The sequence below is a fragment of the Perca flavescens genome, chromosome 9 (assembly GCF_004354835.1).
Source record: "Perca flavescens isolate YP-PL-M2 chromosome 9, PFLA_1.0, whole genome shotgun sequence".
Lineage (NCBI taxonomy): Eukaryota > Metazoa > Chordata > Actinopteri > Perciformes > Percidae > Perca > Perca flavescens.
Window position 1 is genome coordinate 24,821,014 of NC_041339.1, and position 142,722 is coordinate 24,963,735.

The window sequence follows — 142,722 nt, forward strand, 5'->3', positions numbered from 1 at the left end:
CATTTTGATATTCTTCATCAATTGTTTTATAATTATTTATTTTTTTAAATGTATCTAGATGACTCGTCGATGCTTGTCACATTCCACAGTCCAGCCTGCACACGTCTCACGTTGACGCTGGAGCTTTCTGAAGCACCGCCCAATAACAGTGTCCTGCAGTAGTGAACCTATCGCACCCCGGCAGATTTAAACACATGAAATGATTCGAGAAGACACGGGGGCCAGCGGGGCGGAGCTACACCGACTCTCTACTGAATCCGGGTAGGGGGAGAAGAGCATAGCACCCAGACTCAAAGCGATTAGCTTCATAACAGTGGAGTTTGTGTGTCTATGTTAACGAGTCCCATTTGAAGTAGAAAAATGAGACTTAGGTCTCAAAGAACCGTTGCATGTTACTCGGAGACGCCGAAGAGCACACGTCGACGGTCCAACAAAGCGACGCCGAGAACAACGCGCTTATCGGGGGTCGAAAGCCCTCTACAAACCAAGGTAACTTTCATTTTGCTACTATTAGTTTCTCAGCCAGCGACCTTATACTAGCCTCACAAATGCTAGTGGTACCAATAAACGTCGTGTTAGTTACCGGATACAGTAATAACTAGTATAAGTAATCGTGGTTTTGGTAACGTTATTATGATGCTAGCTAGTGATTTCATAACAAACGGCAAACAGTTGGCGAGTATTTTTTCCTAGGATAGCGACGTCATGTCCCGCCCTACTCTGCCCCTGATTGGCTTACCTTGACTTTCTTACCCTAACCTAACCAATCCCACGTTTCTTGCCTAAATCTAACCAACCCAACCAACGATGGCAACGAGTACTAGGCAATCAGATAGAGACTAGGGCGGGTCATGCCTTCGCCATCCTAGGAAAAATAATGGGAAACTGTAGATGGTGTTGCTAACGTTAGCTGCTTAAACTGCCTTTTCATCCCTGCTTTACTTATGTTAACTAGGCAACTGTTTTGTCTCCGGAGTTATTTAAATACAATCTTGGTTTACAAGCACCCGAAACTGCTGCGTGATGGAGAGTTACGTTAGCCGGTTTTACAGACTATCAAAATGTCGAGAACCGTGTTTTAAATGTCAGATTATTGACTTTTCTGCATCGAGACAGGCAGTACAAGTTACATTGTACAGCTTTTCTTTACAGCAGACATTTTTACTCCGAAACTTACTCTGATTTGTCTTATGTAAACCTTTTGTCTTTTTGTGTCTGTTTTGCATTTGAATAATGGCACAATCACGTAGTATTCATGTTGGTGCTCAGGCTTTATGACAAAGCCCATGCAACTAAGACCACTTAGTGAGGTAGCGTAGTAGTGAGTAACTGTAGTATTCCTGCTTCTTAGATTATACATACATACATACATACATAGAGTATTTTAGGTGTAAATTTTCCACTTCAGTTACACAGATATTTGGATCTATTTTAGATAATATTTTGTCAATTGACAAATGTTCTTTAATGCAGAATTACCTGAACAGTAAGAGTCACCCTCATTATTCCCACAGCTATAGTGAAACAGAAGGACGTCACTTGGCATTTCTGTGCTTGATAAAAGACCTTTTGGGCAACATTTTTGGTGGTGTTTGGTATTTAGGTCACATCTAGACAATCATACTTTCCATTTTTATTTTTATCAATGCCTTTTTTTTTTTGTACTCCTTTACTGTGTAGGGTGAAGATACCTTGGATAATGACTCCCACCACTCAGATGACGAAATCCCCACAATGACGAGGAGACCGCTGCCTCGTGTCCGGCCAAGGAAGAGAGCCATTGCTGTTGATGACAGAGAAACTGGTATATTTGGCAGCCTTCAGTTCTCAAGGATTTTGTCATTTTATTTTTCCTGAATACAAATTTCCTTACGCTGTCCCATGCTCTTGTTTTTGAATGATCATCTTCTTGTGGTCTAGATTTGGCTTTCAAGACTCCGATCAGGCCCATTATGCGCCCTGAGCGCATACTGTCAGAGATCGACCCAGGGTCTCCTTGCAATACAACAGCCAGAAACATCTACTCGCCCATCGTGCGTTTTCTCACACCCACCAAAGAGAGTGAGTACAGCCCCTATCACTGCAATCCCTGTTCTATGTAGGGGTTGTAGTACCTTAACCCTTGTGTTGACTTCGGGTCACATTGACCCGTTTTCAATTTTTGTTTTATATCAGAAAATATGGGACGTAGAAATAAGCGCTGAACGTGTGTAGAGGAAAAATTTAACAATTAAAAACGTTGGAAAAGGCAAAAAAAATACAATTTGAAAAAAAGGCGTCAAAATTTTTTTTTCAAGGTTGACGGGAAGACAACACAAGGGTTAAACAGACTCTACTTATATGAATGTAAGACATCAAAAAGTCCTCAACAAGCCCTCCAGATATTTGATTTAATTTGGTGTTGTGGGAGAGAACAAATTTACTTCACTATTTTAAAAAAACATTGAGAACAGACAGGAAACAAGTACTTTGGAGTAAAAGATGCACAAATAGACCGGCCGTTGACCGGAATTGGCCGGTTTTCAATTCAATTTTATTTATAGTATCAAATCATAACAAGAGTTATCTCGAGACACTTTACAGATGGAGTAGGTCTAGACCACACTCTATAATTTCCAAAGCCCCAACAATTGCAGTAATTCCCTCAAGTGCAAGCATTAGCAGTGGCTATTGCGACAGTGGCGAGGAAAAACTCCCTTTTAGGGAGAAACCCCGGCAGACCCAGACTCCTGATAGGCGGTTTTTCACCTGCTCGGCCATGACCGGTGACCGGCAGGTCAGTCTGACATGCCGATTTCATGCCGGTCAATGCTACAATTAACTGACAACATAAGTTATACGAGTTACAGTTCAGCGTGTGTGCAGAAGATAACAAGTTTGCAATATGCAACACCCGCAAGGAAAAAAGTAGGGCGTGGATGGACGACACCAAAAACCAAAATCACATTTTTTTTAGTTGGATATTGGATGTGAAAAAGAAGGAAATGGTTCTAACATTGCACTTTAGATGTGTGTGAATTTCCCACACCAGGAGTAATTTATATAGTTCTATTTTATAGTGATCCATTTTCTGTTCAAATGTTCTATTAAAGAAAAGATAGAAATAATAAATATTTGTGTTTGCTGTAAAGTGGTTAGAAAAAATGGAATCGGCTAAAATCGGTATCGGCTGGCCTAACTCAAAGAAAATCGGAATCAGCCTAGAAAGTTGTAATCGGTGTATCTCTACTTCGGAGCTTTCCATCCTTTTTTATTATTATTTTTTAAGATTATTTTTGGGGGCTTTTCCCTACTGGGTGAGCTAGAGGCCACCCCAGAGCTTTCCATCCTTAAGACAATTTATGCATATAGTTTATCGAATATGTCAACCGTTTGCTGGAAGTATTACGTTTCCCTGGCTGCTCGGAGATTAACAGACTTATGTTGCTTATAGTTTGTACATTTTGTTGTTTATTCCGTCCAGATGTGAAGTGTGCAGGTACTGGAAGCAACGTGTTGATGAGCCCAGAACAAGGTGTGTTTGGTTTTGGCTCCATTGACCTTCTGGCTGGAGAAGAGGATGATGACATCTTCAATCCGTAAGTATTAAGCCCCTGTCAGACAACAACAACCTTACAAGATATTTTTATACTTTTTCATATCCTGGAAGTTAAGAGAAACTAGTGCTCAAAGTATAAAAAGAATGGTATTCTTACTTGAGTGTTACTTTTTGAATTGATTCTGCAGTGTCAGAGCTTATCACTCGTCCCTCTTTCATGTCCTTATGTACATAACTCTCCTGTTTTTAGTGATTTCTTTCTATATCTAAGAGCATTATTTTCTTTTTCAGCTCCACGTTTATCAAGAATATACCGTCGCAATCTCAGCATTCTCGTCCCCAACTCAGAGATATTCCCCCCAAGACCAGGAGCACCCCAGAGGCCACCCTGGTGGTCGACCTCGTGAGTTTAATTCTCTGGAGCTATCTGCTTTACATATGGGCACAACAAGTCAGATACATGAAGATGGAACTAGGGGTGGGAGATATTGACAAAAATGAATATCTCTATTTTTTTTTCGATATCGATATTCAGATGATATTTTTGAAATCCTTCTAGAACTTAAAAGAAGCCCTGTTCGGAGGCTATTTCAGTGGTTCTCTTGTGAAAATGTACAAGCAAGATGAAATCATAACAATAAACAAAGGGCTCTGTTCTGTAACATATTGTACACAACCATGTCCTTATGGAAGCAGTCCTGGAGCTGGGACAGGGCTGGGTCAGACTAGGTTCTGATAGTCCTACTTGGCTGTATAGTCCTTCTGACCGGGACTTATGCTGGGATCAGGAGTTGGATGTGATCTGACTGGCTCAGGTGACGGAGAGGTGCAGTTCTGTGTGCTTTTTTGATGTTAGAGTATACATGGTCTAGTGTGTTCTTCCCGCTAGTAACACAATCTACATGCTGGGAGAAAGCTGGGGGGGGAACAGACTTTAAGGACGCCTTGTTAAAGTCCCCTGTATCCCGTATCCAGGTGATCGCGCTGCAGTTTGTTCACTATGGTTAGCAGTGAGCCAAACTTTTGCTAACGTTAGCATCGGGGGCTATGTAGACGGCACTGTGCTGTTTTCGTAATAAATAAAATGGTCAGTATATTACCGACAGGGCTCCAGGTCAGGTGAGCCGTACTGGGCAACAATCCTGCAGTTGGTACTCCATTCATTGTGCAAAAAAATGCAGTCCTCCGCCTCTGGTCGTGCCGGAGTTATTTTCTCGTTCTGCCGGATAGATAGCTAGCTCGGCGAACAACCTGGAGGGCTCGGTCAGGATATTTCCTCCGGGATGTTATGAGCCGCTTGGAAGGCTCTCGTAACGGCTGTGTTGTGTCGTGGTCCTGTATTGATTAGTTCAGTGTGGCTGTACGTACTTGTATAAATATACACCGAGAGGAGAGCCACTGCACAATCGTGCACCGCCATCTTTGTTGACATGAGTGAACGTCATAACGCGCAAGGTAAGAACTAGTAGCATCTTACTCTCGTGCGGGATGATCGTGATTTTTGTACAAAAAAATACAGTCAAACAAACTCCTAAAGTATTAAAATCGCTACATATAATTGTTTAGAAGGTTATATTGTGCGCTATTTGTTTTCTCTTTAACTTCCTTCAGCTCTTTTCATGTTTGGGGGGTCGGATTGTATAAATTATGAAATATTCGATATCCCAATTTTGCATATCGTCCAGACAACAATTTGGATATTATCGTCTAAACGATATATTGCCCACCTCTAGATGGAACATGGATCTTTAACTTTGATAAATTAATCGTAACTCAAGATCCACTTTTTCTCTTTTTTTTATTTTTATAAATGAGCTCCTCTTCTTATAAAGAAGGTATAAATAATTACGGTACTGTGAGTGGCATCCTTGGGTTGGTAGAGGCAAAAAGCATCAATTTTTATATATATATATATATATATATATATATATAAAAGACGATAATATCCAAATTGTTGTCTGGATATATATATATATATTAGACGATAATATCCAAATTGTTGTCTGGACGATATGCAAAATTGGGATATCGAATATTTCATAATTTAAGAAAGGAAAAAAAGAACTAACCAACTAAACCTAAATGACACTCTGTCATTTAGGTTTAGTTGGTTTTTTTTTTCTTTCTTCCAAAAAAGTATTTTAGTGGACTTAAAGATTATTTTGTCACACTAAGATACAACTGAGTCAGCTGTGTCGGCAAGAACACTGCTGCCCCGATTTGCAAATAAATTGTGCTGCGTCTCAGGAGTCTAAATGTACCTCACAACAGCTGCTGTGACTCAAACACAGTCGTTGTTTTGTTTTTTCCCATCTGTCTTAAATCTCGCTTTTTTTTGGTTCAGATGTTCTTATTTGCTGTTGCTTAATTCAGAGAGATGTGTTATGGAGAACGTATTACTCAGCGACACAGAGACAGGAGTGTCAGTTCATGTATGTGCTTTGGTTTTAGGCCAAGACTGTGACAGAGTTCAGTTGCCAGAAATATATTATATTTGGTTTATTTTGTGATATAAGTTGTGTTAACTGGTATGAATTTAACAAGGAGTTGATTATGGCGGATCAATCTATCTATTTCTCTATGTGGCTAGTTAAAGCAGAGACCTAGCACCATAACCATAATTGGAGCATTCTTGGGTTTTAATACTGAAATAAACTAGGGCTGAATCTCATCAACTTTATTTGATGGCTACTTGAATCCTCTGTCCTCAGCTGAACCGGAAGTTGTTCTGTCCCTCCTCGGTGAAGGCCGTCTCAAAGCTCTTATTTATGCCCCGAGGACAGAGGAGCGAGCTATAGCCGTGCAGCTGAAGGAGTTGCTAACTCCGCCCAAACAGCTGACTAATTCATGTGACGCTTCAGAGGAAAGGACGTCTCATCCCTCTAACACATTTGCTCGTTGCCTCTCTCCTCCGATGGTCCCTCCCAGGCCTCCTTGGTGGGAGGGACTAAAACGCGAGGAAGGGAGGCAAGTGGAGGAGCCAGGGATGCAATTTGAGTGCTATGGGATGTACCCTAAGTCACATTGATCAATGTCCTTCCAGGAGGAGACCTTGATGTTCAGCTCTCTGAATGTGATCGAGGAAGCAGAGCACACCTTCCACACAGCTTTCCAGGACCATCAGTACAAGGTTTGTGAACCTGAAGCACAGTGAGCAGATGGAATAGAATATAATGTTTATTGTCATCGTTTCACATCAACGAAACCCGATTAAGCAGCTCTGTTGACCGTATAAATAACAAACCGAAATAAATAGCAGCATTTAAATAGTAAAATATAAGAATCGCAAACAAAAATGTACAATGGCAAAATTTGAGTAGTGAAATTATAAAAATCAAGATAAATAAACACGATAAGGTGGCACTATTTACATTTACGGTTATTGTACTTCTAAAAAAATATGAGGTTATTGCACTAGACAGACTTGGGGTTATTTGCACAAGACAGACAGGATGATGGACGAATCACTTCAGTTTGTTTGTCCTCTTCAGTGAGGGATGACAGGAAGCAGGAGATGGAGTGAATCTAGTCTTACTGTGGAGAAATACCAGAACTAACAATAACACACTGGTGGGACAAGCAAGCAGTCTTCTCCACCATGTTGTCTCTGATTTCATTCAGTGATTTGCTGCACTAAATTGCAAAAAAGACAATTTTCTAAATTCAGATTTAGTGAACAATTTGATTTAATTTATTCTGTCATCCTCTCTGCTCCCCTGCTATCAACAGGTGTACATGATCCTACGACCACATGTCAAAGAGTTTCTGCAGTCCATGGCAAAAGTCTATGAGGTATGTGTTGATCTGATATAAAATTTAAAATTGTGTATTGACACAACTGGCTCGAGACAAGTGCTGTCTACAGTCTTGTTTGTTTTTAGTGAATTCAGGTAATGTTGTATTCTGCAAAAGTTGAACTGATCTGCTTCAGTTTTCAGAACCCATTCTTTGCACACAGATACTTCTATCATACCTAACCCCTTTTTATTGTTAATTTAATTATTCGGAACCAATTTATTTCCACTGTATCTTATTTTTCTTTGTATATGAAAATAAATGGAAACAAAATGTAGTTTTCATGGCGTCCCGATGCCCGTTGAGTTTTGGTTTCTTGCAATCGGTTCCAGCTGCTGTTTGTGTTCTGTTCCAGCTGTTTGTTTACACATGTGCAAAGAAGGAATACGCTGAGAAGATACTGGACATCCTGGACCCGCAGAGAAAACTGTTTCGGTATGTCTCTGTTCCGAAGCTCTGCTTCCACTTGTGTTTCATAAACTCTTTGCTCGACCGCAGACACGTGCACTCTGTCAGGCTTATAAGACTCAGGCGGCGAGTGTTAGCCTGCTGCTGACCCGTCTGTGACCAGCACACTGACCTCTGGACGCCACTTTGAGACATTATATGTTCCGTTTGTGGTCATACCATTAGTCGGTCACTCTGTGATGTTCTCATTTAACAGTGTGAGGGATGTAGCTGACTGTTACCCACAGTGAATAACAATGGGCGCAGATGTGTCCGTGCCATATGGTGAGGACGGTAGAGATTAGTTTTCCTTTTGGCTTCAGGTGGTTAATGTGACATAGAAGAAGGGATGTGAAGATGAACAGATAATCAACACAAAAAAAACAACATAAGAGTCAAAAAAAAAAACAGATTCCAGAACCCAAATTCTACATGAAATTCAGAAATAAGGCGTGTTGGTGTGCAACATCCCCACACTGAAAGAAATGTCGTATTTCCGTGTACAATGTGGCCTGTATAATAGAATATTCCTCAAACCGTGCTACTCATTTAAAGCGGCTGTATTCCATAATGTATTATGGTGCCCGAAGTGTGAAAACATTGTGAAAGGGGGTCACTTGTAGTGATGACGCTACAGATAATTATCATCCGGATCTGAAGTTCCCCTCGGCTTTACGGAGTTTTTATAGCAAGTTTTAAGTCATTGTTTAACTGTTCGGCCCACGACTTTACCGTTTTTGGTTCACTCTCGGCGCTCGGGCAGTTCAGTTGATGCAGGTTTACAAAAGTGACGTGTGCGCGGACGGTAAAGTTACAGAGAGTAACCGTCACAGAGGGGAGATACGTATTGTATAATCTGAGAGGGAGAGATGCACTCCTCCACATAGACGTGTTGCAGATGCAGACAGCAACAACTTACTTACAACATACTGACACACTTGGTTTCACATGTTGATGATTTCTCTTGTAGACATCGTCTGTATCAGGACGACTGTGCCTGCGTTCTCGGCCACTACATCAAAGATCTCAGCATTCTCGGGAGGGATCTCGCCAAGACGGTCGTCCTGGACAACGCACCCCACACATACCCGTACCATGTAAGCACTGATATTTTTTTTTTTTGGGGGGGGGGGGGTATTTTTTGGCCTTTATTTTTGACAGGACAGCTGAAGACATGAAAGGGGAGAGAGAGGGGGAATTACCTGCAGCAAAGGGCCGCGGGTCGGAGTCGAACCCGGGCCTGCTGCGTCGAGGAGTAAACCTCTACATATGGGCGCACACTCTACCAACTGAGCTATCTGGGCTCCCATCACTGTGATTTTTAGATGCCAGTTCAAAATGTAACACTCATTTTCATTGCTTTTAACGGACAGAGCTAATTAAAAATGAGACATAAATGTATAGTTTTTGCTGACTATAAGAAACTGAATATCCCCAGACTTTGTTTGTTTTTTGTCAGACTTGTAAGTGAAATTCCTCCATATTGGTTCTTCGGTCATTGTATCATCTTGCAATTGCAACTTCACAGTGAAAACAAACACAAGACCGTTTTTATTCATGATTTTTTGTGGTGTTTTTGCAGCTGATGAACACGATTCCCATCAAAAGCTGGTCCGGGGAGCCGGAGGACCGAGAGCTCCAGAAGCTCGTCCCCTACATGGAGAAAATGTCTGCTGCAGTACGTCATTTATCAGCTTCTCTGATTATTACATATTACATGTAGACATCAGATTGTAGATTTCTGCTTATGTGTCTTTTTTGATACGAACAAAGTTAGACATTTTCAGATTTTATAAATGGGGGATTTAAGGCTTTAGTGCCTAACTTTTTGATATTAAAGGTGCTCTAAGCGATGTTGGGTTACTTCTTGTTGGTGTTCGAAGTATTGTCAAACAAAACGAGGCTTCGTGTTATCTTGCATAAAACGTTTAGAGATTGTTAGAGCAGCAACAATCACCAGTCAATTAATCAACTAATGTTTGAAGCTCCAACATATAGACAAGAAAATCAAGAAAATAATTGGCAGGGTAATGAATAACTGTTCCAAATCTGTAGGGCTGCAACTAACAAAGACAGCACTGGCATCAGATGGGTAATCCTATCAGAAAACATCCTGAGTTGGAATAATATCAGTATCTGAAGAGAAAAGGTTGGCTCCCTAAAATGTACTTGGGTATCAAAAGTAAAAGTATTTGCAGTGTTAAAGAATTGGGGGTTTCCTGCAGCACTTTGCAGCTTAGCGGCCGCCTGAGCAAGACTATTAAAGTAAAAAAAATATATCCACCGGGTTACTCTTTTGTGTTTCCTCCCTTTCATTCCAAACCGTGACCGACGCCAGTCTCCCTTCTCTGCAGAACGCATTAAAAATAAAAAATAACGTTGATACTACCGAGGACGGATTCACTTTAAATCAAACGGTGCCAAATTTCGGTACCCTAGAGCGCATAAACACAAGCATATCTGACGTCTCTGCATCTTGACAGAGAGCGCTCCGACTGCCAGTGTTGGGAAGGATACTTTCAAAACTTATTTCGTTACAGAATACAGAATACATGCCCATAAATGTAATTTGTAACGTATTCAGTTACGTTACTCAATCTGAGTAACGTATTCTGAATACTTGGATTACTTCAAGATTACTTCCACATTGAATTGCGTTTTATAAGTGTAGGAATGCGGCTATCACATCCAGCTTACTAAACAGGCCTATAATGGTGTGTTCTTTTTACTCCAACTAGCTGAATGTGTACCTGAACAAGCAGATAGATTATTGTATTGGTAGTCCCGAACTGCATAGCCTACTACAAATATCGAACTGCAGTCTAAGCTACCACAACAAGCTAATTTTAGCTAACGTTAGTTAGCATGACAAACTAGTAAATCAGCACCTAGGAGAATGGAAAGTCGCACGTCAATGTTAAAATAGCAAGGTGACCAGTAAAACTACAGCAGACGACTACCCTTGGCTAATTAAAAAAATAACTTAAGATGCTTCTTCAGGTTGGAGGTGGAGTAATTTGGGGCTGAAAGGAGGTTGGTTGCTGGCAAGCAGAGGCTGCACGGCACAGTTAGCTGTATTTCATTCTCCCTGTTCGTTCTTTAATGTGAAATGCTGTTTGAATTTCCAAGATAGAAACGTATTGCTGCCCTGGCTCTGTCGTGCCGGTTCCGACTCCATTGTGACTGATCACGCATATAGCTATTTTTTTCTATTTCATATCGGGGCTTCTGGAAAATGCATTAAGTTGCCTTAATTTATTCAGAGTGAATAAACTCGGGAAACGGAGAAGTATTGTCATGTAATCCATTGATTTTAACAATGTAACTGTATTCTAAATACCAACTATTTAAATTGTAACGGAATACAGTTACTCATAATTTGTATTCTGAATACGTAACGCCGTTACATGTATTCCGTTACTCCCCAACACTGCCGACTGCCGACTCGCACACGCAGAGCTGTGGGTCCACAGCGAAACAACGTAGACTTTGTTAAAGTCACAGTGAGTCACGGCAATGCCGGTAAAGCAGTTGCAAGTGTGTTTACACTTTTCAAAACTCCACGCAGACAGCGTATATAACGGCGAGGTGAAAGCTGTCAAGGTATGGGCTTAGACTTCCTCTGCACAGGCTGGAACCACTGTGTTCACTATACCCCCGGTCTGACGGCAATCCCCACCCTACCACCTTAACTAACACATTTTCTGCGGGAAACCCTGATTGGTCCATTAATATGTAGAAGTGTTAAACGTTGATTTGTTTCAGCACTGTGTGAGGACTGTTGTTTGAAGTGTGAACCACTTTTATTCGTATATAGTGGTGATCAGTGCAGCCTCTAGATGTTCCAGTCACTTGTGAATAAAACAGCTGGTTATCTGCAGCAGCATCTGCTGTCTTTCCTCCCCCGGTTTCATCATTCAGTCGAATATCTCCTGTTGTGTTTTTTCAGGAGGATTTTCGGGAGGTGCTGAAGAAGAGGAAGGATCACTTCCACAGGCTGCTGTCGGAGGACTAACGGGACTCACCCACCCCCTCCCTCACTTTTAACTACTTAATGTGACTTTCCCAGCTCATTGTTTGCTTTCTTTATGCTTTGGCTAAAAGCAGAATCCAGTTGGAACTAGCTAACCTTTGTGGTGGACCTGCTCTCTCTCCTCCATGATGACTTTAAAGGACGGCAGATCGGTATTTCAAACATGCTGCTGGTCGTTTGTCACCAAAACCCTGTTTCCCCAAGACTCATTCCACAGGGCAATAAACTGCTGCCCAGTGTTTGTGTATATTTACAAGACAAAACTTGAAATATGTTTTATTTTTTTTATTTATTGATTTATATACTAATCAACTGCTGTTTTCTCTGTATATTTTAGATATCCTTTTTATGCAAGAAATCACTCTGATAATAAATACGAAAACAAAGCACTTCTGTCAGTCATGTTGGCTTTAGTTTCAGTACATTGTATACAATCTGTTTCAGTTCTTTGAAATATTTGATTTAATACTACATGTACGTCTCAACATGTGAGGTGAGCGGTTTGTCATGAAAGCTTCAGAATGATGAAGAGGAGGAGGAAGGTGTTTAAGTGAACAGCTGTGAATATTGTCCCAGAGGTAAAGTGATGCAACAGAATGAAAATCACATTTCGTTGTGTCATGCTGTCACTGTTTAAAATGATGAAAGAATACATATTACACAGGACTGCCTGAACCTGGTCAACATCCTCTGCCGGTTTGTTTCATCAAAGTCAGAAACTATTGTCAGGTATTTGTCATGGTTTTATATCTTGGACATATTCCCTTAGTTTTCAGCAGGGTTTCTGTGGTGTTGTGACAGTAGTAGTTATTTTCTAAAAAAAAAAAATGAAAACTCATCATTTCCTGTGCAGCAGGAAAAACCTTGAGTGTTAGAAGAGCAAATGGAAAAGCTGTGTGAAATAGGTAGGATCACTACCGGAGATAGATAGCTTCCAGTTGTAGTTAATACTATCATATTAAGTTAAAAGTAAGTAAAAAGTATAAAGTTATCTGCTATCAATCAATCAAAACTTTTATTACAGACTCAAGGTCCAAATCACCCACAACAATACATAAATACATATCCATAAACGCACATGCATACACACCTACCTACACATTTAATAAATATAAAAACAAACAAATTATATCCTAAATCCTAAAGCTTAAGACAAAGTATTAATGTTTAATAATAAACCACACCCAAGTTTTAGAGCTATAATATAGGAATGCCAAAACTAAACTATATTTAACAGTTTAGGAAAGTTGTATGAATGTGCTACCAAAGAAAATGAAAACCCTATGAACAGACTTATTTATTTAATGATTCATTTACACTATAAAGTTTTAAATGGTAAAGAAAAAAAGAAAATGGCCTAAGATGACCTGATCAAAAAGTATTTTCTGTGGTCCTGAACACAAATATTCAATCTACAGTGCTATAAAGCAGCAGATCTTCACATTTAAGAGTGTGGACTCCGCAAATTGTTTGGCATGTGTGCTTTATGACTTTACATTACTGACTTAAAACGTTTAAGCGGTTATTAAAATAGTTGGTTAGTAATAGTCAGTCAATCGTCTAGTCACTTTGCACACAAAATCATTGTAGGAATATTATAGAAAAGAAGCAAAGTACAATACAATCAATATACACTGTTTTAACACACTGTTGGTCATTCATTTGTAATGCATACACTGTATATAGGTCTATAATTATATCATCTATCCATTGATTAATAATACCAAGTCAATGCTAAAGAAGAAGTCCCAGTGACCATCTTGTAGTTCATTATAATGACATAATAGTAATAAATACAGGTCTTAAACAGTGCAGGAAAGTAATTACACAGTAATACACACTTGTGTATGAATATTAGAGGAGTGCTGAGGTTTAGTTTGAGTTTAAATGTTTACTGTCCTGTTTAGTTAAACTCGTGTTTGTGATGGATGTGATTGTTAATGTTGAATTTGGAGGTAAACTGAGAGAAAGTGCCTCCTCCTCCTCCTCCTCCTGGCTTTATTTGCTCCATATGGTGTTGGACATGGTACCCAGGAAAGAAAAAAAAAAACTTGTGGGCGGAGGAAAATCCTAGTATTTTGTCCGTCCTGAAATTTGATTCAGAAGTTCAGGATCCTGAAAGACAAAAAGCCAACGGAGGGGGAGGGAAGAAAGGCAGAGAAGGACGGAGAGTTTTTTTTTTAACTGCGATAAGATTAAACTCACCAAATACTCTGCAACCTCCGACTAAAGTAAGTCCATTTGTACGCGGCATGTTTCTAATTGAATGAAGCGCTTATACAGGCATTCCATGGAGCTATGTATCTCAATTGTGTCTGAGATCTGACTGTTAACTGCTGTAATTGCTGCTGAATGGCCACACAATATAAGGTTTCAGCGCTGCTATTTGAGAAAGACTTGTGTATCCTTTACGCGCAGATTCATGCGGGCGCGTTTGATTTATTTATCACCAAATGAGGCATTTCCTGCAGCCCCTATACTAAACCACACAAGACCAGACTTTAATTGCTTTGTGGAAGAGGAATCATAAAAAAAGAAATTGCTGCTCAGCAGCGGGAGAAAAGTCATTTTGGGAGGCACGTAAAAGCACATTGCCCCCTACGCGCGTTTCTACATCCACGCCAACTCTGATAACCACCGAGACTTATTCCCCTCCGACCCAAAGCCCGACGAGTCCTAATTTGCGCTCTATACATGGTAAAAGCCCAATGTGTTTGGTGAAAGATCCCCGCCGCAGATGTAGGGTGCTTATTCTGCGCCACAGTTTGTTGTGCGCCAAAAACATCCAGAAGAAAATGCTCCAAATGCAATCTGCAGATGTTAATAAAAACCTCTGAAATTCACCATGCAGTTCAAATAACGGCAGACTAACAAAGGCGCGTGACTGGTGTTATTTTACATTCATTTGTCAGACGTGTTAGTTTAGTCCAAATCGTCTTACTGTAAGTATTTCTTTTACGCGTTTTACATAGTAAGAAGCAGTGATAAAATAAGTACTCAGAACTTGTACTTAAGTAAAAGTAGCAATACCACAATGTAGAAATACTCTTTTACAAGTAAAAGTCCTGCATTCAAAGTATTACATCAGATATTACATATTTTAGAGTAAAAATACAAAAATATTAGCATCAACATACTTTAAGTACTTAAAGAACTCATTATACAGAATAATGTATATTATTGGATTATAATTTTTGATGCATGTGCTCATCAGCTGGTATCGAATTTGACGTGGGTAGCTTACAGGCTAATATTACATCATCATGTATGAATAGATTGTATTTTTAATCTAAATGTGCAAAGTAACTAAGGTTATTAAATAAATGTAGTGCAGTAAAATACAATATTTCCCTCTGAGATGGAGTGGAGTAGAAGTAGAAAGTAAATACTCAAGTAAGGTATTAGTACAAGTACCTCAAAATTGTACAGTGGCCTACTTGAGTAAATGTACTTAGTTATTTTCCACCAGTGGTAAGAAGTGACTGAAAAAGTAACATACAGTGCTAAAAGAAGTATTAGTAAAGTAAATGTCCTGCATTCAAATTGTACTCTGATGTACATTAGGATTGGCAACAAAAATGTGAGAAATCATGAAAATAGTTTTCCTGTGCATTAACTTTCACTGTATTTAGTGACGTAATCCTGCCTTGTGATCATCCTATCTGCTATATGCTATTACAGTGGTGTTCTTATATTCCCCAAACTTAAGTGTTTTACAGACACTCATATTCATTTTGAACCTTAGTTCTTCAAATACTTCAGTCAAATGTACGTATTGAGTCTAAACACACTGGAATGAGCCTGTACCACCCACCATGAATATGTTTTTAATTGTCGAATGTAAACTCTCTCCAGGTTGTTGACACCTCCAGATTCTTAGAAAAAAACACAGAGGACATGACCTCAGTGTCCCGGCTGCATGGTCAAATGTTGCAGCATCTTAGTGTGTGCCAGTCTGTTCTTATTTGGAGCTGTTCATCAGTCTTACTTCTTGTGTTTCCTAAAAGAAATCAAAATCAAAATTACATCAGGATATAATTCCTTACATGTGTTGATTTTTTGGTGGAAAATGATCTCAAGAAAACTTAAACGATAACAGTTCAAACTTGCACAGGCAGCGTTACCTTGCAGAGGAAGATAAACTTTGACTTCCTGTCAGTGCTGATTATTGTACAGCCACAGACATATCAACACTGATTTCCTTTATTCTCTCCCCAAAAAAGCCCCTTTCCTCACATAACATAACCACATAAAGTCCCTGTGAAATTTTGGTTTTAAGGATTTATATTTGCCAATTTTTAAATGCTACCATTGTTAATAAAAAAAAAATGGTAAACTAAATGTTTTGCTGAAACAGAAGTTACAAAGTGCTATGTTAAATGTTTTTTGGATTCCAAATCTTTTTTTAATGACCTTAAATATTCTGTCAGGATTTATTCTGAGGTGGCTTCTTTTTCCACAAGTGCCACCTGATGCTTGAAAGAAAATGACTATTTTACTGTATTTAATAAAAAGTAAAGATGAGACACTGTGGGAAGACGTGTACTGATTTGGCTTCTCTGACACTTGGAGCAGAATGGAGGAGGTTTTATTGCCCTGTGAGTCCCTGCTTTTTTTAACTGGTTTCTGGTCTGTTTTTTTGTCTGGACCTCTTCCTGCTCCTCTCAGGCTGTGTGACTATGAGCACCTCGGGGCTTCAGGCCACTAAGCGGCAGAATGTGAAGGAGCTCGACAGCATGAAGGAGTCCATCAGCGACATCATCAACCAGCTCCAGGACATCGACCCGACCAGGCTCTCCTTCTCCCCCTTCCTGGACCTGGACACTCAGATCTCCTTGGCGCCGGTGTCAGACAGTCCCGAGTCCTCGGTGGAGGAGCTGCACTCGTCCTCCCACTCCGTCTCCGGCTCCCAGCGCTCCCTTGAACCACCACCAGCAACCAATCAACCAAGAAGTGAGTTATTACTGCTGTTTTTTACTGTCTGCCTGATGGAGCTGCAGGATTTGAGGGGAGGCCAGAGCAAATTAGCATAGAAGTGAAGTGGAGTTTGAGTCCAGACTTGATCCAAAGAGAGTTGAGACAGAGTCAGGGCTGATTAAAGCGAAGTAACAGTTATTAAGCAGTGCACAATAAACCTGGATTAAATCAACATTTATGCTGTGCATAAAAGGTTTTTATATAGGTTGAAATTGTATACATTGTTTGTAGTGCTGGTGAGGACATAACAAAGCACTGTGAGGTGAAAAAAACCCATTTTAATTAATAATAAATTGAGTTCAGTACAGTTACATTCAGCTTTAGAAACAGGCTGGTTTAAAGCAACACTAAAGCACTTTTCCCGCTTCGGTCCCCCTACAAGTTGGAAGCGGAATTGTCATTCGAACTACAGATCTGCTGCCCGATCTGGCAAACTTGCATAATGTAATGTAATGTAATGTAATGTAATGGACAATTCGGTAAAACGGTAAAAGTGCTTTAGTGTTGCTTTAAGTGTCTTCTCCCTGAAAACAGAGGGCTTTGTTTTCTTATGTAAATTATGTGAGATTGAAGACTATATTTAATTGCTCATTGTATGCCAATTTAAGAAGTGCACTTTTTAGTAAAATGCCCTGCTTGAGTTCTTCTGGATGGAATAAAAAAAAAAACTTGAGTTGTGTTTTAGAAAAAGGAGCCTTTGTTTGTCAAGCTCGGGACAGGAGACAAAGTTCTTTGTTTGTTGGTTATATGTAAAAAGTTATGTTCTTTGTATTTGTAGTGGCTTATGAAGTCCAGGTGGACCAGGCACATGCATAAAATAACGTAACAAACTAACTTATTAGGAAGAAAAAAAAATTATATTGGAGAGACAAGTTTCAGACGTATTTAGAGTCTGAAGTGCTGCAGTCCTGCAGGAGGGAGACATCATCTATAATGTGAAGTGGGTGAATGTTTGCAATCCTTCAACCAATAAATCATTTAGGAGTTTCATGGATGTTGATACAATCGCCTGTAGCAACGATGAAAACACTTTTGTAAAAGTTGAGAGAACATCTGTAGATGTCCACAATTCCTCTTTTGGCACATTGCCACCAGATGCTTGATAGAAAGTAAAGAATTGATTATATATAATATGATTCTATTGATTAAAAGGTGAAGAGGAAACTTTATCAGTTTAACAAGATGCCCAAAGCTGGATTATCAACCGGCCAGTGCCCCAGATCCCCAGACACCCCAGTTCACTGTCTATTCATAATTGTACAATTTTCAACTAAGGTGCATCATGACCTTATTGCATGCTCCTGTATATTTATATGGTGTTTATGTGGTGCATATTCCTAAATTACTTAATGTTTGATCAAATTATCACAAACTAATTGACACACAGAAAATTTGTGATCATGTTGTAATATTCTTGCACAGGAGTACTGGTTGGTTTCTGGGTCACTGTGTCCACTGAAACTGTAGGAATGTGGAGGAGGGGACAGAGGGTGGGTCAATAGGGGCCTAACAGCAATTATTGGCCCCGGGGCCCCCTATTAGGTTAATCCGTGGGGCCACCCCTCTGCAATGATACATGAGACCCAGGCCTGACATGAAGTAAGGGAATGATTGATTAGCGTGAGTCTGCCGTTGATTGCTCTCAGTATCTGGTTTTGGATTGTGTAGTAAAATGTGCTCTGGTTTGAACAGGCTCTGCTCCCTGCCACCAGCAGCCCGGCGACGACCTCCCAGATGAGCCACGAGTAGATCAGACTGAGGAGGGAGTGCTCGATCAAACTCTTTCCAGTCCGATCACCACAGCGCACAATTTGGATGCCGCCACGGAAAACTGCATCAGCTTTCCAAGCCCAGCCTCTCAGGGAGACATGTCCAACGGCACAGACACACCGAGATGGAGTCCAGAATCCACCAATCTGGACTGCACTGTGGACGAGGGTCGACCTCTGATAGGCCCGCTGCCAGAGAGCGTGGAGCTGACTGTGTGGAGCTCAGTGGGGCGGGGAGAGACTTGCGAGGCCGCGGAGGAGGCTTCAGATCGGGGGCGATGCTGCTGTCGCTGCTGCCAGTGTAAATGCTGTCAGAGCGGCCGAGTTCCTGCTTTCTTCTCCGTCCTGGCTTCTCTTCTGTGTGCAGCTGGGATCCTCTATGCACTCTATTTCTATGTCCCCATTAAACCCCCCGACTGCCCCGACGTAGCCAGCCGCATCGTTTTCACTTTCTGCTGCTGCGTGGTGGCAGCCGTCCCCATCCTGCTCGGTACGCTTCAAACACCTGTACACTGACGTAGAAAAACAGCCATGTGAGCGCCACAAATGAAAGATAAAGATTAAGAGAGGATTTGGTTTGTCTAGCCGCCTTGTCGTGGAATGTTTCAATGTATCCTGTCCCCTTTAATTTCATGCGCTTTCAACCTGAGTGTAGCAGACGTCTCCCAGGGCCTCTAGAGAGAAGCATAATTTCCTTCTCCTGCACATAGCTTTAAATGGAAACTACAATAAGAGGTTGGCAACGTCTCTCGTCTCCCAGGCTGTGGCCTAATTGTTTCAGAATATTTTAATCACTTTCCAACCTGGGCGACCATAAGGGAGAGGGCAGGTGGCAAAAACATCCAAACCAAAGACCATTTTCCTCTCACCTATTTGTCAAGCTGATGACAGTGAGGAGTATTGCATGTAGGCCATTCTGCTGGCAGTTGGTGTATTCAAATGAAAATATTGACAAAGTATGCTGTCAGACGAGATCAAGTGCAGCTAGGAGTTGTTTGTGGAAAGATGGCCAAGAGTCAAGATGCTAACTGACTTATTGCTCTTTCATCCCTCACAGCAATGCTCATGGGTGCAGTCTGCCAGTTCTGCACAGGCTCCTTCAGTCTGCAGGAGTCGTTTCCCAGAAGATGGGCGCTGCAGCAGCTCTTTGTCACGGCGTCCTTGGAACAGTTACTCCTCTACGTCCTCAACCTCGTCGTTATGGCCGCTTTACTGCCTCAAGACCAGCTGAAGTTGGTGCCCATACTGGTCGCCATGTTCCTCTTTGGAAGGTGAGGCCCAAATGTGGACCGAAGGGGTGTTTGATAAAGGAAACTGATGCAGGATTAAACTGTGTTAATTCTGGTTTAAAAACTGATCCTTTGTGACTTTGATACACAGACATTAAACACAGGTCACATGGGTTCACAATAAAGAAAACTGACATGTAAAGACAGAACTGTGATGTCCATGACCACAAAGCAGCACGTATTAAACTTTTTTTTATTTGATATAAAGAATAAAATCAAAACCACCAATGTAATGGAGTAATTTTGCATTGTTGTATTGGTACTTTTAGGTTTTCTGAATACTTCTGCTGAGGTAGTATCTTCCTTTATCAAACACCGTCAGGGAGGTTGTGCGTGTTTATCAGTGAAGTTTGAACTTGATCTGATTTCCTGTTTTGTGTTTAATCCTCTACAGGCTTGTTTACTGGATCAGCCTGAACACATGCAGCTCCTGGAGAGGCTTCGGCTCCGGCCTGACCGTCTTCCCGCTTCTCGCCATGGTGGCTCTCAATCTGTTCCTCGTGTACACCCTGAATCTCAAAGAGCCACTTTTTGGCTCTCAGGACGTCCTCTATAATCAGGTCACCCCCTCTTCATGGTCAGGGGAGACATCACAGAGCCCGAGTGGCAAACCAGACATCCTACCCACAGACATCCTGGACGCTCAATGAGGAGGCGAGCTGCGCTTTCTTCTTTCAGAGGAGGAGATCTTTTCCCAAAATAGGCCATTCCTGTGGTCTGCAGTTCAGCACAGCAACACACGCTGCCACTATAACCTCCAAGTCTGTGATGGCTTAACTTGTATTTTTGCTCCTCCTATACAGGACTTTTTTTTAAATGTGGATTCATGCTTATTATCTGAAATGCCAAAGCTCTTTGCCTGCTAGTGGCAGGGGACGCCTTTGAACAATGCTGTAGTCTTGAAACTTTTGTCCTTTTATGCTATTCCAGTGCCTATATTTAATGTTTTGAACTCTTAAGTACATAAAAGCTCTGCTATATATATATATATATATATATATATGGCTGAATTTGGTTTGACCTATAAAACCACGAGAAAAGCAACTGCAGTCGTCAGACTTTATTATTATTTGAATTTGTCCAAAAAGTTTGTACATGATGAAGACAGAATAAAAGCCATTTGTAAAAACTTTTTTTCATCTTTTCCAGACAGCTCTCAGTTCCCTCGCTGATGTGGACAAGTTTAACTGAGCAGCTATTCCTGGAGAAACTGCAGTGTGTGTTTTCAGTGCCGGGACTGTCATTACGTGATAACATGCTTTCAATGTTCTCTGGTTGCTCTCTATCTCCACCCTGCTGGCATCCTTGCTGCTGCTGCTGATGCTGATGCTGACGCTGCTGATGCTGCTCACTCGGTTTGTAGAGCAAAATGAGGGCAAAACAGAAACAGGATGCTCTTACTTTCTTTTGAACACTTAGTCAACAGGAGATTAAAGAGCTTTCCAAATTACTTTAATTAAAGGCAATTCATTTGACATTCGTCAGCCTCAAATGCGAAGATTTACTTGCTTTTACCAATTTAATGTAAGAAAAGGTTTGATTCCCACATGCCAGACAAAGGTAGACGACTGAAGCGTTGTGTCTCTAATAAACACAGTGCTGACAGTGCCTACGCACCTCATTTTACCAATGTAATACCAGTATAAAATTAAAATAAATCTTGTTTTTGCCTGCAGGTCAGACTAAGTAATCAAGTTTGAAGTCATCATATTTGACATTAAGTAAACCAGGGGTCTCAAACTAGCTGTCTGGGGACTGGATCCAGCCCACAAGACATCTCATAAGCACTTACTGCATGTTTAGAATTTACTGTCAAAACTGTCCCACAAATTTAGATAATATAATATAATTTTGGGTATTTCTCTTTGCAAAATCTGAGCATAAAAAGTCAAAAAGTCAAATTTGACAATGAATTAGCTGTGCCTATCTGTGCAATAAGTTACAGTGACAAAACTTTAAAACTACAGCCAGCAGCACTCAAATCAAACTAAATCAAATATAACTTTATTATTCAAAGTGGAAATTAATTTGGTCAGAGGTGCATAGAGGGGTGAAAATGGTACAAAAAGGTAACAGTACAGAAAACACATAAAGTAAAACAGTCCATAAAAGGCACAGTACTGCATGGGAGAATACTAACCAAAATGTACCTTTTTTGTCTCTACACTTCCACTTTTGTTTTAGGTTTAGATGATTTAAAGAGAGGTGGATGACTAAATATTTGTTCATGGAGTTTAATGTAACTGCTTCCTGTCTCATCTGCATCTCATTTCTCTAGAATTACATTGCATACATTACAGCATTGCATGCAGAGCAGTTTGACAGGTATGATGGAGAGGTATTGTGCAGGTGAAATGTCTTCTTCTTGATCCATATTACACAATCTTTCTGAAGATGAGGTGTCCTTAAAAATGCTCAGATAAATCTACATTTCCATGACAACTAGGCCAACTTGCATCTGGTGTGACTTTTTCCAGCGTTTAGCATGAACTTTCGATCTCAACTGGAGTTTTATTTTTTCCACCGAGGTAATTTGAGCTCTCGACACTTGTTATGGACTTAATGATTCATCAAATAATAATTGTCTGATTAATTATTACTCTATTAGCTGCCGTGCCAGGCTGCTCTGCCTGCGATGCTGTTTTGCCACAGCCCTGTGGGATTTAGGATATACTTTCAAATCCATGGAAAGACAGCTGAACTTCACTTCCCATTCATCATCTCTCTCTCTCTTTTTCTCTCTTTCCACTGGAAGCTGCCCAGTAAAACCACAGTCGGCTGCTGTGAGCCACTGAGCAGCTCCAGTCAGTGCCTTGCTCATGAGCTCCTAAACACAACCACAGTTGTAACAGAGGGTTTATGAATCATAGTTTATTGCGATTCTGATATGTGTAGTTAAATAAATGTGTTTGTTATTGCAACACGTGCAGCTAAACCAGTAGAACTGGGCTGTTGCTCCAAATTTGATTATCTGGGTCAAGTCCTAACCTCTAAAGTGAAAGTACAAAACCAGTTATTTTAAAGACTGGGTATTGTGTTTAAATAAAAGTGCAGTTGTTCATTTAATCCACAGACAAATTGTGAAATTGATTGTTACTATTGTATTTTTAAGTTAGTCAATTAGCCTCTGCACAGACACTTATTAACATAAAATCCATTAAAAAATGTATATATATAATTTAAACTAACACAAAAATAAAGGATTTAGTTTTTCCACAATTTTAGTGAATAAGATGAATATGAACAATGAATTTAAATATTTGTATTCTTAAAGTAATTCTTTGTAGTATCTGGTCAGGATTTTCTGATACAGCAGCGCCCTCAGCAGCTCGAGGTCATACGCACAGGAAGCAGTTTGACGTAACCATTCCCAAAGATGGCGGCGTTAGCTGGTAAGTGATGTTTTGATCAAACTAACTTGCTTTTAATAAACATTACAGTGCTTTCAGACTTATGTTATGTGCAGTATTTAAAACATTAACTACATAAAAGTGCACTACCCAGTGAGTAGACTGTGTCGGTAATCGGATTTGTAGCTTTTAGTGAATGCGCACACTGACCTTGCTCTGTCTGCGTTAGCATGGCGGCTAACCAGGTTAGCGCTGATATAAACTCCAGCTGCAATCCCAGTAGCAGTCAAAGCGCAAAGCTAGCGTTAGCTAACACCACTCAACTTTAAACTAACCAGGGCGCCTGTTTTGTGAGTAAATGTTCATTTACATTGTGGGTGGACTACAATGCCAGATATGTCGTTAGCCCAGTGCGTGTCACCCGCTATCGACAAGATTGTTAAACCAAACTACTTTTGGAAACTTACAGTTTTATGGTTGTCATCTGTATTTGCGAACATTATGCTGTGTGAAGTATAGTACTTAGGGGCTTTCACAAATCGCAAGGGGCTAGTTTCCAATTCGGCATGCATTAAACACACTAAGCAGCACTTAATGCAGTAAAACAAATACATTACATATTACTGTACTGGTGTTACAATACGACGGGTACATATAATTGCAAAGCACAATGTCGCCGATTAACCAGAAGAGCTGAATGATTCAGACATGGTCTCTCGGTTTACATTCTACCTGTTGGGTGAGTGAGGCCACAATTGCAAAAGTGTTTGTCTTGAGGCAGTCCTATTTTCACAGCACTGTGGAGTAAATCTTGAGGTTGGTAATCTCACCAGGGTTAAACTTTTGTAGACATCACTAAATTGTCTGTGCCGCTTGACAGTAAAGTAACTATTTATGTCACAACTAAATGCACTGTTTTAAGCAAGGACACCCCTTGGTCAGTGATTGGACAATACATCTGATTAAACATAAAGTACTACTTATATAAATACATCACTATAGTAAAATGTCTTCAGTTTGTTTAATGCTTTTATTTTGCAGCGCCTCGCCTGGCCATGTTTGGCTGCTTTTCAACAAGGTAAGAACCTTCTAATCCTGCATCTCTTTTTAACACTTAATTTAATCCCACTCCTTCCTGCTGGTCACGCAGCTGCTCTAGTGTTACAGAGGTGGAGTTGGTCTTTCATACCCACATTAAAACATGTATTACTCAGCTATAAATATCCTACTAATTGAAGTTAACCTCAGTAGGCTAAGTGCAGAGTGGTATATCCACCAAAATTCTATTTATTTACCACATCACACAGTAGGTCATGTAGCACTGATAAATATTTTCTGTTTCTAACAACTCACTTCCAACCTACACAGTTTTTATTTAGTTATATTTTGTGAGTTCCTGTTATTTGGAGAGGTCATAGTATTTGCTATTGAAGATAATAGCAAGCTGAAACTCAACTTACAACTTATCCCATTAATTCATGGGTCATTTTAATTCATTGGCATTCAATTATTTTTTTACAGGCCAATTTCATTGTTTGCTGTTCATCAGAGAAGTCTGCACAACAGTGCAAAAAGCGAGAATAACACCACAAGGTGAGTTTACAAAATATACTCTGGTGTAAATATCAGAATGTAGAAATGGACACTCGGTAAACACTGCACAGTAAAGATCCCCTCCATCCTTCTGTTGCAGTGTGGTTCCAGTCAGAGAGAAGAGCACGGCAGTAGCAGCAGCCAAACCAGCAGCTGTAGCCAGCAGCAAGGGGGAGTATGTTATCACTAAGCTGGATGACTTGGTTAACTGGGCACGCAGGGTGAGTAGATGAGAGGATGTTGCCAGTGAATCGATCAAAGTCTGGGTCTATCTCGAGACGTGATGTGACTTCAGCTTGCAGCGTGTTACTGTTTGGTCACCGGTCTAACTTTGGCCATCGGCCGACCATCGGGTTGGTGTGTCAGGGCTTTGAAATATCACATAGTCAATGCTGTTGCCTTTTGTAAATGGTCATCTAATTTGTCTTTCACTTCAAATTGCCACTGTCATTCTGTAATCTGAAGGTTCATCTTCCTGAGCTTGTAAACAATCTGAGCCTTCTAACTGCTCATTAGCCTTCATTTTGCACCATGTTCCCCAGCAATTTTTAGAAGAGGTATTTATTATTCTGTAAAACATGTTTTTAAATAAATATACACCAGCAATTCAGGGAATATTTAATGAGATGGATACCACTGACTGAACAGTATGTCATCTTTACCAGAGGTCTCATGGTCACAGTTTTTAAGGGAACAAAAGTCAAATGAAAGAGGTATTAACAAGCTAGAGAGTTGTTGCCCGCAAAAGAAAAATCCTAAAAACAACTACATGCCAAAATGCAGGTTTCTAAGTGGATCCTCACAAACGCTGTCTGGAATGTAGTTATGGGGTATTTGTTTAACAACACTACTAAGTCTCAATAAAACATAACTTGACCCTCATGAGCTTCATCAAACTGTTATTTACTGCCAGGATGCTGCATTTGCATGGGTCATTTTGTCCATGTCCTAAATTTCTTGGAAAAAAATCAAAAAAAAGAATAAACTTCAAAATCTGCCAAATATCAGCAGAGAGAATAATGTCAATTTATATTGGCTTGGCCTCTTAAAGCTGATATATTGATGTGCTCCCTGCTGGTCTTGAACTAGTTGAACAATGCTTTGAAGATGTGTGTTTTGGACGGTACCTTAGGCAACTGTGTTAATGTGGCTGCTCTGTTGTTGTGTTTTGCTGACTTATCGCTGCTCTGCGACTCCCATCAGAGCTCTCTGTGGCCTATGACCTTTGGCCTGGCATGCTGCGCGGTGGAGATGATGCACATGGCGGCACCTCGTTACGACATGGACCGCTTTGGAGTGGTGTTCAGAGCGAGTCCCCGACAGGCGGATGTCATGATTGTGGCAGGAACGCTTACCAATAAGATGGCTCCGGCTCTGCGCAAGGTGAGGGAGGGAAAAGTTGGGATGTAACCGCAGCTAATCAGCATTTTTTTCTTTTCTTTTTTTTTCTTTTTGTAATTCAACAAATGACGCTCCAAACAACATCCCAGCAGCTGTCTCAGGTTTGATTCAGGTCTGAAAAACTATGGACAAACCTGGTTTCCTGCTCATAGACATTGCAAGTTGCTCTCTCTCAGCCTGTCTGCAGGATGGGAGCGCTGAGAACAGTATAGCTGTTTAAATGCTGGCTGAATTATGACCAGTCTGTCGCAGGATTGGTAGACAGGCATGAAGCTTTCCTCCAGCTGAAAGGACAGATTAGATCTTAGTCAGACATTATGTAAGACTGACTGAACTGCATCTTCTTTCCAACAGGTGTACGACCAGATGCCTGAGCCCAGATACGTCATATCCATGGGAAGGTAAGGTAACAGCACTGCCCTCCTCTTCCTCAGCAAATCTTTGTCATGCACCAACACCTGCCACACCTGTCATCTGTAGTCTTTCCTCTTTCCATAAAATCTCCACAGCTGTTACTGTGTTTCTGTGACTTGGTTAATTACTGATTTTGTCCAGTGTTGCTTATTTCTGTTTTATGGCCACAAGCATTTACATGAAATGTAAATATGTCGTATTTGGTTGTATCTTTTGATTGTGGTCATGGTGTGCTGCAAGTGAAATGATTTTGCACTTTTATAGCTGTCTAATACCTACAGTGTGTGTGTTTAGGGTGTCTTAATAAAAGTGTCCCCATAATTTTCCTCTTCCAGCTGTGCTAATGGTGGAGGCTACTACCACTACTCTTATGCTGTCGTCAGAGGTTGCGACAGAATCGTCCCGGTAGACATTTATGTTCCAGGTAAACATTTACTGCACCATATGAAAATGAAAAAATCTACAAATTCCTTTTATAAACAGCAATGAAAAAAGACTGTCCATTAAAAAGAGGTTATTTCCAACATACACTTTATTGCCATAAGTATGTCAACGGCCTCGGTGTTTGAGAAATGTGAATGCTACAGCATACAGTGATATTTGAGACAATAGTGTGCTTTCAACAAATAAAACCCTTTTTACTGTTTCAACATAACAAATGCCCCGTGCACAAAGCCAGGCCCGTTGGGTGTCGTCCGCATACTTTTGGCCGTGTAGGTTGAGTCCAGATATTTTCCAGTCAAGTGTTTTTTTTTATTTTTTTATTTAAACTTTTATTCTCCAGGTAAGTCGATTGAGAAGAAATTCTCATTTGCAACGACAACCTGTCACATTCACACAGTTACACATTCGTACCTGGAAGCTTCCCAGTACAACCCCAGTCTGACCTGCTGGCCACTGAGCAGCTCCACTGGAGCGGTCGGGGTTAAGGGCACCTTGATATAACTGCTAAATGTCAGTAGTCGTTGTATCATCGCTCTGGTGCACAATTAAGGATCACATTTAGGAACAGTAGAAGTAGTTTATAACTAGTAGTAGTAAAAGCACTAGTAATTATTGTTCTTATTGGTAGCAGCTGTAATGTAGCAGTAGTAGATTTATTACCAAATATAATACTATATATATTTGGATTATTAATAATTACTCGTAATATAAGTGGTACTTGTTGTATTGTAATAAATAGTAGAAGTACAAGATGAGTGCATGATATTGTTGTCCTGCTGTCAGTATGACAGCAAATCTCTACCAAACAATAATAAAGAGTTGCTGTGTTTTTCCCCACCTGTCCTCAGGTTGTCCCCCCACTGCAGAGGCTCTCCTCTACGGGACTTTACAGCTGCAGAAGAAAATCAAACGTGAGAAGAAATTGAAGATCTGGTATCGGAAGTAAATGTGTTATATGTGTTTGTATCTGGTATGTAAATGTTGTATTTCTGGTTTCATTTGGAGCGCTGCTCCTCCTCAATGTAGAGCTGCAGGAACCAACCTCAATAAAATCATCATTGTAATTTACACACAGTGCACTCCCGCTTATTTTCAACCAAACACCGCAGTGGCCACTCAGTTCAGTTTGTCTGCTTCTTTAGTTCAGTATTAATATCTGGAGACTATTTATCCCTTGTGTTGTCTTCCCGTCAACCATGGACAAAAAACTTTTTTTTTGACGCCTTTTTTTCAGTTTGTTTTTGCCTTTTCCAACGTTTTAAATTGTTAAATTTTTCTTCTACACATTTTCAGCGCTTATTTCTACATCCCATATTTTCTGATATGAAACAAAAATTGAAAACGGGTCAGTTTGACCCGACGTCAACACAAGTGTTATGTAACCGCTTGTTACCCACAGTTTAAATTATAATTCTTCAATCAACCAGCCATATTTTCTAATTTTTTGACAAATTCTCAATCAGTCATGACTGTAAGATGACTGTCATACTGTATTATCTTAAATATTGTTTTGAATAAATTGGGCTCACATGAAAATATATTATTTTAACATCTGGTGTGTCATTCTTTCCAATGTGACCACTAAAGCCAAGTTAAACCACTAGGTGGCTCCTGTGATCACCAACTCTGACCTCCACTGCTCTGTGTCCACTCTAGTGGGTCGAAGCAAACCACACTTTTTATTTAACTCAGAAGTCGTGGTCTGCTAAAACACTATGCAAACCTACAAAGTGAAATGCCAGTCAAGTCAAATGTGGATTTCTGTTAACAAAGCTGCAGTATTTTATATATTCAGCTAGAAAGGTTACCAGCTGCTGTGATTATGCATGCAGAGAGAGAAGGAAAAGTTGCTTTTCAGCATCTTCAGTGTGAATCAACAGACTCGTAGGTTCAGTCCTTTGTGCTGTTGAAGGGTTCTTGAGTGAGGCACTTAATTCCTTCACCACTTTGTTTTAAGTTGCTCTGAATAACTGTGCTTCTGTGTTGTTATGGCTGTGTGCAGCACCAAAACAATTAAAGTGAAACATTGTCATATTGAAGATTGCCATGTGCTGGTTAAAGATTGATTGACCTGTTATGTTTTATAACTGCATCCATAATGTACACCCTCTTACTGGGATTTGTTCACATTAAAACATATCAAAGTGTTGTCCCTCAGGTGGGTTTGGAACATAACCTCAATACAACTCTTCACCACGTCACGCTGGGCCTCTGTATGGAGATCAGGCACACACATCCAAATATGTTGGATACAAGATCATTCAATATAGATAGATAGATGGACTTTATTAATCCCAAATTGGGAAATTACTCTGTTACTAGTGATTCTAAGTAGAGCTTATGTGACTCCTATCAGACTAGCAAAGATGATTGCCAATGCCTCTGATTTGTGTTGCCATAACTGTGGTAGTAATGGTTCATTAATTAATTTGTAAAGGTACTGTCCTGCTGTGAAATGTTTGTGGTTAGAAATGCATGCCATGATGACAGAGCGTTTTGATGTTGAGCTTCCCCTATCTTGTATGCATTCTGGGTAAAAAACCTGACAATATAACTAGTCCAATGATTACATACCTTTGGGCATTAGGTTGCCTCTCAGTTAAGATTGATACTTCTCAACTGGAAAGAACCAGAACAAAAGCCAGCTTGCTTCTGAAAGGAGTCATGGCTGGAGGATTACCGAGACTTGCTTAACATGGAGAGAGCAGCCAGTTTACTGAAAGACTTTGATAAAGCACTGAGTGGGTATTTGTCTTTTGTCAGGAGAACCTCAGTATAAAACCTTAAAGATATTCAGTTTACTACCAAATAAGTAAATCTTCACATTTGAGAAGCTATAACTAGATTTGATTTGGATAGGTCTTGCACTCTTAGCTACGAGAAGTGTTTCTCTGTATAAGACTGTTGACTTAACTTCTTAAAATATAACCGTTATCTGCTCCTGATTCAGATCTGAGATCTTCCAGCTGCTGTAGATTCCCAGCTGACTGCAGCCTGGTGTTGCATCACCCATACATCTAATGATTAATGTGTCTTTGCCAGGTGGTGGTTCAGATAACATGCACTGTTATCTTATCTACAACTGTAAATTAAAACACACTGTGTGCTGAACTCTGTGTCCATTTCAGTGGACTATTTAATAGCAGAACACATTAAAGGTCCATGACAAGAGTACATTATGCATATTTTCAATAAACTTAACCTCACTTTACAGCTGTATTGTAACTTAGGTAAAATTAAAGCGGTTACTTTTACATAAAAAACACATATGCTTATATATGATGTAGTACTGTGCTACCAATCTTCCCAGTAGTAAACTATGTATCCATATACTCCAGTGTTAGGTTTCCCTTCTGAGAGAGATGTTATTCTCCGTTTCCTGCCCAGGGACTGTAGATGAAAATTAGTTTATAGCTAACTCTGGTACTGCTAAGGAGCTTTGCATTGTCCCTGTCAAATAAATAAATAAAACAATCTAAAATTTGCTCCACACTGAAGAACTACAACATTAAAATGCTCTTACTTGTATTCGTTAGTGATGAAAACAGAATAATATAACACTGTTATCCATTGCTCTTGACCTACAGGCCATTAAGCAATTATTCATTGATTTCGTATTTCATAGACAACTTCCTACATGAATAACCGTCTGGAGTGTTTAACACAGAGTAGAGAAGACTTTCTGAAGTTCATGACAAACTAAACATTTAAGAATGCCGTGATATATTTACTGCTTGGTCTAAAATTGCTAAATGTGTGACAAGAAGGATACTGGGTGATTTAAGACCTAAAACCAATGAGGCTCAGTCGGCTGTGTATGCATTTTTGGTGGTTTCAGTCTGCTGTTGTTTCACATATTTGCTGCTGTGAAGAGTAAAATGTATCAATGGATTGATAAAGAACAGTCTGCAGCTACACAACCACCCTGAACAACAAAACTTCAACTCAAATCAAGTAGTTAGTCTGTAAATAGCTTGACATTTTTAAATTAAAACCACAGAGGTAAAAGAACTAATGCTACAATAAATGTATAACAATTACTAGAACCTGTAATCTGAGTTGGGATGGACTTGAGTTTATTGAATTATTGCAGACCTTGAAATAAACAGAGTGAGGAGGTCAGGATGGTCAGATGAAAAGGCACATTACCGTTAAAAAAATTAAGAAAAAAGGTTGCAGCAGCATCTTGAAACTTTACTCCTTGACGATGGTGGGAGTGATCATCTTATTGAAGGAATAGTATTTGCATTCGGTGGGTGGTGAAATGTCCATGGTGGTGGTGCTAATCTTCTCCCTCTTGAAGCCGGCTTGGAGCAGATGAGGCACCTGGGTCTCCTGAAAATCATTAACAGACAGAGCTGGTCAGTGTGAGGCGGCTCGGTGGCTTTATCAGGCCCTTCAGCCAGATCCTGTTTATTGCTAACCTTGAAATTATCACAACATGTAATGCAGGTTACACTCAGCGCTGTTCTACATGGTTAAATATCAACACTAAAGTCTAGACAGTCCTGTTGAAACACACGTTCCAGGCCAGGAAGGACATTCACACTCTGTGGACACATGTTGATTCACACGTACAGAGCCTATAAGTACTGAAATGTATTATGACTATTATAACCTGAACTCATCAGAATTAGAAACGGTTTTATTGCCACAATAAGTACACTCATGTGGAATTTGCCTTGGTGAACGGTGCATACATAAACAAACAAACATATTAAACATTAATATAAAACTTCAAAACCACCAGACTCTTTTGACAAAAATAGTCATTTTACCTTGCAGAACAGGCTTGTCTACCGATGCCTAAATAGGTTAGTTTGTGATTTTGGTGTTTTAAAAGGGTTAGTTTGGCTTCACCAAGGTAACACAATAGAACAAATAAACTAACCGATTGAGGCAGCTCCTTTGTTCTGCAAGCTAAAATTACTGTTTTTGTCAAAGGAGTCTGGTGGCTGCGAAGCAAGCATACTGTAGATTAAAATACTGGCTTCACTTCCCTGACAAAAAAGGGATGTCTGGGGTAAGGTAAAGCAGTTTAAAAATATTCTAAATATAGTGTACACTTTAGGTTGGTAATATGCTAGTTGCTGCTGCCCCCATCCACAGCAGTACATTACTTAGTTCTCCTCCAAACTGGGGGCATGCTGACCACCGTCTACTGTAGGTTAAAGACTGACTATGGATAAGTACTTCATATAACCCTACTTGAGGTAATGAAGGTGACCAACCTCAAACATCTTCTCAATGTTGTCGTATTTGGTCTTGAGTAGCTCGCCCCAGGAGGTCAGGTTGCAGTAGGTGAGGACCCCGCCAGACTTCAACATCCTGTGAGCGTGACCCTGCAGAGACACACAGACCAAATCAAACAGTCCTTTCGAACCTGGGCCACTGCCAAGGACTCCGCCTATGTGGGTTGCACACTCTACAGTGTGTACTATTACTCAGTATCTTACATACATATTTCATGCAAACAATTCCAAGAATCCAGCAATTGTCCTCCTTCAGAATTTGTATCTTTTTAGGGCTTTGTGTAACTTACTGTGGTGTTTCATGTGGATTTTAACTACATACCTTAATGAAGTCAAACTGGTGAGTGTGCCATGTCTCTTCTGACAAAGGGTATGTGTCATACAGGATACCTGAGAGAGGAACACAGTTAGCAGAGTGCATACAAGGCAATTATTCAGTTTTCTGCTTTTTTTTTTAAAATTGCTTCTTAATAGCTTTTTATCCATCAAGTAAGTAAAATGGGACATGGTCTCAGAGTGTGTTTATCAAACAGGAGTTCTCAGACCTCAGTGGATGAAGTTTGGAGGACCCTTGAGTGGATTATGCATCCTAACACTGACTTTCAACAATCAATAACTTAAACTGAGTGGCCAAACCAAAGTTCAGTAATGTTTTTTCCTGATGTGGTTACTGATACCCCACTCATTTCTCACCATCAAAGTGGTTATCTGGAAGTGTGGGAACAACGTTCTCCCAAAGGCCCTTCAGAGGGACGACCTGCAGCAACAGAAACATCACTCATCTTTAAGGACAGTAACGGTTAACTAGATGTGCAAGCATGCAGTGCAACAAACACATCTGTGATGAACCAACACTGGCAGATAATATTGGCGATTGGGTCTACTGACCTTATGTGGCTGAGACTTGGCCCAATTCTCCAGTCTGGCAAAGACACCGTCGTTGCACTCAATGATCCAGTGCTCCTCGATGGGGAAAGACTCAACCTTAGTGGCGGCGATGGCCATGCCAAAACCGATCTCCAGAACCCGACCGCCTACCAGACAGAACACAACAAACAGAAAATGTAAATCTACTGAAGCTTTCCAGCGGCTCCAAGAGAGGATGTTTATTAGAAATGTCCTTGGAAAGCTTGGGTGCTGTGATACTGTGTATTTCCCTGCTTTTCTGACAAATAGGTACAACTTCTGAATGTCTATGAGCACTGTGGCATTCATTTTCCATTGAAAGTTGATTCTCAGGCATTCTGTTGACCAGTGGTCTAATGTGCATACTATGTCACTACAACATTTGGGGTTTAACTTCAGCCATGCAAACCTGTCTCTCTGCAATGTGTCATAACTAATAAAACACCAAACTCATTTGGGTTCCACGTGTACCTCTAATAAGGGGGGTTGTTGGAGCTCAATAATTTTTGAGCCATTGCTCTCATGGAGTAGCAGGACCATACTCTGTGATTTTTGTAGTTTAAGGTTTCTCTCTCTGTTGGGTGTCGAGGGAAAGCCAGTAAGTTGTAACCATAGACTGTATGGTTGTAACGTGGTGGACCGAAGGCCCAAGGGTTTCATTTCCTTTCAGAATATGTATCTATTAATAGAGGGGTAAAGGCTATTTGTTGTTCCTTGACCCCTTCGTGATGATTTTCTTAACCTTTAATCGGCCACTCAGTGTAACATTCACATTTTCACAAGTCAACAGAGACACTTGAAAAATATGCGAAATTGTTTCTACATCCTCTACATGAAATACAATTTTCACAATTTCTGAATGTAATGGCAGGCAAACATTTTTTTATGTGATAAAAATAAAAAAGTGCAAACTGTGCACTGCTTTAAATGTCTTAAAATGTCTTTTTATTAGTGGGGTTTGCATGTTGGTTTTGAAGAATCATTAAATTAATCAATCATTCAAAACTTGCAATTAAGTAGGCTATTATCCAAATATATTTTGAATGGCCAGAATGCATCTTAGATGGAATATACTTGCAGAAATAATGCAGATTAGTGGACAACATTATGGTGAGAAATGCATATTCAGTGTCAAAAATTCTCAATTAAACTACATACTACGCTAAAAGGCCTTCCCACATGTCTGCGGTGTGTGGAACAGTCTATTTTCACATAAAGCTCAGGACAGATGAGCCTGTTCCCCTCCTGCAGACTTTGTGGCCATTCCCATGAGTAGAGAAAACAGCTGCTGTACTCACAGAGCACTGAGCACCATGCAAGCACTCTCACACGTGTCCTCAAAAAAATTAAGGAAAAGGCTCAAATCTGTGTACAAAATTACCCTGGTGCTTAGTACATTATCACACCATTTTAAATATCGAAAAATAAATCAAAACACGACTGTTAACACTTTTATAAATGAAAAGGTTAGATGTTTTGTTTTCCAAAAGGTAAATGTATGACAATAATAATTAATTTTGTGTGATTCAAATGTGTTTTTATTTGTTTTTTTACCCCACTCCACTCAAGCAACAGTGTGCATGTAGTGTGCTGATTTAGCTAATACATAGCTTACTGAGAACGTGTACTTGTTTTCTGTGATTATATTCACCTGACAGCTACATTTTAAATGATATAGTAACATATGAATGGCAAATACCTTTTTACAAAACTAATATCTATAATTTATGATATTAACTTGTTGTTACAAGTTCGTAAATCACCCTCTCAAAACAGCTATTTTTGGGGCAGGAGTCCATTATCGGACTTACTAGCCTTCGCTTTCCTGATGTGAGGTTCGAGTTTTACCTTTTGAGGCTGCAACGGTCGATAGTGAGTGCATGTACGGGGTCTCCCAGCGTTCCATCACGGGTTTGCCCATGATCTCCAGGTGTGTGTCCGTCTCATTGTACCCGGCGCTAGCGTCGTGCCAGGAGGCCTTGCAGTTCTCTCCCTTGCTGAATATGGGCTGAGCAGCGGTGCTCATTTTGTTTTGGTAGTGATGGTTGTTTAGTTCTGGTGAACGGTTTGGTAGACTGTGTCTACACACAGAAGAGGGGGCGAAAGGCAGCAGGCGGCGGTTTATATCGGGCTCAGAACTGCTGACACCGTTGGAGTTTCACTACGGGTCAAAGGCTCACATTCCCAGAGGAGGGAAGAAGGCGTCCAAGATCCTGTGTAGAGAGGATGGTTCACTCCGCGGTAAATAACTGGCTCACTTTAGCGCTGCAAACTTTAAGTTGCTCAGTGTTCAGGAAAGTGCCATTCCTTTGGATTTGGATGTTTTGAACTTTCTTCTGAACCTGTCAAACTAATAAGCAGCATAAACACGTTACCATGGTTCCCAAGTGTGCTCAGTTAAGCCTGATATGAAGCTGCTCTATTCTTTTCTGCTGTTTATATGATAGGCTACTTGTTTAAAACAACTGCATTGTTCAATGCACAGCAGTTTTAGGCCTTCAACAGACCGAGCACGTTAGCAGCTGCCTGGGGGTGGCATGTTGTAATTGTTTTAAATGAGATTGAACATTTTTCTGCTTTTGCGTTGCTGGGCGCCTCTGGTTTTTCCAGTCCATACACCTCGCATTTTTGCAGGAGCACCCCTAAAGCCTCGAGTTGAAAAACTTCAAGTCAGCGGATAAGCGCCCGACGTCATTTAACATTACAGCAAAATAACAGTTTGCTGAGGACACTTTTGCCGTATCCGGTCGGCAAAACTCCAAACACATCTTCCTTTTTTAAGAATGACTTCAGTGCCGCTTTTTGTTCTTTTCTCAAAGAAAAAGCTTAACTCCAAGTCTTTCAGAGTCGCGGCCACTGACCCTTGCTGCAAATTACATTTGCTGCCGCTAGGGTGCGTCTAGATTTCTAGGCTAGCCCTACCAATCAGCCCGATTGGTAGGGGCTAGGCATTGACCTTGAGTAGTTAAGGTTAGGATAGCTGGTCAGGGGATAGGACCTGAACAAATCAAGTTCCGTTATCCTGCGTAAGCATTGGACATCTGGCCAGTAGTAGCGTGTGAATGCTATTGAGGTTGCCAGCGACTCCAGGATGTCACTGTGTCTGGCCTAGAAATGGAGCAGCACAGAAAACCCACCTAAAACCGTAACATGTGGATTTTACACGTATTGAAAATGAACAAATGAGATATAACTTGTTAATAATGATGTTAATAAGCAAACTTAAGGGGTGCTGGTAGACAGAGACAGTGCAGGATAGCTGTTTCCCCATTTCCAGTGTTTATGCTAAGATAATGCCACGTTCTGTTTACCTTGGAACTCGGAAGCCGCAACTGGGAATGATGTCATACCCGAGTTGAATGCGTTCTATTTAAAAGTCGGATTTTCATTGTTTTCATTAGCTCTAGCCCGGTTAGCTATTGTTAGCAACCAGTTGATAACAATGCATTACGCCATTTTTTGTACATGCAAACAGCGTAACAGCGTTCACAGATAGAAGTTGGACATGCCTGTGTGAACGACTGATTTAGTGAGACACAAATGAGACAGAAGTGCTTATAACTTTATGTTACTGCAGCTTTCACAACTGTTGATACAGGGGGCAGCCATGTTGGATTTTGAACTGTGGTTGGCTACAGTGGCATAAACCGATCCCCTGGCAGCACTGACCTGTGCCGGTGAACAGAGTGGCATGCCGCTTGTATTCCACCGGCACACCATTTAATGGTGGTAACGTTAGGCAATGCTCAGTGACAAACAATTTCAAGTAATATATGATTGTTTACAAATCAAATGATACAGTTTTTTTTTCAACCAAGTGAATTGAATGTACTGTCTTGTAAAATGGTGTTTCTTGTGTAGAGTAAACTGAACTGAAACTGAAAGCAGAGTGAGAGCTCTTTGTTTTTTCTGCTCTCTGAGCATTAACAGCTGAAGTCAACAAGGTCCTGGATCTAAATTCACACATTTGCTCCTATTGCATCATCCAGGGGCAGAGCTAGACTCTCAGTACAATGGGGGACAAGCTCATCAAGCTGCACAAATGATTTGTGCAGCTTGATGAACTTGTCATGTAGCATAATAAGAGCCTTTATTAGTCTTATTAAAAGCTGCTGTATTTATGAGAAACAGTACATATTTGTATTTCTGCCCTAAATGTTAAGTAGTTCAAACTGTCTTGTAAATACACCTGTTCCAAGTCCACAGCTGTTTGGACTGCCACTCCTACTCCTGCAAAAATATTGAATCCTCTACAACTGATGCATATATACATTCCTGCAGGGATATTTAAGTCCTAATGGCTTTATATAAATAAAATTAACAACTAAGTGTGTTACAGGAGTATAATAGTCATAACAGGATATACAATGTTATTGAGCTAGAAACACACGCTGAAACATATATCCTCCATATAGGAATTAAAGAAATATTAATATTAGCATTTAAAGTGAAACAATTGATTAGTCGATTATAGAAAATGAATTGGCCGCTATTTTAATAATAATAATAATAAATTGAATTTATATAGCGCTTTTCATGAACTCAAAGTCGCTTTACATGGGAGGTATATCACAAAAACAGAACAAAATAAAACAAACAAAACACAACAAGATTCAGACACAGATGAAAAGGGAGGGGGTCGTGGGGCTAGGGATAGGCAGAGGTGAAGAGATGGGTCTTGAGGCGGGACTGGAAGATGGTGAGGGACTCAGAGGTGAGGATCACTTGGGGGAGGGAGTTCCAGAGCCTGGGAGCTGCTCTGGAGAATGCTCTGTCCACAAAACTGCGGAGTTTGGACTTTTGGATGGATTTGGGATTTTGATAGTTGATTGATTCTTTGTTTACTTGCAAGCAAACATTCACTGATTTAAGCTTCTAAATTGTAAAAATATTCTGCTTGTCTCACTTTTCTATGATAAACATAATAACTATGGGTTTTGAACTGTTGGTCAAACAAAACATTTTAAGACATCACCATGAGTTCTGGGAAACTGTGATGACCAATTGTTTGCTATTTGCTGACATTTTATCAGAATCAGGTTATTTACCACAAGGAATTTGCCTCGGTATCTTGATGCACAACAATAAACATAGTAAGAAAAAACAAGTACTACAAAAGTCAAGAATCATAAATGGGAAAATGTAAAATAATACATCAAAGATAGAATTTGTAAAGATCATACGTAGAAGAAAAGAAATAAAATAAAAAGCTGTGCAAAATATCGCCAAAGGAATGTGCAAATGTTCATGTAAGGTATTTAGAATATGTGCAATGTGCAGAGATAAGCCAAGAAATGTAGCGCATTGAATCACATGTGTAGAGGGAATAAGAGTCAAACAATTCATCGATTATTCTAGAAAATCATTTATAGATTAATTTATAATAAATAATTTTTAGTGCAGCCCTTATATGATTGGATTTTAGGTTCTCAAAAATTCCCTGATTCCCCTTCTTTATGGGAATAGTATTAGGATCATATTTCATTTAATTTTTGATTTAGGGTGTCAAAATGTTTATTTAAAGGTGCAGTAAGTGATTCTGCGCAAAGATTGTTGATATTTGAACTCAACTGCCAAACAAATACAACCCCCCTTCATAAGCTCCGCCCCCCAGATTCACGGACAGATAACTGTCCTGCACTTTCAAATGCTGCCTCCCGCCCCTACCATCACCCAAAGAATTTCTAATAAGAGAAGAAGTTTCACTCTCTCCTTACTTCCGGCTTCTGAACTGGTTGCAGTTCCACCAGAGATCCGTATAGGGGGCGCTCACAGGCCAGTGCAGAATGAATGGGACTCTATGGAGCTATACCCCTCAAAACCCACTTTTCTCAGGATATAATTTTTTGTCTAGTAATTTGAATGTTGCATTCGAAAGGGGAGGCTAAGAAAATAAAATGCTGGGTGTTGGATTTTTTTAAAGTGGCTTTTTTGTTCTAAAAAGCTTTTTAAAATGCCAATGACGTCATAACACATATACAGAGATACTGCTTTACGGCAAGCTCTGAGTCGCTTCCTTTGTTCCCTGAAGGCATCAACAACACAGCTAACAGGTTTGGCTCCCCCTGTCAATACACATGCTAGAAAGAGGTTTGCTAATGTTTTAAAGACCACGCCAAAATATTCACTCTGACGTTCTGGTTCTGCTTCGGATGTCGTCAAGCGGGATCTCCGATCGTAATCAGTCCTTCACTGACCAATCAGCATTCATTAGCAGAATGCTAGCGTGTTATGGGCAACAACGACTCACCCTGTAAGAAATCCAAAGGATATAAGTACTCGTTTATTCAACTTTCGAAAAACTACAATCAAATCTGAGATTTCTCAACGACAATCAGGTGAAAGAGACAAATTTAGCCATCTAGCTCTACAGAGTACCATTCATTTTGCACTGGACTGCGATCACCCCCAGTGGAACTATGGTGGAACTGCAACCAACTTCGGTACAATGGGGCTGAATAGGGAGTGGAAAGGCTTTCCGTAGACCGGCTTTGCATCAACTGTCGCTGCCTGTTGCTGATTGGCTGGAACAGTACATTGCGGCTCTTGCACTCCTTTCTGTTTGTTTTCCATTTACACAGCCAGGGCTATGTATTAATACCAGATACATTTTTTTTACACACACAGAAAACAGTGAACTAGGTGACTGTGACGAGATATTCACTGATTTTGACTAAAAGTGTATTGGATTAACATCACTTACTATACCTTTAAACACGATAGTGAGACTGAAAAGTCCGCACCCCAAACTTCTAATAAACAGCAATTTCACTATTTTTCAATGTCACTTAGATTTTTCCTGTGTTGTATGACTCACAATGAGACGGAACAACAGTCAAAAATGGCTTATATGCTCATCTTCACAGCCCCTCTGCCCCGCTTACCCATCATCCACTTCAGTGCCATTAGGTGAAGCTGAGTGGGACTGGCTCCTCAGTGAGGGTCCTCATCAAATCCCAGGTTTTTATCCACCTACCGCTCTTACAGGAGGCTCTTCATCTGCACTGCCTTTGAATACTTATTTCCACAGAAGCTCCCATTTATGCAGCAACCACAGCACCCTGACACAGGAAACAATAAACCATTACTCTTTTTTTTACCACAGTTCGCAAATGTTGTCATGTCACAGACTCCAAATGGCCCATCAGAACCCTTTCGATGAGGTTTAGCTCCAGGAAATGTCCCACTTTGGAAAAGTTGGTTTTGAATTATAGAATCACTTGGGCAGACGAGAGTGAAACCTAACTGGGATCGTTTCCAGTCATATTAGTTACAATTACTATCAAGGATATCAGCGAAATCAATGATTAGGACTTACAAAACATTAAACAGTTGCTAACCCATCACACCACTGTAAAGACCCTCAGGGGGACTTTCGACCGGCAAAAGACATAACCATACAAAATAAAAAAAATTAAAAATGACAAACTACATTTGATATTAAAACTGTAAACAAAGCTTTCAATTTTATTTGATTTTATTAATTAATTAATTTACTCCTTGAAGAACTCATTGAAAACCCTCAAAACACCTTCAAAGACCACTCAGTAACTCTTAAACTTTACATGATGTTAATCTCTTCTGGTATCCCAATATTACTTTTTATATTATACTTTTGAGTGTCCTAAAACGTTATCATAGATCTTCAGTTTATCTCACTGCCTCTTTGTTAGACTCTCGCAGCATGTATCTCAGTGTTACACAGTTACTTTATCACATGCTCAGTTTCATCACAGATGCTCTTTCGCTGTTTCCCCCCTTCCCATATAACATGCTGCTGCCCTCAGAATTTCTCCACCAGGATCGAACTAAAGGGAATGTCCAGCTATCAAGAGTCAGAGTGCATGTTTTTAAAGATTTTTGCCCCAGTGAAAACTATTAAGAATGTTTTCTGTGGATTGTCTATAAGAGTAAAGGATATAGAGATGTTGCTGTTGAAGTTTTTCACCACAAACAAAATGCTATTTGTGTGTGTTTGTGTTTGAGTAAATGAGTGTTACCCTGTCATACTAAAATAAAGCAGACCTGTGCCAAACTGCTGTTGGTTTATAACACATGGTGACCCATTTACAATGTACGCAAATCTATGTATTTTACTGGTTCTCATGTTGGTGTGTGGATCTGGTACCATCGGCTCAGATTTGGAGGGAAATCTACTGGATTACTATGCAGCTCACAACAGGAAGAGGGTGCTGTTTTTGTTTTTTCAAAGCCAGTGGAGTGCTTGAGAAATAATTTAAGACTGTGACTTTTGTGGTGGTGGACATTTGCTCAATTAGTAACCCTTAAGTAGAATTTCGACATACTTGTACTTTACTTGGGCCAAAGTATTTTCATTTTCTGCTACTTTACTTTACTTCTACTCCAATAACATTTTAGAGGGAAATATTGTGCTTTTTATTCCATTTATTTGACAGATATAGTTACTAGTTACTTTTTACATGAGAAAAACACATGTTTATATGATATTATTCAGTACTGTGCTACTAATTTATCAGGTAGTATAAAAAAGATTGGCTTCTATACAGACAATAAAATGCTCTTATGTGTATTTGCTAGTGATAAATATAATATACATTCATCAATGAATGAATGTTTATACTAGTCTAAAATAATATAACACTTTGGAAGGAGCCATTCTGCATAATGTGTACTTTTGCTGATTTAAACTGTAGCACAGGTCCACATGAGATTGTAATTAAAAAATATGACCTCCTGATTAGAAAACATTGCATCTGTGTCATGTGTGACACTTTCACTGGCTTACCCAACCCACTACCAGACGACATAAAGAGTTGCAGCTCTATCAGTGGCTTTAAAGACAAATTGAAAAGTGCACTAAAAGCTACTCAACTCACTAACCACTGACTCTGCATTGTATTGGTTTTGCTTATGCAAATCTCCTTGTTAATTTGTCTAACATACACTTGCTGCTGACATGGTGTGTAATTTACTGCTGTGTGTAATATGTGTCGTGTCTGTTTGCCTAGTTTGTTTAGTGTTTAGTTGTGTCCTGCTCTAGGCAAGGCAAGGCAAGGCAGCTTTATTTGTATAGCACATTTCAGCAACAGGGCAATTCAAAGTGCTTTACATAAAACATTAAAGAGCAGTTAAAAACAATTAAAAAAACAAATTAAAACATTAAAGTGCAGGTAAAAATGATTAAAAAAAGACTCTTTATTAAGAGTCAATTGCAAAAATTGACTCTTTATTAACAACATAAGACCTATTTCAGACAAGCCGATCTCTGAGAAACATGATCAAGCTGTTTTCCCCACATACATTGTAGTTGGAAAAAAACCCTGTGTTGATGGACTCCAGTCCCAGTGGAGAGAGTCTGTTATAAATCTTAACACACTGATGTGTGACCTCATTTTGTCCTTCAAAAATGGCAATAAAGAGACACAGAGAAACAAGAACACAGAATGAGAGAGTGAATCTCATTCTGACATTTAGTACCCATTGGGAGCTATAAGCTTGGGGACTACTCCAAAATTGATACCTGTGTACTTCTATTTTTATTTTTAATTATATAATTATTGCATGAATTAAGCTATTTGACTTTGAGAGGTAGAAAGACAGCATGTGTGCGACTGTGATGGTCTAGTTTTCTTTTCGATATTAAGTAGTTCACAATATATTTCTATGTAAAAATATTTTCTCAAAGACCTTGCAAGTGAAGGAAGCTGATTATTTGCCATACTTTCCGATATATCAGTCTAAGAAATGTCCCACTTCTTAGCACCAATATAGGCTGATGTGAATGTTATTTTCTATCTGGAAACATTTCTTCACTAAATCTGACACAACTTGAATGCAGGTATTGTTGAACCTTCAGGAAATGTTGAGGCGTTAGTTTGATAAAACATCTTTAATAGGATGTTAGACCATTCAAAAACTAGAGGGCCGTTCCCCAAAAAATATGAGTTTTCCTGTAAAACAGTTTAACTCTGAAAATTAAAGCCTTATTGTTTATATGCACATTTTTATACATAAGAAGCTTGAATGTGACAATATGGTTCAGCCCTGCAGTGTTTTAAGCACATTTTTGTAAGAGTAGGCTATTTCGTTGATTGGTGATAACACTTTAATGAACCTCGTGGAAAAACTAGCTCATTGCAGAAGCAAAGAATAACTGCAACTCAAAAGAAAAACATTATTAAACATAGTAAGTATAGTAAGTAAATAGGATTATTCACAACCACAAAGGGCAATATATAATGCATTTTCAGTGGTGGAAAAGGTATTTTAATTATTTACTAAAGTAAAAGTAGCAATACCACCCATTCAATTATTTTTTTAAGTAAAAGTATAGAAGTACTGGCAACAACTATACTTTAAGTATTAAAAATAAAAGTACTCAACATGCAGGGGGATTCCCTGTCAGTATTGTTGTATTGTTGGATCATTATCATTGATGCATTAACATTTAAGCAGGACTTTGATGGTGAAGTTGTTGGTTGACGTGAAACAAATTTTTAACTGCATATAGTTTAACGTATAGCATTGTATTATATTTTATGAAGTGCTTTTGTTTTGTGTGTAAAATGTTGATGTATAAAGCCATTAAAGCTGTGAAATAAGTGTAGTGAAATAAAAATGATGTACTGTAAACACTGGAATGTCATGGAGTGTAAAATAGTATAAAATGTACCTCAAATTTGGACTTAAGTAGGCTTTGGTAAATGCACTTAGTTATGTTCAATTATTTACCTCATTTTGAATTGGTAAATACCAGTTAATACCATTAAATGTTTTGTGGCCTTGACCAACTGCCACTTTGCTCATTTGAAAGCCATGATGTCTCTCTCTCATGGGTGGGCCAAATTTTCTGGGCGGGCAAAGCAGAGAAAGGGGAGGTAACCTTTCTCCTTATGACCTCATAAGGAGCAAGATTCCAGATCGGCCCATCTGAGCTTTCATTTTCTCAAAGGCAGAGCAGGATACCAAGGGCTCGGTTTACACCTATCGCCATTTCTAGGCACTGGGGGACCAGAGGCAGGCGGGGGGAATGCATATTTGTGTTAAAAAACCTCATGAAGTGACATTTTCATGCCATGGGACCTTTAATTTACATGACTTATAATAATAATGTCACTGTTTCTTTATGTACTGTCATTCTTCAGATCTGTTTTCTCCATCATGATTTAAATGTCACCGTTGCTTATCACTTGTTGGTGTTTTATTAACTCAGCCAAAGAGTGGATGTCATGTGATCGTCTCAGATCAGCAACAGAAATGTAATGGCTAGATATGCAGGAAATTTGTTGTGCACATTCATACAAATAGACATCCTTTGTTTTTGGATGCTTGGATGCACATTAGGACCTTTGTTCTAGGCCACTGGCCAAACTTTCCATTTTGAAATATATTAAGATAGCAATTTACTAATTCTCACAGTGAAATTTGGTAATGGGTGTAACATTTTTTAACTTTAGCTGTGTAGCCTACATCATGTTCAAACTGAGCTTGGAAAAAATGATTTAAATGCATTGCTTCGAATAGGTGGAATGCAATGAAATCTCTCTTGAAAGAAATCTTGTTGACTAACTGTTTGAATAAAGGAGTAACATAATATAACATAACACCTCCTGAACTTACAGACATAATGCTCAAAACAGGAAGAAAACTATTGATTTTGGTTAACACATTAAGTTTTCTTTTATCCCACCTTGAACCTTATAATCAGGCCACACTTTAGATATGTATTCTGTAATAAACCCACAGTGTGCTTTTCATTTTCTTTCATAATTTATTGTTTTTAGGGCTGTTCTGTTTCTTTACCAGGTGTTCCTTGTAAAAACAATTTCCTGATAGGAATGCTTAATGAAGTAATAAAAAGACCCGGGTGTAAAGCATTTAGATACCCCGGTGGGATAGTTAAAAATAGTAAAGAGAGTGAAGTGCGGACTGGTTGAGTGTAATGTTCCTTTAAAGGCCGCTGCCCCCTGCAGCGTCGTCATTGCGCAGAACAGTTTGAACCAAAAAGCGGAGTGACCTTCCTCCGCTCTCAGTCTGAGTGAGAGGGGCAGCACTGAAGCAATAAGCCGGTCACAGCTCCTACAGTCCCCCGCTTTAGCCTCAGAAATGAACAACAACTTAGTGGGAGATGAAGTTGGGTAAGATCCATTTCACAAAACCTTCCACTGCGGACGCACGTATCTGTGAACTGCATTGGAACTTATAATTAGCGTGCTCTCTTGTCAAGCTGTCATTTGACAGCTAACGTTAGCTAGCAAGCTAAGCTAGCTGTAGTAACTTAGCGAGATCGCTAGCCCGAGAATAGACGGCCAAAAAGTGAAAGTAGTCATCAATTAGCTTAGTTGTTTCTGTTATTGCTTGCATCGAAATGTACAGTGTATGTCTGGAGTACTGTCACTTAGCTTGTCACAGGAATGTGTCGAAGTGCAGTCACTTATTTCAGTGTTGTTTTCAGTTAGCTCGAAGCAGCTGAGCTAGCTTGGCTAACGCTTGCCAGCGAAGCGAAAGACTCCTCTTCTTGACTTCGCCAAAGCGAGGACATTTAGCGGGCACCGCTAGAGGATGGAGCACGAACCCTCCACTTTTATCACAGTCGCTAACGTTACATTCATCACTGATGTGTTTCAGCAGTGATCTTGATCATTAATGAACTCGCTAGCTAGTTTGATAATAATGCCGCTTAAACTTCCAGTGTTGCAACCAACATCCGAGTTCACCGGTCCGCATGCAGGGAGCCGAGCAGCCACTCTCCAGTCCTCTGCTCTGACTGGAACATTAGCTACGTTACTCGGGGTTTCAGTGGTGAAGGCTGGAGCTTGAGGTAGACAGTGGCTGCTGCAGCTCCTGGAGTCAGTTTGTCAGCGGAGTGCTGTTTTAGCTTGCTAAATGCTATGGCTCTGTCCCGGGATAACTTACGTGGCAGGAGGTTTTTAAAAAGACAGTTACTGTCGAGGCCATTGCAGGCAGTGTTTGAAGACCAAAGTGAGGACTGTACCTTAACATGAGTCACATTAAACACGGGCATTTAAACTGAAGCTGTGTGTATATCTCCCTATACACTGCACCGGCGTTGGTGGCAGCGTTGCCTCATGTTGTGTAATATCTGTGTACTTAGCTCTTCAGTCAGCTGTAGCGTTGTTATGGTTCTGAAACTGTGCTGTCAATCTTCTCATCTGTCTGTGTTTTCTGTCTTTTAAGGCCTCTGGACAGGCAAAATGTCCCCACGCTTGTTATCATACTTTTATATGTGACTTCTATAACAGATGAACATTTACTTTGACTCCAAGGGATGATCAATGACTGTCTCAATGGTCATTTTTCTACTCTTTTTCAGGAAACTTTTTGTCGGTGGATTGGACTGGAGTACCACACAAGGTAAGTCACACTGTTTAACCTGTGAAGGCTCGGTCACTTAATGCACACAGTTGTTAATGAACAGGAATTTGTCGAGGTGACACTGATGTAGGTGCATGGATTTGTTGTCAGACTCAAACTCTTAATAGATTATCAAGTCATATTTAGTTATGAAATACAGAGTAGAGCTGGGCGATATAATTAAAACACAAATTTTAGTATTCTTACTCCTGGATCGATGTCAATATGTATATCAGTATAAGATATGTTATATGACAGTGGTTGCTTTCATACAATAATGTAAATAAGGGTGTAAGATGGTCTAGCAGATAGTGTTGCTTATTTATTCTTTTATCAAATGTTGCCTTATTAAATTATTGTTTTGTTTATATTATGATTTGCTAATGTCACACTGTTACAGTAACTAATAGATAATATCAAGTGTTGTATGATGATATTGATGTACCGATATGACATGGGCTGTACATTTATATAATATCAAGTCACTGTATTATTATTATGTTGATATCATGATATGAAATTAAGAAGAAACATGTTATAATGCAATGCTATGGCCCTACAGAAAATACCACATTGGTGCAGCTGTACGGTTTGTTTTTTTAGTCTGTTTGCAGTATATTTATGCAAATATTTCTTCCAGACAGTGTTAGTAGAGTCTACTTTTGGCCACTGTTCCTCTTTATTAAAGCAGTCACTGTTGGGAATATGTCATTGGGATTTTTGGTATGTTCTCCCTTTTCACATGGCGTAATAACTGATAAGCAAACCTCAAACACTGGTGGGGGAGTCTACAACTACTTTTACACTGTGTGTGTTCGTATGCATTGCCCTCCCCAGACTGGCCCAGAGATGGTCTAGTTTGTCTAAAGCCCTTTACCGTTGCATGCTTGGTTGGTCATTGTGTAACTTTTGAACAAGGGCTGGCCTGTGTTAACAGCACTGTTAACATTAAGATCTGAACCACAGTGCGGCATAACGCTGAGCTTGTTTCCCTAGCTGATGCCCCAGGGTTTCCCAGCAATGAGAAAAGCATTTACGATACCTCCAATGTGGTTCCTCATTTGTTCAAACTTGCACGCCTTGCTGCTGTGGGCGTGTGCAGGCGTTACAGTAGTTAGGTGTATATTTGGTGTTTTTAACATGAAAGTGTGTCAGTGCCTTGTTTGCCTGTTAGGAAAGGTAAAATTCCCAATATTCTGCCATAAGACAAAATCAAGGTCACTGGCTGACTTGTAGTGTTCCCTGTGTAATTACATGGAGTGGTGCTTGTTTTTTTTCTTTTTCTCCCACACCTGTTTAAGTCCAGGTTGAAGTGCTGAAGATATTTTCTTAGCATCATTTATCATAATGAATGCACTAGATCTGTAAATCATGACTACACTTTTTTGTGTTCAGGAGGCAAACTGAACTAAGTTATATATTCAAATATAATTCCGCAGTTTCATTTGCATTGTTGTATGTTTCTATGCTTATTTTATCAAGCACCACTGTTATGTCATTTCTTTGTTTCTCTTTTCAGAGACACTTAGAAACTACTTCTCACAGTATGGGGAAGTAGTAGATTGTGTCATAATGAAGGACAAAACTACAAATCAGTCGCGAGGCTTCGGCTTTGTCAAATTCAAAGACCCCAATTGTGTACGGACAGTGCTGGAGACAAAACCGCATAATCTTGATGGAAGAAATGTGAGTATTTTAAATCAAAGAAGCAGATAGTCAAATCAACCCGAGTAATCTGCCTGTGCTTTGTCTGAAGAATGTGAAAAACCTCCATACTGTATTTCACCATCCAGAGTAGTTAGAAGTTATTCAAGGAGAAGCAGTTTTATTTGCCTGCAGACATTAGTACAGATGATGCACAAAATGTTGACATTTGATTTCCCAACAAGACTTACCTGTTTAAAGTCAAATTAGCAAAACTGACAGTTGAACCTGGATTCCTTTGAGTTGGCTGTTCATCTTCTCTTCTGCATTAATGCTTCTATGCAGTCAGCTCACCTTAAATTACATAATGTCACCTTTGTTCAGTTGAAGGAGGCGGAGAAGGGCATTGCTTTTTTTTATTGGCCGCATGTTTCAGTTAATGTCAGTACATATTTTAGGCGAGTCAATATACTGTCTATGTTATTGATTCAGTGAAGAACATTTGAAGGTGTCTTTATTTGGGGCTAATGTCAAATTTTTTCTCTCTCTGCTGTCAGATTGACCCGAAACCATGCACTCCCAGAGGAATGCAACCTGAAAAGTCTCGAACCAAGGAGGGCTGGGTAAGAGTAATCTGATTTCTACTAGGGAGTCTAGACTAGGTGTTTCTGCTGGAATAAGACTCAGGCTGTCAGTCTCTCCATCCCCTCCTCTTGAGGTTGGACTCTTTATGGGCCACGGGGAGACCTTGAGCTTCATTTGTAAAAACACTCTGACTTTGACCTACATCTTGTTTCTTCAAAAAGTGCCTTAAAAAAAAAAAAAAAAAAATCACAGTGCACAGTCTTCATACCTTTTGAGAATGTTAGAAATCAGTTAGCACACTGGCTTGGGATTGACACATGATAAGGTCACATTTTCCAGATGTAACAAAAATGGTATAATGAAGAGGTCATACAGTAGGCCTGTATCACCATGTTGGAATTATAACAACACCTTTGTATTGCCTTTTTTCAATGAAGAGCAGTTTTTTATTTAAATTTGAAAATGTATTTATCTTTCTTTCTTAGCTAAAATAAGTTGTTCTTGTAACTGTCCTCTCTCATTGAATACAACTGAGAAAACAGTAAAACTAGAGATGAGTAGGAAAGTCTTGTACAGAAAATTCCTTTCAGCAGTGAATTTTTGAAAGGCAGAAATCTCTGCAGCAACATGGGTAATTTGTGGGTCGATAAACAAGCCACTGCAGATCTATTATAGTCATTTTGCCCCTTTGGGCAGCGAAGGTTTTAGTTATTACACCTTTGCAGTCAATTAAAAAAAAGTATACATACACATATTTGGCTGTAAGCATAAACCAGAAGCTTTTATTAATGAGGCCCTTTGCCTCCTACTGGAACGCCTTTAACTGACTTTAAGGAGCTCCTACTTAATGTTTTAATAACAAAGCAGAAGATGTAATTGTTAAAAAAAAACATTGTTGTAAGCAGCCTCTAGCCTTTGCAGCATGAGTGCAGTGAACAGCAACGGTGAAATGCTTAGTTGTGGAGAGTAAGTGGAGGAAGCCGTGCTCTCTGATCTGTGGAGACTAGTGTTTGCATTGACATGACATGTTAAGAGTTATACCCCAGGGCAAGAGGAGAACCTAATTTCTTCTGCACGGTCTGAATAGATGGTGGCTAACTGGCCCATTCCCAGAGTGACTCTTTAACAGACATTGAAATCCATACACTCCCTGTTTTCTTTCAGAAGGGCAGCAAAGCCGATAGCAATAAATCAAAGAAGATATTTGTAGGTGGAATCCCCCATAACTGCGGCGAGCCTGAACTCAGGGACTATTTCAATAGATTCGGAGTGGTGAGTATTGCCAAGTGCATAATGCAGTTCATATCGTCATTAAGACCGCTTGAATGGATGTGACATTGAACAGGGTCAATACTACAGTATACAAAATAAATTTAGTGGGATGGGATAGGACAATTAATTATTTGTTCAAATTGAGGCAGAATATTTAAATGGAGTAAGAATGGACCCTGTCTGGTTTTCTAAATGGAGCCACTGTTTCCTTTTGTCCCATTCAAGGTCACAGAGGTGGTAATGATCTATGATGCGGAGAAGCAGAGGCCCCGAGGTAAAAGCTGATCCCGTTTTTTTTCTCCCCTCTCCATACCTTACAATCTTAAATCTCATGACAAACTATTCGGGCCCAAAGAGAAAAAGCCCTTTCAGCCCCAGATATTAAATTCAATTTAAACGCTGTAACCCATAACAGGAATTTTATGAGTGGTGAAGAATCATATAAAGAACAAAAGCATGTTGGATAAAACCTCATACATTGTCACCACAGCGTACAATTAAATGGAAAATGTAACTTGACATTTCTAGAGGTGGAATGAAAAGCTTAGTGAAATGTGAAATACACGGCTCTCCTGTGAAATAAATGACATTCTTAAACCGGCACTAAGGCAGTACCTTCAGTTGATGTGATGGTTATACATTTTTGCAATGTTACATGAATGTAATTTCACGAAATAATAGTAGATTGCACCTTAAAACCTCAACTCAGCCCTTGTCACACATGCTCAAATCTGCAAGTTGTTTTCAGAAATCGGGCTCTGATTTAAATTGATGCAGTGTCCTTCATGACCTTGTGTGACAACATGAGTCTGTTCCATGGACACAACTCTACTCCGTTAAATAGGCAGAGCAAGGAGAGAAGTTATCTTAAAAGCCTTTAGTCAAGAATATTGGTTAAAAAACAGACTAGTTTCAATCTCACAGGGTCTTCATCGGGGCAGAAATAGTAAGGTTATTCTCAAGAGCGCTGACTTTACGTCTTCATTGTTTCAAATATGTTGTTTCGTCTGATTCAAACAGCTCAGTGATCCATTCAGATTTATTTGAGGATGTATGAAGAATTTCTAGGTTAAAGTCCACTAGCATCTGGTGTGTTAAAGGATAGGTTCTGTCTTAAAACAATAGCAAGGTGCCCATATGATCATTTAAAGCTGTTAAAAGATACATTTCTAACATGTTTCCAGTGTAAGAGATGGGGGGGCTACAAGATGTATCTATTACGTATTAAGTACCTCCAACTTATTAAATGCAATAAGTGCATGCCTCTATTAGGAAGGATGTTAAAAGGCGTTGTGGAAAGGAAATCACTAACTGAAGGAGAGAAGGCAGGATGCAGGAATGTAGGTGCTCCAAAAAATACAGTACTTTATCACAACATGCAACTGGCATATTGAGAACAGTTTGAGTATCTAAAGGGGGGATTTGTCCTTTTATACGCTGAAGGTGAATATTACATTGTTGTCACCAGAACAATGAAACCGTTTTAAAAGGTTTTACTTTGCGATTTTAAAAGTCTCTCTAACCTATTTCCTGACAGTAGGAAAGAGACAGACATTTACAATCTCACAAGAGTTTGTCCATTTAATCATAAATGTATCATGGGTTCCTGACATGTGGCAACACTTTTAGCACGGTTGGCCTCACTGGGAATCAGACCCTGTGCCACCGGCAGTGTTGGTGTCAGACTCTGCCCGCTGACTTACAGCTGTTTCATCTGTGTTTGTCCTACATACCAATGATGCAGCTGCCACTGACCCCCAACATGTATTACAGTACTGCTCTTCCTTCAAAACCCCCATTAATTCTCTATTGGGAGCAACCCAGCATAGTTTGTCATTGGACTTTAACATGCAGTATTACACCAGTAACAACCATTACATAATCTTTAATAGTATAAACAGTTTCTTTTACTAAAACTATTAGACTTTCAATGTTGGAATAAGTTTTCTTTACCTTGATTTAGATGTAACTGAAACATGTATCCTAAATGGCGTAGTATGTGTTTTCCCATAATGTAGAAAGTTAAGTATTTTTGTAAGTAAGCCCTTTTCTATTTTTCTTTCTTCTGTCCCCTTCTCTTTGTGAATGGTTTGAATGTGATTAACGGTGTCTCTTAAGATTTGTCTTTTCTCCTTTAGGTTACTGTGCATTGACTGGTAGCACAGAGGTACAGGCCAAATGTAAAAGCACCCAAATTCTTTACTTGGTCAAAATGGGGTGTGTACAAAGTTGCATCAAATTGTGAAATTGGCTGAAGGCTTACCTACTATCTGCCTTTAGAGAGAAAGAGTTTGATGAGGATTAACCTCCAGGTTATTTGAGTGATGGTTCAAATAGTAATTGAGCTATAGTTTAGCAAGAATTGGAAGTTTTCATTCTTCATTCTTAATATAAGCATGTTGACACGCATCCTCTGAATGGTTGTTATTTCTATCTGATATTGACATTATCATATTAAATATTAGAGCAAACAGAGAAAGTAAAAATCGAATCCCTTTTAAATCAAATGTTTGGTTAATGTCTTACAAGAATTAAATACTGTAATCTGATAATTTGAAATAACATAATTTATAGAGAGAATAAATGATTAGGGCGATTATTCCACTGTCAAAACAGAAATCATTTATAAATCACAATATTAAATTATTTTCCTGTTCTTTGTCTAGTAGTGCAAGTAAAGTTTTATTTTCCGCTCATCAATCGTTTTTTTTTATAACACATCGGTTTTATTTTTAGATTAAGGACGGGTCATTGACAGATGTTATTAATAGCAGTAGATCATGAGGCTTGGGAATGCCTGGCATGGTACAAGAGGTCTCTAAAATTGCAGTTGTCTCGTAGGACCTTTAATTGGATTCAGGTTAGGTCCCCAAGTAGAGATGTGCACACAACCCAATTCTGCCATCGTGCAAAGTTAATCAAATTGAAAGTAGATCACTGCAGCGCTGTGGCCTGCTAACGCTCTGAAAAGTTACAGATAGTCAGATGACTTTACTGAGCCGAAATGTTGTTTATTCTTGTTGATGAACTTTGTATATCCCCCATGAAAACTCTTGATCAAAATCAGCAACTCTTCACTTTGGGAAACCAGTTATGGCCTATATCTTTGTGTTACCGTTGTGAGCAATACTTTAATTGTCCATTTAGGCTTATCCTGGCTGACTCAAAAGTAAAATACTAAATTTGGGAAAGCTTGGAGACAGCTTTAGGCATTCTACAGTTTGTTTCTCCATATTTTTGTGATGCATTAACAATGGCTGCTGCGAGTCTGTGCTCCACAGCAATATACCAAGGGACAGATCAAGGTGGGGTTTGGATGAAACGGCATGAAGTAACAGAATGTAGTATTGGTTCAATTGGAATTTATCAATGTTAAAGGATGGAAGATGGACTTCATTGGCCTTTTTTATGTGACATTTCACATTAAATCAAATGCTGCACTCATCATACTTCATGTTTAGCAGTTAAGCAGTCCTGTATTGTTATCTTCACAAAATATTTCACTGCACAGTAAATAGAAGTTTCCTTCAATCCCCCAGGCTTTAGTCTTGGATATGTGTTGTTCTGCAAGTCTGCGACATCATCCGAACCCCAGGAGCCTCTTGCTCAGTCTTGACGGATCCTCACTCTGCTGAAGCCCAATACTGTTCTTCATCTTGTGTTGTCACAACCCCCCTGCTACCTTGATTCACTCTTGGTCGTTGGCTAGGTTTTGGATTTATTACTTTCGAGGCCGAACAATCAGTGGACCAGGCTGTCAACATGCATTTTCACGACATCATGGGCAAAAAAGTGTGTAGTTGTAGTTTTATTTTACCCTTAAGATCAAACAGAGGCTTGGGCGACAGAGTGAGAATTATACTATGATGCTGTTTGTTCAGGCTAGTTGTTCATTTTCCAGTGGCTTCCCATTAATGACTGCAGCATCATATAACACAAAGTTAGCCTTTAATCAAATCAGGCCACTAACTAATTCACTAATCATATAATTATTAATATTATTATTGATATATTTTGCTCTTAACACATACCACCCTCACATTTATTGCTATGACTTATAGTTTGTAGAGGCACAGTGATCCTTTACTAATGCTGTTATATTGCATAACTATAGTCGCCTAAGGCTTTGTTTAAATCGACCACTCCTTTAGGATGTCTTAAGTGCATTAGATTGTACTTAAAATACTGCGATTACGTTATTATTTGGTTTTTGATGTTTAAAATATAATAAAGCAAAAGAAAATCCAAAACCTTCAAAGTTCACAGAATTTCCCTGATTATAAATCACCTAAAGGATTGGTCCAATCAGTTCTGTTTCTTTTGTTTTCTGATATTTTGTTGGCAGGTCACTTACACGTCAACATGTTTTTTTTTTGTTTGTTTTTCTTTTCAAAAGTTAAAGAAAAAGCTCAACTCAGTGACCTCAGTTGAAGAATCTCCATACTGTGTCCATAAATAACAAATTTTGGTTTGGTTTTCTCTAAAATGCTGCTCAGGATGAGGCACGAGTCGCACAGTAATATTTGCATGTCGCTTCTTAGTGTTTGTTTTAACTCAGCGGGTGTACCAGATGGATAGGGTTTACTGTGCAAAGACAATTCAGACTGCGTCAGGTAAGCTGTTTATCCAGGAAAAAACTAAATTCATTATGGTGTTATATTTAAGCACACCTCCTAACCTTCTGGCAGTCCTTGTATTGCTCTATTGCATGAAGCAAACACCACCCACCTGGCACCTCAGCTGAGTAAAACAAACCATTAAACAAAATAAAGTACTACTTGGTACATATCTGGCTATGATGTGTTCTGACACTTTTAAAGGCACTTTTAGAGCTCTCATTCATTAACAGCCCCTCTATTCCCCAATAGAGACATTTTGTAATTAGCAGCTTTTAAACCACTCTGCAGAGATACCAGAAGAGAGGCAATCTCCTTTCGGCCCTCACTAAATATTTGTGGCCTTAAGAAAATGATCAAAGTCAAACATAGTGTAGTCAGTCATATCATATTATCACATGTATCTTGTTTCTGTCCTTGATCTTTACATGGCTGCATAAGTGTTTTAAATATTTGAAGGTCAGTCTGTGATATTTGACACTCAGAAGACCGTGGATATTTTGGCATTTATTTAAGGTCTTTTTAAGTTTGTTAAAGCACGTTTGATAAGTGCTAATTGTTGTGATGTTTCTGCATTTCCTAGAACAGTAAGAGCAGTCCTCAGTGTATTTTCTTTTTTGGAAGCCTGAGTTTCTGTAGGTGGCACAGTCTTTGTCTGTTCAGTTGTTGCAATTTTTAAAAAGTATGTTTGGAACCTTCTTGTCCCTTTATTTGAGAGTGGTCAGTAGAGAGATGGTGAATGACATTGGACAGTTGAACCAGGGATGTTTGTTGTCAGCACCTTAAACCACCCGACCCCTGGGGCGCCCCTCCTCTGTTTATTCCAAACAAATTATAAATGAAAGCATGTCATTTTCTTGTGTGCCAATTATTTGTTTTCTTTAGACAAGGAAATGTAAAAGCTTTCCTGAACTGGATTTAGGTGGGATTTTTGTTATATTAATCAATGATATTGAGTAGCAACACAATACATTTTAATTGAAATGTCACTGATTATTACATTGAAAAGATAAACCAAATCCCTTTTCCTTGGTAAATGATTCAGCCCAACCTGTATATTCTCCAGTGGTCCCCACCCCCCTTGACTTTGCCCTGGTTTCCAGCAGGAATCAAGGCTCGACTTAATCCATTGTTCTTGACTTGACATTACCTTACGCTGGGACTTGAGGGAGGTGGGGAGATATGAGCTACAAAATTAGAAATTGGAGCACATCAAACTGTGGAACAAATCCCAGTTCTGCTGTTGGGGACTGTACAGAAGTCATGGTATCCATCACTCGTAGCTGTGATGCCCACGGGAGAAAGTGCTCAGGTAGCTGCTGGCGGCGGCGGGGCCACTGCCGGAAACATGTGCATGTAATTAGGTCGACAGAGAAGGAAGAGGGGAGGCTGGGGAAGGTGGCAACACCTTAAAGCGGCGAGGAAATTGTGATTCGTTTTCCTCCTGCAAGGTGACCCCAATAACTCAACCCCTCAGTCTATTCCTGGTTGCCCCCCCCTTAGTTTCAGCCTGTTTCTTTGCTCTGGTTAACTGCTGGTAGCTTTGCCTAGTTGCAGGAAGGACATTTTTTTTGTTTTTGGGGCAATACAGACAAATGGCATTAAACTATTACATTGATGGATGACAACTATACATAAAGGTCAAATTTAAGTAATTGATGGATAAAGTCAGTTTACAGAGTGTTAATGAATTGACAGTGTAAGTCAGTAATTCCCAAACAATAAGTGTACTTTATTATTATAATTGAATTATGAAAAAGAAACTTGACCATTCTTACATTTTGAGGTTTTAGTTGTATAAAGACAGTGTCCTCCAGCAGCCATTTGACATTATATTGAGGTCAAAGTGTATCAGTCCCTTGTACTTATTTAAAAAGAAAATTCTCACCTTTGACACAGTATGAAGATTCAATTTTAGATTGACTGAAAATATGTTTATTTGTACTATCTGCATGTTTACCTTTTATATATCCTGTTAGAACTGAGATACAAATTTCTCTCTACATTCATTTCCCCCCCTAAAACTTATTTCAAATAAAATAGAAATGAGATTCTTTATAACCGGAGAAAGGTAAGTCATGACCTTCCATTAGATGTCTTTATCATATATAGGGCAATTCATTTGAGGAAAAAAAAAATCTATGTTTCTCAGGTACATTTTAAGAGGCTGTAATCTGGAGATGATGCATTTACATTTTTTTTTATTATAATTTACTATCTTTACATTATGATTTTGGCCACTGTGAAATTACTGCTTGATAATTAGTACCTGAGACACATAGCTGCACAGCTCTCCTGGCTACACCGTAATATTAGTTAACATAGTTGCCCCACGTTATTCTAATAAACATAAAGTGAACTGGCCCAATGTTGAGATTAAATAATCATTGGTAGGACAGGTCTATCTAGGTGAGGAACGTCATGGACCTTATACTGGTTCTGCCAAATTTGCCCTCCTTGTCCTTTGTCCAGGTGGAAGTGAAGAAGGCTGAACCTCGTGACAGCAAAGCTCCTGGCCAGCTTGGCCCTGGCCAGTGGGCAACAAGGGGCATCTTGAGTGCAGCTAATGGTTGGACAGCACAGCCTGCCCAGGGCTGGCAACAGCCTTATGGGGCACAGGGTGAGTGGGAACAAGTGCGAGAGCAGAGCGAGTGAGGCTCGCTGTTCAGAGGAAAACCTCAAAGTAACTGTTTAAATGTGCTTTAACATTAACGTTGATACACTGTCAGGTTAAATGTTAACTGGATTCTATGAACATTTTACATTGCCACTGTCCAAGTCTAAAGTTTTTTTTTTTTTCCTCTTCCTGAAGGAGTGTGGGTGTCGACTACTGGCCAGCCCATAGGTAGGTGTATTTTTTCTTACCATTTTAGAAAATGTGTTGTTTTTCCGTATGTTGCAAAACTGGTAATTGATCAAACTGCAGATAGATTTAGGGTCTTTGCCAAGTGATCAAGTGCTTATCTTGGAACGCTTGTGTCACAGAAATGGTCATGCACTCTGTGTGGCCAATAAGCTGATGACAGTTGTGATAACAGTACGTGTTATCACTGATTCATAATGGCTGAGGCTGCTGATAATTTGCTGCTTGAGACAGATGGCGGCCTTGAATAGATTCCAGCCTCCCTCTGCTATTGGTCAGGCTCAGTTTCATATCACCACCTCCGGGTTAACCTGCAACGCTTACTGCAGTGTCGGCCCTGTGCTCACTCAGAAGATGCTTCAGTTTCATTCAGCTTCAGATTGTGTTGTTGTAAATTCAGTTTCTTAAACCAGAGATTTACCAATTTTATGTTATTCAGCTGTTTAATAAGATAAAAATCAAATTGATCTGTGCTTCTTTTCATGATTACTGTAATTGCCTGTGTACTTAATTCCATATATAAAACATACATTTATGTAAACATTTCTATAAAATAGATCTGTTCTGTGTTGGAGCAGGCGGGTATGGACCTCAGTTGACAGCAAGCCGCGGAACCCCCACACAGCCTGCTTCACCTTTCAACGCATTCCTGGTCACGACCCCGGCGGGTGGCTTCGCTGCACCTCAGGGCTACCCTCAGCAGGCCTACAGCACAGCACCTCAGTTTGGTCAGTAACACTGACACACTCACTCGTTAAACTTTGGTGTTGTTTGTACATCATTATAAAATAATTACAAGTAATATAGGGGTGCAACGGTTTAACAAGCCCACAGTTCCATTTGTTTTGTGGTTCTTGTGTCACGTTTTGTTTTGCACATTAGGGAAACCAATTCCAATGTTCTCTCTGTCATTTGCATGAATAACATTTTCTTCCTTACAAAGATTTGATAATATATGAAATCAACACATTCTTTCAAAAGTGTTACTCAGCCTATTCAAACCTGACTTAAAAGATGACCGTGCATCCTCGTTACATTTTTGCAACCACATGCCATCTCCACGATCTCCACACTGTATTCTTCCCACAAAGTGGCAAATGTATCAACACCCCACTGACTCTGTGAGACACCCCCCGCATTATTTCATTCTTCAAGGCTATTTTTGTCGCATTTAGTGAAGCACAATCTGCATAGATGGCTGTTTAAATCGCACAAATATTCCGCTGTGTATGTGTTTTGAACTTATTACCCACGTCTACATTGAGTGAATCAAGGCTCCTAGTCTGTTTCACTACTACGGTGGGCAGGGAAATATAATTAATGAATCAATACATAACACACACTGTTGATTGAAAACTTTTGGTTAGTAAATTTCTGGGGTCAGTTGGCTAACTCAGCTCTCCAGGAGTTGCTCTTGACATACAGGCAGAGACCTTTCTGGAAGACGGACTAGTAAATGTAAATTGGCTGTTCTTATATAGCGCTTTTCTAGTCTCATCGACTACTCAAAGCGCTTTAACATAGTACAGGAACCATTCACACACATTCATACACTGTGGCCGAGGCTGCCGTACAAGGTGCCACTCATGTGTCATCAGATAATCATTCACACACATTTACACTCCGATGCACAGCATCGGGGGCAACTCGGGGTTCAGTGTCTTGCCCAAGGACACTTCCGCGGATGGAACCAAGGATTGAACCACCAACCTTCCGATTGGCAGGCAACCGCTCTACCACTCAGCCACAGCCGCCCCTTAGTGTTGATTGGATAGCAGAACACACGCCCTCACATCTCATGGACATCTCGCTTCCTGTGGGGAACCCAAAGAACCAAAAAAACTGTGGCTCACATGTGCAAAATGGGCTGTGGTTTGTGTAGTGTACAGGTTTTTTTTTTTATTTTTTTTTTATGGTTTTGTTTTGCATGCCTTGTAACATGGCATATGTAAAGGTAACACTGTGAATTAGGTAGGGATACTACAATTTAGATCATCAACACTGAAGTGGGTGTGTAAAATGTGTTAATTTAATCTGTGTCAGGTTTTTTCAGGCAGCTCTGCTATTGCTGTGGTCAGGGAGGAACCTCCACCTTATCAGAGATGGACAGTGTTACCCGCAAATACTTAGAATTTCATTAAATCTTGCTAAAAAGCATGAGGGGGGAATAACTACCTTCCACCAACTAAACTTGTAGACGTACCAAGCTAACATTGTAAATCGTGGACAAAATATTAGGAAAAAAAACAGTGGGAAAGAAGCCCGAAACGATCTGTTACAAATGTGTTTGTCACAATTTGATTCCACAGTTGATATTTATAAAAGACATGTTGACGTACAACTTGTATTCTTATTGGTTAATATGAAAAGAGATTTGGTATATTGATTAATACATTGACTTTTGAGGTTTTTGTATAATAATGCGGCATGGTCAACTGGATTAACTAGACTAGAACACTTGTGAAAGATTATGTTTGTGTTTCACTCCGGGACATCAACACTGGGACCTTTGTACTTATAATATTAATCTTTGAAAAAGCAGCGGTCATAGAAATTATCTCATTACTTTCCAACAGGTTACAGTTTCGGCACACCCCAAGCAGACCAGTATGCTCCACAGGTTCCTCCTCCACCCAACACTCCAGGAACTGCACCTCTGGGCTTTGCCCCCACCACCACACCAACTCAGGACTTGAGCAAAGCTCCCACTGGGCAGCCTGACTTCCCTTATAGCCAGTATGGTAAGAAAAGCCTTGTGCAATAAGCAGTTTGCTGCCCTTTTCTCTCTCATTTGATTTTTATTTACCCTTCGGCCCTGCCCATCTCCCTGGATATTTTATTGGGTGCAACTAAAGCTCATTTAAGTCCATATGTACAACTCTTACACAAGCAGGAGCTTGCTCCATTTAGCTTGAGCTGCTCCACATGCATACATGCTTCTTGCATACATGAACCCCTCTGGCTCTGCCAGGAAGATGCTTCTCAATTGTCACAATATCCAGGAGTCTTCAACAGTCATTTCTGTCGAGGTTTTCCAGCTGGGCTGTGGATTGGTAATAAAGATTGGTAGGTTTGAATTAGATCATCCTGCCTTGCAATGTTTTTTTTGTTTTGCATTTTTATTTTGTTATTTATTTTCAAGGGAGTGCAACCTTTTCCTGACTGACTGTACTAGACATTTGACTTGGCTCAAATAGCCCTACCTTTTAATTACTCCTTCCTACACCTCCTTATCTTCCTCCCTGTTTATGACTTTGCTAGCTTATTTTCCTCGTCTTGGCACGATAGCCATAGAAGAGCACCAGCATGACAGTATTGTGCCCATGAAACCTTATTTCTGGAATCAGGCATGTCCAACCTGCCAAGCTACCTATCAAACATGTTCAACATGTCCATCAATTTATGACACCAGAGCTTTGCATGCTTCTCTGCAAAATGTAAACTTTGAACCTCTGTCCGTCTTGGTACATGCAGATATTAGCTAGATTCCTGGGCAAGTCATTTTTTGGCTAATGTGTCTAGGCTTTCTGGTGGGTGTCTTTGAGTTGGACTGTGTTCAGCCAGGAAAATTATTCATCCTGGATGTCTTACCGAGCTGGTAAATTATTGGCCAAATTTCATTCAGCATTTAGGGACTTGACAAAAAGACATTTCATCATGTCACTTCTTGAAAATTAGGTGACTTATTCATTTCTGTGATTTTAAACAGTTAGGAGGTAGCTTCTCCAGTTACACACTCTATACTCATAGGACAGAGGTACTGTGAAAACTAACCAGCATCCATGGAAAATTAACAAGTTTCATTCAACATTGAGTCACATAAACACAATGCCAGATAAGAGTCAGATGTTCATTCAGAAGCTGCATTCAGTTTTTTGGCTGGCTGGTATGTTTCTTCTGACTTGGCTTACAGCTGCTTCACACTGCTGGATCTCCATTTAAAGCAGTCAGTGTTATCACTGTCAGTCATGACGGGTGCCCATCTGGTTCCTGCTTGTGCTTATCTTCCATCCAGCTTTTTGCATTTAGTGTGCGCTGCTTGTTCAGGCACTCAGTCCAGTAGTCAAAGTCAGTAGTAGCAGAACAGTCTCACAAAGAAACACTGGTGATGTTGTGGACACAAACATTTACCATGAAAGTTTATGTAACAATAGCAGGAACTGGATATGACAGTTTTACCTGTGTACGATTAGTAAATAGGTGAGGTACGACAAATAGTTGGAGTTAGGGAGTTAAAATAATTTGGTTAAAGTAAACCAGTGGTTTTGTATATTTTAGGTCATTAATATTTAATAAAATGGCCTTTTTTTTATATGTACCATATATTTTCAATGAATCTGACCTTCCAGGCAGGCACTGGCTTTGCTTTTGTTGTACTGTGTCACAATAAACATTTTGTTGACTTTTTTTGTCAAAACTCCTTGCTGCATTCAAGAACACTGTGACATCTGAAATTTAAAAGTTGCCGGGATTTTTTTGGCAACTTGGGATGTTGAAATGTCCTTAAATGACCCAATGACTCATTTTGATGTTGTGCTACACAGAACTTTGATTATGAAAGTAATTTTTGAAAATGGTCAGTACTTACAACTGGAGGATACAAAACAATGATGGAAATGTGAAACAAAGATAAGTCCATTTCAAGTTGATTGTCACAGCATGCTAAATTAATAGAACCAGATGGCAGCTTGGAAGATAGAAAATCAATCTAGAAATGTATGGCATTCTTTGTTAATTGTTTGGCAGCAATGTGACAATGTGTCTTATTTTATGGACTAAAACATGCAAAACCACTGGTGGTGTTCTGGTTTGTTGTTCTGGTTGCTTCCCTTTCGTAATATTTTCTTGGAAGAAAACATACAGTACTTGTCACGTTACTTGCATCTTAGCATATCATGCATATTTCACAAAATTTCATGAGACCAGGCTGGCATGATTTAAAATGTCAGGCGTGCTAGTGATAGCCCACACTCTCACACTCCATTTTGTTTTGACTTCCAGATGAAGCTGAGCAGTGATGCCTCTCCAAGCATAGTGCAGACGCAGTAAATGAGTATAAATGTGCAGCTCTGTTAGCTCAGTAAGGGGGGAACCATGTAAAGTAGTCAGCCAGCAGTATCTGGGTTCAGTCAACCTGGTCTCCTCATCTCCCTGATAGGCTTGGGTAACTACCTTCAGGACCCCTCTGCCTACGGACCAACGCGTCCTTCTCACAGTTATGGTCAGGATGAGCAGGGAGGATATAGTGCAGGTAGGTGCTAGCATCGTCTTCTCCAACCACAAAAGTAGCATTTGTTCAGTACTGTAGTGTTTATAGAGCTTAACACCTGGTTCTTTTTCATTTTTCTTTTACTCTTGTTTCGTATTTTGCATGTACATTTTGCATGTACATACAAATTACTGTGTATACTCTTGTATAGTAAACAAAATAGCCATTGACTGTCCGCTGAATGGATTTGAAAGACATTTACATTGAAATATGTCATTTGGCGCTCTAAGCGGCTCAGCGGCTGTAGCTTTGCTATACCAAGACTAACCATGTCCCTTCTTTTTTTTGTCTACTCTCTCTGTCCACATTGCTTTGCAGATTATGAAAGGATGATCTAATTGTCAGAACATTTGTTCATGGTTCAGTTGTCTCATGCATCAGCAGTTCAATCACCCGTTGTTTTTCCCACATGTACTGTCTCCACATGGTAGCTAAAGGGATGAGAAAGGAAAGAAGATTTAAAGGACACGATGGCAGTAAATTACCAATTTATCTCAGATTCTTCTCTCAGGTGGTCCTGTTGGGACTGCTCCCTGTTATTCTGATTTTTTATTTTAGTTCCGTTCATGGAGCACTTTTTAACACCCCAAAATGTGTTGTATTTTCTAACTTTTCCCCCCTTTTTTCTTTCTTTCTGTCTTTCTATCTCGTGTCTCTCCATTCCTGTTATTTATAACGTTCCCCACTCTAGTAGTCAATGATAATATTTCAAAATCAGTGCTAACTGGATGTTGCCAGGGCAGGAAAATAACCAGCACGACGCTAGGAAGATTTGGCTGGAAGTGGTTTTCATATTCTACCAGCCACTTGGTAGCAAACCCTCAGGTTTTATTTCAACCTTAATGTCCCTTTAGCTTGGACAGTGGCTGGTGAATATTGGGTTGCACCAGCCATTTTTTCTAGGCAGATGGTTTCCTTCCCTGGGTGTCACTTTGGTTCCCTTGTCTGTTTGCAGGGAGATGGTGCCATCCAGTGTCTGAATAGAAGAACATTGTGCGTGTTGCACTAATCATCAAGATAATCTACAGATTGTTTTCCTCAATGAAGCCCGCTTTAAGTGATTTATTAAAGTCACCTGAAATGTTCATGTTTGTCTCTATACATTTTAACAACTGTAACACAATAATGTTCAACACTAAAGGGCTCATTGAAGGAATACAGTATTTCAATCTAGAGGAAAAATTCACCACAAAACCTCTAAAGTCTTGACATGCTATACAAAACTTCATTTCTTTTTTAATGTAGTCATTTGGTTTGTCACAGTTTATGTATACAGCACTTTATCACAACAAATCTTAGAGCCCTTCATAGACAAACAATAAAAAGTACATCTTTTAGATCCCAGTAGATCTAAAAAAAAAAAATATATATATATATATAGTCAAGTCTAGTCAACTAGGTAATTATGGAACAAAGTAAAAAACGGGTAAACAAAACTTATTCTACCAGTTATCAGGGGAAAAAATATATTAAAGGCTGGTTATATAGCAGATGCTGGACAAAATGGTAAAATTGGAACAAGAAGGCAGCATGATGAAGATAATCATTTTGATGTGATGTACTGATATTTCCAACCGCTACAGTAGTTTATAGCACTTGTAATTGTTATATGTAACCAAAAATAACAATTGGAATACGCTGTATAGTGAAAGGGTAACGGTGGATTTTTCCTTAACATTAAAATAGTTTTTTTTACTCAGCAGTACTTTTAAAGGAGTAAGGCTTCTCCCTAAACACCGTCTGGTGGTCCTGACACTAAAACCTTCTTCTCTCCCTCCTGCTCTCTCCTCTCTTTCGTCCTCTTCAGGGTACGGGCAGGACCTGACAGCCTTCAGCCACAGCTTCGCAGACCCCAGCCAGCAGACGGCTTCGTACGGGCCCCCGACAGCACAGCCCACCGCCGCCCCCCAGTCTGCCGCCACTGCGTTCGGCAGAGGGCAGAACCACAACGTACAGGGCTTCCACCCGTATCGACGCTGACTGCCACCTCTGGGCAGGGCCGCTGTGTAAAGTTCAAAAACAAAACAAAAAAAGAAGTCAGGGAAATGTGTGTTCTCGCTAAAAGCAAAACTGGACTGCTGTTTGTGAAACAGAAACCTTTGTGAAAGCAGGGATTCCAGTAAATTCAAAAGGGGTCTTATGAAACCCAGGTTTTTTTTTTCTTTGCATAACTTAATGAACATTCAGCAGAAAGAAGCTTTTACCCCTCCACCCCACCCCCCCCCCCCCACCCACCCCATGTTTTATAGTAGAACTAAACTACTTTGCAATAATTTTGATTGTCTGGTCAAACACTAGCACAGAGACTTTATGTAAAGAGACTTGCATATAAATATGTATATTTATGGTGGACACAAATGAAAACAGGGTCTCAAGTTTCCTCAGCTTTAAATTATAGGGAAAAAAAGGTTTTTATTTTTCATTTGGTGGATTTTGTTTACTTTCTGAGCCTTTAAAGTTTGTTTAAAATGGAGATTATGAATATATATATTATACACAAACTGTGCAATTTTTTAAAAAGAGAATTTTGTACTATAAATGTACACTTTGCTTGTTTTTTTATTTAAAGATGTAGACTTCCCTCAGGTGGCTCTTTTGGGTGCATTTTTTGCACTTACGCAAAAAAAAAAAAAAATGGACAAATTATTACAAAAATAAATGTTTTAAGGATACAGTGCTGGTCCCGGATGTTTGTATTTGGTTGTGGATGTATTTGCTTCTGGTGTTTTGGTGGAAGACGTGCAAAGTAGAGCTGAAACAATTAGTTAAATAATCCATTAGTAGATTGATATGCTATTTATCACCATCTTTTTGGGGATGTTTTAATCATTTCAGTCGTTTTCCCAAAGCAAAAATGGCAACAACAAAAATCTCCTGCATCTCCAATGTGAATTGGAATTCATTGAATTGCTGTTTTGTGTGATATTATTGTAAATTAAATAACTGAGTTTTGGACTGGTGATCAGACAAATTGAGACATTAGTAGATGTCATATTGGGCTCTCAAAAATGATGGACGTTTATTTTTTCACAATTTTTTTGATGGACTAAACGATCGATAGATTAACAGTTAATCGATAATGGAAATAATCAGTTGCAGCCTTGAAGCTAAAATAGGAGTCATTGGTACCTTTTCTGGGATTTATCTAAACCGAATCCCACCATTTTAAAGAAAATATTTCTAAATTCCTCATATTAATATGGTGTGATATTTCTACAGAATAGCATGAGGGCTATTTCTGCTGTAAACTAGAAAATATGGTTATACCAGAGATTTTTTAGTATCCGTAGACGGGCTCTGGTTATGGGTTATACAAATGAATTAACACAGATACAAACTTGATGAATCACATCCGGGTCAAAGGTCGTAATCTGGTTTAGCAATTTCCATCACAAACTGCTTCCGCGTTATTAGCATATTAGCAATAAGCTACCTGCTCTCGGGAAAATAGTTCACTTGAGTAATTTATTTAGACCCTGACTGTTTTTTCCGACACGGGCGTTTCTTTGACTAAAGGAAGAAAAGCTTTCAAGGTTTGGGGAAGAAAGTGTAAGCTAAGAGTGAATGTGTTTAGCTACTGTTTTGTTTTGCTTCCGTTTTAGTACGTTAGCTTACGAGTGCCTGCTTAACGATAATGGGTGGCTAACTAGCTGGCTCCAAGCATCGTACAGTTTACACAGAGGGTTTTAATTAGAGCATAATAAGAGTTTGTCCGGCTTGATGGGGAGGACACACTCGGCCAGATGTTGTCTGTGTGGTGCGAAGCTGTCGGTCACTTTGAGGATTTTAGCTTCATTAGCTGATGTGTCAAAAAACTATTAACGTTAGTTGTCTGTAACAGTCTCCGTAACGTTATATCTGAAACACAAAATTCATGTTTTTAAATGGAAAACATACACTATATGTAGAAACTGAGAGGATGATGCCAGAGATATGCATGTTAAAAAGCGTGTCAAAAAATACCATAGGGAGGTAGCTAATGTATAAGAAGCTAATTTATTTATATTTCATGATTTCGTGATAAAATATCCAAAAGTAAGACCTATTTAATTTATTGAAGTCGCATAACAGAAACCAAGTAATGGTAACCAAATCTAAAACTGATAGGAAGATCCGAATAAAACCGTAAAGTAGACACATAGAGCACCGAAGTTGTTGGGCATAGACTGGGAGACTAAACAGGGATTCAGCCTCCATTCCAGTTCGCTGAGGTTTATTTTTGCTTTCGATTTAAAAACTGTGTTTGCTGTTGCACTGGGGAAAGACCAACATCCAGATTGTGTGTGTGTGTGTGTGTGTGTGTGTGTGTGTGTGTGTGTGTGTGTGTGTGTGTGTGTGTGTGTGTGTGTGTGTTTTTAAACCCATTTTAATAGATTTATCTTGAAAGTCAAGCAAACTACAGTGAATTAGAATAAAATAAACCATCTTTTCACATCCTTAATCAGTTGTCAACAGGTGGTCATATATATATATATATATATATATATATATATATATATATATTATATTATATATATATATATATATATATATATATTATATTATATATATGTATGTATATGTATGTATATGTATATGTTAAGGAGATTAATTTATGACTGAATAAAAAAAAAGAGAAATTTCAGGCTCAGTTTTAGTCATGTTTCCTTGCATCAGAATTCACTCTAATCAACTCATATCAAAGTATGATATTTGTTCTTCTGACAGACTGCTGTAGTGTTTCCTGGGAATTAACTTCTGTAGAATTTGCACTTTGTTTAAGCCAAAGAGCAGCCACAGTATACAGCCTACAGTAAAATGTGGAGTGACAGTGTAACATTTGCCACAGTTATAACACAGACTTCGTGTGTGTGTGTGCGTCATGCAGCTGAGTCACACTCAGTGAGACTCCATATCAGGAACACACAGCTGGAAGTGTGCCGGTGGTCGGCTGAAGAGCAGCAGATTCGATGAAGCAGGACAGAGACCACTGCCCTGAATGGGGCCGTCACTTCAGTAACCGTTTCACTGTTGATAGCTTGTGAGCTTAGCTTAGGGCATGGTCTAGGTTTTCACATATTATATTCTGTTTAAATGATGTGTTTGTCAGTTAGACCAGGTGCTGCCATGTTAATGGTCTGATATGTGTTTCAATTGTTTGACATCTTCAGTTCTTGTGTTTACCTTGTTCCCCACAGGGTGTCAGGTCTGGTACAGGGTCGTTGAACAGTTAATGCACAGAGTAAAGAGACTAAAAATTGAAGACAAAACAGACGACGGCCAGGAAAGGTATGGGACAGCTTTTCTCTCACAGCTGTCAAAACCATTTTTTTTTTTTGGTTTCAATTTTCATTCATTTTCATTAAATGAAAATGTAAAATTTTTAAAAAAAAGCAAGGTTTTCCATAGTTTTAGCTGCCCAGAAAGATTAAAAGATATAAGATAATTCCCTGCAGGGCAAAATCTTGATATTTTAATAGTGCTGGGAAAATGTAATGAAATTACATAGTTTGTTTGTTGACTAAGATCTGAGGCTGTCTGAATCAGTATCACTTTGAAATCAGTTCTAAAAACACATCTTTTTTTTTTTTTAAATAAAACAATATATAAGCCTTTTATTAATCTGTTTTACTGTAGTTCTAATATATTTTATCTGTTCTATTCTTTTTGTATTCTATTCCATTCTCTGTGCTGTTAGTAGCCTGACTTTATTTAATTTGTATACAGCCATGTTGTGAGGCTTTACTTTGGCAGAGTTATGTCTTGTGCTCAATGCTAAAGTAAGCATGCAATGTTAGCATCTTTAGCTGTACAAAGTACAGTAATGCCATAAATTGTGCCCACGCTGCTTGCTAATAAAAATGACACCTAAAGATCTCTTTAAGATATTTTGACCACGTTATCTGGGACCCAGATTATGTGATTAGAGGAATACATAGTCTGTTTTTGGTCAGAACATCTGATTTAGTAGGTAAATTAATCTGTCCTCAATTACAAATATACCCATATTTAACTAGTGTTACTTTGCCATTGTGAGTTGCTGTAGATGTCACTCAGTGTCATCAGTCTAAGTGTCTATCCACAGCGTCAGACAGGCACTGGCAGGCATGACGGGGGTGGACGAGCTCACAGACAGCACAGAGGTGGTGGAGATGGAGGATGTGATTCCCACCCAGTTCCAGGTGGAGAAGCATACATGGGATGGCCTGCGGAAGATCATCCATAACAGCCGCAAGAACACAGGCGTGGTTATCAACAAGGCGCCACACGACTTCCAGTTCGTCCAGAAGGATGAGACCAGTCCGCACTCCCATCGCATCTATTATCTTGGTGAGCTCAGGGACAAATATTTATTCATTTTGAGGCAGGGTCTGACTTGTTGTCTTGCAGATTCAGTTGCTTCCTTGCAGTCTCTTTGAAAGTTAGCATGCTTCTGAGAAATAGCTCTGGATACAGCTGGTGAGTCAGAGATGCCAGCCTGCAACTGTTTTTATCCTCATTTGATATCTACCGAGCTGCAGTGGATCAAGTCAGTCGGTGCTGGAGAAAACCTGAAACTCAACTAGGAAAGAACATTTTGCTTTAAGGCAATAGTTTAGCTTTTTTCTGTTGTCGTGCACAGATTCTCTGCCAAATGGTTGCTGCTCTTTGCTGCCATGTCTCAAGCGGTTAGTTGTGTGTGTGATATAATTTCCAGAGCAGTGTCAAGTGTTGTAATGTGCACTACAGAGAGTCTATAAGACCTGTACCCATGTTAGTTTGGTTGTAAACTATAATAGCATGTCTGCCCTCACAGGAATGCCTTACGCCAGCAGGGAAAATGCTTTACTCTACTCAGACATTCCCAAGAAGGTCCGCAAAGACGCTCTTTTGGTTTTGTCGTGGAAAAAGATGCTGGATCGCTTTCAGGTGAGAATGATTTTTCATCCACTCTGACACTTTAATGTGATTGAGCCTATCCAAACCAGAGTATTATTGCTTAGAGGATGATTATGAACAACTTCTTTTTATAATTGTGTCTTTCTCATGGAGCTCAAAAATACTGTTTTAAATTTCCCCCTAAAGAGAAAATAATCTAGACCACTTGATTTCATAAACAAAAGTTGTTACTGCCGAAGGGAGAGAAGTAAAGAGGTTCTGTTTTTTCTTTTTTCTATTTAGTATGGTAATGTTTTCTTACCGTTTGTTTGTTTTTCATGCCCCGAAAAAACTGTTTTTTTACTTTGACCTCGCTCGGCCAGCATTGTCACGTTGTGTGTCCTCCTGTAACCCCTGACCTCAGGCCAGCCCTCACCACGGGGGAATCTCGCGGGAGGAGGAGCTGCTGCGGGAGAGGAAACGTTTGGGGGTGTCTGGCATCACCTCCTATGATTACCACCGACCCAGCGGCCTCATCTTGTTCCAGGCCAACAGCAGTCTGTACTACTGCCGTGACGGTGGAAACAACAGCTTCATTGTGAGTTTAAGGGCTGTTCTGTAAGACTGTCATAGCCACACAGCGCAGAATGACTGTTAGAAGCCAGGTCAAAGTTTCTTTAAAAATAACGCATATGATTAATTGATTATCAAAATGATTGCTAGTACATTTTCTGTTCATCCTCTAATCGTTTCAGTGCTCGTCACAATTCTTAAAGAAAAAAAATTGTTTTTTTGCCAAAAATGAAACCCATGTATGTCCAAAAAGCTACTTAAATGTTTCTGCTTGGGCGCCCGGATAGCTCAGTTGGTAGAGCGGGCGCCCATATGTAGAGGTTTACACCTCGATACAGCAGGCCAGGTTCGACTCCGACTTGCGGCGCTTTGGCTGCATGTCATTCCCCCTCTCTCTCCCCTTTCATGTCTTCAGCTGTCCTGTCATAAAGGCCTAAAAATGCCCAACAAAAATATTTTAAAATGTTTGTGCTCTGTGGCAAAGCATTTATCTAATATTTTAAATTGTTTATTTCGCTTAAGAAGTAGGACTTTTTTTTTTTTTTTAACCCATTCGGAATCACCAGATCCTTTTTTAGTTTATTTGAATACAATTTAAATCATTCAGAGATGTGTGTTTTTGGTCTCAAATCTCCCTCTTGGTCAGACTTTAGAATAGGAAATTAGTTTTTTTTTTTACTTATTGTTAATGACAAAGTGTGGAACTACAGCAGCTGTGACTTCAGATTTCATCCAACCTCTCTGTGTGTTTGTGCAGACTTCTCCCATGGATCCTGTCGAGATTAAGAGCCAGGGTTCAGGCACACGCATGGACCCCAAGATCTGCCCCGGGGACCCCAACTTTATCGGCTTCATCAACAACAACGACATTTGGGTGACCAGCATTGAGACGGGTGAAGAGAGGAGGCTCACCTTCTGCCATAAAGGTCAGCATTGAGCGAGTCGCATGTTCCTGTAGAGTCTTACCTGGTATTTTTTCATACAGTGTTTTTATTTTTCTCTGTATTCCTGTTAGGAATTGATAACCCAAAAGAGGACCCCAAATCTGCCGGTATAGCCACTTTTGTCACGCAGGAAGAGTTTGACCGTTTCACTGGTTACTGGTGGTCACCAGCTGCTCGTGAAGGTGAGTGAGTCATAGAGATATAGATTGTCATAGTTTTCTTAGCACGGAGGCTTATTATCAGCAATCAAATGAAGATTGATTATTATTATTAGATGCTTAAATAACAAGAATGTATTCATAGAAGACTTTACCTGTGTAGTTTGTTCTAGAGAGTTTTCCAAATGATTGATACCTACCGGCTTGCAATTTTCTCCTGTAAGCAAAACCGCCTTTGACTGGTTTTACTGGTCTCTCTCTGGTTCAGAATCAGATGGTGGTAAGACTCTGCAGATTCTGTACGAGGAGGTGGACGAGTCTGAGGTTGAGATCATTCATGTTCCATCTCCGGCTTTGGAAGAGCGCAAGACCGACATCTACAGATACCCACGCGCAGGTACACACGCACACGCACGTGCACACACAGCTATTGATTTACAATATAAAATATGTGATGCACTTGTTGTTTCCTGGTTTTGTATGATAACAAGAAATTTGCAGCTGGCAAGTTTATTTAAAGGTGTCCTCTGGAGTTTTTTTGCAATCAAATAAAGTAATTTACATTTAGTGTTACTCACTAAAATACAAAATAAAAAGTCAAACAAATATGTTCAATGCATTTCATTCCTCATAACACATTTGCAAAGCTGATTTTAAAACCTGCATTGTTTACATACATGTTTACTATTTAGCGTGCTTCTTCTTCCCTGCCTTTGCTTGTGCTGTACTGGTGTGTTGGCATGTTAAGAAAGATGGGATAAGAAAACTGCTACTTCAGATCAGAAACTCCATGGGGTACCTTTTTTAAAACTCATGTACATGTTTGTTGTGTAGCTCACAGCATGACACTTATAACTCCAGACTTCTGTTAATATCAGAAAGGTTTCATGTGTGATTATATGTTGATACGTAACTCAGTTTTGTTTTCTCTCCAGGCAGCAAGAATCCTGATATTACTCTCAAAATAGCAGAAATCAGGACAGACAATCTTGGCAAAGTGAGGGCTCGTTCAGTGCCACAAAACTTGATAGTTTACTAAAAAGTTCTTCAGAGAGATGTTAAAATGCCACCTTCTTGTTTCTCCCACAGATTGTCAGCACACAGGAAAAGGAGTTGCCTGTTCCCTTCACCAGCCTGTTCCCAGGGGCCGAATATATTACCAGAGCTGGATGGACAAAAGACGGCCGATAGTACTTTTTTTTTTCTTTTCTAAAGCGTAGAAAAAACAACCTGTTATTAAAAGCATAGTCTTTAAAGTGCTTATATTATGCTCATTTTCAGCTTCATAATTGTATTTAGAGGTTGTACCAGAATTAGTTTATTTTTCAAAAAACACTGTATTTTTGTTGTACTGCACATTGCGGCATCTCCTCTTTTCAACCTGTGTGTTGAGCTCTCTGGTTTAACTACAGAGTGATGCATCTCACTTCTGTTGCATCTTTTGTTGGGAGTCGCACATGCACAGTACCTAGGTAAGCACTGCTAAGCTAGTCAGTTGCAGAGCATGAGGGCGTTAGCAGCTAGGCGAGCATTATAAATTATTTGCGTTACAAAGTAACGTACGTTTCTCACGGAAGTAAAGGCTGGACTACAATAGAGCTGTTTGGAGCAGTTTATGAACAGTTTTTTCTCTGGATGATGGTAAATCCCTTTGCGGTGGACTTTGGGCTTTTTCACTTTGTAAGTCTATAGGTGCACAAAAATATATATAACACAATAAAGGAAATGGGAAAAGCCAAAAAGCATAATATGAGCACTTTAAACGTTGCCAAACTCTAAAATCCAGAATTGAGTAACCTGGAGTCTGTGTACTGCACGTGCCTCACAGGTCTTTCTCTCTCTCTGTGTCTCAGTGCTTGGGCAGTCATGATGGAGCGACGGCAGCAGCATCTCCAGTTGGTCCTGCTGCCTCCAGCATTCTTCATCCCTGTAAATCAGGACGAGGCCAGCAGGCAGAAGAGCCTGGAGGCCCTCGGAGACGCTGTACAGCCCTTCATCATCTATGAAGAGACCAGCGACATCTGGATCAATGTGAGGCCCAACACCACATCTTTCTAGGGCTCTGTTCATATTGAAGCCTAAAGGTTTCTCAAGTCATGTCTGGCTCAGTTATGATGCTTTCTGTCACTGAGCAGCATTTAGTCAGTTTTTGTTATGGCTGTTTTTCCTCTTTTTGAGCCCTGCTTTATGAGTTATGCCCATAAGATGGGTTAATGTTTAAAAATGTTCTAAAATAGCGCCGCTTTCAGTGGAAGAAAACGCATCATGATCTATTTGTCTTTCAGGTCCACGACATCTTCCACCCGTTCATCCAAACCAACGATGATGAGATCAGCTTCATAGCAGTAAATGAATCAAAAACAGGTTTCTGCCACCTGTATAAAATCACCACAGTGTTACAGCAGGGCAGATACAACTGGGCCAAAGGCTACACACACTCTGAAGGTAACCCCATCAACAAGCACAGGCTGCTGTCGCACATTCACAATTCAGGTGTACCAGACAAAATCTCCTCCTAGAATGTATCGTTACTTTAATTACTTACTTTAGTTATGTAAATGGAAAACAACCCCTTGCATGTATGCAAACATTACCATACCAACTTCATCCAACCAGTTTGGCAGGAAAAAGGAAAAATGTAACTATAATCTTCACTGGTTGCTTAAAATTTTCTTATTTTCTACATTTTGATTTGGTTTATAAATGTATGAGCTACAGGTTTCTTTAAGTTCCAGTCTCTTTTTTTTTTGCCAGTTTAGTTTCAGTCTAGTTTTGAGTAATCGGTTGTCTGTTGTAGTTTTTATTTCACTGATGTATTTCAGTTTAATTTTTATTCAGTTTTATTTATTATTTAAACATTGACTCATTTCAACACGTTTCCATGAGGCACCACTGTCAAAGATATTTTAAAATGATTTATGCCATGCAATGGGAAAGTGATTGTATTACGATTAAGTAATTAAATTTTCCCTGTGGTGTCACACAGGTCAATTTATCTATCAGTTTATCCACTTATCTTCTCTCTTCTCTCAACAGATGATTTCAAATGTCCAGTCAAAGAGGAGGTGACCATAACAAGTGGGGAGTGGGAGGTGCTGGCCAATCACGGATCAAAGGTAAAGCACTGCCCACATATCTGTTCAATGTTGTTGACATTTAACAGTTTCCAGAGAAGCACTAATTTCCCCGCCACAACCACTCATCAGTACACTGACTGAATTATAAATTACATTTGAGATGCGCTGCATGATGTGCAGTACATCTCTGTGAGAAAGCAATAACTTGATCACAGTTAACGGTTCTAGGGCTAGTTCTTCAGGTGTCCTGCATCAAGAAGTTTAATAAATTATATTTTCAGGTCAATTTGGAAAATGCTCAAAACGGTGTGATAATTGAACTGAGCCAGTGACTACATATTTTTCTGTATAATTATGACTTATCACATATTCACAAAAATAAGGTTTTGAGTATTGAATCACAAGCTGCACTGAACCCCGTTTTTAGGCTCTGTAAATGTATAATCCAGACTGTAATAATAATGTAGAAATAGTACATTTTATAAGAACTTAGAAAATAAAAGTACCAAAAGAAAGGATTAAGACAGGCATGTACAGTAACTGAAGCAAATTTATTGACACTTTTTCTTGCTGTGTTCTGTTTGTGCAGCGTTCGTCCAGTCCTCAGATTTGGGTGGACGAGGTAGCAAAGTTGGTTTACTTCCAGGGAACCAAAGACTCTCCTCTGGAGCATCACCTTTATGTTGTGAGCTACGACTTGCCAAGTGAAATCGTCCGACTCACCAAACCCGGCTTCTCCCACAGCTGCTCAGTGAGCCAGGTATGTAAGAGAGAGACACACACACTCACACACACACTCACACTCACTCACCTGTATCCTGGCATAACTCAAAATTATCGAGTATTTTCTTAATGTTTTAAACCCGTGCGAGTGGGACCTTTTCCACAACTTTTCTTTTTTTGCGTTCACACCAGAAGCTGCTCAGGAAACCTGAAAATTTGCATGATTCGATTTTTAATTAAAAAAATATTTAATGTCAGATAACATAGTAACCTGGTTTACGTTTGCCTCTGTAGAAAATTTGCCGCCATATATTAGCAGTGATACTGCTGATAATAAAAGCTACATACAGCTTACAGGGTTTTTGTCTTTTTTTTTTTTTTTTTTTTTTTTTTTCAAGATTATTTTGTTGGCATTTTTAGGCCTTTATTATTGACAGGACAGCTTAGACTTGAATGGGGAGAGAGAGGAGGGGGAATGACATGCAGCAAAGGGCTGCAGGTCGGAAGCGAACCCGCGGCCGCTGCGTTGAGGACTGAGCCTCTATATGGGCCCGCAATCTAGCAGGTGAGCTACCCAGGCGCCCTCGTCTTTTAATCCGTATCATTGATATGATGGAGGTCGTCTGTCTGGTCTGTCTGACCACAGCTACGACACAGTGTTATTTTGTTTATTTTATATGTGTGTAATAAGTGTTCCCATGCTGTTTAAATGCTGTTTCACTCCTGTTTCAGACACAATTATTTGATATTAATTTTATATATAATCTTCCTAATCATCCATTAGCACCCTCAAAATAAAAATATTGGTTTTGGCTTCAGCTTTCAAAACACCATTAGCATAACAAATTTAAAACAAACCGTGGCAGTTTGTGTTTCTGCATTATGGTGTCAAGTGTTTTTCTGGATTTTGTTTTCCTCCATGGATTTCAGCAGGCATATAAAATAGTTGAGGATGCTGTTTAACGGTTTTGTGTTTGTTTTTTCTTCCATACAGACCTTTGACATGTTTGTCAGCCATTACAGCAGCTTGACCACAGCTCCCTGTGTGCATATCTACAAGCTACAGGGCTCAGACGACGACCCACTGCACAAAGAGCCTCAGTTCTGGGCGAGCATGATGGAGTCCTCTGGTACTGAAAACAAACAGTTTGTTTATAACAGCTTAAATGTTGTCTGGCAGCTTTGTGTGTTTCTTTTTCTCGGTTTGTATTGCCCTATCACCCGTTTTAAGATATTATATTATTATTACATTTCAGGGTGCAGTTTTACAGGGGGGATGCGTGGCATTTCCCCCTTTCTGATCTACATATCCCTGCCTCTGCTGAATTATTTTTATCCCCATTGGGGACAAAATGTATCTTCTAAAGCGCTGCAACGTGAACAGTCTATAGTGCCATAAAATGATAAAATCCGAGCGGTAGTTGCTGGTTGTATTTAGCCGCTACAGAGGATGCCGGGACGCCGGCTACCAGCGGCAGTTGTTTAGCCTCCAGTATGAGTGCGAGCCGGCTACAGGCACAGCCAGATGACGGTCCTTTCAGGGGCCATGTAGTGGAGTTAAGCCAGAAAAAGTGAGCATCACGCAACAATGATAGTTAAGTTTAGGCACCAAAACGACTAGTTTAGTTTAGATCGTGGTTTAAATGAAAACGCCACGAACGAACGGGCGTTTCCTGGGTGAAAATATTTTTGTTTTCACCACGAAGTGAACTCCGTTCTCCGGGTTGAAAGAGCTGTGTTTTATGTTGACAACACATTTTTGAGATTATTTTCCATTGGATATTGAAGTTCATGAATAAGTGTTTTGGCATAGCTGGCCGAGTGGCACTATATCCATGGTATTGAAAGGGGGATTTCATTTTTGCATGTTTTGTTGTGCGTGATCAAAAAACATACCCTCCCCCCCTCTGCTTTTTTCACAAATCTCACCCTGATTATACTACATTAGTATAACCCTATATCTCACGGAATCCCCTGCAAGAGCCTCATCTGAACTGGACTGTGATACTGCAATAAAACATTTTTTATAAACGTGCAATACCAATATTTATTCATGAACGTTCAATAACTGTTTTCATATGCTGCCATTCAACATGTGCCATATAAATATTTATGCTGCTGTTTTATTTTTAACACAAGCCAACTGTGGTATTTGTATTTTATTTTTATACTTCAAGTACAAGTACTTCTGTACAGTAGTACTTGCTTTTAGTAGGGAGTATTTATGAGCCAGTGGAACGAAATTTCGTGCACTCTATGCATGCATGTATGTACAGTTGAATGACAATAAAAGCTATCTATTTAGCATATATGTTTTATTTTTCCAGGTTTCCCTTTCGACTGCTATCATCCAGAGATCTTTAGTTTCACAGGGAAGTCGGGCTTTGAGCTGTACGGCATGTTGTACAAACCAGAAAACTTGGTCCCCGGCAGGAAGCATCCCACCGTCGTCTTTGTCTACGGCGGTCCGCAGGTTTGATCTCCTCCACTGTCACTATGTCATTATATTCATCTCATGTAGACTTAAATGAGTACTTTTCCTTTTGATTCTTTTATTACATTTAACTGATAAAACCAATGTACTTCTACTTAAGTCAGAATTTAAATGCAATACTTATTACTTGTAATGGAGTTGTTTTATTGGGACTTGGTGGCTTTTTACTTGAATAAAGGATCTGAATACTTCTTCTACCACTAAATGCAACAGGGATCAAACTTGTGACTGTGATGATGTCAAAGTAACAGACAGTCTAAGCTTCCATTTAATGGAGATCAGAAATTAGTCATCATATCAACATCCTTATGTTTTTTGACATTGCTGTAACCATGTTTCTGTCTTTCTTCCAGGTCCAGTTAGTGAATAACTCGTATAAAGGAGTAAAATACCTGCGGCTGAGCACGCTGGCGGCTCTGGGCTACGCTGTGCTGGTCATCGATGGACGAGGCTCCTGTCAGCGGGGACTGAAGTTTGAAGGAGCTGTGAAAGACAAAATGGTAGTTAACACTTGAATCATCTGTCTGCTTCAGGACAGATTCATATAGAGGAATGAACAGTGTTTTATTTACATGTTTTACTCTTATAGAAGACATGCGTTAATTTACTGATAATGAAAGTTGGTGTTTTATGACCTCATTACTATATGATAAGATATGCAGCTTGTAGTCATGCAGTCGTCCTACTCAGATTAGATTCACATATATAATTGTATGTAACAAGAAGATTTTTTTCCCCTGAGTTTGTGTTTTAACCTTTTTTGTAAACTTGTAGAAGTGAATTCTTACAAAGGATGTTAATGCCAGGTGAGTTACCCCTCTGTTCTCCTCCAATCAGGGTCAGGTGGAGATTGAAGACCAGGTGGAGGGTTTGCACTACGTAGCAGAGAAGTACAAGTTTGTGGACCTGAGTCGTGTTGCCATCCATGGCTGGTCGTACGGAGGCTTCCTCTCCCTTATGGGCCTCATCCACAAACCTGATATCTTCAAGGTCAGAACCATCAACGTTTACTCTATTATTGTGCTAAACTGCAGTTCTGTAATGTACTCTAGTTACCATTTCAACTGCATTATAAATTGATTTTTAAAAGATGTCTGGCATTATCTTTTTTGTGAGTTCTGGTGCCCCCCACAGTTTATTACATATTATTATGTATAACAAAAAAAAAAATGCTTCTGTTTGACTTCCTGCTTGTGTATTTTTCAGGTTGCCATTGCAGGAGCTCCAGTGACGTTGTGGATGGCCTACGATACCGGCTACACTGAGCGATATTTGGACACGCCTGAGAAAAACCAGAAGGGATACGAGGCTTGTTCAGTCGCCCTGCACGTTGACAAACTCCCCACTGAGTGAGAGCTGTGATTTCAAATTACACAGTGTTTACTATTTATGCCTAAAATGTGATCACCATTCTGTTCATTATGTGCACCAGACAACTATGAGAAACTTGTCCTACTGTACTATACTTACCTTACCATACCTTGTGTCATTTACCTCTACTGGTAGGTAGAAGTTTATAGAGGGATTCTGGTCCTTCTTTCCTGTGAGCTGTAGTATCAGTTACATTTCCTGCTACAAATGGGTTTGTAAACATTTGGGAAGAAACTAAGAATTGAATCTTTGTGCTCCACACAGGCCCAACAGATTGCTGATCCTGCACGGATTTCTAGATGAGAATGTGCACTTTTTCCACACAAACTTCTTGGTGTCTCAACTCATCCGGGCAGGGAAGCCATACAGCCTGCAGGTAAGAGGATTTACTTTTTATACTGACTTTAGTGAAAACTGTGACGCTGTGAAACAAAGTCTGGATGTTTTTTTTCATAAAGTTTTTAAGGAGGTCAAAACTCCAGCAACAACTTCTATAAAGAACTGGAGGCCGTGTTTCGCGTTCATCATACAATACGTTACAAAGCACCTTTAAAGTGGCTATATGTTTGTGTTGATGCCAGCGGCCCATTTGGACAAAAGTGGAAGTGTTTTTACCACACTTTCTGTCGTAAAGGACTTTTCTTTACGATGCTGTATTGCGATGAATATTTTGCTCAGACAGAAAATCATTCATTTACAATAAGAGAATACGTTACAGATGCATCGTTGCATTTCAAGTGTTGCATACGGTAACTTAGCCTACTTTGGATGTATCATGAGCTTACCAGGATGACGTTATAACTGTCACTGTGTCACGAGCCAAGGCATTAAGAGTTTGTTTTAGCAGCAAACGTAACAATAACTTCAATATATATCTATATATCTATCTATAGATAGATAGATAGATAGATAGATAGATAGATAGATAGATAGATAGATAGATAGATACCTGTGTAAAGTGTCCTGCAATCGATCGCAGGACACTTTACACAGGTACAGGGCAGAAGGCCAACACGGACTAAAAGGAATCAAACGTCCGCGCTAAATGGAAGGGGGGCGTGATTTAATGTCGGCTACTGACGTACAACCACATTGCGTAATCTGAAGTTGTTTTATGACTGAAATGGACATATAACATACCTGAGGGCCAATTCGGGGTCGGTTTTGAATCCTTTACAATCCTGTAATTGTCTCCATCTGTTGAAAGCCCGACCAAGAGTGACTCAGGTTTTACCTGTCATCTATCTTTCCCTTTTAGTTCTTCATTTATTTCCTTTTTTTTACTGTGATGGTCCTGCCCCAGTATCAGCCTTAACTACAGCAGATAACTTCTGAAATAAATTTAAATACAATTAGGTCTATATAAAGAAATCTCCTGCTACCCTTTACCTGGCTGGATACTCACTAACGCAGGCTTTTGCGTTGTTACACCAAAATCTGTGAACCATCAGAATGTGTCGGACCCGGGCAAAGGCATTAATAAAATCAATATAAAAATAGCGTTCTTTTCAATGTTAGTCTCGTTTGCTCTTACAGGTCATTTATAACCATCAGATGCAAAATTACACAGTTTCCGAAACATTTAAAAGTTACATATAGTCACTTTAAGTAAGATTAGTATTAAAAAAAAAAGAGCCAACAAGTTATGTTTGGTCTTGTTCTTCTTCAGATCTTTTCCTTCTTTAATAAACTAAATCGAGACAGCAGCAGGGAGGAAGGTGTAAAGCTTCTGCAGTTTTTTTCCCCAGTATTTCAATCCAAGATAAGCTTTGAAAAAGTTAAGAAATTGTACTTGATAATCTATCGCTAATCAAGAAAAGTAAATCTACAATCCCAGAAACCAACAATCCAGCTGATCCTGTGATGATTGAACAAGTTTTCTTCTTCTGTTTTTCCAGGTTTATCCAAACGAGCGGCACAGCATCCGATGTCCAGAGTCTGGAGAACATTATGAGATCACGCTGCTGCACTTCCTCCAGCAAAACCTCTGATAAGCCTTTCCACACACTGACACTTCCCTTCCTCGCTTCCTAACCTCCTCCCCTCCCCTCCTTGTCTCCTCTTTCCCTTTCCTCCATTTATTTAAACCTGCATCACCTTCTCCTTTCACTCGATTTTATGATACGCTGAATGCAAGCTATGCCAAACCGCATCACACCTCGAGTTATTTCATCAGCGTCTTAAAGGTGCTGAAGCATTTTAGCATCAATAAACATGACAAGATTATTATTCCGATTTTAGTATAATTACCATAAATGAGTAAGTGAGAACCGTCACTGAGAGAAATCAGTCTTGTAGTCTTTACACTGCATTTTACAGTGGAGGGAAGTCTGCTGGATTGCTTTAAGCCCCATAACAAGCAGAGGGCGTCCTTCGTCCTGAAAAAACTGCTCTAAAGCTTTCTGAGATTGTAGTGATGGCAGTCAAAAAATAAAATCACAATGCGACTATGATGTTTAAAATGCTGCTCGTTACACCATTAACAGAACTTTGTCAGCAATGCAAAAAAGTACAGAAGTGGACCTACTGTGCTCGGTTTTCACTTTTCTTTTGTGCCATTCCTTTTTTTTTTTTTTTTTTTTTATTGAACTCATACTTTGTTTTTCCGGGACCTGTCTGATAAAGTTATCATTTTCCTGTGTCTGTGAATAAACACTGGAGTGAAGTTAGTAAACGTAAAGCTCTATAAGAACATACACTTACATACCCCTTGTCGTATACTATGTGCCCTCATGTGCTATTATAGATTACTTTTTATGTGCTGTGCCACACTTTGACCAATCTACAAGTAAAAAAAAAATAAAAATCACAGGCCACATTTTTATTGTCTAGTGTTAACAAAAATATTTTTATGGATTCTTATGCACTCATTAAGGTGGAAATATGTAGCGATCTGTTGCTGTTTCACTCACTTGCTTGCTTTAATGTTTCCGGGGAGCTTCTTTTTCTTCTTCTGCTGCTGAGGACTTTTGCACATATTACATATATTTGCCTTGGTGCCAACAAACTGACCTATAAGATGATGTATGACACAACTGTTGGCAGTCTGAGGTGCCTTGCAAGAGTTTTTAGAGCGCCTGCTCGTACAGTATATATCAGGGAATCCTACGATGATAAAATGCCTTGTTACGTGTGTGTCTGATGACTATCTGTAAGATGAGCTACCGTGACCTGTTCATGGTTAAATGTACTCTCAGATATTGAAGAAATAAACAGAAGTGAACAATCTTTTTTTAAAGTCTTGTCACCAAATGAAAATGTATTATTTTTAAAAGTATTTCAGATGTATTTTTGTAAAATAACACAGGAAAGATTCCTCTTCTAAAAGTTCAGGCAGTTCTTAGATAAACAGTTTTGGGCCTTGGGATTATACATGTTTGCGTTTAGGGGGAAGGCGATAAAACGGAAAGTGATAAAATTACAACATAAACCAATTAGCGAATAAGTCTGATTCTAAAACAAAATGCTAACATTCAGTCAGGAGGAGTGAGAAAGATTGAACTCAACTCCTCACAACATGGACGTGGACAGCATGAACAAAGAGCCAAGATGTATTAAACATTTTTAAAAATTTTATTTTCATCCACTATATATAAATATAAAATGTTCAAAGTGTATACACATTAAAAAAAAATACATTATTAAAGTAGAAATGTGTAAAACACATACAGTAAGTATTCCATAATAAGATTAAGAAGCCCTTATAAAGGGAATCAACACCTGTCAATATGACTGAACATGTCCACTAAGACAATGATTGATTGTATGGCATAGCATAGAAATATGAGATGATCCAGGTCATGTTCACAGAGATCATGAAATTGAGTTAAATACAGTTTGATGTTTTTGTCTTCTTTGGTCCTCTGCTGTTTGAGAAAGACTGATCTGCTTATTGCTCTATTGTGGTGGGTGCGATTTTCAGAAGAGTGGTCTTAACAGAGTAGTTTTGTCCCTTTGTGGACGTCCAAAACATCCCTTGTCTTCTGGACTGCTGTCCCCTGAGCAAGCTCGGCCTTCTGGGATATTTACCATTAAGGTTTGACTCACCACAGCTACTGAACCACCAACCACCTGCAACAAAAAGAACATTTTTAGAAAAAGTTTTAGTTTTTATTTAAATTTTTTCCAGGTATTAAGCCACTCAGACAGTTTGTGTGTGTTGAGGTTTCGGGGTCAGTGAAGCCATCGTACCTGAGAGCAGTTCAGCACAGTTGACATCTGCAGCGAGGTCATTGTCTCTGTCTGCTGTGGAAAAAGGAAGACCAGATTCTCCAGTTGTCAGTATTTTCTCCTGAACCCCAGATGAAGATTCCAGGTGGAGAGCGAACTTCTTCTCTTCTCCGTCAAGTTGGAGTCGATACCGAGCCTCCTGTTGCTGCTCTCCTGCCCAATCGGAGAGCTCCACCTGCAGGACGTACTGGCCTTGTTTGGAGAGAGAGTGGATGTTCTCCAAGCCCAACCAAAACTCACCTGAGGGGACGAGAAATGTTAGGATTAATTGTTGCCACTGAGGTTTAGTGATGCAGATATTTAAAGAACCTCTTTGCGCTAAGTTTCTCACCATTCAGGTTGCCGAAGCCTTTCTTATAGCTTTCCCACAGCTGGTTGAAGTTCTGGGATCCATCGTGACGTTTCTGGATAACTGTCCATCCACCTTCTGCAGAGAGAGGGAGAAAAGATTAAGTTAAAGAGGCTTGTAACAGAAAATAATAATTCACGTTTTATTGTATTGACGCTGTATTGGAACACTTAACTCTTTGGCAGTTAAAATGTGAGAGCCATTTAATTTTTTTTGAGCTTATATAACTGAAATGTGCAACCCTTTGATCTAAAATGTCTCCTGTTAGCAGGAGTGTTCTTTTACAGCATCTACTCTGTGATTTAAGCTGTTGAGACAGGTGTAGTTTTGGCTAAAAAAGTTGCCTCGCTTAGCCTCTAGCAGTGTAACCAGAGGACCTTTTATGGAAAGTTTTTGTTTGACTCACCTGAAGTCATTTCACAGAGGACATTAAAGGGCTGGGAGCTGTCTGGTTGGATCCTGTAGACGCCGCTGGCTCGCTGCCCGCGTACAAACAGGTCGTGACAGTCTCTGGCCAAACCTGACAAAGCACAGAAAAGATAAGATCATTTAGGTTTTTGTTCACACTGAGGCAGCAGAGTATGTTCAGTCAGGCTCAGGTTTGAGTTTGGAAATTAAATTTGGTACATTTGCAAAAATTCTTGATTAATCACACATGCTGCTTTTTTTTATACCTTGCTTGAGCTTTCTGTGTCCTAAGAACATAAAGTACAGTAGGTGTTTTTTTAAAAGCTGCTGTCCTCATTTTGTCCTGATCTTTGGACTGTATGTGAGCTGCTCTGCCAGCAAATCAAGTATTGTAAATTCAGGTGCAAAGGTGAACATTTGTTCTTATGTCACTTTAGGATACATGAATAGCTCCTGTATCTGTGCACTCTATTTAATGTGACATAGATGTGTACTCTTTCAGGCATTTGTGTTTCATCTCAAAGTACTTGTATTTGTTTATTTGAGTTTAGTACTTAAGGCGAAATGCCCAGAAAAAGAAGAAGAAATGAGGGCAATTGTTACTTAGTAGTTAATTTTTCTAAGGCGGCACAAGTTTTCAGCGCTCAATAGGTTAAACACTTTTACAAAGTCTTTTCAACAGCATCACTCATTAACTTTTTTAGCTTCACTCTCAAAGCTTATTTGTCTTTATCACTTTTACATTTTTACAAGTTTATTTTCTTACCTGATGCGTCTTTGCTGTGCTCTGCTGGCTCTCCCATCAGTGCCATCTCCTCATCTCTCCGTCGGTGTGATTTTACTCTCTTGTGTGCGACCTGGCGGATCACAGAGAGAGGTCAAGAAACTATGATTAATCCCTTACGTTCATCATGTTACTGCTAAGGTAATCTTTTGGTTAGAGGGATCATCCTGCAGCCGAAGGTCACAGGTTTTGTTCTCTCTCACCAGCTAAATCACACAAGGTTTACAGTTTATTTTAATGTGGTGAAACTCACCTTGCTCTGCAGGGTTTGCAGGTACAGACTCTGTTTCTCCAGTCTGTCTTGTTGCTGCGTGATTTTCTCCACCAGCTGGTCAATGCGTCTGTTCTGAGCAGCTACCAGTGTCTGGAAAAATAAAACCTTTGGTCAGCTTCTGATGGAGGTTTGTCTCCAATAGTGACACTCCATTAGAACATTTACTAGTCTGTGGGGTTTCAATTGTTATGTATCTCATTGCAGAACTACTCATTTTCTTCCAGTAAGCTGTAAGAAAGCAGTATTTTCCTCTCACCTGGATAAATGAGACTCTTGTGTTTTCGCTGTTGTTGCTTTTCAGTGTCTGCTCGTTAAGCACCTCATCCACCTTTTCCTCCAGTCTGTCCATCCTGGTGTGGATGCCCTCGTTCTGTCTCTTCACCTCCTCGGCCAGCCTCTCCCTCTCCTCCTCCTCCTCTTTGCTTCTTGCCTTCAGAGCTTCATCTTGCTCCTGCTGCCTCCTCTCCAGGCCAGCCACCGTGCCGTTGAAGGCCTTCAGTTTGCCATTGATGTCTCTCATCTGGACTTTGGTCTTGTCCACGTGCTCCTTGAGACCCTGGCCCAGCTGCAGGAGGCCGTGAGCCACCACGTTCACGTCGTCCCAGGAGGCGTGTTTGTCCTTGCTCAGCAGAGCTCTTCTGTCCGTGGGGAAAGCGGTTGCTGCGTGCACCAAAATGGTCATCAGCAGGATGAGAAGCTGTGGCATCTTCATCTTTTTGTCAGCTGTTTCAGTATGAAAGCTTGTTCTGATGTTTCTCTCTGTTCTGTGCTGCTGAACAGCATTGTGAGGTTTTTATTGCTCAGTGCTGCAGCAGAGGGCTCCTCTGATTGGCTGTTGGAGCTTGGAGGTGGGGCAGGAGGGAGGCTGGGGGCGTGGATAGTCTTTCATAGTAGTTAGTCACCCTTATACGGACTTGGATCATGACGCAATGAAAGGTCTGAATTACTGATTAAACACTGACTAATACAGGAATGTAACATGGATTCTGTTTTACTTTCAAAGCTTAAACTGAGGTTTTCTACCAAGGCCCTTAATACGTTTCTTTCCTGTAATTGGTCTTTTTTTCGAGCTGTGTTCCTTGTAGTTGTTTTTTAAAAACTAAAATATTCTATGTAGGGCTGTAATTAGCTAATAAACAGTCTATCAAATATCAGAAAAATGCCCGTCATAATATCCTAGAGCCGCCCAAGCTGACCTCAAATGTCTGGTTTTGTCTGACCAACAAGTCACCATGTTTTTCATCCCAATTTTACATCCCCAACACACTGAATAAAATAAAACTATTTATCTCCAGTGTTTTCCATATTTCCATTTTATTCGAGCATTTCATCCAAACTTATTTAAACCAATACCATATGTATAGTTTTAGCATTTTTGTTTTTAGCAAGTTTTGTGTGGGAGGGCAGACTGATTGGGGAAAAAAAAAGTCAGTGAGAGGAGAGGAGTCCGTATGAGAAGTAGGGGAAAGTTCAACCCTCAGGCCTTTTTACACACTGATTCCTGACAAGAAAATCCAACAATCACACACACACACACCCAGACACGATGCACGTGATGATGATGAGGTACAGATGGTATGCCAAACACTGAAACACACACACACGTGCAATACATTAGGGCAACCCACGTTTTTGTGACATTATATCAGAAAAGCACTTTAAAAGAACAATATTTTACTCTGAGAAAAGAAAAAATACACATTTTATTGGTCAGATTAAAAGTATTTAGAAAATTGCTCTCAACAAATGTGCTGCTTTTTTGTCTAATGTGATAATTGACTGAATATCTTTTGAAGACGCCACCTTGGGCTTTAGGGGAATTGTGATGGGCATTTTTGTGCTACTTTTCCACATTTTTACAAACCAAGCAATCAATTAATCAAGAAAATAATTGGCAAAAAAAAAATTACAGCCCTAATCTTATGTATAAAAAGAAAAATGGCAACATGAAGAACCCACTAACATCTAAAAGTCAGGGGATTAATAAAGTTATTACAATTCATCCTGAGGGGAACATGAATGTGTGCACTAACTTTCATGACAATAGTTAGCAGACATTTAATTTAAAACCACAAATGTGAACCTTATGGCGATGTTAGATAAATAGTCGAGATCACCAAAGTCAGTAGGATTCATCCTCTGTGAACTATGAATGTCTGAACCACATTTCATGACAATCCATCCAATAGTTGTTGAGATATTTTAGTCTGGAGCAGTGGTGGCCCGACCGAAATGGTGGCGTCCATAGAGCCACGCTGCTAGTGAAGCTAAAACACAACTGAGTAACAACAAATATCAAGGAAAGAAAAAGGTCAGTGTGGTTAATGTTTGACTGTGGTCACTTAATAACGAACTGTTGTGGTGTAAAACAAAAATTAGAAACCAATATTTGGAAATTAGACCTCACACTCTGCGGTCAGTAATAGTTCTCAACCTCTGACTCAGCACGCAGACCAAAAAATAGCCCGTAAGGGGAGTTGGTTTGAAGGCTTTTTAAAACAGCTGAGACATTCGTTTGATTTCTAATAAGAAAAAAAAACCTGTAATGATTCAAAATGGAACCAGACGGCCAAAGAGGAACTCTATTTGCATGGCACCTTGCACAGTTACAAAGTACTGTAAAACAAACATTGACATTTGTCTCAAACATGAATCTGGATAGCTGATTTTGTTTGTATTCCTAATATAGCCTTTGGGACATTTACCTGCTTTTACATCATTATTGTTTGTACTGTCATGGTCTGATCTGTGATCCAGTGCACGTATCTTCTGTGCTGCAGGCTGCCGCCCTGCACGTATCAAACGTCTCAAACCTCCTGCTCTCAGCTGACGTGAGGCAGAGCATTGTGCCTGCAGCTCTGTCCTGAATCAGCTGGACAAGGAAGTTTTCCATGATTACTCTGCGGTATCACAATAGAACACAGTGTTTGACTTGTAGATGAGGTTGTGTTTGGACAAGGCAGCTTGCGTGTCCATGCCTTGGCCCCCATTGCAATAACAGCTGTTTCCTGTAAGTTGGAATAAAGGTTCAGGAGGGTCAGACACTGGAAGATCTGAGGGTTTATATTAAAATCACCCTCATTTAAATTTGTGGTAGTCATCATCAGAAAATGTAACTGAATCCTCAGTCAGGATGTAAAGAACCAGTTAAGAAACATTTGACAAATTTTTTTTGAAGGTAACTTTGTTTACTCTCATTTTTTTGACACTGCTAGCACTTCTTTTGGGGCCAAAATTCAAAATAAGCTATAACTTCCTTTTGTTTTCCTTTTATTTATATGATTCATTTAAGTGACGGTCAGTCATTTGGTCCAGTCAATGCTGAAACATACTGTCAAAAATATAGACTGCAGCTAATAAACAATACATTTCAGCCCAAAATAACCAAGAGCCACTTTTGCATTGCACGTCATCATCCCCTCTCACTTTGTAGAAACTCAGATTTTGGCTCCGAATAGGGCTGCTCGATTATGGCAAGAAATATAATCACGATTATTTCGGTCAATATTGAATTTGTTGAGTTCTGGAAAGATATTGCAATTATCAAACTTAAAAAATAAATGAAATAAATGAACATTAAAAAAACACTTACAGCTGTGAACTTTGCCTTAAAGGTGCTCTAAGCAATCTTGGGTGACAACACTTCTTGTTGACGTTCCAAGTATTTTCAAACAAAACAAGGCTAGCTCGCCCCTCCCTCCTCCTCATCCCCTCCCCCTCTCTTCCGTGCTTCCTTGCACTACCCCCCCCCCACCCCTAAATCCTTGTCGGTTATTGGCTGGAACGCAGGTTTAGTGAAAACTCTTTGAGTTTGTTAACCCTGAGATGAGGGAAACTCTGAGTTTTCTGTTTCAGAAAGAGAGGTTAAAAAAACAATGTTGGTTTATTAACTGTGTTAGGCAGACTATAAAATGTTTTTGTTCCTAACATGGCATTTCCTTTTGTCGACAATCCTGTTGATTAAGAAGCTGTATAACTGTTCAGGGATGATATTGAGGCCCCGACTACAGATGCATTTTAATTTCCAGATAACTTCCTATTTGAGCGGTATCGTTTTTCTTCACAGTCTATCAGTCACAACATTAGTGAGGCAGAGAATATTGGTAAAGCCACTGTATACAGAGCCGTCAGAAAAGTATGCCTCGCTCTGAAACATGTCTTAAACGTTTGTGTAGAGTTCTCTGGACACAAACCAGTAAGACATTAAAAATAAATAAATTATTGTAAATCATAATTCTGTTAATGATGGTGCTGCAACATCAGAATGGGATTAGTAGTAGTTTACTTTTTCGCCTGCAGGATTGCACCTAAATGAAATTACCATTCCAGTTTTCACCAGTAATATTATGTTACCTCTGATTAAACGTGAAATTAATACACTATATTAGAGCTTACGCATTGACTCGAGCAGCAATTTTCTCCCACGTCAATAAACAACATATTTTACAGCAGCCGCTGTGTTGCTTTTTTTTAACTAAATACATGTTCAAACTCGCTGTGTGTGCGCATGAGTATTTCTGCCGACCAGTTTGTTTGTAGTTGTTACCATGGTGAATCATAGTATTACTGCTCCATTCATGCTGCTTTTTTATCGTGGTGGTGCACGCGCTTAACTCTGAGTGAACCTACTCCGAGTTGATTGAACCAACTCAAATCAGCTGTTCTGGAACCGCAAACTCAGAGTTTCTCATCTCAGGGTAAATCTAGGACATCAGGGTTAGAATCAGACTTTGTTAAACCTCCTTCCTAAAACGGACCCCAGGTTGGCGCAGTTTGTTTTTGTTGCCGTTTGTAGAGCCTGGGCTGTCTACAGAGACAGCGTTTTTTTACATTGTGTTCGGGGGACAGGCAGCTCATGGATAGTGAGGATTTGTTTGCTGTATGTGACAAAAAATGTTGTAGCCTAAAAAACGCGCAACATCGCTTAGAGCACCTTTTAATACTTTTCCTGTTGAAACTTTATTTTTGGTCATGACCGAAAGAACGAGATCCAGGGTACAAGCGGCTGAAATGGGTTTCCTCAGGAGGGTGGCTGGCGTCTCCCTTAGAGATAGGGTGAGAAGCTCAGTCATCCGTGAGGAGCTCGGAGTAGAGCCGCTGCTCCTTTGCGTCGAAAGGAGCCAGTTGAGGTGGTTCGGGCATCTGGTAAGGATGCCCCCTGGGCGCCTCCCTAGGGAGGTGTTCCAGGCACGTCCAGCTGGGAGGAGGCCTCGGGGAAGACCCAGGACTAGGTGGAGGGATTATATCTCCAACCTGGCCTGGGAACTCGGGATCCCCAGTCGGAGCTGGTTAATGTTGCTCGGGAAAGGGAAGTTTGGGGTCCCCTGCTGGAACTGCTCCCCCCGCGACCCGACACCGGATAAGCGGACGAAGATGGATGGATGGATGGATGGATGGATTACATTTTGATTAATTGCACAGCCCTAGCTCAGAAACATTCATTTTCCTCTGAGTGATCGTATTTAAGTGATATTTGCTCAGATCATCAATACATGGTGGTTTTTGCTCCCTTTGTTAACCCTTTTCAACCTGGATCTGAGTCTAAGTGACTGATGGGAACAACAATCTTTGACACTGGTCCAGTGTCAGTAGTCAGACAATCAAGCTACAATGTAAGTTAGTAGGGCAATTGTGCAGCTTATATTTACATCCACAAAAGTGCTTGTTTTGCCATTGACAGGCTCAGATTAATATTCTAAGTGTCTGACAACATTATGGAAAGGATTTCTAAGGAGGTCGACCTTTCTGTTAAAGAGTAAGATCCTTTCTGTTTAACATAAAAACATCCACGAAATTGTGTTTCCTAAAGCCACCAGACTCCATGTAAATGAACAGTAATTTGAGCAGCATAAATTGCCTTCATTCAAAGTCGACAGAAACAAAATAAAACTATGAAAAGCCCTTTTGGGTCGTCTTTCCACTTTACCAATGATCACAGTTAAAATAAACACATAGTTTACTGATTTACATGTGAAAATATGTTGGCTCTATACATGCTAAAAGTATTGTTTTTTTTAAATGAAATCCGGTGGGTTGGGCGCTAGCGATCTTAGAGCTGTTTCTGGTTACACAGGCCTTGAAGAGGTTTTAAATAGGCTTATATTTGTATGGATCCTCCTAGAATAATAATCTGAGCCTGTCAGTGGCAAAAACAGCAAACTAAACTGACTATGCACATTTGCCCTATAGGATTACATTACAGAGCTACCGAAAGGGAATATTTGACTTGGATTCATCAGGTGTTGCTCCGTGTCTGCTGAATGTGTAAACGACCAACCGTTTGCTTACAAGTACGCCATATTTAATTTATAATGTGATAATATGTCAGTGTTGTGCTCCCCACAAGTGGCCAAAAAATCTGTTATTCCAGCTTTTAAGTGATCCACCAAATAAAACCATGCCTTTAGTAAGAAATACTCAACCTCTGTAGACAAAATGCGGCTATAAAAGGTTTGTCGTTTCATTTGCGTCATCAATTAAAAGATTTTAAAATCAAATTTTAAACTCGAAACCCTGCACCTTTTTAAGTGACAGGAAATCTATTGATAAAAGTATTTTAAATGTTTTTTTTATGTTGTTAGTCTTTTACACTTGGTTTAAAACTTCCCTTTACATACTTACATTTTTAAATAAATATATTCCAGTTCAAGATAGCCGTAAATGTATTATGAGAGTATGTCAAAGTTCAAATGTGGATGTTGAATGCAGTGATGCCCCTAGATATTTTTAGGTGTTTAAATGATAATAATCAAATAAACATTTACACATGTATTTCTGTATTTGTGACCTGAGAGAGGTGGATGACGCTGAGCGTCAGATATCTAATAAAATGATAATGTTGTCTCTTAACAGTATATTAACGGTGGTTATCTGCCGAGTATAAATCTTAACACACAGTTTTCATCTTCTAACATGTCCAGAAACATCCATGCACCTCAAGGCCACTGATTACAACATCACAACATGTCCCATCAGATCTGCACATGTACAATACATGAGGTTCCACAGAAGGGTGGAGTGGTGATAGAGGGAGTAGACTGTGTTTCTAGGCACCCAGTGGGTTACTGTGTGAAAGGTGAGGGTGTTGCCACGTATCTGGTATGTTGCATCAGCCTCCGAGGGCAGAAAATATCCACGGACTCTGTTTAGGATCAGACATGCTCAGCTGGAGGGTGAGACCAACTTGCTTGTAGCCCAGAGCGACAAAAACATCCTCAGTGCTGCAGCTGGGTCTGAATTTATTTTTAACTGTTGTCATGATCTTCAACCTCGAGTGTTTGCGTAGTCTTTATCAGTAACCTTAAAAGACAAAGATTTCAAGGAAACGCTGGATGAGGAAAATTAAATTTACAGAAAACCTAAAATTGGTGAAAAAGAGACTTGGGATTAGTTTGATTATTAGATGTGGTAGCAGAGGCATTGATTTATAATATTTGCATCGCAATTTATCACAACAAACGTTTTTTGTCAAATATTGATGAAACTATCCTGTTTGTTTCTCTGTACGCATGTGATTTTAATGATTTTTTTCATCACTAAAACTTTTACTTAGAGCTTGTAATAAGTTTTAATGTTATTAAACGTTATATTCCCTCAACTAAAATACAGTCTAGTATCAAAACTGGATTTAAGATTGTGTTGATTTGTGAATCTGTACACATAAACGTGGTTGATTATTTCTGTAAGGCGGTAAATACACTAGAATTCTTCCTTTGTAGATCAGTTTACCTCAGTGTAGTCAATGCACTATTAATGTAGGTTAAAGGAGTAGTTTAATATTTTGGGGAATACGCTCATTCGCTTTCTTGCTGAAAGTTAGATGAGGAAATTGACATCATTCTCATATCGTTAGAATAAAAATTAAGCTACAGCCAGCAGCTGATTAGCTTAGCTTAGCTTAGCTTAGCTTACATAACGAATGGAAACTGGGGAAGAGCTAGCTCTGTCTGAAAGTAACAAAATCCTGCTACCAGAACTCACTAATTAACACGTTATATCTTGTTTGTTTAATCCGTAACAAAACCAAAGTGTAAAAATTATAAGTTGTGGTTTTACAGTGGGTTACTTGGCTCTGACTAGTTCCTGGCGGTAAGCGGTGACTTTCTGGAGCCCGGCCAAGAAAAAGTCTGTCTTATAACTCCGTAAAACCATGTGTCATTTTTACGCCAACATGTTAATTAATGAGCTTTAGAGGTTCTGGTTGCTTCGATTGTGTTATCTTTAGACAGAGCCAGGCTAGCTGTTTCTCCCCAATTCTTGTTTTTTTTTTATGCTAAGCTAATTGGCTCCTTGCTGTAGTTTATTTACTATACAGACACAAGAGTCAATCTTCTCATCTAACTCTAACCAAGAAAGCAAATTGGCGTATTTCCCAAAATGTCCCTTTAACCAAATTTAGCTTACACTATTTTAAATAAAAACATTTTACATTTTTATTGAAAATAATTTTATCATAGATACTGTATGTCTAATTCCAGTCAGTGAGAGTCATATAACATTTTCTATTTATATATTTTCAAGGAAACCAATCACCAAAAACCCATTTTGTACTTTTATTTATTTATTTGTCTATGAATTTATTTCAAAAAGTTATTACAAGTTTTGGAAAACAGTCTTCAGTCCTGGCTAGTCTCTTCTTTTAGTTTTTAGTCTTTTCAGTTCATTTGGCAGAAAAGTGTGTGAAAGGTAACATGTATAGTTTCGTGTCATGTCACAGGATTTATAAAAAGCAGCTGTTATTTACAATTCAAAGGTTGAATCTCCGTTCATTCACTTGCATCACACTGACCTTTTACCCAGATTCCCCTCTCACAGCATCCTGGTGCTCCCGCTCGCTTTGGAACCTGTTTCTCTTTGTTTTTGTACAATCCGATTCTCCAGCTTGCACTTTAACCTAGAAAGCAGCGTTGTTTCCCTGAGGCATCCAACCCCTGATCAAAGAGACGTCGGCATTTAAGTCAGCGGTGAGCTGTGTAAATACCTTTCCTGTTTTTACAAGTGAGTTAATGAGGTTTTATGGCTACTGTGAAACACTGAATGTATAGTTTTATAGTGATTAAATCAGCACCTGATATGGAAAATCAATACTTGAGGTTCATCATCATGTGACTTAAAGTTTCATTGTGTTAATTTGTCAGTTAAATTATCTGCTACACTTTAAAAAGTACCATACAACTACTACTTCTCATTCTTTTGTTTTTAGCAAATGTATAATTATGTTTGTAATGAAGCTTTCATGTAATTTATATATTTTCTGGCTGTAGTGATGTCAGGTCGGTCCACCATTTTGATCTCGATATCTCAACAATTATTTGATGGATTGCCTTGAAATCTCATTCAGACATTTACAGTATGGTCCCCAGAGGACGAATCCTACTGACTTTTGTGATTCTCTGACTTTTTCTTTTTGGCCATCAGCAGGTCAAAGTTTCACTAATCCTGTGAAATATTTTAATATCAACTAAATGAATGGGAACAAAATTGTGTACATTTGTGGTCCGAAATAGTTGCTTGTAGACTAGGCACAAAAGAGAATTTAAAACCCTGCCAACTTTCTCAGCTCCGCACAGCTGGCCAATCACGGCGTGAAGTAGGGGTAAATGTTGGATTGTCGGTTTTGCAAAGTTTCAGAAGTTGTCGGATGTTTCTAGTCCTGACATCGGAAAGGTTTGTGTGGGGAGGAGGGGGACAGGCCAACACATCCTCATACCTAAACGACAGAATAGATAGATTTTAAATGACTCCCAAAACAACATATATGACAGTTCTATTTACTGCCGCACCATGCTCGTTTTAAAAAAGGCCGTGACATGTGACCACGGTTTTAAATACATAGTTAATCTTGTGAAAAGGAACTAGTTAAGATAAGGCAACAAAAATAGTTAGGGTTGGCTTAAAATGATTCATGTAAGCTACTAAAATAAAGACGTGATGTGACATCACAGATGTCATTGCGTCACGGATGAAGGTCTGTACAACTTGGTTAATTTTAAAAAGTGACAGTTGACTGGTTTTACACGGGACACGAACCCCAGTCTCTTGGGTGAAAGTCCTGTGTTTGTTTGTTTGACACATTTTTTTTGACACACGTTTAGTTTTGTTTAGACCAATGAGCCGTTGTTAGTGTACAACTTGGACAGATTCTGTTGATGCAGAAGAGGCCGCTGGATTTTGTGCTTCTGTTCAATAATCAACCAAACTAAAGGCTGTTTGAGAGCAGCAGTGTTTTACATGACACCTCCCTGTATGATGTCCCTCCTTTACAGAAGTAGATTCATTTATGGGACCTCCTCTGACTTATACTGTATGTCCATGTTGCTGTAAAAAGATTCAGGTTCACCAAAACTAACCTTAACCTTTATGTGACTCTCGATACCTAAATAACTTTTTTTTTTTGCATGCATGACTAACAACATTTTTACCTTTTAAAAAAATAAGATGCTTCCTAATGTCAACATAATGAATTACACAATAAATGGGCACCTGACATCTGTCTAAACTTTGAGCATCTTCTTGCATTAAATATAAATAACTTGCTGACCTCTCCTCTATTTTTAAAAATAACACCCCAGTTGACCTTTTTTGTCTTAGTATTAACCAGGTATTAACCTCTGCCTCAGTCCAGATATTTACTCACATGTGGCTTCACTGGTTCACTGCAACCGGCATCACTTTACTTGGCTGTGACCTCTGCTGTGAGAGGGTCAAATCACTTCTCTTACAGGGTTCACCTTTTACCCAGAAACCGAGAGGAAAGCCTGAGGCGTGTGAAAATGAAGAGAAAACTTCAACATATTCAGCTCAAATGACTTTATTTGCAACCACATGCAGAGACTGATTTCTGATTCATTGTAGATTTTTACATAGCAGTTAATTATCTTTTCTTTATTGTTTTATGGTGTTCATTTTTGAATTATTAGAAAATAATCTGAATTGTTGTTCTTCTGTTTTTTTTAGCTGTTTTTTTTGTACTGCCGAACCAAGTCAATTGGCAGGAAATTATCACCCACCATTCTCCAACCTGCTGTTTTGTAAAATTAATACTTGGGTTTTGAAACTGAACAAACAATTTGTCACCTCTGGGACAATGTGTTTATATACACTACAGTAAATGATTATTAGATTAATAGAAAAAAATACTCTTAATTTATTGTGTAAATATTTGTTGGTAAGTCTTTGATTATGTTTGCACTTGTTTTTCTGAAGCCAAACAAAGAGCTTGTTTACCTCTTCAGAGGCCTTCAAACTAATGCATGTGTTTATGACCTCTTCCTGTTTGGCCTCACCTGGACTCTCCTTGAGGCCCGCAGTAAATCAAAAACATGTTTTGCTGCCAGAGTGTCTGGACTTTGATTCACACTCCGAGAACGTGATGGACAGGTATCCTCCTATCTCCATCCTGTCCGTACCACTCGCTGCTCAATGGGGAAATTACTTTTTTTTTGTTCTGTTAAAGAGCTGCTGGCCTCAAACTCTGTTTTCCTCTTGGGTTTCTCACTTTGGCTGCCCCCCTAGCAGCCAAATAATATAATCAATTAATGCTGCTTTAATGTCCTATCTTGTGCATCCACATCACATCCATCTTCCATGAAATGATCATTCTCCTTTGGCTCAGTTGTAGCATAAATTCCTCCCTAAATATATTGACTACAATTTCCAATAAAATAATATAAAATTTTATCAAAATTTCAATACTGGTCATAGGCCTACATGCCGTGTGGTGTCTGTATATAAAATGTATTATTTGTTTCCTGGCTTCTCATACATGGAAGCAAAGACTTACACTGCGAATGACGGTGCCAGTTCTCCATTACGGCAGCCGCCCCTTTTCTCTTCTGGTTTAAATGACTGGATGTTCAGCTCCCTTTGGTGCATTTGGAAGAAAATGTATGATTATTGCCGACAAAGTTTATAATGTGATAAGAGGAGAACACTGCAGGGTGTAGATCTTATATAGTTTATGTAGATAAAAGGTGTATTGATGGAGGTGATGTTGAAAAACAATAACTTTACAACCACAATGTAGGCAAATGGTTTCTTATCAAAACAGCCTTGAAAGCTGTTAAAAAGTTATAAAGTTAGGTCACTAAAAGGGATGATAAGTAGAGAGGCTGAACAGTCTGATTCTCAAACAAATGGCTGTTGAATATTATTTCTTTATGATGAATCAACTCTTTAAGGTATAAGGTTAAGCTTTATTGTTATTATACAATACAGGATTTGCACAATAAAATGCAGTTGTAGCCAGTCCATGCTAAACACAGAAATGTATAAATAAATATTCACCTATTTTAAAAAATTTGAATATAATAAAATAGAACAAAGTATATAAACGTAGCACTAAATGCTAATTAATTTTAATCATATTTATAAAGAATATATACAGTATAGCAACAAATAAGTCAATGTTCAAAGTTTGTTCTTGACTTTAGAAACAACAGCTACAGAACAACTGACCTAACGATCCATTTAGGAGCTGTTCTGGAGCTAAATCAGCTTGAAAACTATTAGATTAAATTTGGAAATGAACGGTGCTAGTTTCAGGATAAGATTAGTGTTTTATGTTAAACTGAAAATAATATCAGAGAATGTCCTAACAAATAGCCTATAGTAATCCTGGTGTGTCATATGGGGTGGATGCCTGTATTGATGGTTTGTATCTTTGTGTGTGTGCGTGTGTGTGTTTGTGTGTAGACATATATGAGATATTTTGTTTTCATATCACGTCACTTCTATACTTGGTCCAGTAAATTACTAATTTAAACTAAACTGTTTAAATTAGAATGATATGACTGTAGATGTATTTCTCATGCTCCCTTATTTTTGAATTTTAAAAGTCAAGCAGGGGTGTTCATGTCTCTTGGGTCTGTAACCCTCTGGACCAGAGTTCAGGCCGACCTGCAGGAAGGAGAAGCCATAAAATGTCTCAATGCTTCCAACTAAATGCAGCTTCCTCCATCTGTGTGTTCCATCAGAAAACTGTCCCCGTCCTCGACTACTGCACGCTTGTCATGGTGCTGTAGGTCTACTTTCAGTGTTTAAGCAGCTCAATAGCAGCAGTCATACCAGGAAGCATAATTAAATATTTTAAAGTGGCATTAAAATTGTGGCGGAATTTTTAAACATTTACTTACTGTAGGTAAAAATAACAATGCCGTTATTTAAAAATGTTCTATCACAAGGTAAAAAATAAAACTTTCCCTCGTAAAAGTAGAGAGGTACTAATTATATTATTAAGTAATAACCACAGATTGTCGCCACTGTTGCACTAAATACTTTCTTTGGGCAATTACTGGAATTGTAAATTATAGAGTGTGGTCTAGACCTACTCTATCTGTAAAGTGTCTTGAGATTACTCTTATGATTTGATACTGTAAATACAATTTTAATAAATTTAATAGATTGTCTCAAATAAGGATGTAGTCTCTGACGTCACTCATAGGTTTCTGAAGAGAAATGAAGCTCAAAGTGGGCGGCTCCCTGTGGCTTCAATTCAGCCGGCAAAGAGGGCAAAGAGGTGGAGCGTGGATGGATTTTAGGTGGCTGAAAAAAGTGTACAATCTATGCTCGCCTCCTGTAACGGCAGCCATCTGTCACTCAAAGCGGCCATTAAGCTGTAAACACATCAACTGACATATCTACTCCTTATAAAGTCGTTATGGAAAATGTGTTAAACTGTTGCTTTTTTACACATCCAGCAATTACAGAGAAATATTATCATTCATTTGAAGTTGTGTTTCTTACCTGATTAATCTAAGTCCAATATTTATTGTAACAAAACATTGCCGGTGCTACACAGTTACTTTACACTGTTTTGTCCTGCCTTGGTTGCACCAGATTGTTGTGGTCTGCAGAAGCGCAGAGAACTCTCTCTTTTTTACTCCAATATTTAGTCTTCTATTTTTGGTCTCCACCAACTCCTCAGGGAAATATCTGGCTCTTCACCATAACTCTTCTTATCCTGTGTCTTGTAGTATGTCATACAAAAGTCATAAAAAGTATAGTAATAAAAAAATGTTGTCCTCTCCTGTGTGTGTTTATTGGTTTGATCAGCCAATATATAAGTGTCCCTCATGTCTCATTTTAGTAGGAATGTTAGATGAGTTAACAACTTGTTAACTTGTTTTGTTAGCCTTATTTTTCAGTAGAGTTATATTTAGTTGACCTATTTTAAGGGCCATATAATTATTTGCCTTTCTTTGCTTAGACAATATTTATTTTGGGAAAATAACCCAAACTTTCTGAGCTTTAAGCCTGTGTCCCCGTGTTCCTTGACTGCTTGGTCCACGAGTCGTAAAAAAGTCATAGTATAGTTTGTTATAAAAAAGTCTTAGTATAGTATGTCATAAAATGTCATAGTATAGTATCTCATAAAAAGTCACAGTATAGTATGTCATAAAAAGTAATAAAGCAATCATAGTATAGTATGTCATTAAAAGTCATAAAAAAGTTATAGTATAGTATGTCATAAGAAATCATAAAAGTCATAGAATAATATATCATAAAAGGTCAAAGAAGTCATAGGATAGTTTGTCTTAAAAAGTAACAAAAAAGTCATGATATAGTTTGTCATAAAAAGTAATAAAGAAATCATAGTATAGTATGTCATTAAAAGTCATAAAAAAGTTATAGTATAGTATGTCATAAACAAATCATTGTATAGAACGTCATAAAACATAGTATAGTATGTCAAAAGAAATCATAAAAAGTCATAGTATAGTATGTCAAAAAAAATCATAAAAAGTCATAGTATAGTATGTCATAAAAATCATAAAAAGTCTAGTATGGTATGTTACTTTTTTATCATCATAAAAAGTTATAGTATAGTATGTCAGAAAAAAGTCATAGTATAGTATGTCAGAAAAAGTCATAGTGTAGTATATCATAAAAAGTCATAGTATGGTATGTCATGAAAAATCATAAAAAGTTATGGTATAGTATGTCATAAGAAATCATAGTATAGAACGTCATAAAAAGTCGTAGTGATATATATCATAAAAAATCCAAAAGTCAGAATAATATATCATAAAAGGTCGAAGAAGGCATAGGATAGTATGTCTTAAAAAGTAACAAAAAAGTCATGGTATAGTATGTCATAAAAAGTCATAGTATGGTATATTACTTTTTTATGATCATAAAAAGTTATAGTATAGTATGTCAGAAAAAAGTCATAGTATAGTATATCATACAAAATCATAAAAAGTCATATAATATATCATTAAAGGTCAAAGAAGTCATAGTATAGTATAGTATGTCATTAAAAAGTCACAGTATAGAACTTCATAAAAAGTCACAGTGTAGTATGCCATAAAAAAATCATAAAAAAGTCATAGAATAATATATCATAAAAGGTCAAAGAAGTCATAGTATAATAGCTCATAAAAAGTCATAATATAGTATGTCATAAAAAGTCATAGAAAAGTCACAGTATAGAATGTCATAAAATGTAATAAGGAAATCATACTATAGTATGTCATTAAAAGTTATAGTATAGTATGTCATAAAAAAGTCATAAAACGTCATGATATAGTATGTCATAAAAAAATCATAGTAGAGAACGTCATAAAAAGTGATAGTGTAGTATGTCATAAAAAATCATAAAAAGTCATAGAATAATATATTTAAAAGGTAAAAGAAGTCATTGGATAGTATTTCTTAAAAAGTAACAAAAAAAGTCATGGTATAGTATGTCATAAAAAGTCATAAAAAAGTCATAGTATAGTATGTCATAAAAGGTCATAGCGTAGTATGTCATAAAAATCATAAAACGTTATAGTATAGTATGTCATAAAAAATCATAAAAAAGTCATAGAATAATATATCATAAAAGGTCAAAGAAGTCATAGTATATCTCATAAAAAGTCATAGAAAAGTCACAGTATAGAATGTCATACAAGTAATAAAGAAATCATAGTATAGTATGCCATTAAAAGTCATAAAAAGTTATAGTAGAATATGTCAAATCATAACAACATAATATAGTATGTCATAAAAGTAACAAAAAGTCATAGTATAGTATGTCATTAAATAATCATAAAAAGTCATAGTATGGTATGTCAGGAAAAATCATAAAACGTCATGGTATAGTATGTTATAAAAAGAATCATAAAAAAGTCATAGAATAATATATCATAAAAGGTCAAAGAAGTCATAGGATAGTATGTCTTAAAAAGTAACAAAAAAGTCATGGTATAGTGTGTCTTAAAAAGTCATAGTATAGTATGTCAAAAAAATCATAAAAAGTCATAGTATAGTATGTCATAAAAAATCATAAAACGTCATGGTATAGTATGTCATAAAAAGAATCATAAAAAAGTCATAGAATAATATATCATAAAAGGTCAAAGAAGTCATAGGATAGTATGTCTTAAAAAGTAACAAAAAAGTCATGGTATAGTGTGTCTTAAAAAGTCATAGTATAGTATGTCAAAAAAATCATAAAAAGTCATAGTATAGTATGTCATAAAAAATCATAAAAAGTCTAGTATGGTATGTTACTTTTTTATCATTATAAAATGTATGTCAGAAAAAAGTCATAGTATGTCATAAAAAATCATAAAAAGTTATGGTATAGAATGTCATAAGAAATCATAGTATAGAACATCATAAAAAGTCGTAGTGTAGTATATCATAAAAAATCCAAAAGTCAGAATAATATATCATAAAAGGTCAAAGAAGGCATAGGATAGTATGTCTTAAAAAGTAACAAAAACGTCATGGTATAGTATGTCATAAAAAGTCATAAAAACGTCATAGTATAGTATGTCATAAAAAGTAATAGTATGGTATATTACTTTTTTATGATCATAAAACGTTATAGTATAGTATGTCAGAAAAAAGTCATAGAATAGTATATCAGACAAAATCATAAAAAGTCATATAATATATCATTAAAGGTTAAAGAAGTCATAGTATAGTATGTCATTAAAAAGTCATAGTATAGTATGTCATAAAAAAATCATAGTATAGAACGTCATAAAAAGTCACAGTGTAGTATATCATAAAAAAAAATCATAAAAGGTTGTAGTATAGTATGTCATAAAAAAATCATAAAAAAGTCATAGAATAATATATCATAAAAAGTCAAAGAAGTCATAGTATAATAGCTCATAAAGTCATAGTATAGTATGTCATAAAAAGTCATAGAAAAGTCACAGTATAGAACATCATAAAATGTAATAAAGAAATCATACTATAGTATGTCATTAAAAGTCAAAAAGTTATAGTATAGTATGTCATAAAAATCGTAAAAACTTAATATAGTATGTCATAAAAAAGTCATAAAAAGTCATGGTATAGTATGTCATAAAAAAATCATAGTAGAGAAAGTCATAAAAAATCATAAAAAGTCGTAGAATAATATATCATAAAAGGTCAAATAAGTCATTGGATAGTATGTCTTAAAAAGTAACAAAAAAGTCATGGTATAGTATGTCATAAAAAATCATAAAAAAGTCATAGTATAGTATGTCATAAAAAGTCATAGCGTAATATGTCATAAAAATCATAAAAAGTTATAGCATAGTATGTCATAAAAAATCATAAAAAAGTAATAGAATAATAATTCATAAAAGGTAAAAAGAAGTCATAGTATAATATCTCATAAAAAGTCATAGAAAAGTCACAGTATAGAATGTCATAACAAGTAATAAAGAAATCACAGTATAATATGCCATTAAAAGTCATAAAAAGTTATAGTAGAGTATGTCATACAAATCATAACAACGTAATATAGTATGTCATAAAAGTAACAAAGAAGTCATAGGATAGTATGTCATTAAAAAATCATAAAAAGTCATGGTATAGTGTGTCATAAAAAGTCATAAAAAAGTCAAGGTATATTATGTCATAAAAACTCATAAAAAAGTCATAGAATAATATATCATAAAAGGTCAAAGAAGTCATAGTATAATATCTCATAAAAAGTCATAGCACAGTATGTCATAAAAAGTCATAGAAAAGTCACAGTATAGAATGTCATAAAAAGTAATAAAGAAATCATAGTATAGTATGCCTTTAAAAGTCATAAAGGTTATAGTACAGTATGTCATAAAAATCATAGCAACATAATATAGTATGTCATAAAAGTCATAAAAAAGTCATAGTATAGTATGTCATAAAAAATCATAGTATAGAACGTAATAAAAAGTCATAGTGTAGTCTGTCATAAAAATCATAAAATGTTATGGTATAGCATGTCAGAAAAAAGTCATAGTATAGTATGTCAGAAAAAATCATAAAAGGTCATAGAATAATATATCACAAAAGGTCAAAGAAGTCATACAGTAGTATAATAGCTCATAAAAAGTCATTAAAAAGTCCTAGTATAGTATGTCATTAAAAGCCATAGTGTAGTATGTCATAACAAAATCATAAAAAGTCATAGAATAATATATCATAAAAGGTCAAAGAAGTCATAGGTTAGTATGTCTTAAAAAGTAACAAAGAAGTCATAGGATAGTATGTCATTAAAAAAATCATAAAAAGTCATAGTATAGTATGTCATGAAAAATCATAAAATGTCATGGTATATTATGTCATAAAAAATCAAAAAATGTCACAGTATAGTATGTCATTAAAAAATCATAAAAAGTCATAGTATGGTATGTCATGAAAAATCATAAAACGTCATGGTATAGTATTTCATGAAAAGTCATAAAATGTTATAGCATAGTATGTCATAAAAATCATAAAAAGACAGTATGGTATGTCATGAAAAATCATAAAAAGTTATAGTAAAGTATGTCAGAAAAAAGTCATAGTATGTCAGAAAAATCATAAAAAAAAGTCATAGAATAATATATCATAACAGGTCAAAGAAGTTATAGCATAGTAGGTCTTAAAAAGTAACAAAAAAGTCATAGTATAATATGTCATAAAAAAGTCATGAAAAGTCATAGTATATATGTTATAAAAAGTCATAGTATAGTAGGGCTGGGCGATATGGAGAAAATCAATTATCACGATATTTTTGACCAAATACCTCGATATCGATACCGCAACGATATGCTAGTGTTGACTATTGGTGCTTTCACAAAATATTTACACAATGAAATTTTTGATAAATAATCATCAGTAATGTGGATATAATAACTAAGTGGGTAAAGGCAAACAATAGAACAGTTACAACAGTCTGGTAAGCTCAGAAAATGACATCACTTTACTGTAATGCAGCCTTTAAAACCAGGAAAAGACACCACTTATGTCATGTTACGATATCCAATATCTAAGACGATATCTAGTCTCATATCACGATATTGATATAATATCGATATATTGCCCAGCTCTATAGTATAGTATGTCATAAAAAATTATATGATGTAAACACAAATCATCACTAGCAGTAGTGATGATTTCTTATTACTTAAAATCAAGCATGAGTTACAAATATAGTCATAGTCATTTTTTGTAGCCTGTTGAGTTGGTTTAAGAGGTTTAAGGTTTAATATTTGAGGTTTAAGAGGTACAACAATCCTCCTGAAAACTGCCATCAAACTGAAACAACAGCGTCCTCAGCTGTTGGTAGGCAGATAATGCACTTTATGAGGCTTCACGGTAGGCTCAGCTGTTTACTTCCATACTAACACGTGGTGTCTTAACTGTGACTAGACCGTAAAACATCTCAAACAAGCGTTGGTTGCCTTTAATATGAACAGATTGGTAGAATCACATATTAGATATAGCCTATTCTAAACTATGTGCTGAAAAACAAAAGAAAACAGTAGGCTACTATCGTTTTGACATCGTTCCTGGAAAACCGCTGTAGGCTAATATGTGGGTCGATCGACATTTGTAGCATGCGGCCTGGCCATGACCGAATAAGCATTTTGGAATTGTTGTCACTTTGTTTGGCGCCGTTTGAACAAACGAACAAGCCCTAACGTTACTGTCTATGGTCGTAACCACCCAGAGGCTCTGGATCTTGTTCCTCATTTGAGGATTCAGCTGTCAGTCATTGATTCGGTCGAACTGTAATCAGTGGCAAACTCAAGAAAGCTGCGTCAAAATCAACAGTTAGACAAGAAATGACCGTTTCAGACATGATCCTGCCTTCAAAATAAAAGCACAGAATGAAAGATTCTATAATGTAGCCTGTTATAGTGTATACAAAAACAAAAATACTTTACATACAACCTTACTATTTGTCTTGGCATAAAGAAGTCTACAATTATTGTTACATTCCTGGACAATGCCACAAATGGACATGTATTTAAATGACAGTGCATGTTTTTTGTCCATTTATTATGTAAAATAGATAAGGCAGCTCACTGATGTTGGTTTATTTAGTTTAGTTGTGAATGAAGTAAATAAAGCACATAACCAAACACAGATCCAACAGAAATTGAAAACTGAAAAAGTAATGTTTTTATTAAGACAAATCCGAATCTGCTTTATTGGCCATGTATGTGTATACAAACAAAATATTTGACTGTTTTCTCTTTTTTTTTTTAAATCAAATTTTTTATTTTTATATTTTTAAACACATAGAATAGAAAAACACAATTTAACAGGAACAAAAACTCTCCCACCCCCCACCCTCCACCCTCCACCCTCTGCGGTCTCGAGGAAAGAAAAACAAATAAACAAAAAACCAAAAAACCAAAACAGAAATCACACCTTTCCTAGTCACTCTCCTCTAATTCTTGTTTAGGACTGATACTTGTGCTGCTGTGTTTTTCCATAGGTCTATAGTCAATGACTTGGCTTTTGTTTGCTCAAGAGCACTGGACAGTGCCCAGGAGGTGAACTGGCATCTCTCCAGCTACCAATCCACACTTGGTAATTTGGTCTGTACTGGGACTTGAACCAGCGACCCTCTGGTTCCCAACCCAAGTTCCTATGGACTGAGGTACTGCCACCCAACAATGACCGACAACATACAATGTCTATTACAAGTCAAGTGTCAAATTACTAGATTACTTTAGGCTATAAGTGGCTGGTTATGTACAGTATACACATGTATATATGTCTATTTACAGTAGGCTAATAGAAAACAGAAAAACAAAAACAATACAACGTTCAAAATTGGCGTTTTATTTTGAAATCTTTAACCGGAAAACGTATTTTACATGTTACGTAACTTGACATCAGTCAGAGGGGTAGGAGTTGTTTTATTTTTTTTTTTCCATCTTCTCCTCCTCCTTAACTTTTCTTACCTTCTCCCGAAAGTCATGACAAGTCTCAGTGAGACTGGACGGAGAGAAGCCAGAAGGTAAGAAACAGCCCTAGGGAACGATTAACACACATGATACTGATACGTATTGATTAGCTGATTATTGCCTGACTGATCAACTCCGTTAACCGACAAAACGATTTACGCTGCGTGTGTTCCTCAAAGTGTAACGGTGAATTATTGATCACACCTAATGTAATTGTCTCCACAACGCCATTAGAAAGACTTGGAAAGCTTTATTATGGTTGGCTGGAGTAAATCTGTGTTTTTGATGCTCTTTTATTTTTCACAAATTTTATTTAAGAATCACCCAACCAAAGGTCCTTTTCTAAACGTAACATTAAAAAAAAAAAACTGGTGATTTGGGGTGTCATACTCTTAAAAAAGAAACGTGATTAATAGTTTTAGATCAGAATCAGAAAATAATGTATTGCCAAGTAAGTAGGCCTAACACTTACTAGGAATTTGCCTTGGTTGGTCCATACATGAACATATTAATAGATAAGCCTATTGATATTCTTAACATAGTTATGCTTTTCTGCTCTTTAATCTTTGATGTTGATGTTAAAGCAGTTTTAGACACAGTATTGTGCGTTTTGTGATCATACTTTTGTTGCTCCACAAATCAGTACATGCATCTTTAAAAACTCCTTTTCTTTGTCTTTCTTTTGATTTTGTTTTGTGTACACAAACTCAGCTTGTTCTTAAAACATCCTGGTTCTCTGTCTATTTTATCTTCCTGTTTCCCCTTTTTCCTTCTCTTTCTCCCAAAAAGCACTAGGCCTATTGTTTTGGAAAGTGTTTGATAAAAAAAGTTTGTTTGCTTGCTGGTAGAGAGCAGATACACCACAAATATCTCTTAGATTCAGTTGTGGATGAGGCTATTAAATGGGATGGAAATCCCCCCCCCACCTCCCCTACTGTCAGAAGTCTTAAACGTCTCTCTCCCCCTTACTCAGATGCAGAAACATCTGAGTAAAATATGGTCACTCCCCTTCCCAAGGGGTTGTGGAACGGTATTCTGGGAAACTCCTATACAGTCATTTAAACATTTTTTATTACTGTAACAAGGATCTTTGCCTAACCTTAACCAAGTGTTTAGTTGCCTAACCTTAAAGCTGCTATAATCTATATTCTTTGATAATAACAACATATCAAATGACAATGTGTCAAATTATCACGTGAATCTGCAGCTCCCCTCAGCTTTTACAACAAGTTCTAATCGTTGTTCAGCTCTCACTGTTCTCATAGTTTCATTTCCAGCTGCAGCAGGCAGCTGTTTTCAGCAAAAAGCTCTAAATAGCCGCTGTACGCTACCTGCTCAGCATCAAACCGCAGACAGACAGAGAATAGCTAGTGAACATAATGGAGCATTTTGCAGCTAAATAGACAGATATTTCCCTCAGGAGTTGGTGGAGACCAAACACAGAGCTAAAAGAGAATGAATATTGAACGTTGGATGTTAACAAGCGATGTGATTGAAATCTCGGATTACAGGAGGGTGAAAGGGTTTGTTACTGTAAACGAAAGCTGCACATTCAACTTTAACCACAATTTTGAAAGAGTGTCCAGTTTGATAAATGATGATGGTTGCTACTGGTTGGGAGAAGTAATGAAGTTTAGTTTTCTTGTTTATGATTGAGTTTTAATGATTTTGATAGTAACCATAGAAAATCTATTGTCTGGTTTGGGAATATTCATGTGAAGGATGTGGAACAAACTGATTGGATAGAAGGCTAAAGAGAAACAATGAATGTTTATTTGCTTAAGTTTGGAATGTCAGGATGCGGGGGCCTTTTTGTTGAACTTCCACTTTGGCGTCTTCTTGTAAAATGAAACACATTAAAGCTAGAGTTTAAACTTTTAATGCAGTTTTAAATTGGATGCAGACAACTGTAGTTTGTCATTTTAGATGAAGGTTGTTTCTTAATGTTTTTTTTTAAACATTCTAAGGCAAATACATTTGCTAAATTGATAACCACGAGACAATCAGCTGCATAAGAATGAGACGTGTAAGCAGAAACTGACCTTTTTAAATTGGTGTTAATCTCTTTAACAAGTTCCTGTCTCTCTCAGGGGAAACTGTCTTTCTGCAACAGGACTCTGGGGTTTGACTTACTGCTGTCGCCTCAAAAATAGATTCGTTGGAAGTGTCAGTGTTACACTCTGATACTCTGTATTTCCTCTCCTGGTCCCGTTATGTTTTTCTTTTTATACACACTTTGCGCCAAATGCATGTTTTCTCGCCTTGTTTACACCTTTAGAACAGTCTATTTAATTAAATCTGAATTCAATTTTGGGTGTGTGCTCATACTTATGAGCCTGATAAGATGCGTGCTGTCGTATTTTTAGCTCTATTACGAGTGGTTTTAATTTTAGCGCCTCAAGACTGTGAGTTCTCTGTGCACTGCAGTGACATGATGAGCGAAGAGAAAGCTGGACTCATGGTTAAGATGACAGTGTTCTACAGTTAGAAACAAAATAGGCGTAATACTCAAAAGATGTCATAACTCCTGGAGAATTATCGTGGCTGCAGCTATAATATATTTTGTCACAACAATCGCAAAGTAAACTGTAGAAACGCAGCGTTCGCATTACAAAGTAATGCACCAGGAAAGTGCGCTTGAGGAGGGATCTTGAGCCTGTACTGTCGTTTATTTGTTATTGAAGCTGATACCCACTGATTAAAATCACAACAATAATTCACGGAGAGTTTAAACATTAATTCTCTGCTGCTCTATACAAGTATGTGGTTTGTTTACTTTTTACTGTTTTAAAGTTAAAGCTTTTTTTTTTTTTTTTTTTCTCAGGCAACATTTAGTTTTAAGTGTCAGGGCTGCGTGGAACCTGATAGCAGGGGGTTTTCATCATAATTAGCAGGCATCCAGGCTTTGAAAATGGAAATTACCACTTTCAGCTTCACGCCAAATCCTCTGATTGGAGTGGCTTTCCAAATTGTCCTTGAAAAGAGGAGAAGCTCTTTAGAAGTTCATTGTGTTTGAGAGACGCAGCTGCGAGTTTTCTAAATGTAGCTTTAGTTTGTCTGTAGTTTTTTTTTTTTTGTCTGTTTTTTTTTTTTTTTGTAGCAGAGACCATGTACAACAATGGCTCCAGAGTTGGCTTCAAGCTGGACAGGAAGTACTGAGCAATTACAATAAGAGACAACTGTACACAGCCAAATGTAATAAACAGGAATTAAACAAATATTTAATAATAAAACAAAGGCAGTTGTGTTGTGTCGTCTTGTTCTTGGTAGCTGGTAGACCCTTTTATACTCTCATAATATAATTTGCCCCGTTAGTCTCGAGATGGTGATTTATGAAACCTCAATTTAGGTGTTTTTTTGAAAAGACTTTTGCAGATTGAGTTTGAATTTAATAGTTATCTCGAGATATTGGCCATGTTTCAAACTGTCGCAAGATGACAGAATCATGGTTTTGCAGCAATGTAACTTAATTACAGCTAATAATGTGAATTTAGTTGTCTGATTATTTTCATCATAAAGTCCTTCCGCTTGGCCTTTTGAATAAATTAAATCAGCTGTGATCGCTCCTGTTGGACATTTATATAATTCTGTCCAGCTATTAGATTGGGACAGACTCTTGAGTTAACTGAGACACTGAAAAACTTAATTATCTTAAAAGAAAAAGATATTTCAGTTGTGATTGTGAGAAAATAGCATTTGATCTTCTGAGATGACTTGTGATTACTTCTCAAAAATGAATATGAGCATCTCAGAATCACATTCATTATATCTTGATAAGGGCGAGTTGTGACAGGAGAAAAACAGATGTAGACGTCCAGATAATGAAATACTTAAATTGTAATCTCAGGATAACAGACCACCCTTATGTTCTGTAGTTTTATTTACAGCTTGAAAATTAGTCAAAGGTTGTCTCTCTGAATGGATCTATACAGTCAGCTCTCGCCTGAGCCTCAGGATCTCTCATTTCGAGCTCTGAGGCGGTGCAACCTCATGAATAGTTTAGTAAAGAATGAAAAGGTTATTAAAGGACAAAGCTGCCGATATTCATTAGTTAAATTCATTGTCAAAACCAGCAATTTCCAGACTACCCTACCTTGTCTGCCCCAAACCCCACTGGTTTCTACCAAAGAGAGTCTTCAAAGAACAAGTCACAAATATATTGTTTCATTAAAAACAAAAAAAAAAGGTTAAATAGTTTCTAAAACAGCAGTAGTTTTTAACTCATTTTATTCAAACAGGAGTAAATAATGTAATTAATGAAATAATTTCCCTGAGGGGCTCAATAAAGTATTCTGATTCTTAAATTTGTGCTTTTCTTGGGGACTATTTTCAGCCATGGATTAATACACATGTCTTGCTCTAGAGTATTCACAGCAGCAGGTATTCAAAATAAACTACAGTGACCATGTTCATCCTAATGAAGGAAAATGTGCCCAAGTGCAACAGTAGTACTGCTCATTGATTTGTTTAAAAAAATAGCTTTTAGACAACAACAGAGCTCCATGGCACAGAAAAATACGATGCATCAGGTTTTGGCTACACAGAATATACTTTTTAGTGGGATCAATTCATTGTTTTTGGTTTTGGTCTTTGCACATGATTTATTTACATTAAGAAAAACACAGAATATAACCAGATTTACTGTATCCTTTTAAAATGTTGCAAATCCCTGTAGGCTATATAATGTTTGATCTGTATGGTCTATTGGTTATGAAGAGTTTGCACTCATCTGCCTACGAACAACCGGTCATACTCTCTTATGAAATGGTAAAACAAAACTGGACTATAATAAGACTGTTAGTGAGTGTCTACCACTGTGGTCTAATCAGACGCTCCTCCCTCTGCTATCTCCACTGCCTGAGAAACACTGAATGAAAAACATAAGGCTAAAAATACCAACGTTAACTCAAGTACTTGGGCAGAGCTTGGGAGAGAGGCACTGATCAAACTGTGTGCACTAACATCAGAGTGGGAAAACACCAAACTAACCAATCACTGCTGCATTTTGGTTTATCTGGTGAAGACACTGATCACGATTTACATGTTGTGATAGTTGACCCTAAAAAGCTTTTTGGCTGGTGAAATGGCAAAAGTGGCAGACTGGTTTGACTCTTGTGGCATGTGCAACAAAAATGTCCGACTCTCGCTCTGCCTGAACTGACCACTTCTCTCTGTGGAAGAATGAAACCACGACTGCTTTTGGAAAACTTCCTGCATGTCACTGTGATGCCACAAACCTTTTGAACCCAATTTTCATTTTTGGATCAAACAAGGATTGTGTGCTACTGAAAAGTTTGTTGTTGTACTCAAACTTTCTCTGACGCTGATTGGTTCGGTAAGCTGGTAGTTCGGACACAACAGCATAATTACTTGAAGCCTGACAAGATAGATTTTTGCTATCTGATCCGGCGCTTCTCGCGTGATCTCGTAATATCACGAGAATCCAGCTGCCGTGCAAGGTGCGTGGCCTTGAGCTCCAGTTGTCAAATTGGTTTCCCAGCTCAGAGATCACCTCTGGTCACTGGCTTATAAGAGAAGAAATGTTGTGTTTAGCAATGAATGACACTGACCTGTTCAGTTCCCACTGCAAGATGAAAACAATATTTTACAGCCTAATTTTTTCCTTTTTTATATTCCTGTCTTTTGTTTAACAGTTTCTTATCCTTTTTCTCTTCTTTCTTGTTTTGTACTCTCTTTTGCTAATTTCTAATTTTGTAAAGCATTCTGTAAAAAGCTTTTTTAGCAAAATGCTTTAGAATACTGGTTCATGTGGCCAGGTTGGTTCAGTGGGTAGAGCAGGCGCACATATACCGAGAGGTTTATGCCTCGACGCATAGGTCCAGGGTTCGAATCAGACCTGTGATGATTTCCTGCACTTCTCCCCCCTCTCTCTCCCCCCTTTCTCACCTAGCTGTCCTGTCAAATTAAAGGTGGAAAAGCCCCCCAAAAATAATCTTTAAAATACTGGTTCATTTCTAATAGAGTGCTCTTTAAATGTTGTAACTGTCTTTATTAATGGTTAATAAATCATTTACTACTCCTTTACAATTCAGTTATAAGCCATGAGAATAACTTTTTGGTGAAAAATCTATGTAGCTGGTTTGTCATTAAAGATAATTTTTTGGGATATTTCCACCTTTTAATGGACATGACAGCTAGGTGAGAAAGGAAATCACCACAGGTCGGACTCAAACCTGGACCTCTGCGTCAAGGCATAAAACTCTATGCATATGTGTGCCTGCTCTACCAACTGAGCTAACCCAGTGGCCACTGGTTTGTCATTAATAGTCAAGTCTTTAATAAAGGATTGAGAGTTTTTGCACTTTTTAATAAGCCATCAAGTCTGCGGTTATAATTGTAAATACATTATTAATAAATCTCTCAAAGGTAGGGCTGGGAATTGTTAAAAAATAATTGATACCGATACCAATACCGTGACTTCAATACCAGTTCCCAAACAATACTTTTTTCGATACCAATTTTGTAAAAAAAACTAACAAAATTACAACATTACAGCACAAATCTTTTTATTTATTTTACAGCTCCTACTACATGAGCCTGTCTCTGTGTAACATAGAGTTTTCCCTGCGTGTCTCTGCGACCTGTAACGTTAGACAGCCTATTACAGACATGATTAGAGCTTGGTAGAAGCATGCTGCATGCTTTTTGGCTCACTGGCACTGATGAGATTTACTCCTAGGTATTGAAATTGGGTATTGAATGACCAGGCATTTTTTGATACTCGATGCTTTAGAGGCAATTCGGTTGGGGCCTGAAAAGTATTGAAATCGTTACCCAGCCCTACTCAAAGGTTTCTCTTTTTTACTACACCAAAAGCACATGTTTGTAAGTCAGTTGGTTTTGGTCCAGATGCTCTACAGCAATGGGTAGTCTACCTGATGGACTAAAGAGCTAAAAAAAAAAAAAAAAAAAAAAACTAAAATTAAGTGTTCTGATGGAGCAGACTCAACACAACTTGACAACCTAAAAGTTGATTGTTATTGTTTATAACTCATCTATGAACCTTTTCGTAAGTGGCACCAAAATAGCGAAAAAACGATACATAAAACAAGGAGGTAAACAACTTGTGTTATATATATATATATATATATATATATATATATATATATATATATATATATATATATATATATATATATATATAAAAACGTAACCGATGAGGCAACATAAGAAGAGTGAGCAAAAGCCAAATTTTATGAAAGAAGGATTCTCCTTTTGCAATTTGGGTGAGATCACTCTGCAGATTGTCTCGGGGTCAGCTGCATGGCATTGATATGTTCAATTAAGTTTCGTGATGCCTGGCAGACATCAGATTGCCTCTCGGGAATAATGAGCGGCCCAAATCTGAGAAGCTAACTGAATCAGTGCCCGATGGAAAACTAAATTAGAGCCCACAAACATGTATTTTCCACAGCAGCAGCTCCATGTTGATGAAGGTGTGTTCGCAGGAGCTTTGGGAGACATTTTAAAGACCTACGTACACCCAGTGCCTTGTCATTACCCCAACGCTCTCCATCAAAGAGATGCTGAACTGGTATAATTTCCACCAGTGAAGGAAATAACATGATAATAGTCACATATTTCAGTTGTTTCTGGGCAGAAAGCTGCTGACATCTGGTCCTGTTCTGTAGTTATGAGAATCAAACATCTGGAGACTCCAGTTGCTACTGTTGTAAAAGAGATATATGGGTCAGTCTTAAACACAAATCTGTGGACCGGAGATACATTAAGATGGTGTATATTTTAGTTATTTAATTGGCTAGAAAACAAAGAGCTGAAATGATTAGAGAAAAAGGAAATATGCGAAAAGAGACAAATGTGTAAATGGAAAAATCAGTTGAGAAAAAAGGCTTTTCTTGTGTATTTAAAAAAGCTTCTACAACGGTTCAGTTTGTCATGTTGGGGAAACAGCCTGGAGAGTTTGTCTCACCACGGAAGGAAAAATAAGGTGTTTTGGTCCAACATGCAATGTGACATCAGAGCTTGAAAGTGGCTAATTAGGGAAAACTCGATTTGTGAGCGCTGCTTTGTTTCAGGGAGGGGCAGCCAGCCATCAGCCATGAGAACACTTCATTCTAAGCTGACTAGATGCTGCTGCTGGGATACATAAAGAAACGTATAATGTTGCTATTCCAAGAATTCAATCATGTCCAGTCCGGTCATTTGGTTCTGTGGTCGCCCATGTTTGAAAATTTACTGGATGAAAAACCATAATGCAGTTTTAACAACAGATACAGAAAGTTGTTACTGGCAAGAGACATACTTTTAAAATTGTGTTTTTTAAAGGATATTTTTTTAAAGTTACTTAGTGTTTCTTTGCTGAGTTGCAGTGAGGGATAGGAACACAAAATGGGATTTTTGTACTAAAAGAACTTTAAAAGATAACCAACTTGATTTGACAAACTCAGCTTCAGATATCTGCTGAATGTGTTTTTGCTCAGAACTGAAAGGACTATGGATTTTGCCCCAATTTCAGCAATGAATATCTCTTTCAATGTACATGTATGGGCATGTGAGTATTGTATTTTTGTATTACACTTTGAAAAATGTGAACCTATCCTTTTGAGCACATTGATAAACGTAGGATATAAAATGGAGGCTTCAGGTGTGTTGTGGGCCTGAACTGATCCTGTTGTCATTGGCCAGTTTTCTGCATGACGATTATATGACCGGTTAGGATGTAATTCACAAAAAATTACAAAATTTAAGATGAAGCATGGTCAACTAATATGACGTGAGATTTAGTGGACTGAATCAAAGTGCATTTGGACGACAGTCGGACACCACAAACGGTCACCAATGAAAAAGGAACACTCTGCTGAGTTCAATGATACCCCAGACAAGTCTACGTCAAACGGGTCATAAATTGTGAAAGGGGGCGTGGCTAAGTCCTCAGGGGCGGGGCAAACCATCATCAATGAAAAAGGAACTCTCTGCTGAGTTCAATGATACCTCAACTGGTTCAAGTTATGGCCTTAGTACATGGGCATGGCTAGAGTATAGGAGGCAGCTCAGAATCACGTGTAGACTAGAGTGCGGATCGGGACGCATTTTTCTGTCCGAGCCCGGCCCGCGTCCGACAGAGCAGTAACCGGACCTGAGCCAAGCCCGACGGGCATTAAGATATTTATATCCGAGCCCGATACACAGTTAAAATCTCATTTTTTTTCTCATACTATTGACACATGTACGTTTGTTTGTGTGGAATGCCCGCTTTTATTAAGCAACTGTAGGAAGGCATTCAGAAATGTCAACAGATCGGCGCACACGGGGCAACAAGCGCATGTTAATAAGCGGTTTAATTTAAAATGTCCAATGTGTTAACCTTTCCTGCTTGCTTCGTTTCTGACCATGGTCAGACAACCAGGGGAAACTCGTTACCTCCAGTGTAACTTGGCTTTCAGTCTGGGGTATATTTCGGACACCGCACACACTGTGTACAAAACGTATTATTCCACTAACTCTGCTCCGGTCGCATCTACACGTCTGCTTCCTTATCTATCTCTCTTCTGCCCACTTTACACACACACACACACACACACACACACACACACACAGCTCTCTTAAAGGAGCCGCAGCACCATTTTACAACAAATGCCTTATTGCGCTGATGTGAGCCCGACCTGAACCCGAACATAATTTCTAAATATCTGTCCGAACCCGGCCCATCGGGTCCCGTCGGGCTCGGGTTGGATATCCATCCTCTAATGTAGACCACACATCAGTTTCATGTAAATCGGTGGATAATGTTTGTCATTTAAGGTTGATTTCCTGTTGCCAGCAGGGGGCGCTATGACTACGAGTCAATATTGGCCTGTAGATGTCCTCAGGCCTAGACCCTTGTCAATAAATTTCAGGCAGATTGGACAATATACGCTCGAAGTACAACAACTTTCTCGTTTATCGCTAAATACTCAAAATGTCCGCCACGCCCACACGGTTCGATGAAAAGTCTTGCTTTTAATAACTTTCGGTACGGTCTTGAGATTGCACTGCCACAATTAATAAATTATAATAATAATAATAATCATCTAATAATTCCTTCAGTTTCAATAGGGCCTCCGCTGTAGTCGAAGCTCGGGCCGTAACTAGAATGGCTCTCGGAGAGCACAGACCTCCGCCAAGGCTAATGGTCAATTTCCTGAGTCATCAGAGTTGTTTTTCTGACTGCGGTGTGTGGTTGAGCTTCAAGTCGTAATGTGGAAACAAAATGGATGCTACAAAGACGTGTTATACTTTATTTCTCAGAGCGTTTAACCAACACGTTGATAGCTGTTTCCATTATATGCATGACAACGAAGAGCAAAGGTACCAGATTGGTGAGCCATGAAATATGACCAGGAACAAATGTTTTGGATTTTTCTTACACCACATAAATACACGCTTCCACCAAGTTCCAAAAAAATCGGGCCAGCTGTTTTTCCGTAATCCTGCTGACAGACAAACTAACAAACCAACAAACTGAGCCAAAAAACAATTTCCTTGGCAGAGGTAACTCTTAAATCAGCACTTTTAACAATGATGTTGGCAAGTCTGATATGTCACTTGCTACTGACTTGTGAGTGCAAAACAAAATAGGCCCCATCCTTACAGGAAATAAGGTTACATGAACACAATGTCAGACTGAATGAATTACAGTTAAATTAAATGGCATTTCAGTCTGATTATCAGAATAAGAAAGTCAATAAAGTGGAAAAAGGTGTGACAGGCAACTCAAAGTATATCATCATGGAACACCTCAAATTAGTTGAATCTCAGATTGAGGAGATCTGACAGAGAAGGAAGTACAGTATTAAGTCACTGGATGAGTCTCCTCTCTTTATCCTTCATGAGAAGCTTTATGTCGAGACTTTAAACCAGAGCAGCTGCTTTTCAGCATCTGCAGATCCACTGTGGAGCCAGACTCTTTGTCTTAAAACTCACAAAGTGACAGACTTCCCCAGTGACTTTATTAAATTCACTTTGTGACATTTTGAACCTGGACACAGTCAGAAAAAGGCAGGGAGTGTACAGGGGGGTCTGGTGTGGAGAAAACAACGAGGCCTCACAAAACTTCTTCGAAAACAGCATCGCCACCAAATAGGCATAAAGCCTCATTGTGGAGGATGAATGTGCCTGATTGTGTTTGCTGGAGAATCTGGAAGGAAGAGGGAGGAGAAGCAGGAGGCATGTGATGTTTGAAGTCGACCTGATTGTGCTAAAAAAATGATTTTTATTTTTATCTGGATACAGCAGGACACACAAGATGTTAAAAATGTGACATCAATGTGTGATTAATGTTGAAGAAATGGGAGACAGGAAGTGGCAGAGTGTGTGTGTGTGTGTGTGTGTGTGTGTGTGTGTGTGTGTGTGTGTGTGTGTGTGTGTGTGTGTGTGTGTGTGTGTGTGTGTGTGTGTGTGTGTGTGTGTACAGAGGTAACAGTGTGTTATTGTGTGACACTTCAACACTTGAGTCTTCGGCTAAAAGTGCTAACGCGTTATCTTACCTCCCTGTGATGCATCATGTGATGTCGGCCTCTGTGCTGTTGTTGGCTTGTGTGTGTGTGTGTCACGCTGGCTCTATTTGTTCAGCTCTCAGTTTTTGCTTGTCCTCGCTACGGTGTTTTCCTGCTGCCTTCAGGAAGCAGCTTTCAGGACGGCCTGATGCGTTTCCTGGCAAGACCCCCCTCACCCCCCACACACACACCCCATTCCTACTGGGAGACAATGGGAGGTCTCCCACAGGGGCATGAAAGGGTTATGTGTGTCTGGTGATGAGGGGGATTTATTGGGGGAGTAGTGGGCTTCCCTTCAGGAAACTGCAGATTTATCCCAGCAGCAGAGAGGCCCTCCTGTGTGTGTGTGTGTGTGTGTGTGTGTGTGTGTGTGTGTGTGTGTGTGTGTGTGTGTGTGTGTGTGTGTGTGTGTGTGTGTGTGTGTGTGTGTGTGTGTGTGTGTGTGTGTGTGTGTGTGTGTGTGTGTGTGTGTGTGTGTGTACTTGTATTTCTATGTCTATGAGGCCTAAATATCCTCACAAGGATAAAGGCATGAAACAAATCTTAAATCTTAAAAGTAATTAAATTAGTAGTTGGATTAAGGTTTAAGATTAACAGGGACGAGAGTTGAAGTTTGTTAAGATGAACATTTGTGTTAATATGTTTCCTGTTTTAGAAAGCAACAAATAAGTCAATGTTAGAACAACTGACCTCAAGGTCTATTTAAGAGCTGTTCTGGAGCTAAATCATTTTGAAAACTATTATATTAAATTTGGAAAATTAACAGTGGATAAGATTTGTGTTTTATGTTAAACTGAAAATGAAATCAGTGAATGTCCTAACAGGTAGCCTATAGGTGTGTGTGTGTGTGTGTGTGTGTGTGTGTGTGTGTGTGTGTGTGTGTGTGTGTGTGTGTGTGTGTGTGTGTGTGTGTGTGTGTGTGTGTGTGTGTGTGTGTGTGTGTGTGTGTGTGTGTGTGTGTGTGTGTGTGTGTGTGTGTGTGTGTGAGAATGGTTTTTTTTTCTCATGTAAAACAGTCGGATAGTAAAAGTTGCTGTCAGTGAGAGAGGATGTCGGCTTTCACTCCCTCCTTGTCTGTCAGATTGACTTTTCTCAGGAAAAGGGTGGTGGGCGGTGAGGATGAGGTCACTGTTTCAAAACATGGCCCCCGAGCCTCGAACCAGCACATTTCCTTTTCCACTGAACGCAGGACAACTTTTCTTCTTCATAAGTCTGCTCTGGGACGATGTGGTACTTCTCCACTCACATGTTCCTACTGAACCCGAGAGGAAAAACTGTATCAATAACAAAGTGCTCTGTATTTGAGTGATTTTAGGAAACATTTTTGGTCACCAAAGTACTAATTCATCCAAGTTATATTTTATATAAATAAATGTTACTCCTGAATCTTCTTGCTACATACCAACTACCCCGGCTGCTTGAAGTCTGACTCACTCATCACTAAAGATTAGGGGGTGTTCCTCGTTTAACTAATGGTGGATTCGATTGCGGCTCTAAAAAAATCTGAGAACCTCAAACTGTAGTTGCTCCTATTGTGGCATTGAAGTCCCTGTTGATAAAAAAAGAAAAAGAAAGTCAAATCGTGGATTTGGAGAATCATGACACCCCTACTAACAATGATTCCCTTAAATCCCTATTTTTGGCAGCAATAGCCACGTCTGTCGCTGCACGAAATGTCTCCTCACAAAGGAGATAAGCGCACACTCTTGACGTTACGAACCAAAAACTGACTTCATTCTGGCAGAAGTTTTTCAAAAGATCAGTTTTCAGTGACCTAAAATGCAGTTTTCTTGTGGACAAAAGGCAAAAACTCTGGTGCTGGAAGACATCAAAGATTATTGTGTAGCTGCAATTTTAAGAAATGCGACTGTAGTGTTTCATCAAAACTGAAGTATGTCATTTAATCTGTAGCCATGGAAATACAGACGTCTAAGGCTGTTTAGTGAGTCTGAAGAACACCAAAGTTAATCTGTTCACAATAAAAACAGTTTGGCGTTTACTAAATTAAGGTGGTATGCCCACAATGTGTTCACTATCATTTGTAGCTGTGAACATCATCTTTGTCTGACTGCAGGATCATGTGATTCTGTGTGTGTGTTTTTGTTGTTTGTGTGAATAACACGTTTTCACTCGATGTACGCATATTTTGTTTTTGCCGTGTGTGTGTGTGTGTGTGTGTGTGTGTGTGTGTGTGTGTGTGTGTGTGTGTGTGTGTGTGTGTGTGTGTGTGTGTGTGTGTGTGTGTGTGTGTGTGTTTTGTGAGCGTGGCTCTCAGCTGGTCAGGACTCAGCGGGTGTAGAAAGAAGGAATGCAGCTTCTCCCTGAAGTCTATAATTTGCTGTCTGTCATCAAATCAGAGGAAAAAAAACAGCAACACTTGAGGTGTGTGTAAGAGAAGGAGAGGGTGCGAGGAGAAATTAGTCAAGAGGGTTGAGATGAAGAGTGGTAAAGTATAATGAAGAGAATAGAACAAGTTAAAGCTGCAAGTTAAAGCTGCAAGCAGGTGCGAGGGCCCTTGCACCTCCTTGCGCGTTGGGGTTACTGGCAGACGCCGCTCCATGCACCTATGTATTTGTGCGACGGTCGGACATCGCAAGCCGTCACCAATGAAAAAGGAACTCTCTGCTGAGTTCAATGATACCTCACACAATAGTCTACCTTAAATGGTTCAAAAGTCATCAAAGGGGGCGTGGTCTGAGTACATGGGCGTGGTTAAAGTAAAGGGCATGCCTCAGTATCACATGTGGACCACGCATACGTTTCATGTAAATCGGATGATGTTTGTCATATAAGGCTGATTTCCTGTTGGCAGTAGGGGGCACTATGACCAAAAGTCAATTTTTGATTATAGATGTCCTCAGGCCTAGACTATTGTCAATCGTGACACATTTAGTCCAAATTGGACAACATACACTCAAGTTACAACAACTTCATCAATCAATGCTCAAAATGGCCGCTACTAAAACACTCACACCGTTTGACGAAAACTCAAGCTTTTAATAACTTTTCACCTTTAATGTCTTAAGATGGCACAGACCAAATTTGAAGTTGATCGGATGAAATCTCTAGGAGTTTGTTAATGTACGGCATGTGGAAATGGCCCAAATCACAATTCCTGTTGCATTAAGGGTATGGCTCCAATGAGCTTTTTTGTACGTGTTGACATGCTACATATGTGTACCACGTTTCGTTAGTCTACGTTAAACGTACTGCAGGGGCTCAATTTCTTTAATTTTGTAGGGGGCGCTAATTAATTTGTCAGGAACAGAAGGAATAATAATTCCTTCAGTTTCAATAGGGCCTTCGCCACTGTCGGCGCTAAGGGCCCTAATAATAGATGCGGGAAGGAGGAGGGACTTGACTTTCGGGGGTTCGTTTTGTTTGTTCAATAATCTAATTAACTTTGCAACACATTGTGCAAATCAGTTTCATGAATAATGCTCTACAGAATGCTCTAGTGATGCGTGAAAATGCACTAGAATACGATTCGCCAGCCTTTCTGATCTGATTTCATACTTGTCAAAGCTCTAAAAATCTGCAGCATGTTTGAGTAAAACGCTTGTCATTACGTGTAGTTTCGTATTCTTTGCTATGTTACATTTTATGTCCCTATCAAAATATGAATGAATGAACTGCATAGTTCAAATTAGTAGAAAGAAAATATGGCGCTCTGTGTTTCTATGCGCCGATAATGATCATCACATCAAAACTTCCCCAGAAACGCATGTGCTCTTTGTTTTATCTATAAAGACACATATCTTAATTCTCATTTATATAAACCATATTGGAACTTTACTGGAACAAGTTAATTTGAATATGATAACTTGCAGCTTTTAGTAAAAAATTAGAGGAGAGAAACAACTTGACACAAACTCTACCTGTCTTTTAAAAAAAAAAAAAAAAGTAGCCGTGTAATCCACCCTACCTATTTGAAATGACACTAAAACACATCTGATCACGTGTAGAAGAAGAGTGCCGACAAGGAGCTAAAGTTGCATAAACTAAAGCCCGTTAAACAAACCATCTTGGACTCATGTTTGGAGTTTATATGCAATGGTTAGCTTGTATTTGATCCTAAACAAACTCAAGGTGCAGTAAACTACCTCCCTCTGGTTGCACCAAATTAAACCAAGGTGAGGTCACATCCTTAAAAACCTTCTTGTATAACTTGTGTATGATTGGCTCAGACACTGCAGCATCATGTTTACGGTGTTTTGACCTGAAAGTAGAAACTGACAAACACTGAGGAGAAACAGACCTGTGGCTGATAAGATACTGAGCAGAAACGTTACCAGTTAGAGAAGATACTTTTTTTTCTTTCCACTGCATATTTCAATTTATCCATTATCCATAATAACTCCATAATATAATCTGTGATAATAGATCCTGTCTGTCTGAATGTTGCGGTCTTTACTTTGACAATAAACGGTCTGTATGCTGCAGTCTGAGCTGACGGATGATGTGTGTGTTTAGGTTATCAGTAGTCAGTCAGCTAGAAGGACGACCGGCGTGTTGCAACAGCATGTGTTAGGAATGTGCCCAAGGCTGCTGGAAAACACATCTGTGTGTGTTTGAAACAAAATTAATGACTGCATGTATTTGAGGTTTGTGTGTGTGGGAGGTAAAAGTTACTGTATCTGACAGTCTTTGAAATATAAAAACAGTGTATCTATGTTGCACAAATCTTTCTCTCTGTTTTGAGAGTTGTTTTACGCCTGAAACACACCAGCTTTATACGGCCCACAGCAAAACCTCTAATTTACTCAGTAAACCCACACACCTGTGATAGTGAGGTTCGTGGTGACGCAGGTGGATGCACACCTTGTCACAGTTTACAGCAGCGTTCTGTTGTCCAGAGTCGAGGCTTTTTCATACTTGCTCTCTTCTCTAACTTCTCTAACTTCTTCTCGTCACGTGATAGCACATCTTCTCTGGTCTTGTAGATGTTTCTTTTTGTCCAACGTTGAGATGAAAAGATACTTGGATTTCTGCAAGAGATAGAAAAATATCTTTTTTTTTTCTTCCAGTTTGGGATCAATAAAGTCAATCCATCTACCTATTAAAGAAACTCTAGTGCACAACAGCTGGAAAGATTGAAGCCTTGCCTAACAACCCAATTGATTAAAAGACTCCAAATTAAGGGCAGAACTCTAGACTCACTGTGTGGTATTTACATATAGATGACAAATTGTGACAGATGTTTTACACATAATCTTCAACTTCAAATATATTTGTGTCCCCAATGGGTGATTGGGTTTGCAGCAGGTATTCACTTGTCTGTATAATATGGTTATAATGCTGTACAGTGCTGATGTGTGAAATCTAATGGTGGATGTCTCTTTCTCTCTCAGGGCTGAGTGGAGCAGGAAAGAGGGAACCAGCCTGAACTTCAGCTACATGAATCGCTCAATGAGCGGCTGAGAGGTAAACTTTTCAACACCACAGCATTCATTTTACAGTTTTAAAGTTACAATCTGTCATATTTAAGTTAACGTTTCCTTCTTTTCTCTGTACTTGGTATAGAATTGGACAGAGAGTGTCCAGTTTAATGCCATTTTCCCCTTGCTGTGAGGAACTCTCTCTGCTTTTTTTCCTGAAGCATAGGAAGTGTTTTCCATGTCCTGTCTGTTTGGAACAACCAGAAGAAAAACAATGTTAATATGGCTGAACAAAGAAAAGACCTAAACTTCTGTTGATTCTATTGAGACATTTTGAACAGATCGTGTTTGTCTTTTAAAGATAACGATTAACAGAAAAAAGACCGCTTCATTCCCAGTCAGATGTTTATTTATTGCTTCCTACTACTAAAAATGTAAAAGTTGACTTTTAATGCGAGAGTAGTCTCATCATTTTTAATATTTTACATTGTTGTTGTTTGGCAATGATGTTTTACAATGTAGTAAGTCCCCTTAAGAGTTCATTTGTCTCATGCATCTGAATAAATAGACACTGCCAAGGAAATTATACATTTGCCAGTGCAGCAGTATGTACTGTATGTCAGGTTTCAATAGTCTTGTGGTGAGCAGAATCCTGTGGTTTCTCAGTAGAGTTGGATGGTGCGATACTGTCATTAATGAAGCAGCTGTCTTGTGTTATTTGGACCCCGTTCAGCTTTTTCTTGTTGACTTTCTTCTGAGGTGTTTCCCCTGACGGCCAACTTCACTGTGTGCCAGGAGTTTCTGTACACATTCACACTAAAACGTACATTTGAATTTTAGGCATGTATCTTGAACTCTTAGTGACTTTGCGCACATGCACACTTTGCGGAAAAGATGATGTCAGGCCAGCATTAGTCAACACCTATGAAGAGAAAAAGCAAACAATCCATTTAACAAAACCACTTTATCTCTGAAAGAAAGGAATTCACCTTCTTTTGAATTCAGTCACACGTGTTAACGAGCCAAAAGAAAACGCATAAACTTCTTTAGATGTTTCTGCACTTAATAGTATGTTTACAACTCCCATAAAGAAGCATATTTCCACCATTAAAGTGAGCGCAAGAAGCCACTTATTTGTTGTGTGTCTCATTTTAACAAAGACATGTTTATGGGAACATTTAGAGAATGTGATTTTGTTGCCTACAAAATAAATCAGTTCTATAAAATCAAAGCACACTTTCAACTAAACAAACTAATGTGCAGAGATTTTAGAAAGGACCTGCTTTTCCTTCCTCTTGGTCTTAAGTACATCCATGACAAATACATTTGTGTCACTGTTCTTTTTTAGCCACGTGTTGATTTGAAGCTGCGTGTGCTGAAAGGTCCCAGTCCTGAAAAATGACTCAGTCTGTGCAAGTTAACCCAAAGCTGCCTGGTAAGAAACTGCATGAAGATGTTCTTGTTTTGTTTTTTTGTATTTCCACCTCATATCCCAATTTCTATTATGACTGTGAACATGAGGTTTGGGTGTTGCAGTGTGCTGTTTGATTTATATTGATGTTGCACATTGTAACTTTTTAGTGTATTGACTATATTGTAATTGGTATACTGTGTCAACAAGTTATACTGGTTATTATTAAAACATGAGTACCATTATCAATGCAAGCTAGTATACATAGATTTAAACAATGCCGGATTTTGGGCATTGTGTTTTATGAGATAGGAAATACTTTTAACACTTTTTTTTTTAGAACTCAAGGACCCACAATGCGTTGAAGGTGAAAAACAGTGAATGTAAACATAATTTGTTTTTTTACAATGAAGCTGCATAGGCCATAGTTAAGTATGAAACCATATTGTCTGGTCACATGTCCTCTTCCCTTCAGATCTGGGCTCTCCATTTATCTACTCCAGTCAGGAGGAGGCTGACCAGCCAGGCTCCTACTCCGTCCAGACTCCGTATGGTTTCCAGCTGGATCTGGACTTCCTTAAATATGTAGAAGAGATAGAAAGTGGACACAATCTCCGTCGGGCACAAGTCGGCTCCCGCCGCTCTGGCCGAGGGCCCAAACTCTCACAGAGGAGTGTCGGGGGACGTACCAGTGGCTGGACATCCACAGAGTCTCTGGCGTCCCCGGCCAGTGAGGATGGCAGAGCTCCTCCGCCGCCGCCACCGCGCCACCGCCTTGGGTCAGCACCCTGCGAAACGCTCTCTCTTTCCCCTGTGACCCTGCTCAGTGTTCCCCCTCTGTCTGCCGGAGCCAAAGTGCCACCTCCTCCACCGCAGCGCAACCCTAGAGTGGAGCGGACTCTTCTGGAAACCAGCCAGCGACTACAACAGGAACAAACCCACCAGCACCAGAACGGTGGGCGCTTCCAGCTCGCAGATCCTCCCAAACATCTCTTACCCTCTCCATCCACTCAGCCTCTGCAAAGTAGCTGGACTAAACCTAGTCCTCAGACCTCTGGGCGAAGCACTCCAGCTGCTGGTACCACAACGACTCCAATCGCACCCAGCCACCTGCAAACAGTCAGAGAGCAGATGGCTATAGCCTTGAAACAGCTGAAGGAGATGGAAGAGAGGGTAAAGGGTGTTCCTGCACTTGAGAAAGAGGTGGCCAAGCTTCGTGCAGAGAAAGACATGCTCCTGTTAGCCCTGCAAGAGAAGAAAGTAGCCATGGAGGTGGCCCAACAGAAACAACAGTCCACAGAGTCTTCAACCCAAACCACAGAGATCCTTCAAACTGACCACAGTATCCACAGTCGATTGACTGCACCAACCTCACCTGGGCATAAAGGCTTGGGAAAATCTGGTGAGCTGAAAAGGCTGACAGAGAAATTTGAGGGTAAAGAAGAGAAATCTACAGAACCTTTATCAAAGGTTTTAGTAAAAGCTCCAGAAAAAGGGTCTGTTACTGAGAAGAAAGCAGTGGCTGTTGGGGGCGACATGCCAATGGACTCTGTTGTTTTCTACTACAGCCAGGGTGTGAAAGATGCTTCTGAGGGCACAGAGGTAAATGTTTATGAGAAAGGCATAGGAACTGAGGCTCCTGTGTTTCATGAGGAGGGAGTACAGGCCAGTGTGGAGACAGAAGAGGCTGAGGTTTGGGTTATGGAGTCACTACTTGGGGTGACCAGCGAAGCACAGCGGGAGATCGACACCTTACAAGACACCATTAAATTCCAGCAGGAGTCCATTGTGGCTCTAGAGGACCGTTTGAGCGTGGCCAACAAAGACATGGGGATCCTTAAAGCCCAGATGGAAGAGAAAACCTCCAAAGTCACGTTTGAGAAGGGGGTTCTTGCAAAACCGGATGTGACGAATGTCCAGGTAGAGACGTTGACTGCTGCATTAAAACACGCTGCAGTTTTGTGCCGTCCTGAGGTGAACGATGCATGTGTGGGTGAGAACTTAACAGTGAATCAGATTGAACAATTCACCCAGACTGATGATGTAGTGGAAACGGCAGAACCAGCTTCTGTTGCACTGGTCAGCACTGGGTGCCAATGGGAGAACTTGTTTGAGGAGCAAAAAGTTACAGTCCCAAAGAAGAGACAGTTGACCATTGCTGAATATAAGGTGTCCCCATTGGAAGAGGTAGTAAGTATGGCGGAGAAGAAAGAGGAAGACCAAGGAGAGAAGACTGTAGCCAGCAACACCAGGACAGGTAAATACTTGTAAATGTAGAATTATTTGTTTTTATAACATTGGTGCAAAAAATATAACACATCATCATCACAAGTGGTGTATCATGGATAGACTATACACAAGTTCATAATCTTTTCATTTCAAATAAGTTCCCTGGAAAGTCTAAATAAGTATAACTACAGACTATGTAATCTGGTACTAATTTAAAGGGAAAATATAAATTTGCCAAGAACTGTCTCATTTTAAAACCAAGTAAGTAATTATTCATGTTTTAGTGGACACTTACTGTATATTCTGAATTGTGTTTGCCTGAAGGCAATTTCAAATTTTTGCACAACAAGCTGACCTGTTCAGACTGACACTAGTAATTAATTAGGAGTGTACCAATCAGTCTTTTTTTCAAAAAGAAATAGTTACAAATTACATCATTCTGTCCATGAAACATGTTAGAAATAATTCAGAAATTACAGAAAAAAAGCATTACCCACTCTAATATGAAATAGATTTACTGAAAAATGAACACAAAATTGGCAAATTGATTTTAAAAGCAGTTTTACTAGAAAGACAAAAATGAGGTAATCTAAAGAAGTGGATTTATCCTCCAGCGATAAACTTTTGACATAATTTTGTTTACATCATGTGTTATTTTGTTTCTCTTTGTTTGATCCATCTGCTTCCTTTATGGTTATAGGTATGCTCAAATCAATCATGAAGAGGAAGGATGGGAGTAACTCAGGCGAGAATCGCACTGCTGGCAAGAAGAGCCTGCAGTTTGTTGGCATTCTGAATGGAGGGTGGGTAACATGAAGCCCTATTTTATTTTTTACCACAGTAAAAATAAAATAGTTCCACAGTAAAAATAAAAAGGGGCGGCAGATGGTCTAAAGGTTGGAAATAACACGTTGACCAGGTCACAGGTTTGACAAATAAACAAAACCCTTTTCCCTTACCAATTGTGTTACTTTCCAAAAAAACAGCTAGCAGTGTTGCTCTGTATTCCAGCAAATATTTGTGTCTCTTAGGTATGAATCTACATCCAGTGAAGAAGAGGAGGAAGAAGAGGAGGAAGATGGGAGTTCCTCTGGAGAAAGTGGAGAAGGTGAGTGCTTGGACAGCACAGAGGAGGATGAGGCGACTCTTGAGGACGAAACATCAGAGGAGGAAAGAAACGTCAACATGGACGAGAGTGACACTGATGAGGAAACCCTGAGAGCCACAAATTATTCATCTGATGCTGTGAAAGAGAAGTATGTTGTTACTTTTGTATTTTGCATGTTGCTATATTGATTTAATGCAGTTTCAGATCTCCTAGCCTACAGAAAATGGGTTAATATAGTTTCCTGATTAAAATGTAGTTCTGTCAAGTGCTAATGTTAAGGCTACTAAATCATGTTGGATGACAAACAGCAAGTCTTCTAATTTAAATAAACCGATATTGTATAATCACATGTATAGTAAAATCCACATACAATTGTGATGCAGAGAAAGATAAACTATGTACAGAAAGCAGTAAATTGTTTTGTTTCAACTTCAGACATTTTTGTTACAGGTTTGAGCTGAGCTCAAAAATGCGTGAAGCGTGCCTCATTCTGAAGAACCACCTGAACGATGACATTAAAACACTGAAGAGTAAGGAAGTGGTGCGTTCCTGCATGCTTCTTAAAACCATTTAATCACTGAGTTACACATTTAACTTCACCAGTGCATTGTTGAAATAATGCTAAATGGTAATTACTTAAAGTTGATGAAAGCTGTGAGACTTATTTTATTTTTTAGGGATATTTACGGCAATATCAAACATCATAAACAATAGGAGAGGAGAGTAGACTGAGAAAAGGTCAAGTACCTCAAATGTGTACAGTACTGCGTCCGCGTCGTTTAAATAGAAAATGCTCCTGCGCCCATCTTTGCGCCCATAGGCGTGCTGGTCTTACAGGGAGGTGTGTTCAGGTGAATGCCTGCCGTATTGCTATCTTGAGGCAGCGCGAAGTGATCGCGCCATTGACCAACAAACACCCTGGTGTAAAGTCAATAGCGCAGCATTTCATTTTTATTTTAACAGCAAATTAGTAAAATGCGCCTAGATTTATGCACAGCGCGCGCACACTATGCTTGTTACACACACACAAAAATATTACGGTGCAAATCCGCCATCATAATAGCAATGCGCCAAGGTAAAAACGTGCCTGGCTTTTAAAGGGAATGGGAGATGACACTCTGATTGGTTTATTGCATGTTACGCCCAAAACACACCTACGAATAAATGAAGACACTAAGTAAAACCATTTTGAACCATGCGCCCGGCTCACTGACCCTTTTTTCCGCTGTCAAACCAGTAAAAGTGGATTTGGACACGCCCTAAACGCACCTGTGCCAGGTGCTTCACGCTGTGCGCTTATCGTTAAAATAGGGCCCTAAATATCACTTCCCATTCTCACCTTTAGCTCTCCAGCACCCACACAGTCCAGCTAGAATGGTTCCGTATCTCCAGCGCCAAGATGGCTCAGCCTTCGCGGGTCTCAGACTACTTGATGGCGTTCTCTGAGGTGTCGTCAGTGCTGCTGGAGCACGTAGTCAACATGACCGACGGCAATGGCAACACAGCTCTCCACTACAGTGTGTCACACTCCAACTTCGGTGTGGTGGGGTTGCTGTTGGACACAGGTCAGTGACCTTCTGAGAATGATCCACATTACACTATGAAATGTTACCGCACAGGCTACAAAGATAATCCAGTTAATAATCCAACCAATTATTCGAGAAAGGTCCTACTGCGGACCTTACATCTGTGAGCCATGGGAAATGAGTAGGAGTCCCCATATGTGAGCTCTGTAACTTCTAGTGTCTTTATTCATTTTTACCAGATCTAAAAACTTTCTCTGCTCAGGACTTTAAATAGTGGTAATGTAATGTTTATTGCTAGCTAAATATTCTTTCTTGTAGTGTGTTCAGTTTACAATAAATACTATGCTAAATTACCTGAAAAAAATACAACCTGGTTGATGTTACATAAGGTAATATGTATGTAATATATAATAGGTTAGAATCTGTCTTATGGAACAAAACTGACTGTTTAACATTAGTTACCTAGTGCACCTAATAAACAGGTAACTGATAATCTGTGTTCTGTATATCTGTGCACTTGCGTATATGCTTAAATACACGTTCGTTAAAAAACATGTGCTCCTTCAGGTGTGTGCAGTGTGGATAAGCAGAACAAGGCGGGCTACACAGCCATCATGCTGGCTGCTCTCTCAACTGTGAAGGTGGAGTTGGACATGGCTGTGGTCAAGAGGCTCTTCAGTCAGGGGAATGTCAATGCCAAGGCCAGCCAGGCAAGTCATGTCATCATCAGTTTATCACAGTTGAGGAGTAAACAACACATGAGAGTTGTGTATAGTACTGTGAAGTTCTGCTTGTAGCCACCTCCCTCCTTCCATGTTCCCACAGTCATTTTACTGCAGTCATTCCTCTCATGTATGTGTCGTGAATGAAGTTCACTTGTAACGGCTGAAAGAATCACTTGTGACTCAAATATTTTCAAAGATACAGTTCTCTATTTAAAAAGGGGTCACCTGACAATGTAAATGACCAATATGTGCCAAAAGAAAGAACACAAAGACTTAACTGTGAGTCTATAGTCGGTTTTAACATCCAAAGCATTTTATCACTAAAAAGAGTCAATCCTGGCTCAGCTGGCTTTGTTAAATGGATTTAATCTGATTTAAACTGTTAATGTGAAAACATTCAATAAAAAAAAACCAAACATAGGATAAATTATAGATATTACAGCCAAAAAGAGTGTAAGTGAGGTTCGAGTCTTCACCTCACTAATTTGGTACTAGCATTATTACTAGTAGCATTGAATAGAGCAAGTTTTTACAGCATTCCTTTGCTAAATCTAAACAACACACACTCAAGAAGTTAAGCTTAGTTAAAACAAAGTAGTTTTGAGTCAATATCTACTTGATTCCTACTTACTTTTTTGAGTAAAGGTAAAGAAAACGGACAAGCTGTCTTTGTTCTCCGTTTACGTCAATGGGGGAAGTGTTAAAAGAGCTTTTTTTGTGTTGTAATGAAGTACTACATTCAGAGCCAGATGAGTAATTGGTTATAGGTTAGAGAAATGTGTAGCGTAACTTGACACATTTGTGAGAATCTATTGACTTTTATTTTTTTTTTTTTTAAAGTGGTTTTATCTCTTTGCTTTGTGTGGTTGTGTAGTGTCTGTGTTTGGACACGGCGCATGACAGGCTCTCACACTGCCAAGTCATAGGACTCTGGATTTATAGCCAGTGATGCTATAAATTCAATTACTGGCGCTGGTTATTGTTGCTGTGGTGAACAAAACATGCAAGGCATGCAATGCCATGCAGTTTATAGCATTAGGAATTTAAGTCATACTATTTTGTGTTGTATTTTAAGTTCAGCTTAGTGACTAAAATTTTCAACAGTGTAAATGAAAACTGCCAGCACTAAAAAATGTCTGGTAGTACTGAAAAACAGAAAAGGCATGTGTGCTAGGCAAACTTTATAGATTAATATATAAATAATACCTTTTGCAGTTTTATCTTTAGTTAAAGTCATCAATTTCCTCATTCACATTGTTTCAGATAGTGGAATAGGATTGCTACCAGTAAGTCATTGTTGCTATCGCCTTTTTGTTTTGGCAATATTTCTCAAGCTGTAAATAGTGTTAAATTTTTTCATCACTTAATACAATGGGCTAAGCAATATGACAAGCTCTCAAAAATATGTATGTATTCTCTTAGAAAGAAATTACTTAAAGAATTATTCTTTACTTTTGCAGGCGGGCCAGACAGCGTTGATGCTAGCCGTTAGCCATGGTCGGCAGGAGATGGTGCGTGCGCTGCTGGAGTGTGGCGCTGACGTGAACGTGCAGGATGACGAAGGCTCCACAGCTTTGATGTGTGCCAGCGAACATGGCCGCGCTGAGATTGTCAAACTTCTCCTGGAACAGCCTGGTTGCGATATATCCATTGTTGATAACGTAAGGCATTTACATTTAGCTAATGCACTCATTCAGTAACTTACCCTGAGCTTACAGATGAAGTTAACTGTTGGATCTCTGACTGCTGAAAACATCTGAGCATTTTCTCGTCTGGGATTCAGCTTAATCCATGCTCAGGAAACGGCTCCTCATGGGAAATTGGTCTCTGCAGTTTCCTCTCGTTGTCACCTCTTTATCTGCTTCTCTTCTTTTGCGTTTTGTCTTGGTTAGCAAGATAGGCTGAGAGCTAAGAGCAGAGTTTCATCTGCCTTCCCCTGCAATCAGTGCTGTTTACTGGAAACACAATCACTGAGCTACTCATAATCCCCTGGGGGATCAATTAAAAAGCCACAACTTCTCTGTTCACAACCGCAGACTTACAGATTTCAGACACAATGCCCTGCAGGCTCTTGCACAAGTCCTCTGCATACTTCACCATATGACCCATCCACAAGTCAGCAGCTACTGTTCATTTCCTAAAAAGAAAAAAAAAAGTGGAAAAACTTGTCCATCAATCATTTTGTCAGCCAATTGACTTATATTATGTACAAAACTTTAAAATGTATGACATTGTTGTAGTTTTAGTGCATCAGTTTTTCAGTGGGAACATTTTAATTTTTCTCAAATAGCAGAAATCTTATCCTGGAACAAAACTCTTCTCATGGCTGCTTGTGACATTAATCGCTTCGTTTTTTGTTCATCTGCACAGCCGTGTGTTTTAAAGTGATTTTACAGAGGATTGGTCTGGATGCTTGAAGAGGGGCCAGGCAGACAGATATTTGAGCATTCACATCTGTGCCATGAATAAGCTGGCCGTTCAGTGCAGGCAGCTCCTGGATTGTGTTTCAGTGCAGCACAGCTGGACCAAGAGGTGGGGAGGGGGGTGGAAAACATTTGGAAAAGCCCCTACCTCCACTGTGAAAACACAGAACAGCATGCCAAACCATGACTGTAAGACACAGTGGCGTTATATGTACAAAATGGTGCAATATTTTTAACTAGAGGTGTAAGGGTACGCAATTTATGGTTCGGTACTCTATGTTGAACTATGAATGAAATAACTTTAGTTGATTTAACTTAATACCGTATAATTAGGAATACGTCTTTGATGTGTGGAACATAAATGTCAACCTGTGGATTTTGTGTACCTTTACACCTGCAATATCAACCAGAGCAATTTACACGAATTGCAGAAGAATAAGTCAAGTTAATTTTAAGCTGTAGAATAATATTACATTTCTGGTTTAACATTACATAACGGCTATATTACTCTTTACTAAATGTGTTATACGGTCAAAATCACAGGATCTCCCTTACTGTAGATTTATGTCCTGCTTGACATGTTTGATGTAATAGCAGTGAAAGCACAACTACAAAAACAAAGAGGCTAAGGATGCAGGGCGGATGAATGTCCTGGTAGTTTACTGGCAAATCAGGGATGCGTGATAGTGACTTAACTGATGGGAATGAATGAGTTGCCCTAACGTTGATCACAAGAGAGACGTAACACATCCAGACAGAGGCACAGTCTTGAAAAAGGAACAACCGTGTGTATTGTGGATCACTGTAAAGCTCTCTGATGTGAGCTCTTGTTTTTAAGGGTCAATAAACTCACTTTTACTCTCTCTGCCCTCCTACTGTATCGCTTTCTCCCTCTCTCCTCTGTCTGTAGGATGGCAGCAATGCTCTGTCCATCGCACTGGAGGCGTCTCACAACGACACAGCTGTGCTGCTCTACGCCCATATGAACTATGCTAAGACCCAGCCTGCTGTGGTGAGTCCTCCTTCCCACCCGCCTCCTCCTTAGTGGAGATGGGGTAGTCACACTTGTAAAAGCACAAATGTACAGTAAGTTGCAGACTTAAGTAGAGTTCAAAATGTAGCAAAGTCACCTTTTAATTTGATTGTAGACTTTGTTCCGTTTCCTGGAAAGAAGGAAAAAGAATAAATAACATTTGGAGTCAAGAGTTAACTTGTTAGTTGGTGGTGGTTCATTTTTTTTTGGTTCACAGGCTGAAAGGTTTGAGAGCCACCATCTTTTAAACTGCTGGGAAATCGCATGTAAGCAGGCTGAAGTCAACATAACTGTACACTGAGCAATGTCCGTTGTATTTAAAGTGGGTCAGATGAGTTCCTCTGCAACATCCAAGCTTAGGTTGGGTGTGGGCAGTACTGACTGAAGGAGCACGGTTGCCCCCTACAGGTGTTATCAAGCTCCTGTGGATTGTGTTTTTTATTAAAAGACACAATCCACAGAAACAGAATATTTGAATTATTACTACATAACTAAAACGTTTCCATTACATTTATCTAAACTTACATTGTAAATACAATTTTCAGTACACTTTGAAATTAACATACCAATAGCAGTCAACAATGAAGGAACCTTTCCTTTGAGATGTAATGGTTCTCAACCCTTCAAACTAACAAAAAATATAATGTCATTTTAAAGTTGACCATGTTCTTTACATTATGTCTTTCAGGGGAGTCCAAAGGCCCAGCCTAGGAGCCCCACAAGTCCCCACAAGTCCTGGCCTTCAGACTGAAGGATCATGGCTGTTGATGTAGATGGACAGATCAACAAACATAACTGGATCTGAGCTGTGAAAAGCTCCACTGGAATTTACTTAATTATATATGTATTTATATATTGCCATATGTCCTGCATTTATAAGTATTGTTAATATGAGAATATTATTTTTCCATAAAAGTCGTGAATGGTTATATAATATACTTGACTAATATGAGCTCCTAGCATGTCTAAATGAGGTCTTCAGCGCTTGTTTTTTTTTTTTTTGACAGATGAGACCTTTACATTTATTATTTGCACTCCACTAATATTTTTACTGTTACGGGCAACACACACCAGTGGGATATGATGCACTTAAATAAAATCTGCACCAATAACTTTTCTATGTCAGCCCACACACTGACATCACAATATGTGTCAAGAGACGTCACGGTTTATAATAAATCCTTTAGTAAAGCATCAATGCTGCAGAAAATGTATCATTATTAGCTCCCTGGTTTGGCACATCCTGGCTACTCCATCTTGACTACTTCTGTCTGCATATCCAGTGTGTACTTTAGATATAACACGATACAGCCGGTGTGTGTTGCCCTCTGGTCTTCTCTTTTTGTGCTGCCTTGGTTAACTGATCTGTGAACCTCTTCACCTTCATAGTCTGCACTAACTGTCTGTGCATTGTATGCTCATATATATACTGTATATTCATGTCTGAAATAAACATATTTACATAAACGTTGAACGAAAGTAATTGTGTCTGCATGCATTACTTTTTTTTTTTTAACTTAAACTGTTGTTTACACTGAGTGAAAGTGGAGTTCATAAGGAATATCTTAAACAGTGTTCTGAAATCTCTCTCTTCCAAAAGCCATGTTCTTATGCACTTTTTTACAATTTAGTTAGTTTGGGTTTTCTACATTTCCCTACTCTCTAGCTAGCTTGTGAATAATTAGCAATCTAAACTCAGTGTTTACCTAAAAACAATTTTTACCTAAACAATTACATTCCTATCTGGGCTGAACAGAGGGACAAATGAATCCTAAAGTCACAGCATCTTGAAACACAATTAGACAATTAATACAAAAGACATTTTATTTTGAAGATTGCAACGTCTTCAGAAAAATTCAAAATTGATAAACTAGTTATTCCAAGATTTTTTTAGTGGCTACGTAAACTCAAGGCAATACCATCTCAAAATGATACATCTTAACACAATAGACTGAGCAAGTGATGGGTTTGTGGTGTTACCAGTGCTGGAAAAAGTATTTATATTAAGTAGTTATCAAATAAATGTAGTGGAGTAAAGTACAATATTTGCCTACAAAATGTAGCGGAGTAGAACTATAAAGTAGCAGAACATGTAATTACTCAATTAAAGTACAAGTAACTCAGGGGGTGGGGGAGTTTGGAAGGAAATCAGTGCATCATTTGTGTTATTCTTTAAAGTGATGGTTCAGAGTAATTTCACCCTAGGGTCCTTTGCACCACGACCTCGAGCCAAACAACCCCACAGAAGCTTTTTCCACCTGGGTCGAACATTGGGCAAGTTAGCGTTATCAGCTGAATAGCTTAGTGCAGGCGCTAATGGATCCAAGAGTATATCTTGTACATTACCCCACTAATAATGCCCAAAATGATACCAAACTTCTACACTAGTACAAATAGGTTATGTACTCATAAAACAATGGATTGGAAAGTTTGTAAGTACACCAGGAGTTTATTTAAATAACACTTGCCTGCTGGCTTCTGCTCTCTGCTGCTACTGCTACTGGCAGTAAGACGAGTGCTTAGGGACGTCTACAAATTACAACACCGAAAAGATATTTTTCCATAAAAGTCGTGAATGGTTATATAATATACTTGACTAATATGAGCTCCTAGCATGTCTAAATGAGGTCTTCAGCGCTTGTTTTTTTTTTTTTTTTTTTTTTTGTGATAGATGAGACCTTTAAATTTATTATTTGCACTCCACTAATATTTTTACTGTTACGGGCAACACACACCAGTGGGATATGATGCACTTAAATAACAACAAAAATATTTATTCATTTAATTTATTTTTTAAAAGTGCTGTAGTACAACTAGCAAGAGACAAGTTATAATTCAGGTAAGTTTGGAGACACTACTTTATTTAATCATTAAAATAATACATATTTTTGTTGTATCTCTTTTCGGTGTTGTAATTTGTAGACGTCCCTAAGCACTCGTCTTACTGCCGGTAGCAGTAGCAGCAGAGAGCAGAAGCCAGCAGGCAAGTGTTATTTAAATAAACTTCTGGTGTACTTACAAACTTTCCAATCCATCGTTTTATGAGTACATAACCTATTTGTACTACTGTAGACGTTTGGTATCATTTTGGGCATTATTAGTGGGGTAATGTACAAGATACAGAATTGGACCCATTAGCGCCTGCACTAACCTATTCAGCTGATAATGCTAACTCGCCCAATGTTCGACCCAGGTGAAATAAGCTTCTGTGGGGTTGTTTGGCTCGAGGTCGTGGGGCAAAGGACCCTAGGGTGAAATTACTCCGAACCAACACTTTAACATATTCAATCTGCACATTTATACACATGGTTTGTTATCCCTACCTGATGCAAGTGCATTTATGCTGATAAATGTAGAGTATGGCTGGTACTGTACAATTGTAGTATATGAGGTAACATCATGGCATCATGTTAAGCAACTGTAATACAGTAATATAGTAAAATTTACATTTACATTTACACACCATTAAATGTGATTTTTTTTTCTGAGGTGGCTGTGTTGGCTCAGTGGGTAGAGCACATATACGGAGAGGTTTATTCCTTGATGCAGAGGTCCAGGGTTTGAATCCAACCTGTGACGGTTTCCTGCATGTCCTCCCCCTCTTTCTCCCTTTTCTCACCTAGCTCTCCTATCAAAAAATAATCGTACCACCGTATTGGGAACATTTACTCAACAGCTGTTAAAAAACAGCACTGCAGAGAGATAATAATGTAACCAAATCATCTGTCAACAAAATCTGTTATTATGAGATTACCAAAGACACAATCTGTTATAAATGTAGATGTGAAGTATAATCACTTTTCAAGTACAACATAACTCAGATAAGATATGGTATACTGCCATTACATACTAAACAGAAGATCCATTCATCCCCCAGTTGAAGATGACAGGATCTTTTGAGTTTAATGATGGGGAAAATAAATTAATTTCATCATCTACTTACCTCTATATTGTTTTCTGCAAATATCTTTTAGAAATGTTCAAGATCCAGATTAGATTTGAAATGAGGATGGAGCTTTACACATTATCTAAAAGTATCCTTTTGATAATGTGTTTGTGTTTCAGAATATTTTTCTAAACATTTGAACAGAAGAAAAATAGTAACGCTACAGCATGACCCCATCTAATCTGCATTGCCTAACAGACTTGCCAACATACAACAATTATGACCTAGATATTTAGGAGTTCCACACATTTTATGAAGGAAGTTATCATGCCTGATTTCTGATTTCAAGAGCCTAAGAGGATCACATAACCATATAGTAGATAGCAATAACTATAATGCAAATTTTTCTTTTACAGGAAAGCTGCAAATATCTACTACTGGGCTCCATAATATCACTTTTTGGAATGTGAAAGCCATTCAATTCTATTAAATATTGTCAAAAAAAAAAAAATGTACAAACTGATAATTAGCAGATAAATACATGATGATGAATGTGTTGGAAATGCACCACTAGAAGCCATGGCCTCAAAATAAAGAGATAGAAATACATGTAATAAGTTTATCTTAAGAATTAGCAACATAAACAGTATAAGACAGCTTAATAAGAAGATAATAATGTATGACAATATTATTCATAAAATATATAACAAATGCAGGGTATAGGGTAAAATAACATACACCAGCAGAGCAGAGTAATAGGCAGCATTCTTTAAAGAAAATGTCTTATTTGTTTGCTCACCAGTTACAATTTGTTTAATTATTAATGCATGGACCTACTGTAGTTTATTACAACAGAACCTGTAAGAAACAGAGCAAATTTTACTAAATAACAAAAAGATATTTCACAAACTGGATGCTCTGCAAATTGTGCAGAGAGAGAAAACCAAAATGCAGTGCAACAAAAACAACATGTATCTGTATTTCAGAAATATCAGAAATCAACAGAAGAGGAATCTGTTTTCTCCCTTTTGGTCCGTTTGTAACTGTACTGACTGGAATATCATGGAGGTAGTTGGGGTGGTGGGGGGGGCTGTGTCTGCTGTTTTGTCTATACAGTGCCGTAACATTTTTTTTAACCAGTTACTTCCACACCACTTCTTTCATTATGCTGATCTGTGAAGTGGAACGCAACGCTGGCTGAGTTGAGAGGTCAGGGGCTCCCGCTGCCTAGATACATACAGTCTAATATTAGAACATTTCCTTGATTTGTTAGCAGCATCTCTGCTGACTCCTGAGCACATGGCAACAGGCCGGCCAATAGGATTTCAGGAGACCACTAAGCCCCTCGCTCTGTATAGCAACAGTGGCATCCTTCCCTTATTTATTTATATACGAGTTTTTTTTTCCCACCGACTCATTCTCATGCTTCTGTCCCCCCACTGTGCATCCACACTGTGCTCTCAAACTGTAAAAAAAGAGTTACGGTGCGAAGAGTAGAGCTGCTTTTACTTTTGCTTTTCCTTGACCTGCACAAGCTCTAAAACCTACATACATTTTATAGATTTTTTCATACTTGTATACATTTTTATAGATTTTTTTTTTATATACTGCATTCCACAGATCAGCGGAGATTTTTTTCTGTGCATTACATGTAAAAGTAAAAACAAAGTGGGAACTATCTTGGAAAAGGCTTGACTTATATGAAGACATGAAGTGTATCGGAGAAGAGGAGAGGAAATACCCAGAGGAATGGCATCGTGGGAAAATGTGGCACTCAGAGGGGACGGACAACAACCAAGTGGAGAGGATCTTTTAAAAGATGGAGGACACAGGCGGAGAGGCAGTACAGGATGGGAGGAGTGGGGGGGTGGAGGACATTGGATGGCGTGAGGACCGAGGCCGGTGGTTGGTTTGATCTGAGCCACGTGTGTGTCCAGCCACGTCTCTTCGCCGCTTAATGGAGTTCGATGAAACGTTGGCTTCCTCTGCTGCCCGGTCCCTTCTGTCTTGGCCCAGGTAGGTGCGTAATGTCCCGTCCTGCGGAGTTTCCTGATGATGCTTTATTTTTTCAGGCTGTTCAGATGTTATCTACACCCGAAGTTGCCATTTTGAAAGTTTCATGCATGTTCAGCCTTCGTATCTCTTCGTCATTCCAAGCTTAGGTACGGGACGATGGAAAGCTTGAAGGCGTTGGAGGAAATATGGCGTACATCAGCCGCCCCGTTTTTGGAATGCAACACTGTTGGATAACATACTACGACCGAATATTTAACAAAAACACATTCAAAAGGACGGTCATCAGCAAAATAAATACCTTCGTCATTTTCTGTTGGATGGTGGATTGACAATTTAAATTGCCTGACACTCTAAAAGTACGTGACAGTTTCAGCAGAACGCCACTGTAAAATGCAAAATACGTTAAGAGATTTTTATGACTTTAATTTGGTTTTTCACCAATGCTTTCCTAATTGATCCACCAATTCCTGGACAGCGTTTTTTTTTTACTTACAAACATGAATAGCAACAATCAAATTGATGTCAAAAAAGGTTGTTAATGAAATAACCCAGTTGTGTCGTCCCAGATGGATGTGTACTGGAAGTTAGTTTTTTTGTCAGGAAAGTATTAAAACAAGAAAATTGGCTTATGTCATAAAGATCGCAGGATTTCGTCGATATCATGTTTAGTATGCTGCATCGTGTCTACGGACACAATGTCCGTGAACGTCGAGCCGTGAAGACTTTATCGTTCCGTACCATTGAAAGTATTTTGATGTCGACGCGATTTCCAGTGCTTCGATTTTTAATCTACAATGCTGCATCCCTCAGTAAATTTAGATACTACTGTATGCTTCTTTAATAGAAACAAACAACATTCTAAGTCATGTGGTCTGCTAACAGCAACAATACAGATAAAGTAAATTTGAGTTGTCACAATCAGTATTTTTAAAGCTTTTTCGATACCTCTGATATCTTAAATTGATGCTGATAAGGATTAGTTGTCCAGATTTTGTACATAAAAAAAATATTTAGTAAAGAAGTTAAATGAGGTTACTGTGTTGTTTTCATCTGCAGTTTAGAGTTACAGCAACTATGACATCTTGTTTTTCTGTTAAAACATTATCTATTGTGATGGGATCGGATCCATAATGTTTAAAAAAATATATATAAAAAAATCAGATCTTCCATTAAAATACATTTTGATTAAAATAACGTTAGGCTCATTTTCCTCTTGTAGTGCAGATGATACCCCATCTTAAGTCTCTTCAATAGGATGTCACATTGTAAAGGGTATAGGAGGATAATAAACCGCTGACTAATCCCAGATGCTTGGGAGAGGAGGATTTAGCCACAGCCCCCCTGTATTCTTTACCATGAATGGTTTCATGATTTAACTGTACAGTCATTATATAAAAAATCTTTGATGCAGAATTCCCAAAAAGAAAAATCCCATGAAATCCCAAATGGCAATATTCTATACTCTCTTGGACATTATGTGCAGAGACTTTTTTTTTTCTTTTTAATTTCAAGGACGCACCGCAAGGGGTAAAAATGTGTATGTCTGAGGAAAGATATACTTAAAGGTGTCTTTATCTTTAAAGAAAGACATCCTTGTGAGATAATTCAATTTGCCAGTTTATTCTTGGGATGTTGATCCTGGGACAAACAAGGTCCAGTGCTGGAGCAACATGATATTCATTGTAACATATAATCTGTTTAAATACATTTCCATTCATTCTGTTGGAGCAGATCTTGTCTTTTGACCAGGTATTCAATTTCCAAATTAACCTCTTACATATTTCATAATACTTTCTGAGACTTGTTGTAACAGCTTTTTCCTGATAGATGACTGCTAGTTTTCTGTTTTTATTTAGGATTGGGAATTCCTCACAAGTTCTACCAAAGAAAAAAAAAAAAAAAAAAAGACATTCACTACTACTCAGTCTGGATTGTGCTTGATAAAACCAGCCTCTGCACACAGCTTGGTCTGCAATTAACCTGCTCCTCTTGATTACAGTGAACATTTAGAGTTGGTGATGTTAATAGTCTCCAAACATGGTGCAGTATGTGTCATTTTAGATATAGACATATATTGGAAAATGGTAAATGTCTTATTTATTAATCAAGTAAATATAAATATCTGACAAATCAAGGTACTTCATCATGCAAAAATCAAGTAAGAACCTCAATATTGCCACAAAGCAGTTCCCACAATGGTCTGACACAACCAGATGTGTAAATGGATATGAGACACAATATAAACGTTATGGAAAAATCTGTGACGGTTGATGTATGGCTCACAATGATAGTTAGAATATTCTCTTATTCTTACGCTATGTAACACCTATCAGAAAAAATAGTGTCTAACATTTCAGCGCATAAACAGTCAGTAACATCAATGATTACGTTTATTTAACCTCTTTTGCAGGAAGCCTCTATAAGTACTCAGACTGATAATGCAAGAGGTTAAATTTCAAAATTACTCAGCATTAACACTGGGCAGCAAGTCTGGAACATGAAGCGGCAATAAATAAGGGTCTGACAAATATCAAATATCAGAAATATCAAATAGAGAACAGAGTTGTGAAATAGCGCAGATTATTATGCCATTATTTGGCCAGAAGTTTTACATGTGAAAAGGCCTATTTTCCCAATTTACTGTATTGATTCTCAAACTCTACTTGTGCCTTTTTTGTTTAAGGTTTTCTGACACAAGATGATGCGCGAGTCCTTGAGGAAGAAATCAGAAAGTGGTGCCTCATTCTCCAGTGGGTGTACAGCTCAATAACTAGTGTTAACGTGTATATGAAGCAGGCAGTCAGCTGTTCCGTAACAAACTGTGGTTGTTCTGGGTAGCTTCCAGGTATGAATCCTTTTAGGGGAATGACTGTGAAGCAGAACAAAGAAAACTCCCACTGAGTACATTAAAGTGAAAACACAGGATCTACTGGCAATGTCATCGCTCTGCTCTGTGATGAGGTTTAACTGGGGGTTCAGGCTGAGAAACATGCTCTACCTCCACAACACAGGGCAGCCTTGAACTCTGCACCATCACCCTATCTATCCTCCGCCATGAGTGTAACTGTAAGATGATAGTATGAGAACAACAGCACCGTGGCATCTAACATCCCACTGCTTCACCACTTCAATAAAAACCTAGCTGGACTATTCAGTCTGTGTTGTAAAAATGGCAGAAAAAGGTTTCCAGCTCAGATCTCTCAACTGCGCAGAAGACTTCCCAACAACATCACTAGCATCCCTCCATCTCAGGGACGAGGCTGTGGTCATCAACGAGA

The 142,722-nt window shown here is 38.8% G+C and overlaps 9 protein-coding genes across 19 annotated transcripts in view; 7 read left to right on the top strand and 2 right to left on the bottom strand.

Moving 5' to 3' along the window:
* Positions 1–270: 270 nt before the first annotated feature.
* Positions 271–12,199, top strand: ctdspl3 (CTD (carboxy-terminal domain, RNA polymerase II, polypeptide A) small phosphatase like 3). The gene is made up of 11 exons (XM_028587586.1): positions 271–489; positions 1,681–1,804; positions 1,921–2,061; positions 3,464–3,578; positions 3,830–3,941; positions 6,582–6,668; positions 7,268–7,330; positions 7,689–7,768; positions 8,751–8,877; positions 9,363–9,458; positions 11,730–12,199. Exons 1-11 carry the CDS (start codon positions 361–363, stop codon positions 11,793–11,795), a joined length of 1,140 nt encoding a protein of 379 aa, XP_028443387.1. The 5' UTR covers positions 271–360; the 3' UTR covers positions 11,796–12,199.
* A 1,735-nt stretch (positions 12,200–13,934) lies between these two features.
* LOC114561973 (uncharacterized) lies at positions 13,935–20,957 on the top strand. The gene is made up of 5 exons (XM_028588153.1): positions 13,935–14,044; positions 16,482–16,766; positions 18,483–19,049; positions 19,617–19,830; positions 20,243–20,957. The coding sequence occupies exons 2-5, from the start codon at positions 16,493–16,495 to the stop codon at positions 20,496–20,498; spliced, it is 1,311 nt and encodes a 436-aa protein (XP_028443954.1). The 5' UTR covers positions 13,935–14,044; positions 16,482–16,492; the 3' UTR covers positions 20,499–20,957.
* A 2,194-nt stretch (positions 20,958–23,151) lies between these two features.
* ndufs7 (NADH:ubiquinone oxidoreductase core subunit S7) lies at positions 23,152–28,118 on the top strand. Its single transcript, XM_028587494.1, has 8 exons — positions 23,152–23,240; positions 24,240–24,276; positions 24,720–24,791; positions 24,892–25,012; positions 25,995–26,174; positions 26,547–26,593; positions 26,942–27,030; positions 27,899–28,118. Exons 1-8 carry the CDS (start codon positions 23,225–23,227, stop codon positions 27,994–27,996), a joined length of 660 nt encoding a protein of 219 aa, XP_028443295.1. The 5' UTR covers positions 23,152–23,224; the 3' UTR covers positions 27,997–28,118.
* Positions 28,119–31,103: 2,985 nt separating this feature from the next.
* On the bottom strand, positions 31,104–35,381 carry gamt (guanidinoacetate N-methyltransferase). The gene is made up of 6 exons (XM_028587204.1): positions 35,057–35,381; positions 33,191–33,336; positions 32,996–33,059; positions 32,625–32,692; positions 32,282–32,392; positions 31,104–31,385 (listed from the first exon to the last, which is right to left on the bottom strand). The coding sequence occupies exons 1-6, from the start codon at positions 35,232–35,234 to the stop codon at positions 31,245–31,247; spliced, it is 708 nt and encodes a 235-aa protein (XP_028443005.1). The 5' UTR covers positions 35,235–35,381; the 3' UTR covers positions 31,104–31,244.
* A 9,807-nt stretch (positions 35,382–45,188) lies between these two features.
* On the top strand, positions 45,189–64,844 carry dazap1 (DAZ associated protein 1). 9 transcript variants are annotated; one of them, XM_028587136.1, is made up of 14 exons: positions 45,189–45,327; positions 46,524–46,564; positions 47,127–47,153; positions 48,084–48,250; positions 48,766–48,831; positions 49,958–50,065; positions 50,291–50,339; positions 53,775–53,857; positions 57,154–57,301; positions 57,494–57,526; positions 58,102–58,272; positions 60,121–60,285; positions 62,703–62,795; positions 64,621–64,844. In XM_028587136.1, exons 1-14 carry the CDS (start codon positions 45,296–45,298, stop codon positions 64,791–64,793), a joined length of 1,356 nt encoding a protein of 451 aa, XP_028442937.1. In that variant the 5' UTR covers positions 45,189–45,295; the 3' UTR covers positions 64,794–64,844. The 9 variants fall into 9 exon arrangements, with proteins under 9 accessions (XP_028442937.1, XP_028442939.1, XP_028442938.1 ...); XM_028587138.1 differs by having other exon boundaries at positions 58,123–58,272; XM_028587137.1 differs by having other exon boundaries at positions 49,961–50,065.
* Positions 64,845–66,177: 1,333 nt separating this feature from the next.
* Positions 66,178–82,221, top strand: LOC114561722 (dipeptidyl peptidase 9-like). 2 transcript variants are annotated; one of them, XM_028587800.1, is made up of 21 exons: positions 66,178–66,362; positions 67,991–68,081; positions 68,878–69,122; positions 69,589–69,701; positions 70,075–70,248; positions 70,981–71,149; positions 71,239–71,349; positions 71,594–71,722; positions 72,261–72,322; positions 72,415–72,515; positions 73,179–73,356; positions 73,611–73,770; positions 74,362–74,441; positions 74,992–75,162; positions 76,120–76,255; positions 77,453–77,598; positions 77,973–78,119; positions 78,457–78,609; positions 78,826–78,968; positions 79,255–79,366; positions 80,889–82,221. In XM_028587800.1, the coding sequence occupies exons 2-21, from the start codon at positions 68,026–68,028 to the stop codon at positions 80,979–80,981; spliced, it is 2,679 nt and encodes an 892-aa protein (XP_028443601.1). In that variant the 5' UTR covers positions 66,178–66,362; positions 67,991–68,025; the 3' UTR covers positions 80,982–82,221. The 2 variants fall into 2 exon arrangements, with proteins under 2 accessions (XP_028443601.1, XP_028443602.1); XM_028587801.1 differs by having other exon boundaries at positions 66,178–66,346.
* A 380-nt stretch (positions 82,222–82,601) lies between these two features.
* On the bottom strand, positions 82,602–85,784 carry LOC114561723 (angiopoietin-related protein 4). The gene is made up of 7 exons (XM_028587802.1): positions 85,292–85,784; positions 85,015–85,125; positions 84,744–84,834; positions 83,976–84,089; positions 83,552–83,647; positions 83,182–83,460; positions 82,602–83,061 (listed from the first exon to the last, which is right to left on the bottom strand). Exons 1-7 carry the CDS (start codon positions 85,745–85,747, stop codon positions 82,880–82,882), a joined length of 1,329 nt encoding a protein of 442 aa, XP_028443603.1. The 5' UTR covers positions 85,748–85,784; the 3' UTR covers positions 82,602–82,879.
* Positions 85,785–106,140: 20,356 nt separating this feature from the next.
* Positions 106,141–135,021, top strand: kank3 (KN motif and ankyrin repeat domains 3). Its single transcript, XM_028587173.1, has 12 exons — positions 106,141–106,246; positions 123,061–123,133; positions 124,436–124,522; positions 124,974–126,755; positions 127,428–127,530; positions 127,759–127,983; positions 128,286–128,376; positions 129,181–129,400; positions 129,929–130,071; positions 131,547–131,747; positions 133,420–133,521; positions 134,231–135,021. The coding sequence occupies exons 3-12, from the start codon at positions 124,486–124,488 to the stop codon at positions 134,291–134,293; spliced, it is 2,967 nt and encodes a 988-aa protein (XP_028442974.1). The 5' UTR covers positions 106,141–106,246; positions 123,061–123,133; positions 124,436–124,485; the 3' UTR covers positions 134,294–135,021.
* Positions 135,022–139,286: 4,265 nt separating this feature from the next.
* Positions 139,287–142,722, top strand: part of LOC114561270 (phosphatidylinositol 3-kinase regulatory subunit gamma) — a 17,250-nt gene continuing 13,814 nt past the window's right edge. For both annotated transcript variants that reach the window (XM_028587174.1, XM_028587176.1), the window contains exons 1-2: positions 139,287–139,444; positions 142,128–142,722. The exon at positions 142,128–142,722 is cut by the window's right edge and continues 135 nt beyond it. In XM_028587174.1, the coding sequence (XP_028442975.1) occupies positions 142,614–142,722 (109 nt within the window). In that variant the 5' untranslated portion in view covers positions 139,287–139,444; positions 142,128–142,613. The remainder of the gene's footprint in view (positions 139,445–142,127) is intronic.

Bases quoted from the DNA above. Each gene is read 5' to 3' on its own strand.
- ndufs7 (XM_028587494.1), top strand. The intron at 25,013-25,994 runs GTGAGTAGATGA...GACTCCCATCAG, and splicing joins TGGTTAACTGGGCACGCAGG to AGCTCTCTGTGGCCTATGAC. The intron at 27,031-27,898 runs GTAAACATTTAC...ACCTGTCCTCAG, and splicing joins GGTAGACATTTATGTTCCAG to GTTGTCCCCCCACTGCAGAG.
- kank3 (XM_028587173.1), top strand. From the start codon at position 124,486: ATGACTCAGTCTGTGCAAGTTAACCCAAAGCTGCCTG. The intron at 128,377-129,180 runs GTGCGTTCCTGC...TCTCACCTTTAG, and splicing joins CACTGAAGAGTAAGGAAGTG to CTCTCCAGCACCCACACAGT. The intron at 129,401-129,928 runs GTCAGTGACCTT...GTGCTCCTTCAG, and splicing joins GGGGTTGCTGTTGGACACAG to GTGTGTGCAGTGTGGATAAG.
- LOC114561722 (XM_028587800.1), top strand. From the start codon at position 68,026: ATGCACAGAGTAAAGAGACTAAAAATTGAAGACAAAACAGACGACGGC. The intron at 71,150-71,238 runs GTCAGCATTGAG...TATTCCTGTTAG, and splicing joins GCTCACCTTCTGCCATAAAG to GAATTGATAACCCAAAAGAG. The intron at 75,163-76,119 runs GTATGTAAGAGA...TCTTCCATACAG, and splicing joins ACAGCTGCTCAGTGAGCCAG to ACCTTTGACATGTTTGTCAG.
- ctdspl3 (XM_028587586.1), top strand. From the start codon at position 361: ATGAGACTTAGGTCTCAAAGAACCGTTGCATGTTACTCGGAGACGCCG. The intron at 1,805-1,920 runs GTATATTTGGCA...CTTGTGGTCTAG, and splicing joins TGTTGATGACAGAGAAACTG to ATTTGGCTTTCAAGACTCCG. The intron at 3,942-6,581 runs GTGAGTTTAATT...ATGTCCTTCCAG, and splicing joins CCACCCTGGTGGTCGACCTC to GAGGAGACCTTGATGTTCAG.
- gamt (XM_028587204.1), bottom strand. From the start codon at position 35,234: ATGAGCACCGCTGCTCAGCCCATATTCAGCAAGGGAGAGAACTGCAAG. The intron at 32,393-32,624 runs GTATGTAGTTAA...GTGTCTCTGCAG, and splicing joins ACCAGTTTGACTTCATTAAG to GGTCACGCTCACAGGATGTT. The intron at 31,386-32,281 runs GTTGGTCACCTT...AATGATTTTCAG, and splicing joins ACATTGAGAAGATGTTTGAG to GAGACCCAGGTGCCTCATCT.
- LOC114561723 (XM_028587802.1), bottom strand. From the start codon at position 85,747: ATGAAGATGCCACAGCTTCTCATCCTGCTGATGACCATTTTGGTGCAC. The intron at 85,126-85,291 runs GTGAGAGGAAAA...TTATTTTTCCAG, and splicing joins CAAGAGTCTCATTTATCCAG to ACACTGGTAGCTGCTCAGAA. The intron at 83,062-83,181 runs GTACGATGGCTT...TTTTTGTTGCAG, and splicing joins CTGTGCTGAACTGCTCTCAG to GTGGTTGGTGGTTCAGTAGC.
- LOC114561973 (XM_028588153.1), top strand. From the start codon at position 16,493: ATGAGCACCTCGGGGCTTCAGGCCACTAAGCGGCAGAATGTGAAGGAG. The intron at 19,050-19,616 runs GTACGCTTCAAA...CATCCCTCACAG, and splicing joins AGCCGTCCCCATCCTGCTCG to CAATGCTCATGGGTGCAGTC. The intron at 19,831-20,242 runs GTGAGGCCCAAA...AATCCTCTACAG, and splicing joins GCCATGTTCCTCTTTGGAAG to GCTTGTTTACTGGATCAGCC.
- dazap1 (XM_028587136.1), top strand. From the start codon at position 45,296: ATGAACAACAACTTAGTGGGAGATGAAGTTGG. The intron at 57,302-57,493 runs GTGAGTGGGAAC...CTCTTCCTGAAG, and splicing joins ACAGCCTTATGGGGCACAGG to GAGTGTGGGTGTCGACTACT. The intron at 57,527-58,101 runs GTAGGTGTATTT...TCTATAAAATAG, and splicing joins GACTACTGGCCAGCCCATAG to ATCTGTTCTGTGTTGGAGCA.